The sequence below is a fragment of the Carcharhinus amblyrhynchos genome, chromosome 7 (genome assembly GCF_965287045.1).
Source record: "Carcharhinus amblyrhynchos chromosome 7, sCarAmb.v2.hapA, whole genome shotgun sequence".
In the NCBI taxonomy this organism is placed as follows: domain Eukaryota; kingdom Metazoa; phylum Chordata; class Chondrichthyes; order Carcharhiniformes; family Carcharhinidae; genus Carcharhinus; species Carcharhinus amblyrhynchos.
Genome location: NC_137330.1, coordinates 4,100,149 through 4,222,044, shown reverse-complemented (window position 1 = coordinate 4,222,044; position 121,896 = coordinate 4,100,149). Strand labels below are relative to the sequence as shown.

The 121,896-nt window shown below is 47.4% G+C and overlaps 13 protein-coding genes across 13 annotated transcripts in view; 5 read left to right on the top strand and 8 right to left on the bottom strand.

Annotated features, from left to right (window-relative positions):
* Nucleotides 1-487: 487 nt before the first annotated feature.
* Nucleotides 488-811, bottom strand: LOC145345387 (histone H4). The gene has a single exon (XM_080193202.1). The coding sequence runs from the start codon at nucleotides 797-799 to the stop codon at nucleotides 488-490; it is 312 nt and encodes a 103-aa protein (XP_080049328.1). The 5' UTR covers nucleotides 800-811.
* Nucleotides 812-1,734: 923 nt separating this feature from the next.
* LOC145345383 (histone H1-like) lies at nucleotides 1,735-2,381 on the bottom strand. Its single transcript, XM_080193199.1, has one exon. It carries the CDS (start codon nucleotides 2,379-2,381, stop codon nucleotides 1,758-1,760), a length of 624 nt encoding a protein of 207 aa, XP_080049325.1. The 3' UTR covers nucleotides 1,735-1,757.
* An 18,199-nt stretch (nucleotides 2,382-20,580) lies between these two features.
* LOC145345382 (histone H2B type 1-M-like) lies at nucleotides 20,581-21,590 on the top strand. The gene has a single exon (XM_080193198.1). It carries the CDS (start codon nucleotides 20,581-20,583, stop codon nucleotides 20,956-20,958), a length of 378 nt encoding a protein of 125 aa, XP_080049324.1. The 3' UTR covers nucleotides 20,959-21,590.
* A 1,235-nt stretch (nucleotides 21,591-22,825) lies between these two features.
* Nucleotides 22,826-23,240, bottom strand: LOC145345317 (histone H3). The gene has a single exon (XM_080193133.1). It carries the CDS (start codon nucleotides 23,234-23,236, stop codon nucleotides 22,826-22,828), a length of 411 nt encoding a protein of 136 aa, XP_080049259.1. The 5' UTR covers nucleotides 23,237-23,240.
* Nucleotides 23,241-24,422: 1,182 nt separating this feature from the next.
* On the bottom strand, nucleotides 24,423-24,854 carry LOC145345385 (histone H4). Its single transcript, XM_080193201.1, has one exon. The coding sequence runs from the start codon at nucleotides 24,852-24,854 to the stop codon at nucleotides 24,543-24,545; it is 312 nt and encodes a 103-aa protein (XP_080049327.1). The 3' UTR covers nucleotides 24,423-24,542.
* Nucleotides 24,855-25,731: 877 nt separating this feature from the next.
* LOC145345316 (histone H1-like) lies at nucleotides 25,732-26,368 on the bottom strand. Its single transcript, XM_080193132.1, has one exon. It carries the CDS (start codon nucleotides 26,366-26,368, stop codon nucleotides 25,745-25,747), a length of 624 nt encoding a protein of 207 aa, XP_080049258.1. The 3' UTR covers nucleotides 25,732-25,744.
* A 14,904-nt stretch (nucleotides 26,369-41,272) lies between these two features.
* Nucleotides 41,273-41,780, top strand: LOC145345381 (histone H2B 1.1-like). The gene has a single exon (XM_080193197.1). The coding sequence runs from the start codon at nucleotides 41,273-41,275 to the stop codon at nucleotides 41,648-41,650; it is 378 nt and encodes a 125-aa protein (XP_080049323.1). The 3' UTR covers nucleotides 41,651-41,780.
* A 1,723-nt stretch (nucleotides 41,781-43,503) lies between these two features.
* On the top strand, nucleotides 43,504-43,890 carry LOC145345384 (histone H2A-like). Its single transcript, XM_080193200.1, has one exon. The coding sequence runs from the start codon at nucleotides 43,504-43,506 to the stop codon at nucleotides 43,888-43,890; it is 387 nt and encodes a 128-aa protein (XP_080049326.1).
* Nucleotides 43,891-44,479: 589 nt separating this feature from the next.
* Nucleotides 44,480-44,814, bottom strand: LOC145345380 (histone H4). The gene has a single exon (XM_080193196.1). The coding sequence runs from the start codon at nucleotides 44,812-44,814 to the stop codon at nucleotides 44,503-44,505; it is 312 nt and encodes a 103-aa protein (XP_080049322.1). The 3' UTR covers nucleotides 44,480-44,502.
* An 8,266-nt stretch (nucleotides 44,815-53,080) lies between these two features.
* Nucleotides 53,081-81,963, top strand: ttyh1 (tweety family member 1). Its single transcript, XM_080193131.1, has 12 exons — nucleotides 53,081-53,206; nucleotides 57,165-57,337; nucleotides 61,907-62,018; nucleotides 64,406-64,626; nucleotides 67,022-67,117; nucleotides 67,927-67,999; nucleotides 69,256-69,331; nucleotides 70,172-70,227; nucleotides 72,792-72,884; nucleotides 78,884-78,976; nucleotides 80,715-80,860; nucleotides 81,777-81,963. Exons 1-12 carry the CDS (start codon nucleotides 53,081-53,083, stop codon nucleotides 81,961-81,963), a joined length of 1,452 nt encoding a protein of 483 aa, XP_080049257.1.
* Nucleotides 81,964-90,219: 8,256 nt separating this feature from the next.
* leng8 (leukocyte receptor cluster (LRC) member 8) lies at nucleotides 90,220-111,454 on the top strand. Its single transcript, XM_080191821.1, has 16 exons — nucleotides 90,220-90,323; nucleotides 93,138-93,327; nucleotides 93,805-93,955; nucleotides 94,076-94,192; nucleotides 95,964-96,065; nucleotides 98,298-98,532; nucleotides 98,672-98,807; nucleotides 100,646-100,831; nucleotides 101,006-101,314; nucleotides 101,621-101,767; nucleotides 102,558-102,855; nucleotides 103,479-103,580; nucleotides 105,615-105,683; nucleotides 106,012-106,141; nucleotides 106,225-106,432; nucleotides 109,820-111,454. Exons 2-16 carry the CDS (start codon nucleotides 93,245-93,247, stop codon nucleotides 109,980-109,982), a joined length of 2,436 nt encoding a protein of 811 aa, XP_080047947.1. The 5' UTR covers nucleotides 90,220-90,323; nucleotides 93,138-93,244; the 3' UTR covers nucleotides 109,983-111,454.
* Nucleotides 111,455-112,501: 1,047 nt separating this feature from the next.
* LOC145344718 (transcription factor MafK-like) lies at nucleotides 112,502-119,169 on the bottom strand. The gene is made up of 3 exons (XM_080191824.1): nucleotides 119,083-119,169; nucleotides 114,587-114,747; nucleotides 112,502-113,057 (listed from the first exon to the last, which is right to left on the bottom strand). The coding sequence occupies exons 2-3, from the start codon at nucleotides 114,620-114,622 to the stop codon at nucleotides 112,650-112,652; spliced, it is 444 nt and encodes a 147-aa protein (XP_080047950.1). The 5' UTR covers nucleotides 114,623-114,747; nucleotides 119,083-119,169; the 3' UTR covers nucleotides 112,502-112,649.
* A 1,605-nt stretch (nucleotides 119,170-120,774) lies between these two features.
* Nucleotides 120,775-121,896, bottom strand: part of leng9 (leukocyte receptor cluster (LRC) member 9) — a 2,374-nt gene continuing 1,252 nt past the window's right edge. Inside the window, exon 1 of the mRNA XM_080193130.1 lies at nucleotides 120,775-121,896. This exon is cut by the window's right edge and continues 1,252 nt beyond it. Coding sequence (XP_080049256.1) covers nucleotides 120,798-121,896 — 1,099 coding nt within the window. The 3' untranslated portion in view covers nucleotides 120,775-120,797.

Sequence of the window (121,896 nt, the reverse complement as noted above, 5' to 3'; positions counted from 1 at the left end):
AAGAGCCTTTGGGTTTTGAGAAGTGGGTGGATTTGTTCAGCCGCCGAATCTATTGAGAAAGTTTTAATATTAAATGATCAACAAGAAATTATAGCAATAATATTCTATCCATTATTATTCTACCCCATAGCCAGTATGTGTTTTTCTATCAGACACACGTGCGAGAATCAGACATATTTCACTTCTAACAGGTGCCAATAACGTTCAGAATAAAACGGCTGCGGAGGCCTAAAACAAAAACAAAAAAAATGCTGGAAAATTCCGGGTCTGACGCTTTGTTGGGAGAGAACACAGTGCTGGCCAAGTCACGTGTGCTCTAAGGCTTCAATGGTTCGCGAACGGGACAGAAAATAGTCCGATTCCTTAAGTTAATTTATGATAACAAATCTGCCAAACTACTACTGTACCAAGGTCAGTGCTCTCAATGTGAGAATGTGGGTGGCCCTGAAAAGGGCCTTTGGGTTTTGTGAGAATTGGGTGGATTTGTTTAGCCGCCGAATCCATAGAGAGTGCGGCCCTGGCGTTTCAGAGCGTACACCACATCCATGGCGGTGACCGTCTTGCGTTTGGCGTGCTCGGTGTAGGTGACCGCATCCCTGATCACATTCTCCAGGAAAACCTTCAGCACCCCGCGGGTCTCCTCGTAGATCAAGCCCGAGATCCGCTTGACGCCGCCACGGCGAGCCAGGCGGCGGATGGCTGGCTTGGTGATGCCCTGGATGTTATCACGAAGCACTTTGCGGTGCCGCTTTGCTCCGCCTTTCCCCAGTCCTTTGCCTCCTTTCCCTCTGCCAGACATGATTCTTCTTCAGTCAAATCGCTGCTAAATGAGAGAGGAGCTGCCGCAGCTCCCTTTATTATACAGCTCGCCCCGACCTGACTGAGAAAGAGAGAGAGAGGCGGGACGGGGAGGAGACTGAGAGACAGACAGAGCAGTGAAATGTCTTTCACCATCCAGCTCCTCCTCCTCCTGCCCGAATTGATATTTTAGATTCAAATTCAAACAGAAGGGAAAAGAGCGCGGGAACAAAACGTACAAACTGGAATATCAGATACGAGCGAGTTAGAAACCCGGGTCTACTCAATCCAGAGTTTTCAGTACCATTCCCGCCTCAGTACAATCCTTTCTGTAATGAGTCGAACTGCCTGACCCCATCTCAATCCCAGCTACTATTCTATTCCTGACAACTCCTCTCCTATATAAAAAAACACATTACTGCGGGTGCTGGAATCTGAAACAATATGAGAAAATGCCGGAAAATCTCTGCAGGTCTGGCAGCATCTGTAATGAGAAAAGGACGAACCTTCGCAGTCCTGATGACATTTTGTTAAAACTCCGCTCCCAGACAGTTTGAGAATTTTACTCAGATCTCTCGCAGTTGATAAAATGTGTTTTGTAGTTTGATTTGTGAGGTGGGTTCTCTCCGCCAGGATTCCTTTTACACCCTCACTCTGAATCTGTGAATAAATAAACTAACACAAAGTGTTGAGTGTTCCCCCAGGGCCATTCCCGGGTTAGGGAGAGGCAGTGTGTGTGTGTGAGTGCAGAGTGAGGGGGGAGAGGGGCACCCGGGTCTAGAACATGTCAGCGAGTGAGCGGGAATACTGGATTAACATTTCTCTCTGAAATCTGCTCCCAGCGCCGGGACAGCGATTCATTGACCGCGGGGGGGGGGGGTTCAGCTCTTTCCTGAGAGAGGTGGGTGGCTCTGAGAAGAGCCTTTGGGTTCACAGGTTTGGGATTTGCTCGGCGAATTTCACTTCTTTCCTGCTTTCTTAGACTTTGCTGCAGCCGCTTTGGGTTTGGCCTTTGATGTCTTTACCTTCGTGACCTTCTTCACAGCAATCTTTTTCTTGGGGGATGCTTTCTTCACGCTCTTTTTTGGAGTTGTCGTTTTCTTGACTGCTTTCTTCACTGTGGCTTTCTTGGCTGCTGGTTTCTTTGTTGCCGATTTCTTTGTTGCTGGTTTCTTTGTTACTTTCTTGGCCACCGCTTTCTTCACTGGGGTTTTCTTGGCCGCTCCTGCCTTTACCTTCTTGACAGTTTTCCGCTCCGCTGTTTTCTGAGCGAGTTTGTAGGAGCCGGAGGCGCCAATACCACTCAGCTGAATCAGCTTTCCATTTTCCACATTCCTCTTTAAACTTTGCCTGATCTGGCTCCCCCGTTTGCCCACATCCACCCCTTTGCCCCGCAGCTCCTTCTTGATAGCGGCAGTGGAGATCCCCTTGCGATCCTTGCATTCCGCCACTATCTGGAGGATCAGATCGCCCACACTGGGACCTGTTGCTTTCTTCCGGGGAGCCGCTGCCTTCTTCTTCTTGGCTGCCTTGCCTGTGGCGGCGGCTGCAGGAGCCGTTTCGGCGGCTGCACTGTCGCTCATGTTCGGAACTCTTCACCAAATCTCTCCGTCAATGTGAACTGGATGAGAAATGAAGCGTTTGGTGGCGGCACTGAGCAACTTAAAGGCAGCGAGCGGACGGGGCGGAGACAAGCTGCTGTCAGCTCCAGGCTGCTGCTGCCTTCTCTGTGTTTCTCTCTCGTCCCAAACTCTCAATTTCCACTCAAATCCCGGCTCCACACTGTCCCAGGTTCAATCCTCATTGTGTCTGACACCTTAATGCCTGTTGTAGAAAAGATTTCACCCGGATTGAAGGCTGCATTTGGGATTAGATCCAGTTTTTCTGCTGTACTGTTCACGCTCTCTCACCCCATCGCTGTCATCTCCCTTACTTTTCGACTGAAATCTGAAAATCGACATGGAAATTGCGTTGAAATCTAACTTTGAGAAGTAGGAGGGATACAGGGGGAGAATTTGATTGAAAAATATTTTTGTTTTACGCAAGAATGATGCGGAGACCTCACAATCTGAACGGACACACAAACACAGTGATCTTCTCCTGTTTCCCCCGCCCCTGTCACACACTGTCTCCTGCACAATATTCCCATCTGCTCAATCCCAGGCTAAAATGTTTTTGTAATGTAAACTTCCGAGGGCACATTGTCCCTCCATTCGACACTTTCCCCCCGTTGTGTTGGTTAATTGTAAATTCTCCCTTCACTTTGTCAATCTCTGTATTTCCTGTCCCACATACTGTGTGTTAGCCTCACTCCCCAGCAGCAGCCAATCAGCTGGGTTTTCATAACATTACATTGTTTGTGCGTCTTTCTTCAAGGTGAAAATACAAATAATTTCTTCACTAAACCTCGAGATTTTCCAGTTTGAGGTTATCCTCTTGCACTGCTCAGTAACACAAACTGAGAGTGAGGGATGGAAAGGCATATAGAAACAAACATAGAGAGTCACGTTGAGATTGGAGGCACAGTGAAAGAGAAAGGCAAGTAGACTGAGGGACACATAAAGTGAGAGAGAGACATACAAAGACAAATAAAACGAACGAGAGTCACAGAGAATTAGAGACAGAGCGAGAGAGAAAGAAGGGAAGATTCAATACTGCAGTACCCAGCTTTGTGCTAATATCAGAATGACGAACAATATTACACTAACACATGCATTAGCAAATGATGTAAGATGCTGTATGAATACAGCATTAGAATACATAGATATCACAATCCATAACTGTGCCAAAAGCATATATACATCCTCTAAGGGAGATAGAATAGCTTTGGAAACAGAACAGATTAGAGGAGGTTGTAAAACAGGGGACTGTGTATACCAGGGAAGTGTTTAAAACCAGAGACTGTGTAACATCAAGCAAGTTTGTGAACCAGAGAAGTGTGCACCCCAGTGGTGTGAAGCAGGGTAGTGTAAAGTGGGGGAATATGTATACCTGGGGATATGTGCACTCCAGGCAGTGACTAAAAGGAGAGAGAACATAAACCAGGAGAGTATGTGCAAGAAGAGAAGAGTACAAACTAGGGAAGTGGTAAATCCAGGGTTATGTGTCAAGGCAGGGAGTATGCAAACCAGGGGAGTGTATAAACAGGGGGAGCATGCAAACCAGGGGAGTGTGTAAACTGGGTGAGTGTATTAACCCAGGAGACTGTGCAAACCTAGATAACAAGGATACCTATGTCAGTCTCCTATTAAATGACTACAGCTCAGCCTTCAGCACTATTATTCCCACAAAACTCATCTCCAAACTCTACGGCCTGGGTCTCGGCACCTGGATCCTAAACTTCCTAACTCAAACCACAAACAGTAAGGATGGGCAACAACACCTCCTCCACAGTAAGTCTCAACACCGGTGCCCAACAAGGCTGTGGTCTGAGCCCCTTCCTATATTTCTTATACACCTATGACTGTCTGGCTAAATTCCCCTCCAATTTGATTTTCAAGTTTGCTGACGACATCACCGTAATGGACTGGATCTCAAACAATGACAAGACAGACAAAAAGAATGAGGTAGATAATCTGGTGAATCTAGCTGGATGAGAATATAGGCAGCCATGGTTAGTAAGTTTGCAGATGACACCAAGATTTGGTGGCATGGTGGACAGTGAGGAATTGCAGCGGGTTCTTCATCAATTGGGCCAGTGGACTGACAAATGGCAGATGGAGTTTAATTTAGAAAAATGTGAGGTGATGCATTTTGGTACATTGAACCAGAGTATGACTTACTCATTTAATGGTAAACTGTTGGGGAGAGTTACAGAACAGAAAGATCTGAGGGTACATGTTCATAGCTCCTTGAAAGTGGAGTCACGTGTGGGCAGAGTGATGAAGAGAGCAATTGTCAAGCTTGGTTTCATCGGTCAGAAAAATTAATAGAGGAGTTGGGATGTCTTGTTGAAGTTGTATGAGACATTGGTAAGGCCACACAAGGAATACTGCGTGCAATTTTGGTCACCTGATTATAGAAAGGATATTATTAAACTAGAAAGGATGCAGAAAAGATTTATTACAATGCTACTGGGAATTGTTGGATTTAGTTATAAGGAAAGGCTGAATGGACTGGGACTTTTTTCTCTGGAGTGCAGGAGGCTGAGGGGTGACCTTATAGAGGTCTATAAAATAATGAAGGCATAGACAAGGTAGATAGTCAATATCTTTTCTCAAAGGTAGGGGAGTCTAAAGCTAGGGGGCATAGGGTTAAGGTGAGAGGGGAGAGATATAAAAGTGTCCAGAGGGGCAGTTTTTTCACACAGAGGGTGGTGAATGTCTGGAACAAACTGCCAGAGGTAGTAGTAGAGGTGGATACAGTTTTATCTTTTAAAAAGCATTTAGATAGTTACATGGGCTCAATGGGTATTGAGGGATATGGGCCAAATGCCAGCAATTGGGATTAGCTTAGGGGTTTAAAAAATAAGGGTGGCATGGACAAGTTGGTCAGAAGGGCCAGTTTCCATGCAGTAAACCTCTATGAAGTGATGACAATCTCTACCTCAATGTCAAAAAAATGAAGGAGATCGTCATCAAGTTCAGGAAGTGTAAAGGAGAACATGCCCCTATCTACATGCTTATGGGATATGTGGTCAGGTATCTAGATGGGTAGAGAACTGGCTTGCAAAGAGGAGTCAGAGAGTATTTGTGGAGGGGTCTTTTTCTAGCTGAAGGTCTGTCACTAGTGGTGTGCCGCAGGGCTCAGTACTGGGACCTCTTCTCTTTGTAGTGTATATAAATGATTTGGAAGAGGGAGTAGGTGGTGTGATCAGCAAATTTGCTGATGACACCAAGATGGCTGGATTGGCAAGCAGTGAGGAGCAGTGTCTGGCAATACAGCAGGATATTGATAGGTTGGTTGATTGGGCAGATACGTGGCAAATGGAGTTTAATCCAGATAAATGTGAGGTGATGCATTTTGGCCAGAATAATGTAGGGGGAAGTTATATGATAAAGGGTAACCTATAAGAACATAAGAACATAAGAAATAGGAGGAGTATAGAGTCGCAGCGAGACCTGGGGGTGCAAGTTCACAAGTCTTTGAAGGTGGCAGCGCAAGTGGAGACTGTGGTGAAGAAAGCCTATGGTATGTTAGCCTTTATAGGAAGGGGTATAGAATATAAGAGCTGGAGTCTAATGTTGCAGTTGTACAGAACGTTGGTTAGGCCGCATTTGGAGTACTGCATACAGTTCTGGTCGCCTTACTACCAGAAGGACGTGGAGACTCTGGAGAGAGTGCAGAGGAGGTTTACCAGAATGTTGCCTGGTATGGAAGGACTGGGGTATGAGGAAAGATTGAAGAAATTGGGGGTCTTTTCCCTTGAAAGATGCCGACTGAGGGGGGGATCTAATAGAGGTATATAAGATTATGAAGGGTATAGATAGAGTAAACGGAGGTAAGCTATTTCCTATAATAGAGTCACGTAGGACAAGGGGCCATGGACTTAAGGTGAGGGGGGAGAGGTACAACACAGATATTAGAGAGAGGTTTTTCACACAGAGGGTAGTGGGGGTATGGAAAACACTAGAGTCCTTTAAGAGTAACTTAGACAGGCACATGACTGAGTTGGAGATGGGTGGATATAGGAGAACCTTTTAAATAAGGGTCATTAGCATTGGGGCGTCCCTGGTAATGAAAATGGGTATAGTATGATAATAATGTTTTTTCTCTTTTAATTCACAGGTTTTAATTCGGTCCGCCTCGTGTCCAACGAGGGGCATACACGCGATGGGTCATACTGGGGCTGCTCTTGGTTGTTCGAGATTGGCCTAGTGCTTCATGTCGTTAGTGTGTGCCTAAACTGGACAAGGTACTGGGCAAGACGACAGCTCAGTGACTATCGCTGATTGCTGTGCAGACACATGGATTTGGGCCGGTGTCTGTGGGAGTTTGCACATTCTCCCCATGCTTGCGTGGGTTTTCTCCGGGTGCTCCGGTTTCCTCCCACACACCAAAGATGCGCTGTTAGGCTGATTGGCAGGAATAAATTGTCCCTAAATCAGTTTTCCCTCAATCTGGATGGCCATAAAACATTAAATAGGGGTCATGGGTAGAGAGGTGGTGTTGAGATGGCAGCGTGGGCTCGTTGGGCCGAAGGGCCTGTTTCCCAGGCTGATTTTGTTCTTTGTTCTTTGTACATCAATGGGGACAAAGTAGAAAGGGTCAAGAGGTTCAAGTTTTTAGGCGTCCAGATCAGCAACATCCTGTCCTGGTCCCCCCATGCCAATAACATAATTATAGAAGCTCATGTTGCTGCATCTACTTTCTCAAACGATTAAGGAAATTTGGCAAGTCAGCTATGACTCTCACTAAATTTTATAAATGCACCATAGAAGTGTTCTTTTTGGTTGAATCACAGCTTGATATGGCTCCTGTTCTACCCAAGACCACAAGGAACTACAAAAGGTCATGAATGTAGTCCAGTCCATCATGCAAACCAGCTTCCCATGCATTGACTCCATCTACACTTCCGCTGTTTCAGCAAAACAGCCAGCATAATTAAGGACCCGATGCACCTTGAACATTTTCCCTTCTATCTTCTTCCTTCAGGAAAAAGATACAAAAGTCTGAGCTTACATACCAATCGACTCAAAAACAGCATCTTCCTTGCTGCTGCCAAACTTTTGAATTATCTTGCATTAAGTTGATTTTTCTCTACACCCTAGCCATGACTCTAACACTATGTTCTGCACTCTGTTATTTCCTTCTCTATGAACATTATGTTTTGTCTGTATAGCACACAAGAAACAATACTTTTCACTGTATGTTAATACATACGACAATAATAAATCAAATCAAAACCAGGGGAGTGTACAAACCGGGGGAACGCATATACCAAGGGAGCATGCAAACCAGTGGAGTGCACAAGCCAGGGGAGTGCGTCAGCCAAGGGAGTGCACAAACCGGGGCAGTGCATATACTACGGGAGTGTGTGAACCAAGGTGATTTACCTATTCATTCAATTTTCAGTTTCAGAAGGGTGAAAATTCAGTCAAATAATAAAGTTCTAGTTTGCAGAACCTCTGGATTTGACGGGATGGATGACAGCATGATAACAAACACACTGTGTGGGTGACACTGTAGTTCACACTGCAGCTTCACAGCGCCAGGAGCCTGGGTTCAATTCCTGGCTTGGGTCATTGTCTGTGTGGAGTTTGCACTTTCTCCCCATGTCTTTGTGGATTTCGCCCAGATGCTCCGGTTCCCTCCCGCAGTCCACAGATGTGCAGGTTAGGTGAATTGGCCATGCTGAATTGTCCCTCAGTGAACAAAGAACATAGAAACATAGAATAGTACAGCATAGTACAAGCCCTATGGCCCTCGATGTCGTGCCGAGCTATGTCCAAACCCAAGATCAAGCTATCCTACTCCCTATCATTCTGGTGGGTGCCATGTTCCCATCCAATAACCACTTGAAAGTTCCAACTCCACTACCACAGCAGGCAGTGCATTCTAGACCCCAACCACTCTCTGACTAAAAAACCGACCTTGGACATCCCTCCTGTATCTCCCACCATGAACTTTATCGTTATGCCCCCTAGTAACAGCTACATCTACCCGAGGAAATAGTCTCTGAATGTCCACTCTATCTATCCCCCTCCAACTTACGAACTTCTACTAAGTTGCCTCTCATCCTCCTCCAAACAATGCTAGCCTAACAGGGGCCGGACTGTGGCGACTAGGAGATTTTCACAGTTACTTCATTGCAGTGTGAATGTAAGCCTCCTTGCGACCAATAAATAAACTTTACTTTAACGAGCTACAGGGAATGACTGCAAATTGAATGTCTAATCGGGACAAACACAGAGCTTCACTCGCTATAATTTCACCCAGCACTCCCCCCACACACCAGGACAACAGGGCTTTGGAACTTTCGCTCTGTGTGTCTGATGCGAGGGAAACGGGGAAAATTCCTATTGATTTCCGGGAGCTGAGCACAAAGCGAGATCTGCGCGTGCGCGGCCTGAGCCCCTCCCCTTCCAGTCGTCACATTGAGGTTCAGAGCGCATGTGCAGCCTCTCCTTTCCCCACATTGCCACTCAGTGAGGGGAGCGGGCTTCCGTTCAGCAGCTTTGGAAGAATATCAGCCTCCCCACAGATAAAAGGTGAGGCCAGTGCAACCAATGCAGTCTACGTGGAATTCAGATCAGAAAGATAAAAGACCGGGACACTGGTCAGTTTGGATCCAAGATTGACTTAGGGCAGGAGGCAGAGGCTGATAGTCTGAGCTTGTTGCTATGACTTGAAGCCTGTGTTCAGTGACGCACCACAGGGGTTGGTGTGGGATCCCTAGCTGTTTGTAGTGAACTTTAATAATCTGGACATGAATGGTGTTACCACGCAGAGGTGATGTTTCATTCTGTGCAATTTTGGGACCCCCCTCCACCCTCCACCGCAAAGGGAGATAATTCATTCAGTCTTAATTTTAAGTTAAGTGTGCTTGAGATGGTAGGAACCTACTGATGTTGGTAACTTAAAGCGTGATCTGCCATTCTCTACTATGAACAATTAATAGGCCTCTGTGTTAGAACTGGTGATAGTCTTATAAGAATTAGCAAACCGAATAAACTCCCCAATAGAATCTTGTTCTAATTACACGACTCATTCAGGAATAATACAGAATATAGTCACTCTCAAACAATATGATACCAGGCGTCAGTTGGAAGTATGAACTTTCTTCTGATGCTTCGGACTGAACTTTGAGTTGGTTTCTCCCATTTAGATGGTGATTTGATGAAGCTATATATATTAATGCAACGTTTCATTTGAAAGACTCACCGTTCCCTCCTTCAAACTAAAGAGATGGCAAGGTTGCTCTAACTTCCATCTCCCCTTGTCTGGGTTTAACTACCTGGAATTGCCTCACAGTAGGCAAATGGAATTTAATGTTGGCAAGTGCGAGGTGGTCCACTTTGGTAGGAATAATGGTAGGAAGGACTATTACTTACGTGGTGAAAAACTGCAGCAGGCGACGGTGCAGAGGGACCTCGGGGTCCTTGTGCATGAGTCGCAAAAACCCAGCCTGCAGGTGCAGCAGGTGGTCAGGAAGGCTAACGGGATGCTGGCCTTCATAGCGAGGGGGATTGAATATAAAAATAGGGAGGTCTTGCTGCAGCTGTATAGGGCATTGGTGAGGCCGCAGCTGGAGTACTGTGTGCAGTTTTAGTCGCCGCACTTACGCAAGGATATTTTGGCCTTGGAGGGAGTGCAGAGGAGGTTTACTAGGCTGATACTGGGGTTGAGCTATGAGGAGAGGCTGAATAAACTAGACTTGTACTCGTTAGAGTTTAGAAGAATGAGGGGAGATCTCATTGAGACATATAAGATGATGAATGGGGTGGATAGGATAGAGGTGGAGAGACTCTTCCCGCTCAGAAAGGACAGTAGGACTAGGGGGCACAGCCTCAAGATAAAGGGGGGGCGCAGTTTAGAACGGAGTTGAGGAGGAACTTCTTCACTCAAAGGGTGGTGAATCTCTGGAATTCTCTGCCCGTTGAGGTGGTGGAGGCTGCCTCGCTAAATATTTTTAAGACGCGGGTTGATGGGTTTTTGATAAGCAAGGGGATTAAGGGTTATGAGGAGAGGGCGGGAATGTGGAACTGAGCCATGACAGATCAGCCATGATCTTATTGAATGGCGGGGCATGCTCGAAGGGCTAGATGGCCTACTCCCCGCTCCTATTTCTTATGTTCTTATTCCTGCAATTTGAGTGGCTTGAAGTTATCAAAATTTGAATTCCATTTGTTCTGTGTCTGCTTGTTTGCCTTAAACACGTTGGTTCAATTTAAAAGCTCATTTTGCTTTGCTGGAACTCTGGCTGCTGCTTTGGATACGAATGTTGCTTCTGCACCTTGCTTTCTGTAATTTAAAATCCCAAGCACAAAGACGCATCTTTTTTTTAAAGAGACAATGCTATATCATTTCCTCTGAGCATTTCTTTTCAATATTTACATTTGTAAAACACTACATTCTTAACCTTATATATGCACCTTTATAACAATTGGAGGGGGGGGGGGTGGTGGGGATGGTATGATCAGTAATTTTACATATGGCATGAAAATTAGTGAAGCAGTTTTAGATTACAGGATGACAAAACAATGACAAGTGGAATTTAACCCTGAGTAGTGTGAGGTGGTGTATTTTGAATAAATAGTAGAAGATTTGGATGTACAGATGACCTGAGGGATCTATGGGTTCATGCTAGAAGATCTCAGAAGGCAGCAGGACAGATACATAGGTGGATAAGGAAGCAAATGAAGCATCTATTTTTATTTGTTGAGGCATTGACTCCCTATGGTGCAGAAGGAAGCTATTCAGCCCATCTAGCCTGCACCAGTAACAATCCCAGCCAGACTCTGCCCCTGTAACCCAACACAAAGGGGCAATTTAGCATGGCCAACCTAACCTGCACATCTTTGGACTGTGGGAGAAAGTCCATGCAGACACAGGGGAGCGTACAAATTGCATACACACAGTGACCCGAGACCACAATTGAACCCAGGTGCATGGCATTATCAGTAATAGAATCCCCACAGTGCAGGGAGAGGTCATTCAGCCCATCGAACCTGCACTGACAACAATCCCAACCAGGGATTCCTCCGTAACCCCACGTATTCACTCTGCAAATTTCCCTGAAATTAAGGGTCAATTTTGCATGGTCGGTCGACTTAACCCGCACATCTTTGGAATATGGAAGGAAACCTGAGCACCCAAAGGAAACCCACGCACACATAGGACAAATGTGCAAACTCCACACAGACAGTGACCCAAGGCCAGAATTGAATTCAGGTCCCTGGTGCTGTGATGCTGCAGTGCTAGATACTGTGCCAGCCAATATATACATTGCGAGATTAGGTTGGAAGTGTAAAATGCTGGTTAGGTCACACCTAGAGTACTGTACATTGTTTTGGTCACCGCACTATAGAAAGGATGTAATTACATCACAAAATATTGAGGAGATTCACCAGGAGGTTGCCTATACTTGTGTATTTCTGCTGTGAAATGAGGCTGGATCAGCTGGGGTTGCTTTCCTTAGAGCAGAGAAAGGTGAACAGGGAAAAACTTTAAGTGAACAAAATTATCAGGGATGTATATAGCAGGGAAGGAAGGAATAGTTTCCCTGAGTAGATGGGTCAATAATAAAGACTTAAGTTAAGGAGAAGGTGATTCAGAAGGAATGGTGAAGAAAGTAAATCTCTCAACATTTAAGAAGCATGTACATCTGAAAACACCATAGCAAGCAAGGCAGTGGAGCACAGGATGTAAAATGGGATTAGAATAGATAGGTGCCTGATGGCTGGTGTAGACATGATGGGCCGAAGGGCATCTAGCTGTTCTGTAAAACTCTAACTTTCTGACTATGACCTGTTTCCCACTGCACAGTTAGTTAAAAGAGAGCTGCAAATTTAAATCTGACCCTTGCTGAAATCTCTGCCTGATCTGAATCGCCCAGCTGAAGCAGCAGTATGCAGGAGAGACTGATACTCAATCTTACCCATCAAAGAATATCAGATGAAGCAGGAATGACTGCTATAGCACTGCGATGGGCTCGGAAACTGGTTTTAATATTATGATTAATTCTAATGAATTAATTCTTTGATCACTTTTCATCCTTCTAGCTCACCTGTTCAGAGTTAGGAGCTCCTGGAAGGAAAAAAATGACACACAAATTGCAGAGGCAATGCTACCTTGAAAGCAAGGCAAGCACGAGGAGCTGGTTCCAACACACAGCAGGTAGGGTATGACTGATAAAGCACAGCAATACTACCAGATCATTAGATCCGTAGTAAATTGGGGGGAAAAAATACTTAGAGACTATTTTAACTTCAGCGAAAGTTGAAAGAAAGGACAAAATGAAACACAAAAGCTCTCATTTTACACAGGAAATATTGATACTGTCATTCACACAGTAGAGAAAAACAAAGTAACTATGTAGGATTATTCCTGCTTTCATACATAGTACTGTGTGTGAGAGATCCAGAATGTAAATAATATTTATATACAGTAGCAGAGACATACATAGAGATTGAATCAGGCACGCATACCCCTGGATAATGACTGATGAATGAACTAAACTCACATTCACTTCCAGGCACTGAAAGCTCACAATGTAACATTCACCTGTGATGTTGGAGACTTCAATACTTAATAGATCACAACATTGTATTTGATTCCATGGGCTGACAGATACTTAACTCATCTCAATCTTAGATACTGTATCTTAGAAAAAGATGTACAAAATATACAGACCTTTCACATACAGCACGTGGACTGACAGGATTGGAAGCAAATTACTTTTCAGATTTATTAACAGAGAATGGCAGGAGGAGAAAATAGGCTACACTGGTGTACATGACAAGATAGTGAATATATTCCACACTCACATTCCAAACAGGGTCTAACATTTTCAGAATTAAGGGCATAACAACTGCAATAGATGACAGTCACACCATTAAGTTGAAGTGATAAAAATAGAAAGCCACACTGTCCCAAGGACTGAAGATCACAGTTACAGAAAGGTATAGGATTGATAACATTCACATAAGATAAGAGACTGAAAAAAATGCTCTCACGTAGTGTTTAGACACTGAGTGCTGCAGAGTGAATCCTACATGGGCACACAGTACCAAACTGACAGATAGAGATAAAATCATACAATCACAAAAACATAAATGAGTGTGACAGATACAGAACACATCTCATTCATGTCCATCTCAAGAAACTAGAACATACAGTTTGAATCCATTAGTTGCAGCCATCCCAGCGACAATCTAATATAGAATTCTACTCATGCACATACACCTGATAATGACAGAAAAGAAAGTAGCCGATATTGAAGGAGACAAAAGCTCACATACTAACTCAAAGAATGATGAAAATTCATCCCACAACCACATATATAGAATGACTTATGAACTGAACCAGTGATGAACAGATGCAGATCAAGTGTCTTTCACATACTGATCACTTACCAGAACAATATTTGTTCTTTGAACAGGGAAAGGTGAGCAATTTGTTCTGCACTAGTCATCTTAGAACCACCTCCTTGCACCATGTTGTCTGCGAAAGGTACAGCCATGTCCTAGATAGGTAGGAAGTGTAAATATTTTACTTCAATGAAGATATGGTGATAGGATTTCAAGTCATAATTTCTTTGACTTGGAGGTGAACTTGTATGTGATGTGACTTCCATGTAACAACTGTCCATGATCTTCTATAATGCAGACCAGGTTAAGGTCCAACAGTTTTATTTGGAATCACAAGCTTTCAGAGCAGTGATGAAGGAGCAGTGCTCCAAAGACTCGTGATTCCAATAAACCCATTGGACTATAACCGGGTATTGTTACCATGATTTTTTAGGTGTAAAAGGCTGTAAGCCTTAAGGGTAAGATGAAAAAAATCTTCTTGAGTTGCTGAATTGGAATTCGTAGATGGTATACATTGTGGGAGAAGAGGGGAGGGAGTAAATGCTCACGGTTGTGAAATTGTGCAAAAAAATAAATTTCACAGGACCTAACAGAATTCTTGACTAAAATCTACAATTACATTTCAGAAAGTGACTTGCACAATAAAGTCCTGATTCTCCAAGCAGTGAAGTCTGCACATTCTACTTGTGGCTGTGTCGATTTTTCCATCGGATGCTCCTGTTTCCTCCCACAATCTTTAAGATGTACTTATTAGGCACATTGACCATGCTAAATTCTCCCTCAATGTACCCACCTGGCGCTGGAGTGTGGTGAGCCAGAGATTTACACAATAATGTCATTAACTATTAATGGGAGCCTACTTGTGACAGTAATAAATCAACCTTAAATACAAGGATAGAATAAGCATTAACCTGACGTTAAAGATCTGGAATACTGAGCTAAAGGTCAAAACTAACACTCACTTTTCTTAAATTCACTTGAAATAACAAAAACTGCAATGACATATCAGAAACCAACCGATTCAAAGCCTGTTCATACACTATTGACTGAAATATTCCATACTTCATTTTCCCCTCTCAAAATTGGAGAGTAATAGAATGGACAAACTTTCATCTAACTTGGAACTGACAAGGATGAGAGAGTTTGTTTATTGATCAGAAACCAAAGATGTGTAGAGAGAACAGTGAGATGATTGATATAAAAACATTGAGGTGCATGGAGTACAGGATGCAGCCACGTTGAAAAGTCTGCTTGATGCTCAATATGATTGTGTTTCAAAACACTGATATGTACAGAGGGAAAATAACTAAACACTTGGCAACACTTAACATATTCAGTGTAAAGCACCTCGCAAAAGCCAATTATTTAAAGCTATGTGAATTTATATAGTATAAGTGTATCAATATATACCCAAACCTAAGAAGGGAGATATTTGTCACAGATTCAATGCAGAGAATGTTCACTAGGCTGTGATTGGAGCTCTCCTGTGAGGAGAGATTGTTTTGGGGGGGACCTGTATTCACAAGGGTTTATCATCAGTCAGTGAAACTAAGTGTGCAGATACAGCAGGCAGTAAAAAAGGCAAATGGTATGTTGGCCTTAATCACCTTGCCAACACAGTGGGTAAGGTGATTAAGAAAGCATGCGGCATGCTTGCCTTCATCAGCCAGGGCATTGAGTACAAGAGTTGGTAAATTATATTGCAGCTACATAAAACCTTGGTTAGGCCACATTCGGAGTACTGCATGCAGTTCTGTTTGCCACACTATCAGAAGGATGTGGAAGCTTTGCAGAGACCACAAAATTCATCAGGATGTCTCAAGGGTATCGGCTTTATATAGATGATCTGGAGGAGGGAACCGAGTGCAGGGTGTCGAAATTTGCTGATGACACCAAGATTGGGGGAAAGGCAAATTGTGCGGAGGGTGTGGAGAGTCTGCAGAAGGATCTAGATAGGCTGGGCGAATGGGCCAGGAAATGGCAAATGGAATTTAATGTTGGCAAGTGTGAGGTGGTCCACTTTGGTAGGAAGAATGGTAGGAAGGACTATTACTTACGTGGCGAAAAACTGCAGCAGGCGACGGTGCAGAGGGACCTCGGGGTCCTTGTGCATGAGTCGCAAAAACCCAGCTTGCAGGTGCAGCAGGTGGTCAGGAAGGCGAATGGGATGCTGGCCTTCATAGCGAGGGGGATTGAATATAAAAGTAGGGAGGTCTTGCTGCAGCTGTATAGGGCATTGGTGAGGCCGCAGCTGGAGTACTGTGTGCAGTTTTGGGCGCCGCACCTGCGCAAGGATATTTTGGCCTTGGAGGGAGTGCAGAGGAGGTTTACTAGGCTGATACCGGAGTTGAGGGGATTGAGCTATGAGGAGAGGCTGAATAAACTAGGCTTGTACTCGTTAGAGTTTAGAAGAATGAGGGGAGATCTCATTGAGACGTATAAGATGATGAATGGGATGGATAGGATAGAGGTGGAGAGACTCTTCCCGCTCAAAAAAGACAGTAGGACTAGGGGGCACAGCCTCAAGATAAAGGGGAGGCGGTTTAGAACGGAGTTGAGGAGGAACTTCTTCACTCAAAGGGTGGTGAATCTCTGGAATTCTCTGCCCGTTGAAGTGGTGGAGGCTGCCTCGCTAAATATTTTTAAGAAGCGGGTTGATGGGTTCTTGATAAGAGAGGGGATTAAGGGTTATGGGGAGAGGGCGGGAAAGTGGAACTGAGCCACAACAGATCAGCCATGATCTTATTGAATGGCGGGGCAGGCTCGAAGGGCTAGATGGCCTACTCCTGCTCCTATTTCTTATGTTCTTATGTTCTTATAAGGAGGGGTTGAATAAACTAGGAGTGGTTTCACTGGAATGGCGGAGACTGAGGGATGACCTGATAGAGGTCTACAAAATTGAGAGACACTGACCAGGTGAATAATCAGAGGCTTTTTTTTTCCAGGATGGAAATGTCAATTACAAGAGGTGATAGGGAAAGTTTAAGGGAGATGTGTGGAGATGTTTTTCACACAGATTGGTGGGTGCTGGGAATGCGCTGCCAGAGGAGGTGGTGGAAGCAGGCACATTGGCAACACTTAAGAGGCATCTGGATGGGTTCATGATTAGGGAGAGAATAGAAGAATATGGACTGAGTAAGGGCAGAAAGGTTCTTTTTAAGCTTAGTTAGGGGATCATGATTGGCACAAACTTGGAGATGTCTGAGGGCCTGTCCCTGTTCTGTACTTTTCTTTTATAGCAAGAGGATTTGAGTGTAGGAATAGGGATGTTTTGCTGCAATTGTATAGGTTGGTGAGGTCACATTTGGAGTATTGTGTGCAGTTTCGGTGTTCTTATCTGAGGGAGGAAGTTCTTTGCTATAGTGGGACTGCAGCGGAAGGTTTGCCAGACTGATTCCTGTATAGCAGGTCAGTCATATGAGGAGTGATTAAGTTGGTTAGGATTATATCACTGGAGTTCAGGAGAGTGAGAGAGGATTTCATAGAAACCTTTTCACAGGATTAGATGGGATAGGTTCAGAAAGAATGTACCCAATAGTGCAGAATTAATGATCATAATGTCTGGTTATAGGGGAAGCCTTTTAGAACTGAGTTGAAGGGAAATTTATTCAGCGTTTGTTAATAAGGGCATGTGGTACAAGAACGTACAGAGGATGCATGTGGTACAAGGGAGTGCAGAGGAGGTTTACTAGGCTGATACCGGAGTTGAGGGGGTTGAGCTATGAGGAGAGGCTGAATAAACTAGGCTTGTACTCATTAGAGTTTAGAAGAATGAGGGGAGATCTCATTGAGACGTATAAGATGATGAATGGGATGGATAGGATAGAGGTGGAGAGACTCTTCCCGCTCAAAAAAGACAGTAGGACTAGGGGGCACAGCCTCAAGATAAAGAAGGGGGGCGGTTTAGAACGGAGTTGAGGAGGAACTTCTTCACTCAAAGGGTGGTGAATCTCTGGAATTCTCTGCCCGTTGCAGTGGTGGAGGCTGCCTCGCTAAATATTTTTAAGAAACAGGTTGATGGGTTTTTGATAAGAGAGGGGATTAAGGGTTATGGGGAGAGGGCGGGAAAGTGGAACTGAGCCACGACAGATCAGCCATGATCTTATTGAATGGCGGGGCAGGCTCGAAGGGCCAGATGGCCTACTCCTGCTCCTATTTCTTATGTTCTTATGTAACAATGGAGCTTTGGTCAATTTGCACAAGACACAGCAGGAATGTAGAGTCCAGTTCAGTGCACCCTATATTAGAAAGGATGTAAAGACATTGGAGAGATTTGTGAATCCTAAGCACAGGCTGGTTCCAGGGGTGAGGAACAACAGTTATGTCAAGCAATTGGAGAAGTTGGAATTGTTTTTCCATGAGAAATGATGGCTGAGAGAGCATTCATGCTGCCACAATATCTTCACCAAAATATAATTTTCCTCCGTGTTCAGGGAGACATTAGTAACGTTTCCTGGGCTTTATTAATGGAGATGTTGTGTACAGCAAGAGTTTATGGTCAATTTGTAGGATTACCTGCTCAGCCTCAGCTGTGTCCATTTCTGGATCCACATTGTAGGAAGAAGGTGAAGGCATCAGAGACAGAGCGCAGAAAAGATCCTGTAGAAAGGCTTTGGGAGTGAGGAACTTCATTATGAAGATAGATTGGAGAAGTTGTTCTCTTCACAGAACAGAAGGTTGAGAAGAGATTTGACAGATGTCTTGAAGGTATTGAGGAATCTTAATAACATGTACAGGGATAAACAACTGTCACTCCTGAAAGGACCGAGAATGAAAGGGGACAGGATGAATGTAAATAGTAAAATAAGTAAAGGTTGTATGAGGAGAAGCTTTCTTAGGCAGTGAGTTGTTAGGGCTTGCAATGCATGGTCTGTGTGGTGGAGACAGGTTCAATCAACTCATTTGAAAGGGACTTAGACTGATATCCAAAATGGAAGAACATACATGGTCAGGGAAGAAAGTTGGGGTGGGAGGAATCCAGATGAGTTGTTCATGGAAAGCCAGTGCAATCATGATGGGCCAAATAGCCTCCTGTTGTACCATAACAGATCTGTCCTTTTGCCTGAGATCAAGTGTCTGACCAAACCAAAAATTGGGTGCGATGACTTATCTTGTCAGCTTGGATCTTGTTTGTCTCTCGGAAACGTGGATTGGATCCAATTCAATTTGAATTTGGTTTTGGAGCAAATGTTAGCCAATCAGAGACAAATCCCAGGTATATTGTAAAGCCAGATGAGACCGAAACAATTATTCTATTCTGGCATCAGTTTGACAAAAGTATGCTTTTACTCCAGGAATAATTCCACTGACAAAACGAGCGTTATCCATGATGCCGTTCAAGTATAACTCAAACAAAATGAAACAGTTTGACTCTTAATCATTGACAACTCTTTGAACGAAACAATTCTTAACCTGTACCTCAGTGCCAATTAAACAATAAAAGCAAATTACTGTGGATGTTGCAATCTGAAATCCAAAACTTTAACAAAGGGTCAACTGGACCCGTAATGTCAACTCTTCTTTCTTTACAGATATTGTCAGACCTGCTGGGATTTTCCAACACTTTCTTTTTGTTTTGAATTAGCAGTATTTCTTCTGTAGATTTGAAACCCACTTAATAGTTTGTACATCCAGGCAAACTTGCTTAACCTTTGTTCACAGCTTTGGAGACTGTGAACTTTATCAGGCCTTTCCAGCAACTGAACTCAACTCAGGCAGCTGTTTTTCCCAGGTGCAAATCTAGCTCCTCACTTTTCTCGTATCACATGACTATATGACCCTCTAATACAATCTCTCCAATGTCTTCACGTCCTTTCCAATGTAGGGTGCACTGAACTGAACCCCACATTCCTTTTTGGAGGCATACAGGTGACTTGTGCAAATTGAGCAAAGCTCCATTGCTCTTGTATGCTATGCACCTATTAACAAAGCACAAAAGCCATCCTATTCGTTGGTGAATAAGCTCATTTAGTTTCCTGCTAAATAAATACTTAAATGACGAAAAGGAGTACTTATCCTGCTTTCCAGCATCTGTCGTAATTTTTTCAGACAAGCTGAATATTCATAGCAAAACATTGAATGATAAAGCAGCCCCTCTTAAACATAAAATATATCGGTGGGATAGTGTGATCGCCCGAGGAATGGATATGATTCTTAAGAATGGTGTAAAAAAAAATTTGTGATGCATAAAATGGACAAGTCCAAACTTCCTTGAGGAAGTGATGGTGGCGAGGGGATTATAAAGAGGCTTTCAAAATCCTGAGGGGCATAGGCTGAGTTAATTTGGAGAAATTACACCCACGTGGCATAATCAAGCAGGTGGGGACACAGAACTAAAATGATTGTTTGTCAACGTAAAAGAAAAAAATCTTTTGATGCAGGGGATGGCTACAGAGTGCAATGCCCCATTTGAGAGTATTATGGAGGCTAGTTCAAAGAAAGTTTACATTTAGAATAAGCTGTTCGATGAAGAGAAAGATTGTGCAATGTTCCTAAGGGAAGACAGGAGAACAGGGACTGGGTGAATTGCAGATCTGGAGACAGTATAGACAGGATGAGTCGAATGGCCCACTGCACTGCCAAACCTCTGTCATTTCTGAAATTGTGGTTGTATCAATTAGTGAATCTGATTGGTTACTTTCGATATCCAATCAGTGACAGATAGCACATGACGATTTGACATCATCGTGAATCAGCCAATGAGAAAATTGTCATCCTCGATCCTTTATTTGCATTGGGCCTTGTCTGAGTCTATAAATAGTGAGGTCCGGGGCCAGGCTCAGTTATTGCTTTTCTCAAATTGAAGGCGAGAATGGCTGAGGATAAGAAGCAGCAAATTTCCAAGAAGGGCGGCAAGAAAGCCTTGAAGAAACCGGTAACCAAGACCGGCAAGAAGAAGAGGCGAAGCAGGAAGGAGAGTTACAGCATCTACATCTACAAAGTGATGAAGCAGGTTCACCCCGACACCGGCATCTCATCCAAGGCCATGAGCATCATGAACTCCTTCGTCAGTGACATCTTCGAGCGCATCGCGGGCGAGGCTTCCCGCCTGGCCCATTACAACAAGCGCAGCACCATCAGCTCCCGGGAGATCCAGACCGCCGTGCGCCTGCTGCTGCCCGGGGAACTGGCCAAGCACGCCGTGTCGGAGGGAACAAAGGCCGTGACCAAATACACCAGCTCCAAGTAAAACTGACCAATGCAGTGAAAAAAAAACAACGGCTCTTTTAAGAGCCACCCACAACTTCTGTGAAGAAGCTAAACCCACTTTTAATAATCATGTTTTATCGTAAAAATGCATTTCGAACTTGAGTTTCTGGTGTGTTTTGAGTATTGAGTGATGCGGAATGAGAGTCTGGTGGATCTTTTCGTAAAGTCGCTACATTTGGTGGCTGTTCCATGACCCTTGCGGCACTCCTATATCCGCCCTTGCCGCTGGGTTTGCAGAGAGAGCGAATAATTTAGAAATGCGTCCGCTTCTTTGAGTTAAAGAATGCTCTCAATTGTCGATCAGTTTACTAAACATCAACCTTACTGGTGTCGAAGCTTCAGTCTCCGTACTTGTACGCTGGCACCAAAACTTCGCGTTTGACACTGAAATTGTGTCCTATTTAAAAATGGATACGATATTGGACTACTTGCAGGGGGCGGTGAATGAGACATTCTGTCCCCTGGTCAGACTGTATTAAAGAACTGCCAGATTTATTTTGATTGTAAAAATGAGTTTGGAATCGGTGATAAAATTTAGACCATTAAAAAGAGGTAGGACTACATTATAAGAACTTGTTGATTCAATATTTTAACTTCGGGCTAATTTCCACTTGTAACTTGTTCTTTAACTTACAAATACATCGACGGTTTACTTTAAAAGTGTAGATTCCACAAGGTTGTCGCCTTTAGTTTGGAATAAATACTGCAGTCCCCGGTAGGCCGTGTTAACAGCCTCCTGAGAAAGGGCAACTATGTGGAGCGTGTGGGTGCCGGAGCCCCGGTCTACCTGGCTGCTGTGCTCGAGTATCTGACGGCTGAAAGCCTGGAGTTAGCCGCCAACGCGGCCCGGGACAAGAAGAAAACCCGCATCATCCCCAGACACCTCCAGCTGGCCGTGCGCAACGAGCTCAACAAACTGCTGGGTGGGGTGACCATTGCTCAGGGCGGGGTGCTGCCTAATATCCAGGGTGTGTAGAGGAATAGCGGGGTAAATAGGTGGAATTATGGAGATAGAGCGCCTGCCTCAGACGCTCTATCAGGGATTCTTAGACTTCTTGCAGTGCAGGAGGCCTTTCCTGCTGTCGAGCCCCGATCCTTATGTATGAACCCTGCTAATTCCTCGGACAAGGGACAATTTCGAATGACGTATCTTCCTAATTCGCGCATCTTTTGTCGTTGTAGACCCGATGGGCCGAATGGCCTTAACCTGTACTGTAAGATTCTATGCGCAACCTCCAAACGAATGACAGTCAAACAACGCATCAAGGCTAATTGCTGGAAAATAGGTTTAGAATGTTAGGCGATGGGTGGTGCAGACACAATCTTCGAAGGCAAACTATTAATATTACATTAAACTCCGTAACTGGAGTGGAAGAGGGAGACACCAGTGGAGTGCAATAGAGATCTGGAGAACGCAAAGGTTCGAATCCAGCTTGCAAATGATAGAATGGGTTATTAGGGCAACAAAATACAACACCCTTTACAAGCTGCCATCCTTACCCATATGAATGTCAAAACGCACATCTGGGACAACGGAAGCACAGAGTAACGCAGTCATGAATACAAACAATATTATAGCTGAAAGAGGCCCTTCCCCTGCATGCTGATTAGGAATCGGGAATCATTTCTTCCAGATCTCTGCGCGAGCAACTGCACAAGCTCTATATACTCAAATCTGTTGCACTCAATATAAAAATGATACTCTGGTTCAACAGCTGCAAAAATCACTGGAACCCAAGACGCACCACACACCGATTATTGCTCGTTTTTAAAGGTTTGGTGGCTCTGAAAAGAGCCTTTTGTGTTTCTTTTTGGATTTGAAAGGCCAGAAGTGGGTCCGGGTCAATTTAGGCACGTTCCCCGCGGATGCGGCGGGCCAGCTGGATGTCTTTGGGCATGATGGTGACTCGCTTAGCATGGATAGCACACAGGTTGGTGTCTTCAAAGAGCCCCACCAGGTAAGCCTCGCTGGCCTCCTGCAAGGCCATGACGGCCGAGCTCTGGAAGCGCAGGTCGGTCTTGAAGTCCTGAGCGATCTCCCGCACCAGGCGCTGGAAGGGCAGCTTGCGGATCAGCAGCTCGGTGGACTTCTGGTAGCGGCGGATCTCCCGCAGAGCCACAGTGCCGGGCCGGTAGCGGTGAGGCTTCTTCACTCCGCCCGTGGCTGGAGCGCTCTTGCGGGCAGCTTTGGTAGCCAGCTGCTTGCGGGGAGCTTTCCCGCCGGTTGACTTGCGCGCTGTCTGCTTGGTTCGGGCCATCTCTTCAAACGCAGTAACTCGGAATGTCAGAGCGGCTTCCAGCCTCCCTTTTTCAACCGGCTGAAGCACCGCCCACCGCCACTGATTGGCTCCCGCCACAGCCCCTATCCAATCACCCTCATAGCAACCACAGGCTGCCAGCTCTGATTGGCTGAGCTCGGATGGCGGCTAATTTTCAAAATTCACCGCCAAAAAAGACCGCCAATTTCACTGCAAACTTTTCCTCACTGCCTCAGCACCAAAAACACATTCAGATTCATTCCGTGATAGACCCAGAACAGGCTGGGAGCCTGAATAGTAAGAAGTTTCACAACACCAAGTTGAAGTCCAGCAGGTTTATTCATGTGAGTGGGGATAGCATAACCCCCATGACTTGCCTGGGCTGGCAACATCTACATCCTATCTAGAGACAATACACATCTCTTTAACCTATGCTTTATGCTATCCCCACTTATATTGTCTGCACCTTTTAACACTGCATTAGCTGTAAAGACTCGCATTCTAATCAGTGTTCTGTAAACTGAGTGTGTGCCATTGGATACTCTGTTCGTGATCAGAACTCCCCACTCACCTGACGTAGGGGAAAAGCCCCGAAAGCGAGTGGCGTTTGCTACCAAACAAACCTGTTGGACTTTAACCTGGTGTTGTGAGACTTCTTACTGTGTTTACCCCAGTCCAACGCCGGCATCTCCACATCATCTCTTTCTGCACTGCAGGGGTTCCGTGTATTCAAAAATGATTAAAAAACAAGCTTTAGACGGTCGAACGGAGGCAAATTGCTGCAGAGCGATTGAAGGAATGGAATAAGAAGATAAACACCAGCTTAATATCCATAAATGTTAATGGTAATAAATTAACAGGAAATTGCAACAAATGTTTGCAAGCTGACACATTCTGATCACTATTTTTCTATCTCAAAGTCACTGTCTTTCCATCCTCGCAAATTTTGAAACCGACGCAATAATTGACATTATTTAATGGGGCACACACAGTGAACGCGTAATAAGTTTAAATATAACCGAAAAAAGGCGATGCTGCCAAACACTTAGATATCCGCTCCCGCTCTAAGGTCAGAGTCCTAAACGTGAGCAGCTCTGGAACAGGCGACAATAACGCTGATTGCTGTGAAACGGGATTGTTACAGGAACAATTCAGATTGGTCCCATTCTTAAAGAGATAATCAAACTACATGAAATTCCATATTTAGAAAGAACCCGATGCTGTACCGAGGTCAGTGCTCTCAACCTGAGAAGATGGGAGGCTCTGAAAAGAGCCTTTGGGTTTTGTCAGAAGTGAATGGATTTGTTTAGCCGCCGAATCCATAGAGAGTGCGGCCCTGGCGTTTCAGAGCGTACACCACATCCATGGCGGTGACCGTCTTGCGCTTGGCGTGCTCGGTGTAGGTGACCGCATCCCTGATCACATTCTCCAGGAAAACCTTCAGCACCCCGCGGGTCTCCTCGTAGATCAAGCCCGAGATCCGCTTGACGCCGCCACGGCGAGCCAGGCGGCGGATGGCTGGCTTGGTGATGCCCTGGATGTTATCACGAAGCACTTTGCGGTGCCTCTTTGCTCCGCCTTTCCCCAGTCCTTTACCTCCTTTCCCTCTGCCAGACATGATTCTTCTTCAGTCAAATCGCTGCTAAATGAGAGAGGAGCTGCTGCAGCTCCCTTTATTATACAGCTCGCCCCGACCTGACTGAGAAAGAGAGAGAGAGGCGGGACGGGGAGGAGACTGAGAGACAGACAGAGCAGTGAAATGTCTTTCACCATCCAGCTCCTCCTCCTCCTGCCCGAACTGATATTTAAGATTCAAATTCAAACAGAAACGAAAAGAGCGCGGGAACAAAACGTACAAACTGGAATATCAGATACGAGCGAGTTAAAAACCCGGGTCTACTCAATCCAGACTTGTGGCGACTAGGGGAACTTCACAGTTTTTTCATTGTAGTGTTAATGTAAGTCTTACTTGTGACCAATAAAATTTACTTTAATATTCCCACCTCAGTACAATCCTTTCTATAACGAGTGGAACTGTCTGATCCCATTTCAATCCCAGCTCCTATTCCATTCCCGACAACTCCTCTCCAAGAGGGGTCGAGAATTTTATTGAAATCTCTCCCAGTTGATAAAATGTGTTTGGTGTTTCGACTTGTGGGGTGGGTTTTCTCCACCAGGATTCCTCTTTTGCATCCACACCCCGAAACTAGCACAAAGTGTGAGTGTCTCCCCACCACCCCCACCCCCCGACCACCACCACCACCACCGAGCCATTCCCGGGTTAGCGAGAGGCAGCAATGTCCCTGTGTGAGTGCAGAGAGTCAGGGGGGTCCGGAACATGTCAGCGAGTGAGCGGGAATACTGGATTAACATTTCTCTCTGAAATCTGCTCCCAGCGCCGGGACAGCGATTCATTGACCGCGGGGGGGTTCAGCTCTTTCCTGAGAGAGGTGGGTGGCTCTGAGAAGAGCCTTTGGGTTCACAGGTTTGGGATTTGCTCGGCGAATTTCACTTCTTTCCTGCTTTCTTAGACTTTGCTGCAGCCGCTTTGGGTTTGGCCTTCGATGTCTTTACCTTCGTGACCTTCTTCACAGCAATCTTTTTCTTGGGGGATGCTTTCTTCACGCTCTTTTTTGGAGCTGTCGTTTTCTTGACTGTTTTCTTCACTGTGGTTTTCTTGGCTGCTGGTTTCTTTGTTGCCGATTTCTTTGTTGCTGGTTTCTTTGTTACTTTCTTGGTCACCGCTTTCTTCACTGGGGTTTTCTTGGCCGCTCCTGCCTTTACCTTCTTGACAGTTTTCCGCTCCGCTGTTTTCTGAGCGAGTTTGTAGGAGCCGGAGGCGCCAATACCACTCAGCTGAATCAGCTTTCCATTTTCCACATTCCTCTTTAAACTTTGCCTGATCTGGCTCCCCCGTTTGTCCACGTCCACCCCTTTGCCCCGCAGCGCCTTCTTGATGGCGGCAGTGGACATCCCCTTGCGATCCTTGCATTCCGCCACTATCTGGAGGATCAGATCGCCCACACTGGGACCTGTTGCTTTCTTCCGGGAAGCCGCTGCCTTCTTCTTCTTGGATGCCTTGCCTGTGGCGGCGGCTGCAGGAGCCGTTTCGGCGGCTGCACTGTCGCTCATGTCCGGAACTCTTCACCAAATCTCTCCGTCAATGTGAACTGGATGAGAAATGAAGCGTTTGGTGGCGGCACTGAGCAACTTAAAGGCAGCGAGCGGACGGGGCGGAGACAAGCTGCTGTCAGCTCCAGGCTGCTGCTGCCTTCTCTGTGTTTCTCTCTCGTCCCAAACTCTCAATTTCCACTCAAATCCCGGCTCCACACTGGCCCAGGTTCAATCCTCACTGTGTCTAACACCTTAATGTCTGTTGTAGAAAAAATTTCACCCGGATTGAAGGCTGCATTTGGGAGTAAATTTCATTTCTCTGCTGTACTTTTCGCGTTCTCTCACCCCATCGCTGTCATCTCCCTTACTTTTCGACTGAAATTTGGAAACCGACATGGAAATTGCGTTGAAATCTAACTTTGAGAAGTAGGAGGGACACAGGGGGAGAAGTTGATTGAAAAATATTTTTGATTTACACAAGAATGATACGGAGATCTCACAATCTGAACGGACACACAAACACAGTGATCTTCTCCTGTTTCCCCCGCCCCTATCACACACTCTCTCCTGCACAATATTCCCATCTACACAATCCCAGGCTAAAATGCTTTTGTAATTTAAACTTCCCAGGGCATATTGTCGCTCTCTTCCACACTTTTCCCCGTTATGTTGGTTAATTATAAATATTACATTCACTTTGTTAATCCCTCTGTATTTCCTGCCCCACATATTGTGCGTTAACCTCATTCCCCAGCGAGCGGCCAATCAGATGTGTTTTCATGAAATTGCATTGTTTGTGTATCTTTCTTCAAACTGAAAATACAAATGATATTTTCACTAAACCTCGAGATTTTCCAGTTTGAGGTTACCTTCCTCAACTTCCCAGTAATACAGAGGCAGAGAATGAGAGATGGGAGGACATATAGAAATAGGCACAGAGAGTCACATTGAGATTGGAGGCACAGTGACACAGAAAGTGAAATAGATTGAGAGAGATAAAAAGTGGAAGAGACATACAAAGACAGAGAAAATGAATGGGAGGCTCAAAGAATTAGAGACAGAGGGAGCGAGAGAGAAAGAAGGAAATATTCAATACTGCAGTACCCAGCTTTGTGTCAATATCAGGATGAAGAGCAATATTACAGTAACACATGCATTAGCAAATGGTGTAAGATGCTGTATGAATACTGCATTAGAATACATAAATATCGCAATCCATAACTGTGCCCAAAGCATATGTACATCCTCAAAAGGAAATAGAATTGCTTTGGAAACAGGACAGATTAGAGGAGGTTCTAAAACAGGGGACTGTGTATACCAGAGGATGTTTAAAACTAGAGACTGTGTAACATCAAGCAAGTTTGTGAAACCAAGGAAGTACTATGCCAGGGGTGTGAAGCAGGAAATTGTAAGGTGGGGGAACATATATACCCGGGGTTATGTGCACACTAGGGCAGTGAGTTAGAGGAGGGAATGCATAAACCAAAGGACTATGTACAAGGAGGGAAGAGTACAAATCTGGGAAATGTTAAATCCAGGGGTATGTGTCAATGCAGGGAGTGTGCAAACCGGAGGAGTGTGCATATCAGGGGAGCGTGTAAAAAAAGGGAAGCATGTGTGAACCAGGGGAATTTATAAACAGAGGGAGTGTGCAAACCAGGGGAGTGTATAAACCAGGGGAATGTGCCAACCAGGGAAGTATTCAAACCAGTGGAGTGTGTAAACTGAGGGAGTGTATCAACCCAGGAAACTGTGCAAACCTAAATAACAACGACACCGATGACAGACTCCTATTTATTAACTACAGCTCAGCCTTCAACACTATTATTCCCACAAAACTCATCTCCAACCTTCATGGCCTGGGTCTCGGCACTTCCCTCTGTGACTGGATCCTGAACTTCCCAACTCACAGACCACAATCAGGAAGAATAAGCAACAACACCTCCTCCACCATCATCTTCAACACCAGTGCCCCACAAGGCTGTGTTTTCAGCCCCTTATTATACTCCTTATACACCAAATTCCCCTCCAATCTGATTTTCAAATTTGCTGATGGTTCCACCACAGTGGGTCAGATCTCAAAACAATGATGGGACAGAGTACAGGAATGGGATAGAGACTCTAGTGAACTGGTGCAGCAACAATAATCTCCCCCTCAATGTCAACAAAATGAAAGAGATTGCCATCGACTTCAGCAAGTCTACAGGAGAGCATGTCCCTTTATATATCAATGGGGATGAAGTAGAAAGACTCAAGAGCTTCAAGTTTTTAGGTGTCCAGATCACCAACAGCCTGTTTTGGTCCCCCCATTGTTGCCACTATAGTTAAGAAAGCACAGCAATGCCTCTACTTTCTCAGAAGACTAAGGAAATTTGGTATGTCAGCTATTGCTCTCACCAACATTTCCAGATGCACCATAGAAAACATTCTTTCTCGTGGTATCACAACTTGGTATGACTCCTGGTCTGGCCAAAGATCACTAGGAACTACAAAAGGTTATGAATGTAGCCCCATCCATCACAACAACCAACCTCCCATCCATTGACTGCCTCGGCAAAGCAGCCAGCATAACTCAGGACCCCATGCAACCCAAATATTTGCTATTCCACCATCTTCCTTCAGGAAAAATATACAACTGTGTCATGTACCAACTGACTCAAGAACAGCTTCTTCCCTGCTGTTGTCAGACTTTTGAATGGACTTACATTGCATTAAGTTGATCTTTCTCTACACCCTAGCTATGATTGTAACGTTACATTCTGCACTTTCTCATTACCTTCTCTATGGAAGCTACGTTTTGTCTGTATAGTGCACAAGAAACAATATTTTTCACTGTATGTTAATACATGTGACAATAGTAAATCAAATCAAATCAAAACCAGGGAAGTGTGCAAACCAGGGGAGTGGTCAAACCTGGGGAGTGCATGAACCAGGGGAGTACACAAACCAAGCAGTGCGCAAACCTAGAGAGTGCGTGAACCAGGGAAGTGCATAAACCAGGGGAGCATGCAAACCAGGGGAGTGTGTAAATCAGGGGAGTGCACAAACCAGAGGTGTGCTTAAACCAGGGGAGTGCATAAACCAAGGGAGTGTGCAAACTTGGAGAATACACAAACCTGGAGAGTGTGCAAATCTGGGGTGTGCACAGCCAGGGGACTGTGCAAACCAGGACAGTACACACACGAGAGGAGTGTGCAAACCAGGAGACTATGTAAACTAAGGGAATGCACCAGCCAGTGGGCTGTGTAAAACAGGGGAATGTGCATACACAGGTGTGCACGAACCGGGGGATTTGCAAAACCAGGGAGGTGTGTATATCAGGGGAGTGCGAACCAAGGAATGTGTGAACCAAGATGATTTACCTTTTCATCAATTTACAATTGGAAAAGGGTGAAAATTCAGTCAAATAATAAAGTTCTAGTTTGCACAATCTCTGGATTTGACGGGATGGGTGACAGCGTAATAACAAACACACCGTGGGTGGCACAGTGGTTAGCACAGCAACCTCACAGCGCCAGGGGCCTGGGTTTGATTCCTGGCTTGGGTCATTGTCTGTGTGCAGTTTGCACTTTCTCCCCATGTCTGCATGGGTTTCCCCCAGGGGCTCAGGTTCCCTCCCACAGTCCACAGATGAGCAGGTTAGGTGAATCCGCCATGCTGAATTGTCCCTCAGTGTTAGCCTAACAGGTGCCGGACTGTGGCGACTAGGGAATTTTCAGTTACTTCATTGCAGTGTGAATGTAAGCCTCCTTGTGATTAATAAATAAACTTTACTTTAACAAGCTACAGGGTATGACTGCAAATTGAATATTTAATTGGGACAAACAGAGATCTTCAATCGCTATAGCTTCACTCAGCCTCTCCACCGAGCACTCCCCCCACACACCAGGACTACAGCAGTTTGCAGCTTTTGCTCTGTGTGTCTGATGCGAGGGAAATGGGGAAAATTCCCATTGATTTCCGGGAGCTGAGCACAAGGCGAGATGTGCGCGTGCGCGGTCTATTCCACGCCCCCCCCCCTTCCTGCAGACACATTGAGTTCAGCGCGCATGTGCAGCCTCTCCCTTACCCCACACTGCCACTCAGTGAGGGGAGTGGGCTTCCCTTCAGGAGACATTAGCTTTCCCACGGGTAAAAGGTGACTCTGGGTTAAGATGAGGCCAGTGCACTTAATGTCGTCTCCATGGAATTCAGATCAAAAAGGTAAGAGACCGGGACACTGGTCAGATTGGATCCAAGATTGACTTAGGGCAGGAGGCAGAGGCTGATAGTCTGAGCTTGTTGCTGTGATTGAAGCCTGTGTTCAGTGATGCACCACAGGGGTTGGTGTGGGATCCCTAGCTGTTTGTAGTGAACTTTAATGATCTGGACATGAATGGTGTTACCATGCAGAGGTGATGTTGCCCTCTGCGCAATTTTGGAACTCCCCAACCCCCCTCGCTCCAAGGAATATACTTCGTATTCTTAAGTAAGTGTGCGAGAGATAGTATGAATTAACTGATTTTGATAATCTGAAGCAGCATCTGCCACATCCTATCATGAACAATTAACTAGTATTTATTTTAGAACCTGGGGACAACCTTATTAAAGCAATTAGCAAACTGAATAAACTCCCCAATGGAATGTTGTTCTAATTACAAGATTCATTCAGGAATAATACAGAATATAGTCACTCTCAAATCATATCCCAGGCGTCAGTTGGAAGTATGAACTTTCTTCTGATGCTTTGGTCTGGAATATTTTCTGAATTGGTTTCTCACATTTAGATGGTGATTTGATGAAGCCATATATATATAACTGCAGCATTTCATTTGAGAGACTCGCCGTTCCGTCCTTCAATCTAAAGAGGTAGCAAGGTTGCACTAACTTCTATCTCCCCTTGTCTGGGTTTACCTACCTGGAATTACCTCACGGTATTCCTGTGATTTGAGTGGCTTAATGCTGTCAACAAACCTTACATTTGAATTCCATTGGTTCTGTGTGTTTGCCTTAAACCCATTTGTTCAATTCAAAAGTTTGTTTTGCGTTGCTGGAACTCTGGCTGCTGCATTGGATACAAATGTTGCTTCTGAGGCCTGCTTTCTGCAGTTTAAAATCCCAAGCAGAAAGACATATGTCTTTTAAAGAGACAATGTAGATGATTTTTGATTTTCTCAACATTTCTTTTTAATATTTACATTTGTAAAACACCACCTTTTAACCTTATAGGTGAAACTTCAAAACAATAGGGGAGGGAGTGGGGATGGTATGATCAGTAATTGTACATATGGCATGAAAATTAGTGGAGCAGTTATAGATTACAGGATGATATAGATGGGCTGGTCAGATGGGCAAAACAGTGGCAAGTAGAATTTAACCCTGAATAGTTTGAGGTGATGTACTTTGAATAAATAGTACATAATGAATAGTAGAATGTTCGGACATTCAGAAGACCAGAGGGATCTATGGGTTCATGCTAGAAGATCCCAGAAGGCAGCAGGACAGATACATAGGTGGATAAGTATTCAAATGGGATTGAGGGTTATAGATAGGCCTGGTAGGTAGGGATATGATCAGCGCAACTTGTGGGCCGAAGGGCCTGTTTGTGCTGTAGTGTTCTATGTTCTAAATTTGTTGAGGCATTGAATCCCTATGGTGCAGAAGGAAGCCATTCCGCCTGTCTAGCCTGCACTGGCAACTATCCTAGCCAGGCTCTGCCCCTGTAACCCAACACAAAGGGGCAATTTAGCATGGCTAATCAATCTAACTTCTACATCTTTGGACTGTGGGAGAAAGGCCATGCAGACACGGGGGGAACGTACAAATTGCACACAGACAGTGACCCGAGACCAGAATTGAACCCGGGTCCATGGCATTATCAGTGATAGAATCCCCACAGTGCAGGGAGAGGTCATTCAGCCCATTGAACCTGCACCGACAACAATCCCAACCAGGCCCTTTCCCCTTAACCCCATGTATTCACTCTGCTAATCTCCCTGACACTAAGAGTCAAGTTAGCATGGTCAATCGACCTAACCCCACATCTTTGGAATCCAGGAGGAAACCAGAGCACCCGAAGGAAACCCATGCAGACACGGGAAGAATGTGCAAACTCTACACAGATAGTGACCCATAAAGGGAATTGAACTCAGGTCCCTGGTGCTGAGATGCTGCAGTGCTATATACTGTGCCACCCAATATACACACTGGGAAGATAGGTTGAACGTGTAAAATGCTGGTTAGGTTACACCTAGAGTACTGTACATAGATTTTGTCACCACACCGTAGGAAGGATGTAATTACACCAGAAAATATTGAGAGGAGATTCACCAGGAGATTACCTATACTTATGTATTTCTGCTGTAAAATGAGGCTGGACCAGCTGGGGTTGCTTTCCATAGAGCAGAGAAGGCTGAACAGGGAAAAACTTCAAGGTGTACAAAATTATGAGGACCATACATAGGAGAGATAGAAGGAATATTTTTCCCTGAGTAGATGAACCAATAATAAGTGCTAAAGGTAGAAGTTAAGGAGAAGGTGATTCAGAGGGGATGCTGGAGAAAGTAAACCTCACAACATTTAAGAAGCATTTAGATAAATACCCGAAACACCATAGCAAGCAAGGCAATGGAGCAGGGGATGTAAAATGGGATTAGAATAGATAGGTGCCTGATGGTTGCTGCAGACACGATGGGCCGAAGGGCATCTAGCTTCTCTGTAAAACTCTACCTTTCTGACTATGACTTGGTTCCCACAGCACAGTTAGTTTAAAAAAAAGCTGCAAATTTAAATCTGACCGTTGCTGAAATCTCTGCCCAATCCGGACAGCCCGTCTGAAGCAGCAGTACGCAGGAGAGACTGATTCTCTATCCCACCCATCAAAGAATATCAAATGAAGCAGGAACTGATTGCTGTAGTACTGTGATGGGCTCAGATACTGATTTGTAACTGGTTTTACTATTATGATTAATTCTTTGAATACTTTTCTACCTCCTAGCTCACCTATTCTTCAGAGTTAGGAGCTCTGGAAGGAAAAAAAAAGGTAAATTGCTGAGGCAGATGCTACCTTGAAGGAAGGACAAGTGCATGGAGCTGGTTCCAACACAGCAGGTAGGGTATGACTCACAAAGCACAGCAATACTACCAGATCATTAGATCCATAGTAAATGACAAAATATAATTAGACACTATTTTACACCTCAGGGAAAGCTGAAAGAAAGAACAAATGAAGCGCAAAGGCTCTCATTTACACAGGAAATATTGAAGCCAAAATAATCTGTCACTCACACAGTAAAGAATGACAAAGTAACTACTTAGGATTTTTCCTACTTTCAAAAACAGTATCATATCTGGGAGATCTAGAATGTAAATAATATTTATATACAGTAGCAGAGACATACATGAATCAGGTACACATATCCCTGGGTAATGACTGATGAATGTGGAACTAATGTGGAACTAAACTCACACTCACTTCCAGGCATTGAAAGCTTCACAATGTAACATTCACCTGTAATGTTGGAGACTGCAATGCGTAATAGATCACAACATTGTACTTGATTCCATGGGCTGATAGTTACTTAACTCACCTCAATCTTAGACATTGTATCATAGAGAAACATATACAAAATGTACAGACCTTTCACATACAGCACACAGACTGACAGGTACAGAAGTAAACTATCTTTCAGATTTATTAACAGAAAATGGCAGGAAGAGAAAACAGGCCACAAGATAGTGAATATATTCCACATGCCCATTCCAAACAGGGCCTGACATTTGCAGAATTAAGGGCATAACAACGACAATAGATGACACTCGCACCATTAAGTTGAAGTGATAAAAATAGAAAGCCACACTGACAGTGTCCCAAGGACAAAAGATCACAATTACAGAAAGGTACAGATTGATAACAACATTCATATAAGATAAGAGACTGAAAAAAACATGATCACACTCACACTGTGTTCAGAGACTGAGTGCTGCAGAGTGAATCGTACATGTGCATCAGTACCAAACTGACAGAGATAAAATCATACAATCACAAAAACATAAGAGTGACATACAGAACACATCTCATTCATGTGCATCTTAAGGAGCTACAACATACTTAGTAAGATAGAGGGTTATAGGTAAGCCTAGTAGATAAGGATATGTTCGGCACAACTTGTGAGCCAAAGGGCTTGTTTGTGCCGTAGTTTTTCTATGTTCTATACAACATGAATCCTTTAGTTGTATTCATCCCAGCAACAATTTAATATTGAATAGTACTCATGTGCATATACCAGAAAATGACAGAAAAGAAAGTAGCCAATATTGAAGGAGACAAAAACTCACAAACTAATGAAAATTCATCTCACAACTACATATATAGAATGACTTATGAACTGAACCAGTGATGAACAGATGCAGAGCAAATGTATTTCACATACTGATCACTTACCAGACTGATTATATTTGTTCTTTGAACAGAGAAAGGTGAGCAATTTGTTCTGCACTAGTTGACTTGGAACCACCTCCTTGCACCATGATGTCTGCGAAAGGTACAGCCATGTTTGAGATAGGTAGGAAGAATGAATATTTTACTCCAATGACAACGAAGGATTGGAGATAGAATTTCAAGTCATAATGGTCTTTGAATTGGAGGTGAACTTTGGTGTGATTTCCATGTGCCAAATGTCCATGATCTTCTGTGGTGTGGAGATGTTGGACTAGGCTGGGCACACTAAGAAGTCTCACAGCACCAGGTTAAAGTCCAACAGGTTTATCTGCAATCATAGCTTTCAGAGCAGTGATAAAGGAGCAGTGCTGCAAAGGCTCGTGATTCCAAATAAACCTGTTGGACTTTAACCTGGTATCATGAGATGTCTTACCATGATTTTCTGGGTCTAAAAGGCTGTAGGCCTCAAGGATAAGATGGAGAAAGTCTTCTTGAGATGCTGCAATGGAATTCATGGATGGTACACATTGTGAAAGAGTAGGGAAGGCAGTTAATGCTTCTGATAATGAATTGTGTGCAAAAAAAAATTCACAAGATCTAACTGAATTCTTGATTAAAATCTAAATTTCAGAATGTGATTTGCAGAATAAAGCCCTGATTCTCCTAGCAGAGCTCAGCAAGTGACACAGTGGTTAGCACTGCTGCCTCACAGCAGAAGGAACCCGGTTCGATTCAGTCACTGTCTGTGCAGAGTCTGCATGTTCTACTTCTGTCTGCATCGGTTTCCGCTGGTTATTCCTGTTTCTTAAGGCGTACTCATTAGGCACATTGGCCATGTTAAATTCTCCTTCAGTGTACCCAACTAGTGCTGGAGTTTGGTGAGCCAGAGATTTACACAGTAACTTCATTCACGTTAATGGGTGCCTACTTGTGACAACAATAAATAAAATTTAAATATAAGGATAGAATAAGCATTAACCTAACATCAAACATCTAGAGTAGTGAGCTAAAGGTCAAGACTAACAGTCTTTTCTGAAACTCACTTAGAATAATAAAAAAGCTGCAATGACATGTCTGATACTAACCAATTCAAAACACGTGTTCATACACCACTGACCGGAAAGTACAGAAATATTCCATTTTCCCAACTCAAAATTGGAGAGTAACAAAATGGACAAATTTTCAACCAACCTGGAACTGACAAGGATGAGGCAGTTTATATTTACTGATCAGAAACTGAAATGTGTAGATAAAACAATGTGAGACGCTTGATATAAAACACTCAGGTTCATGGAATAAAGGATACGGCCACATTGAAATACCTGTTTGATACACAATATAACCCAGTGTTCCAAGTGAATAAATAAACACTCACATGACAACATATACAGTGCAAAGCTACACTCACATACCAATTATTGAAAGCTATGCAGATGTAGAGTAGTATAAGTATGTCAATATATACCCAAACCTAAGAAGGGACATACTCATCACAGCTCTAGTACAGAGAATGTTCACTACACTGTGACTGGAGTTGTCCTGTGAGGAGAGATTGTTTTGGGGGGATCTGTATTCACAAGGGTTTATCGTCAGTCAGTGAAAGTAAGTGAGCAGCTACAGCAGGAAGTAAAGAAGGCAAATGGTATGTTGGCCTTAATCATCTTGTCAATGCTGGTGGCCAAGATGATTAAGAAAGCATACGGAATGCTTGCTCTCATCAGCTGGGGCATTGAGTAAAAGAATTGGGAAATCATATTACAGCTATATAGAAACTTAGTTAGGCCGCATTCGGAGTATTGCATGCAGTTCTGTTCACCACACTATCAGAAGGACATGGAAGTTTTGGAGGGAGTGCAAAGAAGGTTCATCAGGATGTCTTGAGGGTATCAGCTATAAGGAGAGCTTGAATAAACTAGTGTTTTAATTGAAAATGGAGGCTGAGGGGCGACCTGACTGAGGTCTACAACATTGAGAGACATGGACAAGGTGAATAATCAGAGACTTTTTTTCCCAGGGTGGAAATGTCTTTTTCAAGAAACATTGGGTTCAAGGTGATGGGGATAGTTTAAGGGAGATGTGCAGGAGACGTTTTTCATGCAGAAAAAGGTGGATGCCTTGGAATGCGCTGCCAGAGGAGGTGGTGTAAGCAGGCACATTGGCAATATTTAAGAGGCATCTGGATGGGTTCATGAATAAGGAGAGAATAGAGGAATCTGAACCGAGTAAGGACAGAAAGGTTTATTTTAAGTTTAGTTTGGGCATCATGATTGGCACAGACTGGGAGTGTCGGAGGGCCTGTTTCTGTTCTGTACTTTTCTTTTTATAGTTAGAGGATTTGAGTATAGCAATGTTTTACTGCAGTTGTATAGGTTGATGAGGCCAAATCTGAAATATTGTGTGCAGTTGTGGTGTCTTTATCTGAGGGAGGAAGTTCTTTGCTATAGTGGGACTGCAGTGAAGGTTTACCAAGTTGATTCCTGTGATAGCAGGTCAGTCATATATGGAGTGATTAAGTTGGTTAGGATTATATCACTGGAGTTCAGAAGAGTGAGAGGGAATCTCATAGAAACGCAACATTTTCACATGATTAGACAGGGTAGGTTTAGAAAGAATTAACCCAATGATGCGGGTGCCCAGAATTAGTGATCACTGTGCGGTTAAGGGGGTGAACCGAGGTGAGGAGAAATGGCTTCACCCAGAGAGTGGGAAAGGTGCAGAATTCACTACCACAGGCAGTATTTGAGGCCAAACATTGTATGGTTTCAAGAAGATTTTGATGTAACTCTTAGGGCTAAATTGATCAAGGGCTATGAGGGAGAAGGTATGTTCAGAATATTGAATTTGATGATCAGACATGATCATAATGAATGGCAGATAGGCTTGAAGGGCCAACAGGCCTGCTCCTGTTCCTGTTTTCTATGGGACCCTTGTTATTGTTTGTATGAAATATTTATAGTATGTATATAGTAATGACCTACACTGGGTGTACAGGGCACAACTTCGAGATGTAGCGAAGCAATGGCATAGTGGTTAGCACTGCTGCCTCACAGCGCCATGAACCTGGGCTCGATTCCTGGCATGGGTCACAGTCTGTGTGGAGTCTGCACATTCTTCCTGTGTCTGCGTGGTTTTCCTCTGGGTGCTCTGGTTTCCTCCCACAGTCCAAAAGACCTGCTGGTTAGGTGCATTAGCCATGCTAAGTTCTCTGTGTACCCGAACAGGCATGGAAACTGGGGGATTTTCACAGTATCTTCACTGCAGTATTAATGTAAGCCTACTTGTGACACTAAACTTAAGATGTGAAAATTGTAACTAAATGAACTGTGAGGGGATGAGTGAAGTTACGGCGAGGATGTAGGTACGTTAGAAGAGTGGGAGCACAATTGGCAGATAAAGTTCAAAGCAGAAGCACGTGAAGTCTTTCAGTTTGGTAGGAAGGACTTGGAGGAAAAGTACAAAATAAAGGATATAATGTAAATGTGGGTGCAGATGCAAAGGGACCTCCATGGATGTATCTGTAAGTTATCAAAGGTGGCAGGGCAGATTGAAAGAGAGATTAATAAAGCATACTGCATCTTAGGCTTTGTTAATAAGGGCATAGAGTACCAGAGCAATGGAGCTTTGTTCAATTTGCACAAGTCACTTATTATGCCTCAGCAGGTATGTAGAGTCCAGTTCGGTGCACCATACATTAGAAAGGATGTGGTGACATTGGAGGAATTGCAGGAAGGATTCACAGCTTGGTTCCAGGGGCGAGGAACAACAGTTATATCAAGATATTGGTGAAGTTGGAACTATTTTCCCATGAGAAATGATGGCTGAGAGGAGCATTCATTGAGGAAAATGAGATCTTGGTGAAGATATTATGGAACAGTGTTCATGGAGAGTTAATAATGTTTCTAGACTTTATTAATGGACATATTGTGTACAGCAGCGCAGAGTTTATGGTCAATTTGTAGGATCACCAGTTCAGCCTCAGCTGTGTACATTTCTGGGATCCACATTATAGGAAGGATGTGAAGGCATCAGAGACAGAGTGCAGAAAAGATCCTGTAGAAAGCTCCAGGGGTGAGGAACTTCATTATGAAGATAGTTTGGAGAAGTTGTTCACTTTACAGAAAAGGTTGAGAAGAGAGTTGATGGATGTTTTGAAACTATTGAGGAATCTGAGCAACATGTAATGGGATAAACAGCTCCCACTCCTGAAAGGATCGAGAATGAAAGGGGACAGGTTGAATGTACATATTAAAACAAGCCAAAGTTGTTTGAGGAAGAGCTTTCTTAGGTAGTGAGTTGTTAGGGCTTGCAATGCATGGTCTGAGTGTGGTGGAGACGGGTTCAATCAAATCATTTGAAAGTGCTTTAGACTGATATCCAAAATGGAAGAATGTACATGGTCAGGGGAGAAAGTTGAGATGGGAGGAATCCAGATGAGTTGCTCATATGGAAAGCCAGTGCAATCATGATGGGCCAAATGGCCTTCTGTTGCACCATAACATGTCCTTTTGCCTGATATCAAGGATCCGATCAAAAATTGGGTGCAATGACTTATCTTGTCAGCTTGGATCTTGTTTGCCTCACCTCTGGGAAACATGGATTGGATCCGATTCAAAATGGATTTGGTTTTGAAGCAAGTGTTAGCCAATCTGAGCAGAAATCCCAGGTATATTATAAAGCCAGATGAGACCAAAACAATTATTCTATTCTGGCATCAGTTTGAGAAAGGGATGCTTTTTCTCCAGGAATAATTCCACTGACAAAACAAGCGTTATCCATGATGCCGTTTGAGTATAACTCTAACAAAATGAAGCAGTTTGACTCTTAATCATTGACAAATCTTTGATTGAAACAATGCTTAACCTGTAAATCAGTGTCAATTAAACAATAAAAGCAAATTACTGTGGATGCTGCAATCTGAAATCCAAAACTTTAACAAAGGGTCATCTGGACCCGTAATGTCAACTCTTTTCTCTCCTTACAAATGTTGCCAGACCTGCTGGGATTTTTCAGCATTTTCTCTTTTGGTTTTCAATTAAGCAATATTTCTCCTATAGACATAAACCCCTCTACCACAGCTACATTCGCAGCCAGGTGACCTTGGAGAGGGAGCATGTGGTGTCCGCGGGCACAGTCAACGCCTTCTGTGCCCGTTGGGCACTGCAGGGGCTGAGGTGCATTATAGACCCCAACAATCACATTTTGATTTGACGTGTCTTAAGTTTCCTTTGTATTTCTGTTTCTATTCAGGCCGTTCCCCCTTCCTTTTGGGGAACTGCCCCTTTTTCTTTGTCCTAACGTAATTTGAATTTGTTTACTTGGTTTGACCCAAAAGAACACCACCACCCCCCGCCCATGTAAAACTGGCTTAATATAGTTTGCATATGCAGGCAAACTTGCTTAACCTTTGTTCACAGCTTTGGAGGTTCCAGAGAGATTATGTAAAGAGAGAGTTGCTTGAAGGCTGTTAACTTTATCAGGCCTTTCCAGCAACTGAACTCAGACAACTGTTTTTCTCACGTACAAACCTAGCTCCTCCCTTTTATTGTATCACATGACTATATGGCCCTGTATACCAAGCCCACCACTCCATGGCATTAATCAAAAAAACACCACAAGGTCCTCTTTGGTAAACAAGCTCATTCAGTCTCCTGCTAAATAAGGACTTACGTGACAAAAAGGAGTGCTTATCCTGCTTTCCAGCATCTGCTGTATTCCTTTCATAGCAAAATATTGAATGATAAAGCAGTCCCTCTTAAACATAAAATATATTGGTAGTGAAGTATCATCACACAAGGAATGGATATGATTCCATCCTGTCCACTGTGTATTGGCTTTGTAACTATTTTATTTAGAAGCAATTCTGTGAACTCAAATCAAGCGTAAAATTGAACAAGTCAAATCTTCCTGACAAGAAGTGACAGCAGGGAGGAGATTAGATAGAGGCCTTCAAAACCCTGGGGGGCATGGGTTGAGTTCAATTGGAGAAATTACACCCACGTAGCATAATCAAGCGGGTGGGGACACGGAACTGAAATGATTGTCAACGCGAAAGAAAAAATCTTTTGATGCAGGGGATGGTTACAGTCTTCAATGCCCCGCTTGAGAGTATTATGGAGCTAGTTCAAAGAAAGAGTTCACTTTTAGAATAAGCTGTTTGATGAAGAGAAGGATTGTGCAATGTTCCTAAGGGAAGACAGGAGAACAGGGACTGGGTGAGTTGCAGATCTGGAGACAGTATAGACAGGATGAGTGGAATGGCCCACTGCACTGCCAAACCTCTGTCATTTCTGAAATTGTGGCTGTGACAAATAGTGAATCTGATTGGTTACTTTCGATAGCCAATCAATGATAGACAGAACATTACGATTTGACATCATCGTGAATCAGCCAATGAGAAAATTGTCATCCCCGATCCTTCATTTGCATTGGGCCTTGTCTGAGTCTATAAATAGTGAGGTCCGGGGCCAGGCTCAGTTATTGCTTTTCTCAAATTGAAGGTGAGAATGGCTGAGGATAAGAAGCAGCAAATTTCCAAGAAAGGCGGCAAGAAAGCCTTGAAGAAACCGACAACCAAGACCGGCAAGAAGAAGAGGCGAAGCAGGAAGGAGAGTTACGCCATCTACATCTACAAAGTGATGAAGCAGGTTCACCCCGACACCGGAATTTCTTCCAAGGCCATGAGCATCATGAACTCTTTCGTCAGTGACATCTTCGAGCGCATCGCGGGTGAGGCTTCACGCCTGGCCCATTACAACAAGCGCAGCACCATCAGTTCCCGGGAGATCCAGACCGCCGTGCGCCTGCTGTTGCCCGGGGAACTGGCCAAACACGCCGTGTCGGAGGGAACAAAGGCCGTGACCAAATACACCAGCTCCAAGTAAAACTGACCAATGCAGTGAAAAAAAACACAAAGGCTCTTTTAAGAGCCACCCACAACTTCTGTGAAGTAGCTAAACCCACTTTTAATAATTACGATGTTTTATCGTAAATAATAATGCAATTTGAACTTGAGTTTCTGGTGTGTTTTGATTATTGAGGGATGCAGAATGAAAGTCCGCTGGCACTTGGTGTCTTAATTGTTAAGCGCCTTCATATAGTGACTGCTCGGTGACTAGCTGCGCTCTTATATCCGCCCTTGTCGCTGGGTTTGGTGAGAGCGCAAATAGATCGCAATTACGTCCGTTTCTGTCTTCGAGTGCTCTCAATAGTCATTTTGTTAAATGTCAATCCTACTAGTGTCGAAGCAGTGTCGGATTTAGACTTGGTGAGACCCCAAGCTATATAAAACTTGGCCTCGTTTAAAAAGTTACACCAAAAAGCCCCTCAAAGCTGCCTCCCAAAACAGGACCTTGGGTCGCCACAAAAAAATTGAAACATAATGATGCCTTTTAATAACAAGGTATTTAAAGTGAAAGATACAAATTCATTTCAAATTAATGCATTTACTGATTACATATTTATCATTTGGCTGGCTTAATCTCTTATAGTTTATAAATAATATTGGAAACAATATTTAAAATGTAATTTCTTAAATAATTTTAAGATACATTAGTATATACACAAAATGCTGACAAAAAAGTAATCAGTATCACTTTTATTAATAAAAGTTGCTGTTCAAGCTGGTGCTTTTTTTTCTGGTATCCGCTCTTAAATGTTCTATTCATTGTAAACCTCCTGAAATGTTGTGAGGCCGTAAGCTGTAGCTTGTTTAGCTTAGTGCCGGATTCAGGCATATGTCGAAACCTCAACCCCGCACACTGACACCAAAAGTGAAAACTCCGCTTTTAACACTGAGTTTTTAGCCTGTGACAAAATGAATACAATATTAGACTATTTGCAGAAGGCTATGAATAAAACATTCTGACGCCTGTTCACTGTTTTAACTAAATTAATGCTGATTAGATTCCGGATTGTAAATGATTAAATTGGAATTTGATTAAAATTTAGGCCAATAGGAAGAGGTAGAATACATTTATAAAAGTTGTTGATTCAATATTTTAACTTCGAGCTAATTACATTTGTAATTTGTTCCTTAATTTACAAATATATCGGCAGTTTACTTTAAAAGTTTAGATTCTGCCAGTTTGGCGCCTTTATTTTGGGCGTGAATAAAAACTGCTGAATAAACTCAGCAAGTCTGGCAGCAGCTGGGGAGAAACAGAATTAAGGGTCCGGATTGGAATAACCCCTGTAAAGATCCCAAACATTAACCTGTTTCTTCATCGATACTGCCGGAGCTGTTGAATTTTTCTAGCATTTTGTTTTATTTTAATTCAGATTCTCCGCAGAATATTACTTGGAATAATTTTCGCCTTCTGGACCGTTAGAGAAATCCCACACGTAAAATAAACTTCCTAATAAAAGGAAACTTTAGATTATGGAGAGAAATGAAGTGAATCTAATCTTGAACTGAAATTTAGATTATCTATCAACATATTTTTTACAATTCCTGCTGGAGGTTTCCTGTGTATTTTGGCGCTCATCTGAATTTGAAATAAAGAATCGGTTGGAATCTGAGAATTTGGCGCCCTTACTTCCCGCCCTCAGCACCGGAACCTTTCCCGATTGGTGCTTTAAACAGATATCTGATTGGACATTGTGGAGAAGATCTCATTAGGGTTTTCCCCATAGCCAATCAGCAATGTGTGCACCGCCATCCCTCCCCAAGCTATAAGAGAAGTGAATCTGGGCGGCTTTTCTCATTCTCTGTTGAAGTCTTTGTGAGATTGTGATAATGTCTGGAAGAGGAAAGACCGGCGGGAAAGCTCGCACCAAGCCCAAGTCTCGCTCCTCCCGGGCCGGACTGCAGTTCCCGGTGGGCCGTGTTCACAGGCTCCTGAGAAAGGGCAACTATGCGGAGCGTGTGGGTGCCGGAGCCCCGGTCTACCTGGCTGCTGTGCTCGAGTATCTGACGGCTGAAATCCTGGAGTTGGCCGGCAACGCGGCCCGGGACAATAAGAAAACCCGCATCATCCCCAGACACCTCCAGCTGGCCGTGCGCAACGACGAGGAGCTCAACAAGCTGCTGGGAGGAGTGACCATCGCTCAGGGAGGAGTGCTGCCTAATATCCAGGCTGTGTTGCTGCCCAAGAAAACCGCCGCGGCATCGAAGACCAAGTAAAGTGTCAACTCTGAAATCTAACAACCCAAAGGCTCTTTTTAGAGCCACTCACTTTTTCTGTGAAAGAGTGCCTATCCACACAATTACATTTTTGAAATATTCTTTGTGGCTTCCTACATTTTCAGGAACACTAGGGAATAGTTTCGAATTTAAACTTCAAACAGCGATCATCCAGCAGCCTGAGGTGAGTGATTCGCAATGATTCAGAACTGATCCGTCCTTTCATAGATGCAGTCACAACCTTGGCAATGAAATGAGCTGAAGTGGGAAACTAGTCTGTGTGTCTGAGGTTCCATGTAGAGGGGGAAGGAGAAATAGAGGGATACGGTCCCCGGATGGGTAAGGGGGTTTTAGTTCCGTTACGCAGCATAGTCGATGCATGCTGAAGGGCCTGTACTGTCACTTCGTTCTATAGTACGAGCTGTTAGGCGCACCCAGTTTCATTTCCGCACTCGAAAAAATTTAGACTATTAAATATGTCAAAGTAAAACATCTGGAAACTGTGCCCATTACAGTGGATATTCCACGGTACCGAGGTCAGTGCTCTCAATGTGAGGATGAGGGTGGCTCTGAAAAGAGCCTTTGGGTTTTGTGAGAATTGGGTGGATTTGTTTAGCCGCCGAATCCATAGAGAGTGCGGCCCTGGCGTTTCAGAGCGTACACCACATCCATGGCGGTGACCGTCTTGCGCTTGGCGTGCTCGGTGTAGGTGACCGCATCCCTGATCACATTCTCCAGGAAAACCTTCAGCACCCCGCGGGTCTCCTCGTAGATCAAGCCCGAGATCCGCTTGACGCCGCCACGGCGAGCCAGGCGGCGAATGGCTGGCTTGGTGATGCCCTGGATGTTATCACGAAGCACTTTGCGGTGCCGCTTTGCTCCGCCTTTCCCCAGTCCTTTGCCTCCTTTCCCTCTGCCAGACATGATTCTTCTTCAGTCAAATCGTTGCTAAATGAAAGAGGAGGTGCTGCAGCTCCCTTTATTATACAGCTCGCCCCGACCTGACTGAGAAAGAGAGAGAGAGGCGGGACGGGGAGGAGACTGAGAGACAGACAGAGCAGTGAAATGTCTTTCACCATCCAGCTCCTCCTCCTCCTGCCCGAACCGATATTTTAGATTCAAATTCAAACAGAAATGAAAAGAGCGCGAGGAACAAAACGTACAAACTGGAATATCAGATTCGAGCGAGTTAGAAACCCGGGTCTACTCAATCCAGACCACAATAAGTCCAAATACAGTTTGAGAGTGAACGCCATAGGCCTACAACCAGTGTCTTCAACATGGGGCAATTATAATGGTAGGAGGGAGGAGTTGGCTAAGGCGATCTGGGTAAACAAGCTAAGATACAGATTAGTAGATGAGCTGTGTCAGACATTCAAACAGTTGTTCCAAAATGCTCAGTCGGAGTTTATCCCAATCAATAAGAACGATGCAAAATCCATGGTTTAACACAGGAGGTCAAAGACAAAGAAAATACGATACACAAAGTAGCAAGAATAGTGGTAGACCAGAGGACTGTGACGCTTCTAGGATCCAGCAGCAAAACACAAAATCGCTCATAAAAAGGAAGAGAATGAACTTTGGGGGAAATAACTTGCATGCAACATTAAAACAAACAGTAAGAGTTTCTATCGATATATAAATCAGAAGTGGGCAGCTCAAGTAAGTGTAGGACAGCAACTGAATGAGGCTGGTGAATTGATAACCAAAAACAAAAAATTGTGGATTATGCTAATTTTTTTTACATCAGTCTTCACTGTGGAAGACATCGCAAATATCCTGAAGTTATCAAATTATATGGTAGAACTTGGAAAAATCCCAATCACAAGGGATAGAACATTGGAGAAAATTAAAGGGTTAGTCAATACAGGTAGGGCTCAAGGGAGATGAGGGAAGGTGGGATCAGGAAATTGAATTTGATGATCAGCCATGATCAAAATGAATAGCAGAGCAGGCTCAAAGGACTGTATGGCCTACTCCTGCTTCTAGTTTCTATGTTTCTGAGTCACCAGGACCTGATGAACTGTATGCTAGAGTTTGAATGGAAATGACTGTAGAGATAGTGGACCCATTGGTTGAAATTTTACGTAACTCACTAAATTCTGGGAGAGTACCAGAATGTGGCAAACAAACAGATACAAAAAAACATTGAGGCAGAGACTGTGGCGATGTTGGCATCTTTATTCAGAAAACAATAAAATACATATTGACATGTTCATATAAATCTTAATAATGATCATTTAGAAATGGTGTTAAAACAACAATGCAGTCAATATTAAGAGTCATAATAAAGTAGAATTTCATCCTGAAATAGGGCATTGCCTGTGACTCCCAATATAACAGAGAGTCCCAAATGCATGCCACACCTGATGTGGCAAAGGGGGCACAAGGCCAAACTAAAGAAATGAACATTAATGTGTGCTTGCTATTGGTGGAACATGCACTGCACTTGTTCCCCTTGAGGGGAGATTTGCTAGAGGTGTACAAGATTAGGACAGGTTGACATTGAAAAAAGTTGTTCCCACTAAATTTAAATTGTTAGTGTCGGAAGTGCCTGCACTGTCTGAATTGTTAGTGTCAGAAGTGCACTGCAATGAAGTTACTGTGAAAATCCCCTAGTTGCTACACTCCAATGCCTGTTTAGTGTCACCGAGGGAGAATTTAGCACGGTTAATGCACCTAACCAGCACATCATTTGCACTGTGGGAGGAAACTGGAACACCCAGAGGAAACACACACAGACATGGGCAGAATGTGCAGTCTCTGCACAGACAATAGCCCAAGCTGGGAATCAAACTGACTAAATAGGGTGTTAGAAACAGCGTAAATCTACTGTTTCATCAAATATTCCCAGTTCAATCACAAAATGAGAGCTAGGTACAGATTACAGTTCTCTTCTTGGATATGTTCATACACATCAGGAGCAGGAGGAGGCCACTCAGCCTCTGGACCATACTCTGCCATTTAGTAACATCATGGTTTAACCTATGTAATTTCAACCCCACATTCCTGCCAACCCCTGAATAACTTCTGACCCCTTTGATAATCAATAATGTATAATGACACACACACATAGAATCCCTACAGTGCAGAAGGAGGCCATTTGACCCATCGAGTCTGCACCGACCACAATCCCACCCAGGCCCTATTCCATTAACGCCATGCATTTACCCTAGCTAGTCCCCTGACACTAGAGTCAATTTAGTCTGGCCAATCAACCTAGCCTGCACATCTTTGGAGTGTGGGAGGAAACCGGAGCAAACGCACGCAGACATGGGAAGAATATGCAAACTCCACACAGACAGTGACCCAAGGCCGGAAGTGAACCTGGGACCCTGGCAGTGTGAAGCAGCAGTGCTAACCACTGTGCTACCATGCTGCCCAGACACATGACATACAAAAGACACACACACACACTCAGATGACATACTCACACATGCACAATTGATTTCTACCCTGAACATGCTGAATGACTGAGCTTCCATATCCCTCTGGATTGGAGAATTCCAAAGATTCACCCCCTCTGAGCAAAAAAAAATTCAATCTCATCTCAGTCTTCGATGCTCTTTCCCTGATTCTGAGGCTGTGTCCCCTATTTGACCATTACACCACAGGATATAGAAGCAGAATTAAGCCATTTGGCCCATCGAGTCTGCCATTCATTAATGCCTGATAAGTTTCTCAACCCCATTCTCCCTCCTCTTCCCCATGATGTTTGATCCCCTTACCAATCAAAAGCCTTTCTATCTCTGCCTTAAGTACACTCAATGACCAAACCTCCACAGCCTTCAATGGCAATGAATTCCACAGATTCACCATCCTCTGGCTGAAGAAATTCCTCTTCATCTCAGTTCGAAAGGGTCATCACTTTATTCAGAGGCCGTGCCCTCAGATCCTAGTCTCTCCTATGAGTAGAAGCATCTTCCCCTTGTCCACTCTATCTGGGCCTTTCAGTATTCTGTAAGTTTCAATGAGGTCCCCCCTCATCCTTCTAAACTACATCAATGGTTCTAGTTTCACCAGCCAGGGGAAACGTTGAAATTACATCTACCCTTTTATATCCTAGAAGAATTTTGTATCTTTCAATGAAATGACTGTTTTTTCTGCATAAAGTCATAGACCCATATAACATAGGTTCCTTTGATCCAACAAGTCTGCAATGACAATATCTGCCACTAACATGGTGCTAATCCCTTTTTCCTGCACTTGCCCATATGCTTGAATGTTGTGATGTTTCAAGTGCTCATCCAAATATTTTTATATTTTAAGGTTTCTGGCCTCCACTACTTTCCCAGGCAGTGCATTCCAGATTCCAACCACCCTCAGGGTGCAAGTTTTTTCCCCAAATCCCCACAGAATCTCCTGCCCCTTACCCTTAATCTATGGCCGCTCAACCTAGGGGAACAGTTGCTTCCTACTCACCCTATCCGTTCCCCACATAATCTTATACATCTCAATCATGTCCACCTCAGTCTTCTCTGCTCTAAAGAAAATAATCCAAACCCATTGAGTCTGTCCTTATACCTCAAATGCTCCATCCCAGGCAACATCCTGGTCAATTTCCTCTGTGCCCTTTGAGTGCTGTCACATTCTTATCGTCCTTTAGTGTGGCGACCAGAATTGCACTCAGTACTCCGGCTGTGGCATCACCAACATCTGTAAAACTCCAAATTTTATCTCCTTGCTCTTAAACTCTGTCACGACTGATAAAAGAAATTGTCCATATGCCTTCTTAACTATCCTATCCACATGACTTCAGGGATTGATGAATACTTACACCAAGATCCATCTTTTCTCTGAGATTCCCAGTGTCCTGCCATTCATTAAATACTTCCTCATCTTGTTATTTTTTCTAAAGTAGATCACCTCGCACTTGTGACGGTTAAATACCATCTGTCACTACTCTGCCTATCTGACCAACTCATCTATATCTTCCTATAACCTATGACCTTCTTATTCACTATTAAGCAACCTACCAATCTTCATGTCATCTGCAAACTTGCTTATCTCTCTCCCAACATTTTCATCTATATCATTTATGTATACAACAAGTAATAAGCATCCCAGCACTAATCCTTATGGTACATTGGCCTCCAGTTGCTCAAATAGCCTTCCACCATCACTCTTTGCACCCTATTACTAAGCCAGTTCCAGATCCATCTCGCCAAGTTTCCCCTAATTCTGTGCTCTTTAACCTTCTTAACCAGTCTCCCATGTGGGACATTGTCAAAGCTTTGATAAAATCTATATCAACTACACCAACTGAACTTCTCTCACCCACACACTCTATCACATTTTGGAATAATTCTAATAAATTTGTTAGGCATAACCTCCCTCTGACACAGCCATGCTGACCACCCCTAATTAATCTATGCCTTTCCAAATGGATCTTAACTCTCTCCTTCAAAATTTTCTCCAATAGTTTCTCTACCACTACTGTGAGTGAGACTCACCAGTCTGTAATTTCCTGCTTCATCTCCACCACCCTTCTTGAAAAGTGAAACCACATTTGCCACCCTTCAGTCCTCTGGCACTTCCCCTATGGCCAGAAAGGAATTAAAAATTTGTGTCAAAGCCCCTGCAATTTCCTACCTTACTTCCCACAAGCAGCCTGGGATGCAATTAATCCAGGCCTGGAGATTTGTCCATTTTTCAACCCATCAGAGCCTCCAATACATCACCATTTCCTATGTCAAGTTGTTCAAGTTCCTCAGCCCCTTTTCCTGAATTCTGTGCTTACATCCTCATTTTCCAGAGTTAAGACCAAAATAAAGTATTCACTTAACATCCTTCCAATGTCCTGTGGCTTTACACACACATTTTCCTCTTAGTCTCTAACAGGCCCTATTCTTTCCCTGGTTAACCTCTTCCCCTTAATGTATTTATAGAATATATTAGGATTTTCCCCAATCCTGTGTGCCCCTTTGTTGCCCGTCTAATTACTTTCTTAAGTAATCTCATGCATTTCCAATACTTCTCTATGGCTGCACCTGAATTGATTGCTTTAGACTTGCTAAAAGCCTTCCTCTTCCTTCCTCATCCAGTTCTCAACTGTCCTAGACATTCATGGTTCTTTGAACCTATTACTTCTACATTTCCCCCTAATGTGTACATGTTGGTGCTCTACTATCCCCTGTTCCCTTTTGAATGCGCCCCCCTCCCCCAACTACTCTGCTATAGACTTTCCTGCAAGGAGCAGTTCCCAGTCAACTTTGGCCAGATCCTGCCTTATTTTAATGAAATCTGCCTTCCCCAAATCCAAAGCCATTTTTTGTAGGCCATCTTTCCCCTTGTCCATAACAAATTTAAACCATAGTGTGTTGCGGTTACTATTGCTGTAATGCTCCCCCACTGACACATTGAACACTTGTCTGGCTTCATTCCCCAGAACCAGATCCAGCACTGCTCCATTCCTTGTTGGGCCTTCCACATATTGAAGTAAAAAAACTCCCCTGAACACATTTCAAGAAATCTGTCCCTTTTAATCCTTAACACTATGTGGGATTTTATGGCCTTGCTCATCCCAAAACTGTAAAATCCTGTCTAAGGTCAATGGACATTTCCATGGTCCACCCCCCTGCCTGTTCCAATTCCCATGATGGGTAACATTCTAGTCTATGACTATCCCATTGGAAAAGTTGAAATCTCTACTATAATTACCAATCATTACCCTTACACACCTCAGTGAACTGTCTACATATCTGCTCCTCTATTTCCCACTCTTTGGTGGTCTATAATACACAGCCAGTAATGTGGCTGCTACCTTAACATTCCTCAATTCTACTCAAAAAGCCTTGTTTGAAGACCCTCCCAAGATATCATGTCTCTTTATTGCAGTAATTACTCCTTAATTAATGGTACTACATGGCCTTCCTTTGTGCCCCCTCCTCTGTCTCACCTAAAGATCCTATACCCCGGATGTTGAGTTGCCAGTCCTGCCCTTCCACCAACCATGTTTCTGTGATGACAACAATATCACACATCCATGTGTCAATTGACACCCTTAACTCATCAGTCTTATCTATTACTTAGCAAGGGTGGCACAGTGGCTAGCACTGACAGTGCCAGGGATGCAGGTTCAATTCCAGCCTCAGATCACTATCTGTGTGGAGTTTGCATTTTCCCCCTGTATCTGCATGGGTTTGCTCTAGGTGCTCCAGTTTGCTCCCACACTCCAAAGATGTGCAAGACAGGCTGATTGGCCATTGACCCTTATGTCAGGGAATTAGCAGGGTAAATTAGAGGTGCAGGAATAGGGCCTGGGTGGGATTGTGATCAGTACATACTTGATGGGCTGAATGGCCTCTTTCTGTACTGTAAGGATTCTATGATTACATTCCTAGAGATGGAGAGAGTGTAACAGAGAGAGTGGAGGATTGCAATACAGGGTGAGGGAATGGAAACAATCGAGGTGGAGAGTTTCAGACTGTGTTCCTGCAAAGCTGAAATGTTCTTCCCTTGATTCTGAGAATGTGTCCCCTGCTTCTAGTCTCACCAGCAAGGGGAGATATCCAATCTACATCTACCTTCCTACACCTTGTAAGAATTTTGTATGTTTCAATGAGATCACCATTCATTCTTCTCAAATCTACAGAATATCGCCAGGTTTCCTTAATCTTTGCTAATCAATCTGTCTATCTCAGGACTTTCCTCATTCTCCATTCCGGGATATAGGATCTTTAGGCGGGACAGAGGAGGGGATACAAAAGAAGGTCATGTAACACTCCTTTGACAGCTTTGGAGATGATTCAGAGGTTCAACAGACTGATTCCGGAGAAGAGGGATTGAGGAGTTTAGGGTATACTCCCTTGTGTTTAGGAGAACGAGAGGAGATCTTATTGAGGTACACAAGGTGATAAAGGGGATTGAGAAAGTAGACATGGAGGATAATCTACAACAAGAGGTCAACGTTTTGGATAGCAGATTTAAAACACAGATGAGGAGGAATTACTTCTCTCAAAAGGCCATGGAATTCTCTACCCAAGAATGCAGTGGATGCTGGAAAATTGAGTAAATATATAGAAGAGATGAACAGAAACCATGAACGGGCAGGTAAGTGGAGCTGAGACCAAGATGAGATCAGGAATGATGGTATTAAATTGTGGAGGGGCTGAATGGCCTCCCCTTGTACCAAATCTATATGTCCATATATCAGCTTTCTGTACAGAGGTTGGTGATCCACACTTGCTCTAAACCCTGCCTCAGGCCTTTCCGAATTCACCGCTTATCCTTTCCATTGGGGTTCAGTGGAGATGAGAAGGGAATGGGAATTGTTGTGAGAGAGGATTGGGGGGGGTTTCGGTAAGCTCCTGTTCAAGGCCTGTAGAGGGGGTGTTTAAATCATGGGACCTCTACATGATGTTTGAAGGGATCTCGGCATTAGATGCACAGAGTTAGAGGTGATGGGAGACATTGTAGAATATTGGCTTGGTATGCTAATATTTGTTCTCTCTCTCTCCCTCTGTCACTCTCAATCTCTGTCACTTCCACTCTCTCTTTCTCTGGTATTCTCACTCTGTCACTCTGTGTCTCCCTCTCTCTGCCTCCTTCTCACTGTATGTCTTTCTCTCTCTGTGTCTCTCACAGGATCACTGTCAGTATCTCTTGCTCTCTCTCTCTCTTTCTTTCTCACTCTCTCTCTCTGTCACTCTCACTCTTTCTGTCTCTCTCTTTGTCTCTGTATCTATCCCTCTCTGTCTCTCTGTCACTCTCTCTCTCTGTTTGTCAATGTCTGTCTGTCTGTCTGTCTCTATCTCTCTCTGTCTGTCTCTATCTCTCTCTGTCTCTGTCACTCTATCTCTCTGTCTCTCTCTGTCCCTGGCTCTCTCTCTCTCTCTCTGTGACTCTGTTGGCATGGTGCCAGTTCCTTTGCTGTTGTATTGAATTATCTGAATCTTTATTCTCACAGCAATATAAAAACCCTTTTGTGTGTGTGTGAGTGAGGGCATTACCCAACCGTACAATGGTATCATCTGTGTGGGTGACACCCGGGCCTTACATTCAGGCCTGTAGCACGTTCACTGGGAGCTGGCTAGCTGGAAGTAGGAGGGAGAGGCTGTAGGATCCAGGTTACTCAGAGCTTGGAGGAGGGAGGCCGCATCTGCATTAAATCCAGGCGCACGTTCCGCCCTGTGCCCGTTCGTCCTGGGATCTGAACACTGCCAGCCCAGCTTTGAGTCCGGTGCCCACCATGGATAAGGCCTTGGGCTATGCTCCCTCCCGCTGGGCGCAGGCGCTTCACGGACTGCCCCACCTCAACCTGCGCCTCGAACCTGTCGACAGCATCTTCTCACCTCGCGAGTGGGAGTACCAGCAGGTGAGGTGGAGGGAGAAGATAGACGGCTGGGTGTCCCAGTGCGAGTAGGTGAGGTACAACACAGTTGAAGAGCAAGAAAACATTCAGAGGGTCAGCGCTGAGGGAGTGCCGCACTGTCAGGGGTTCAGTGCTGAGGGAGTGCCGCACTGTCAGAGGGTCAGTGCTGAGGGAGTGCCGCACTGTCAGAGGGTCAGTGCTGAGGGAGTGCCTCACTGTCAGAGGGTCAGTGCTGAGGGAGTGCCGCACTGTCAGAGGGTCAGTACTGAGGGAGTGCCACACTGTCAGAGGGTCAGTACTGAGGGAGTGCTGCACTGTCAGAGGGTCAGTACTGAGGGAGTGCCGCACTGTCAGAGGGTCGGTGCTGAGGGAGTGCCGCAGTGTCAGAGGGTCAGCGCTGAGGGAGTGCCGCACTGTCAGAGGGTCAGTGCTGAGGGAGTGCCTCACTGTCAGAGGGTCAGTACTGAGGGAGTGCCGCACTGTCAGAGGGTCAGTACTGAGGGAGTGCCGCACTGTCAGAGGGTCAGTGCTGAGGGAGTGCCGCACTGTCAGAGGGTCAGTACTGAGGGAGTGCCTCACTGTCAGAGGGTCAGTACTGAGGGAGTGCCGCACTGTCAGAGGGTCAGTACTGAGGGAGTGACACACTATCAGAGGGTCAGTACTGAGGGAGTGACACACTATCAGAGGGTCAGTACTGAGGGAGTGCCGCACTGTCAGAGGGTCGGTGCTGAGGGAGTGCCGCAGTGTCAGAGGGTCAGCGCTGAGGGAGTGCCGCACTGTCAGAGGGTCAGTGCTGAGGGAGTGCCTCACTGTCAGAGGGTCAGTACTGAGGGAGTGCCGCACTGTCAGAGGGTCAGTACTGAGGGAGTGACACACTATCAGAGGGTCAGTACTGAGGGAGTGACACACTATCAGAGGGTCAGTACTGAGGGAGTGCCGCACTGTCAGAGGGTCAGTGCTGAGGGAGTGCCGCACTGTCAGAGGGTCAGTACTGAGGGAGTGCCTCACTGTCAGAGGGTCAGTACTGAGGGAGTGCCGCACTGTCAGAGGGTCAGTACTGAGGGAGTGACACACTATCAGAGGGTCAGTACTGAGGGAGTGACACACTATCAGAGGGTCAGTACTGAGGGAGTGCCGCACTGTCAGAGGGTCAGTGCTGAGGGAGTGCCGCACTGTCAGAGGGTCAGTACTGAGGGAGTGCTGCACTGTCAGAGGGTCAGTACTGAGGGAGTGCCGCACTGTCAGGGGGTCAGGGCTGAGGGAGCGCCGCACTGTCAGAGGGTCAGTACTGAGGGAGTGCCGCACTGTCAGAGGGTCAGTGCTGAGGGAGTGCCGCACTGTCAGGGGGTCAGTGCTGAGGGAGCGCCGCACTGTCAGGGGGTCAGTGCTGAGGGAGTGCCGCACTGTCAGAGGGTCAGTGTTGAGGGAGTGCCGCACTGTCAGGGGGTCAGGGCTGAGGGAGTGCTGCACTGTCAGAGGGTCAGTGCTGAGGGAGTGCCGCACTGTCAGAGGGTCAGTACTGAGGGAGTGCTGCACTGTCAGAGGGTCAGTGCTGAGGGAGTGCCGCACTGTCAGAGGGTCAGTGCTGAGGGAGTGCCGCACTGTCAGAGGGTCAGTACTGAGGGAGCGCCGCACTGTCAGAGGGTCAGTGCTGAGGGAGTGCCACACTGTCAGAGGGTCAGTGCTGAGGGAGTGCCGCACTGTCAGAGGGTCAGTGCTGAGGGAGTGCCACACTGTCAGAGGGTCAGTACTGAGGGAGTGCCGCACTGTCAGAGGGTCAGTGCTGAGGGAGTGCCGCACTGTCAGAGGGTCAGCGCTGAGGGAGTGCCGCACTGTCAGAGGGTCAGTGCTGAGGGAGTGCCGCACTGTCAGAGGGTCAGTGCTGAGGGAGTGCCGCACTGTCAGAGGGTCAGCGCTGAGGGAGTGCCACACTGTCAGAGGGTCAGTGCTGAGGGAGTGCCGCACTGTCAGAGGGTCAGTGCTGAGGGTCAGTGCTGAGGGAGCGCCGCACTGTCAGAGGGTCAGCGCTGAGGGAGTGCCGCAGTGTCAGAGGGTCAGTGCTGAGGGAGTGCCGCACTGTCAGAGGGTCAGCGCTGAGGGAGTGCCGCACTGTCAAAATTTGAGTGTCACATTTAGATACACGGAATCTTTGGGTGTTCTAGTTAGAATCTGATTGGGTTTGATTTTCACTCCTATACACACACACACAGAAAGACACACCTGCATTCATACACACACTCTCACATTAAGTCACACTGCAACATTCACCCAATAAATCATAGACAGTGTAAAAGAGGCCCTTCGGCCCGTCAAGTCTGCACTGGTATGTGAGAAGCTCCTGATCTCCCACTTCATCCCATCTGCCAGCATTTGCCTATAGCCCTGAATGTTATGACGTGTCAAGTGCTCATCCAGGTAACTTTAAAAGGATGTGAGGCAACCCACCCCTGCCCTCCCCTCCCAGGCAGCACATTCCAGACCGTCACCACCCTCTGAGTAAAAAAGCTTTTACTCACATACCCCCTAAACCTCCTGCCCCTTATCTTGAACCTGTGTCCCCGTGTGATTGACCCTTCAACAAAGGGGAACACTTCCCTATCCAGAATCTCCATGTCTCTCATAATCTTGCCCACCTCGATCATGTCGCTTGTCAGTGTCCTCTGCTCCAGTGAAAATAAATCAAATCTCTCCAACCTCTCCTCATAACTTAAATATTCCATCCCAGGCAGCATCCTGGTGAATCTCCTCTGCACCCCCTCCAGAGCAATCACATCCTTCCTGTAAAGTAGTGACCAGAACTGCACCAAAACTCTATACATCTCCAACATGACTTCCCTGCTTTATAATCTATGCCTCGATTGATAAAGGTGAGTGTGTCATATGCCCTTTTTCACCACCCTACTAACATGCCCTTCTGCCATCAGAGATCTGTGGACAAACACTCCAAAGTCCCTTTGATCCACAGAACTTTCTACTATCATGTCATTCATTGAAAATTTCCTTGTCAAATTACTCCTTCTAAAGTGTATCACTTTACACTTATCAAGATTAAATTCCATCTTCTTGTAATCCAAGATACTCCGCCTCACTGTCCAATCTTTGTGTCACCTGCAAATTTACTAATCCTACCCCCCACATAGTCATCCATCCAATCGCAGACACACACAATCACAGATATACACTCTAGCTCACTCAATAAATACTACATACTGACTTACACACACTGATTCTTTCACACATACTGACACACACACACGCACTCATCTGCACACACATACACACACACTCATCTCTACACACACACACATACTCATCTGCCCACTCACAACACACACCCTCACCTGTACACACACACGCATATACATATCTGTATATAGACACACACCCACACAAGCACACATACACAAAACAAAGCACTTTTGCAGTGAAATGCTTTACTAACATATCTCTCCCCATTGCTCTTCCCTTATCTCTCCCTCTCTCTTTCTGCTTTTCTCTCTCAATTCATTTCTATTCCTCTGCCTCTTTGCCTTGCTCTCGTTATCTGTCCATCTCTCACTCCTGCTCGACCTCTCTCTCCCTCCCATTCGGAGTCTCCTTCCCTCTCACTCTCTCTGTTCCAACCTTCTCTGTCTTTCAATCATCTCTCTTACCGTCTCGTTCTCTATTTCCATATCTCTCCCTTCTTCGTACTCTCTCTGCCTGTCTCTATCTCTCTCTTTTTCTCTGTGCCTTTCAATTGCACTCTATCTTCTTCCCACTCTCTCCATTGCCCCACTCTTTCTTTCAACTTCTTTCTCCCCTGCATCTTTCTCCCCACTTCCATTCTCACCTCATTTCCCTCAAACTCTCACACCCTGCCTCACTCTCTCTCTCTCTCTCGGTCTTTAATTCATAATCCCTAACCCGTTTGTCGTCTGCCTCTCTCTCTATCTCTCTCCACCCACCCCTGCCCCCACAGGCGCTGCTTTTCATAGCTGGATTTGCCATTCTGTGCCTGGCCCTTAATCTGTTGCTGATTCTCATTTACATCCTCCGACTGTGCTGCTGTTCCCCGGGGGAGCGAGAGGAGAGAAAGGAGCAGCAATCATGCTGCACACACTGGAGCAGTGTGGTAGCAGTCATCATCTGCTGGTGAGTGACAGGATCAGGGTGCTTTATATATAAAATACCAGATACCTGGAGTGAGTTACAGATTGGAATCTAATCGAGGGTTTCCGGGTGGTTTATATATAGAATAACGGATACCCAGGAGTGAATCACAGACTGGAATCTATTGAGGGGTTCGGGATGGTTTATATACAGATAACAGATACCTGGAAGTTAATTACAGGCTGGAATCTATTCGAGGGAATCAGGATGGTTTATATATAGAATAACAGATACCCGGGAGTGAGTCACAGATTGGAATCTAATTGAGGGTTTCAGGGTGATTTATATACAGAATAACAGATAATTAATTAATTACAGGCTGGAATCTAATCGAGTGGTTCGGGATGGTTTATATATAGAATACCAGATATCCAGGAGTGAGTTACAGACTGGAATCAAATTGAGAGGCTCAGGGAGTTTGTAGATACAATAGCAGATACCCGGGAGTGAGTTACAGATTGGAATCTAATTGAGGAGTTCGGGATGGCTTATATATAGAATAACAGATACCCAGGAGTGAGTTACAGACTGGAATCTAATCGAGGAGTTCGGGATGGTTTATATATAGAATAACAGATACCCGGGAATAAGTTACAGATTGGAATCTAATCGAGGAGTTCGGGATGGTTTATATATAGAATAACAGATACCCGGGAATAAGTTATAGATTGGAATCTAATCGAGGGGTTCGGGATGGTTTATATATAGAATAACAAATACCCGGGAAGAAGTTACAGATTGGAATCTAATCGAGGAGTTCAGGATGGTCTATATATAGAATAACAGATACCCGGGAGTGAGTTACAGACTGGAATCTAATCGAGGGGTTCGGGGTGGTTTATATATAGAATAACAGATACCCGGGAGTGAGTTACAGACTGGAATCTAATCGAGGGGTTCGGGGTGGTTTATATATAGAATAACAGATACCCGGGAGTGAGTTACAGACTGGAATCTAATCGAGGGGTTCAGGATGGTTTATATATAGAATAACAGATACCCGGGAGTGAGCTACAGACTGGAATCCAATCGAGGAGTTCGGGATGGTTTATATATAGAATAACAGATACCCGGGAGTGAGTTACAGACTGGAATCTAATCGAGGGGTTCGGGGTGGTTTATATATAGAATAACAGATACCCGGGAGTGAGTTACAGACTGGAATCTAATCGAGGGGTTCAGGATGGTTTATATATAGAATAACAGATACCCGGGAGTGAGCTACAGACGGGAATCCAATCGAGGAGTTCGGGATGGTTTATATATAGAATAACAGATACCCGGGAGTGAGTTACAGACTGGAATCTAATCGAGGGGTTCGGGGTGGTTTATATATAGAATAACAGATACCCGGGAGTGAGTTACAGACTGGAATCTAATTGAGGAGTTCGGGATGGCTTATATATAGAATAACAGATACCCAGGAGTGAGTTACAGACTGGAATCTAATCGAGGAGTTCGGGATGGTTTATATATAGAATAACAGATACCCGGGAAGAAGTTACAGATTGGAATCTAATCGAGGAGTTCAGGATGGTCTATATATAGAATAACAGATACCCGGGAGTGAGTTACAGACTGGAATCTAATCGAGGAGTTCAGGATGGTCTATATATAGAATAACAGATACCCGGGAGTGAGCTACAGACTGGAATCCAATCGAGGAGTTCGGGATGGTTTATATATAGAATAACAGATACCCGGGAGTGAGTTACAGACTGGAATCTAATCGAGGGGTTCGGGGTGGTTTATATATAGAATAACAGATACCCGGGAGTGAGTTACAGACTGGAATCTAATTGAGGAGTTCGGGATGGCTTATATATAGAGTAACAGATACCCGGGAGTGAGTTACAGACTGGAATCTAATCGAGGAGTTCGGGATGGTTTATATATAGAATAACAGATACCCGGGAGTGAGTTACAGACTGGAATCTAATCGAGGAGTTCAGGATGGTCTATGTATAGAATAACAGATACCCGGGAGTGAGTTACAGGCTGGAATCTAATCGAGGAGTTCAGCATGGTCTATATATAGAATAACAGATACCCGGGAATAAGTTATAGATTGGAATCTAATCGAGGAGTTCGGGATGGTTTATATATAGAATAACAGATACCCGGGAATAAGTTACAGATTGGAATCTAATCAAGGGATTTGGGGTAGTTAATATATAGAATAACAGTTTTGTTCAAACGTGTGTGCTTTAACCTCTGTGGCGAATATAGTCACAAAGTCGACTTCAAATATTTCAACACAATTTCCTTTATTCTGTAGCTACTTAATCAACACTGAATGCTTGCAATGCATAAACCAAATACTCGCTGTCTGTTACTTTACTTACCTGAAGGTTGATTTCCACTTGCAATTAAAAGCTGGCCAGGATTCTGTTGTCACGTGGAATCAGCACTTTGTTCTCTTCTTCTTCCAAATGTTGTGTCGGCTTCTGATCTTTGTGCCCGCATTCGTCAGATTGCCTTTCTGAAGAAACGCTTTGTGTTAGCAAAGTTACAACTCCAAAAGTTCCTTGGTAACCAGCCAATGAATTGATCAGATACCCCAATTGCATCGTTTAATTAGGCCAATTAATAACACTGGTGTATTGGTATTGGACAGTCCAGGCTCCATCATATTTAGACCTCTTATTGTTTACATTCCAATGTCCAGATAGAGAACACTGGCTCCAAAAGTCTGTAAAGAACTTTTCCCTGCCAAAGGCAAGCTATTAAATTGGACGCCTTGCGTCCCTCTGACAAGTTCTAAGCCACTAGCCACGAGAAATCCCAGCATGGCGAAAAAACAACTTGAACCAAAAATCAGGTTTGCTTGATTGAAGATCTTTAGTTCACTAAAAATTAAACATCTGCAGATCATTCAGCCACAATGTATACCCAGGATTGAGTTACAGACTAGAATCTAATCGAGGGATTCAGGGTGATTTATATATAGAATAACAGATACCCAGGCGTGAGTTACAGACTGGAATCTAATCGAGGGGTTCGGGGTGGTTTATATGTAGAATAACAGATACCCGGGAGTGAGTTACAGACTGGAATCTAATGGAGGGGTTCGGGATGGTTTATATAAAGAATAATAGATACCTGGGAGTGAGTTACAGACTGGAATCTAATGGAGGGGTTTGGGGTTTATATATAGAATAACAGATATCCCGAAGTGAGTTACAGACTAGAATCTAATCGAAAGGCTCAGGGTGGTTTATCTATAAAATAACAGATACCTGGGAGTGAGTTACAGACTGGAATGTAATCGAGGGGTTCAGGGTTGTTCATATATGAAATAATAGATACCTGGAAGTGAGATACAGACTGGAATCTAATCGAGGTGTTAGGGGTGGTTTATATATAAAATAATCGATACCTGGGAGTGAGTTACTGACTGGAATCTAATCGAGGTGTTTGGGGTGGTTTATATATAGATTAACAGATACCCAGGAGTGAGTTATAGACTGGAATCTAATCGAGGGATTCAGGTGATTTATGTATAAAATAACAGATACCTGGGAGTGAGTTATAGACTGGAATCTAATCGAGGGATTCAGGTGATTTATATATGAAATAATAGATACCTGGAAGTGAGATACAGACTGGAATCTAATCGAGGTGTTAGGGGTGGTTTATATACAAAATAACCGATACCTGGGAGTGAGTTACTGACTGGAATCTAATCGAGGTGTTTGGGGTGGTTTATATATAGATTAACAGATACCCAGGAGTGAGTTATAGACTGGAATCTAATCGAGGGATTCAGGTGATTTATATATAAAATAACAGATACCTGGGAGTGAGTTACAGACTGGAATCTAATCGAGGTGTTAGGGGTGGTTTATATATAAAATAACCGATACCTGGGAGTGAGTTACTGACTGGAATCTAATCGAGGTGTTTGGGGTGGTTTATATATAGATTAACAGATACCCAGGAGTGAGTTATAGAGTGGAATCTAATCGAGGGATTCAGGTGATTTATATATAAAATAACAGATACCTGGGAGTGAGTTACAGGCTGGAATCTAATCGAGGGATTCAGGTGATTTATATATAGAATAATAGATACCTGGGAGTGAGTTACAGACTGGAATCTAATCGAGGTGTTTGGGGTGGTTTATATATAGATTAACAGATACCCAGGAGTGAGTTATAGAGTGGAATCTAATCGAGGGATTCAGGTGATTTATATATAAAATAACCGATACCTGGGAGTGAGTTACTGACTGGAATCTAATCGAGGTGTTTGGGGTGGTTTATATATAGATTAACAGATACCCAGGAGTGAGTTATAGAGTGGAATCTAATCGAGGGATTCAGGTGATTTATATATAGAATAATAGATACCTGGGAGTGAGTTACAGACTGGAATCTAATCGAGGGGTTCGGGATGGTTTATATATAGAATAACCGATACCTGGGAGTGAGTTACAGACTGGAATCTAATCGAGGGATTCAGGTGATTTATATATAGAATAATAGATACCTGGGAGTGACTTTGTTTCTACCTTTAACCAATCCCCAATCCTTTCTTTCTGTTTTGCAGCACGGGAATTGGAATTGGTTTCTATGGGAATAGTGAGATTAATGATGGGACATACCAGGCAGTCTACTCACTCGCTAATGTGAACCATACATTGCTCACCATGGAGGCACTGGTAAGATTTCAGAGAACATTCAAGTATATTCTCTCCTCTGTAGGACCCACCCATTAAATCCACTCCCACAGGCCACAGTACACAAAGTGACACAAGAAGGAGGCAGATAGTGGGCAAGTGAGGGATATAGAGAGGAGGTGGGGATTGAATGAAACTGGGAGAAGGTAGATAGTCAGTGATTCAGGGAGATGGAGAGAGGGTGGGTGGGTGGAGATTGAGGGAAATGACAAAAAGATGGGGACTGATGGATATGGGAGAAGGTGGAGGCTGAGGGATAAGGGGAGAAGGTGGGTAGGTTGGGATTGAGAGTTATGCGGAGTAAGTGGGGACTGAGGGATACAGGGAGAAGGCGGGGACTGAGGGATACAGGGAGAAGGCGGGGACTGAGGGATACAGGGAGAAGGCGGGGACTGAGGGATACAGGGAGAAGGCGGGGACTGAGGGATACAGGGAGAAGGCGGGGACTGAGGGATACAGGGAGAAGGCGGGGACTGAGGGATACAGGGAGAAGGCGGGGACTGAGGGATACAGGGAGAAGGCGGGGACTGAGGGATACAGGGAGAAGGCGGGGACTGAGGGATACAGGGAGAAGGCGGGGACTGAGGGACACAGGGAGAAGGCGGGGACTGAGGGATACAGGGAGAAGGTGGGTAGGTGGGGATTGAGGGTTATGCAGAGTAATGGGGATTGACAGATATCATGAGAAGGTGGGGATTGAGGAATATGTGGAGAAGGTGGTTAAGTGCAAATTTAGGGATATGGGGAGAAGATGGGTAGGTAGAAGATTGAGGAATGCAGGGAAGATGTTGGAAATGAGAAACGGGAAGGATGTTGGGAATGAGGGATAGAGGGAAAGTGTTGGGAATGAGGGATAGAGGGAAAGTGTTGGGAATGAGGGACACAGGGAGAATGATGCTGTGCCTGATCCACGATCCAGCAATCTTCAAACCATGCGTTGTTGCCTCAGTCTATCACTCTCTCTCTCTGTCTCTGCCTTTATCTGTCTGTCTCTCCCTCTCTCTCTATCCATCTCTCTCTCTCTCTCTCTTTATATAGGAACATAAGAACTTTGAAAATATGAGCAGGAGGAGGCCATTGGGTCCATGGCTGATCGTCCAACTCAATAGTCTAATCCTGCTTTCTCCCCATAACCTTTGATCCCGTTGCCCCAAATGCTATATCCAGCCGCCTCTTGAATACATTCAATGTTTTGGCATCAACTACTTCCTGTGGTAATGAATTCCACAGGCTCATCACTTTTTTGGTGAAGAAATGTCTCCTCACCTCCATCCTAAATGGTCTATCCTGAATCCTCAGACTGTGACCCCCGGCTCTGGATTCCCCCACCATCGGGCATTCTACCCTGGCTCATCCAGTAAGGGTTTTATAAGTCTCTATGAGATCTTCGCTCATTTGTCTGAACTCCAGTGAAAACAATCCAAGCTAGCCAACCTCTCCTCATACATCAGTCCCACCATCCCCGGAATCAGCCTGGTAAACCTCTGCTGTACTCCTTTGAGAGCAAGAACATCCTTCCTCAGAAAAGGAGACCAAAACTGCACACTACTCTAGGTGTGGCCTCACCAAGACCCTGTATAATTGTAACAACACATCCCTGCTCCTGTTCTCAAAACCTCTCACAATGAAGGCCAACATGCCATTTGCTTTCTTTACCTGTAAGATTACCTTCAGTGACTGGTGCATAACGAAACCCAGGTCCTGCTGCACCCTCCCCTCCCCCAATTTACAGCCAACAGGTAATAATCTACCACCTTGTTTTTGCTTCCAAATCTCACATTTATCCACATTATACTGCATCTGCTATGGATTAGCCCACTTACCCAACCTGTCCAGATCATGTTGAAGGATCTCTACAACCTCGTCAGAGTTCACTCTCCCACCCAACTTGTTATCATCTGCAAAGTTTGAGCTGTTACATTTTGTTCCCTCATTCAAATTATTAATATTGTGAATAGCTGGGGTCCCAGCACTGATCCCTGTGACACCCCACTAATTACTGCCTGTCTCTCTTTTTTTCTCTCTCTCTCTATCTGTTTCTTTCTCTGTTTCTTTCTCTGTCTCTCTATCCGTTTTTCTCTATCCCTCTATCTGTTTCTCTTTATCTCTCTATCTATGTGTCTCTCTCTCTACTTATTTCTCTCTCTCTACCCTTCTTTCTCTCTCTACCTGTCTTTCCCTGTCTATCTGGCTCTTTCGGCCTCTCTGTCTGTCTGTCTGTCTGTCTCTCTCTTTGATTCTCTCTCCCTGGATCCACCTCTCTATCTGTCTGCCTCTCTCTCTCTCTCTATCTATCTATCTCTGTCTCTATCTCTATCTCTCTCTGTCTCTTTCTCGCACTGTCTCACTCTCTCTCTCTCTGTCTCCAGGTATCCAATGCCACGGCAATGCTGAGTAGGACAGTGAGGGAGGAGCTGACCCACCTGGAGGAGATCTTTGGGGAACGTCCCGAGTTCCTGGTGATCACGCGGAACGCCCGTCGTCAGGCCGAGTCCCTGCTCTCGCTTCTGGGCCGCTTGGCCTTCTGGAGGGGCCTGAGGCTCGATCTGCTGGAGGTGGCCCAGAGGGGAAGACATGCCGAGGACCACAGGTGAGGTGAGCTGCCCAAAGATCAGTGGCAATGTGGCAGACCAATGGCTGGTGAGGCTGGCGGCAAATAAACACAGGGGAAATAACCCCTGGTCGTCACATTATACAAAACGTATCAGGGAATGAGCGAGGATGTGGAGAGGATTGACAAGGATCAGCATAGAATCCTGACAGTGCAGGAGCAGACCATTCGGCCCACTGAATCTCTGCTAACTCTCTGCCAGAGCATCCTATCCTGGCCCTATCCCCATAACCCCACATATCAATGCAGCTAATGCCCCTCACATACATGCCCCTTGTACACTGAGGGGCAATTTGGCATGGCCAATCCACCTAACCTGCACACCCTTGCTTGGACTGTAGAGGAAACTGGAGCACCCGGAGGAAACCCACGCAGACACGGGGAGAACATGCAAACTCCACACAGACAGTGATTCGAGCTGGGAATCGAACCCGGTCCCTGGAGCTGTGAGACAGCAGTGCTAACCACTGAGCCACCATGCTGCACTGATGATATCAGAAGTATAGGTATCAGGAATGGATTGACAAACTGGGGCTCTCCTCTCTTGATAACAGAGATTGTGAGCTATTCCAGTTTATCAAATTTGGCAAGCTTTGGTAGAAGGGATACGGAGACTGACAGTGGAATCTTATTGAGGGGATAACAGATCTGAAAGTCCTCAATATGAGGTGGCCTCAGTCACAGGTACCTTTAGAAATGTGTCCCACAGTCCCCAGTGAATTATGTATCCGGGTGTGGGAGAAACTCTAATTAAAATAATCCAGCAGTGAAGTCCTTTAACTAAAACAAGAAAAAGGATCATTTGCAAGCCATCTTCGCACTCATTCATACACAACTGCACATCCATACATATGCACATACACTATACACACACAGATGTATATTCATGCATGCACTAGCATGCACGCATACACTCACACACAGACAAAAGTGTAAACACACACATGCACACACACATGCACACACATAATCAAGGACACAGAGTTAGGTACAGAACAAAGCTCAAACATTCCCTCTACACTGTCCCCATCAAACACTATCAGGACTGGTACAGCACATGGTTAGATACAGAGTAAAGCTCCCTCTACACTGTCCCCATCAAACACTCCCAGCACAGGTACAGCACGGGGTTAGATACAAAGTAAAGCTCCCTCTATAATGTCCCCATCAATCACTCCCAGCACAGGTACAGCACGGGTTTAGAGAAATTTACAGAGTAAAGCTCCCTCTACACTGTTCCACATCAAACACTCCCAGCACAGGTACAGCACAGGGTTAGATACAGAGTAAATCTCCCTCTACACCGTCCTCCCATCAAACATTCCCAGCACAGGTACAGCACTGGGTTAGATACAGAGTAAATCTCCCTCTACACTGTCCCCATCAAACACGCCTAGGACAGGTACAGCACAGGGTTAAATAAAATGTACAGTATCTCATCCTCTGTTGTCTGTCTTGATCTTTGTGTCACTCTCTTCATTTTTTTTGTTTCTTCCTTTAACTTGTGTTCTCTCATTCTCTGTCTCTCTTTCTACGCAACTCTGTCTCACTCCCTATCTGACATTCCCTCTCTGGCTCTCTCTCTCAGGTGAATGTAGGAATTAGGAGCAACAGTGGGACACTCAGTCCCTTGAACCTGCTCTGCTATTCAATGTGATTGTGGCTGATCTGATTGTAATCCCAACCCCATATTCCTGCTGACCCTCGATAAATTTTCACCCCCTTGCTAATCTATCCTGCTCTGTTTTAAGAATATTCAAAATCTCTGCTCCCACTGCCTTTTGAGGAAGACGGTTCCAGAGACTCTGGAACTTCTGCGTGAAAAGAATTCTCACCTCCACCTGCAACGGGCCACCCCTTTAGTTTTAAACAGTGACTCCTAGTTCTAGATTTTCCAATTGTAATTGGACAAAGGGGGTGTGAATGGTGATGATGATGAAGGCTGAGGAAGGTGCTAAAAGTGTCCACGATGTGATCAGAATGTGTGAATGGCAGAATGGCAAGGCCAATGCACCTAACCTGCATATCTTTGGAGTGTGGGAGGAAACCGGAGCACCCGGAGAGAATGTGCAAACTCCACACAGAGAAGGTTGGAATTGAACCGGGGTCCCTGGCTCTGTGAGGCAGCAGTACTAGCCATTGTGCCACTGTGCCGCATCTCTCCCTCTCTCCCATGCTATCACATTCCCTCTCTCACTCTTGCCCACACTGACGCACACTCTCTTTCACTCTCTCCCAACCTGACACAATCTCTATCTCCCTTTCTCCCACACTAACACTCTCTCTCACACTACCTCTCTCTCTCTCTCTCTACAGGTGGCTCACCTATATGCTGCTCATTCCCCTGGATGTATTAATCTCTCTCTCTCTGCAGGTGGCTTGCCTATATGCTGCTCATTCTCCTGGATGTGTTAATCTGCCTTCTGGTTTTCCTGGGACTGCTGAGACAGGGGAACTGGCTGCTGATTGGGTAAGTATCCCGATGTTAGACCAATCACTCTGTCACAGTCTCTCACTCTCTCCCATTCTCTTTCTCTCTCTACCTCCCTCAACCTCTCCTTCTCATTTTCTGTAACTCTGCCTCTCTCCCTTTCTCCCTTTGTTCCTCTCTCTAACTTGCTCTCTCTTTCTCTCCCTCTGTTTCTCTCCCTCTATTGCTCACTGTCTATCGCTCTGTTTTTTTCTCTGTTTCCCTCTCTCTGTCTTTTTGTCTCCATCTCTCTCACTTTTTATCTCCCTGTCTCTAACTCTCTCTGTCTCTGTCCCTGTCTCTATCTTTCTGTCACACTTCCTGTCACTCTTTCCAACTCTTTCTGTTTGTCTCTCTCTGCCTCTCTGTCTCTCTTTCTCATTGTCTCTCTATTGCTCTGTCTCTTTGTCTCATCTCGCTCTGTGGCTTTCCCTTTGTCTTCATTCTCTCACACCCGTATTTGTCCATCCTTGTCTCTTCCTCTTTCTCTCTCCCTGTCTTTCTTTTTCTCTGTATCGCTCTCTCATTTTGTCTTTGAATCTCTCACTCTGTCCCTCTTCTCTCTCTCTCTCTCTCTTACACACCTTCAGTCTCTGTCCCTTTATCTCTGTTTCACTCACTCTGTCTCCATCATTCTCTCTCTGTCCCTCTTGCTCCCTCTCTTTGTCACTCTTGTCTATATCTCTGTCTGTCTGATTCTCTCTCTCTCTTTCTGCTTCTCTGTCTCTGTCTCTCTCTCTCTCTCTGTTCTCCATGCCAGTGCCATTCTGTGTTTGACATGAACCTTGTATTTCCTGCTTCCTGTACAGACTCACAGCGTTATCCATGCTGGGGCTGATAGTGAGCTGGCTGTCTCTGGGTGTGGAGAGTGTGGCAGTGCTGGTAAGTGGCTGCGGGGGGGAGGGAGGGGGCGTGGGTAGCAGGAGGGACATGGGGTGGTAGAGCAGGTGGTAGGGGTATTGACCCTCTGACAGTGCGGCACTCCCTCAGCACTGACCCTCTGACAGTGCGGCACTCCCTCAGTACTGACCCTCTGACAGTGCGGCACTCCCTCAGCACTGACCCTCTGACAGTGCGGCACTCCCTCAGTACTGACCCTCTGACAGTGCGGCACTCCCTCAGCACTGACCCTCTGACAGTGCGGCACTCCCTCAGCACTGACCCTCTGACAGTGCGGCACTCCCTCAGCACTGACCCTCTGACAGTGCGGCGCTCCCTCAGCACCGACCCTCTGACAGTGCGGCACTCCCTCAGCACTGACCCTCTGACAGTGCGGCACTCCCTCAGCACTGACCCTCTGACAGTGCGGCGCTCCCTCAGCACCGACCCTCTGACAGTGTGGCACTCCCTCAGTACTGACCCTCTGACAGTGCGGCACTCCCTCAGTACTGACCCTCTGACAGTGCGGCACTCCCTCAGCACTGATCCTCTGACAGTGTCGCACTCCCTCAGCGCTGATCCTCTGACAGTGCGGCACTCCCTCAGCACTGATCCTCTGACAGTGTCGCACTCCCTCAGCGCTGATCCTCTGACAGTGCGGCACTCCCTCAGCACTGACCCTCTGACAGTGCGGCGCTCCCTCAGCACCGACCCTCTGACAGTGTGGCACTCCCTCAGTACTGACCCTCTGACAGTGCGGCACTCCCTCAGCACTGACCCTCTGACAGTGCGGCGCTCCCTCAGCACTGACCCTCTGACAGTGCGGCGCTCCCTCAGCACTGACCCTCTGACAGTGTCGCACTCCCTCAGCACTGATCCTCTGACAGTGTCGCACTCCCTCAGCACTGATCCTCTGACAGTGTCGCACTCCCTCAGCGCTGACCCTCTGACAGTGTCGCACTCCCTCAGCACTGATCCTCTGACAGTGTCGCACTCCCTCAGCACTGATCCTCTGACAGTGTCGCACTCTCTCAGCGCTGACACTGTACGCTGTGGAGAATGGACAGTGGCGATTTGGGAGAAGGTGGGGGTTTTTTATGGTGGTTGGGGATTGGTGAAGGGGGTGGAGAATGGTTGGGGGGGGTGGGGATTATTTAAGGGGGGGTGGGCTGCGTGTCGGTTGTTGAGGGCGGTGGGTTCTATGATTAGATTTGGAGTGAATATCCCTGATTGACTGGTGTGTTCTGTCTTAATGAAAGGCACTTGGTGACTTCTGTATCGACCCAGATTCCTCCATTATCAACATAACCCAGCCTGCGCTGGGACTCAGTGCAGGTAAGAACGTGGGAGTCTGGAGAAGGGGAGGGAACGTGGCATAGAGACAGAGAGAGAGAGAGATAGTGAGGGACAGTGATACAGAGAGAGAGAATGAGAGAGAGAGACTGATGCAGAGCGAGGGAGACTGAGAAGAAAAGAGAGCGGGCCGAGTGAGAGAAAGTGTGAGAGAGAGACAGAAATGAGGAAAATGCCTGGAACCATCCAAAGAAAGAAAGCAAAGGCTCACCGAAAACCAACAATCCCCACTTTCACACTGTGTCTCAGCCTGTGCTGTACCTGTCCTGGGAGTGTGTGATGGGGGGACAGTGTAGAGGGAGCTTTACTCTGCATCTAACCCTGTGTTGTAACTGTCCTGGGAGTGTTTGATGGAGGACAGTGTAGAGGGAGCTTTACTCTGTATCTAACCCCGTGTTGTACCTGTCCTGGGAGTGTTTGATGGGGACAGTGTAGAGGGAGCTTCACTCTGTATCTAACCCCATGCTGTACCTGTCCTGGGAGTGTTTGATGGGGACAGTGTAGAGGGAGCTTCACTCTGTATCTAACCCCGTGCTGTACCTGTCCTGGGAGTGTTTGATGGGGACAGTGTAGAGGGAACTTTACTCTGTACCTAACCCCGTGCTGTACCTGTCCTGGGAGTGTTTGATGGGGACAGTGTAGAGGGGGCTTTACTCTGTATCTAACCCCGTGCTGTACCTGTCCTGGGAGTGTTTGATGGGGACAGTGTAGAGGGAGCTTTACTCTGTACCTAACCCCGTGCTGTACCTGTCCTGGGAGTGTTTGATGGGGACAGTGTAGAGGGAGCTTTACTCTTGGTGATTAAGTTTTGTTCTCTCCCAGATTTACTCAGTTACTATTTAACCTGTGATGATGGGGACCTCAACCCATTCCACCAGGTGAGTCTCACAGCTCTTTCTTTAACTATTATAGTCTCATATTATTTCTCACATTTCACTCCTCCCCCATTCATTCTATCTCTCACTCATTCTCTCTCACATAATCGCTATTCATCTCTCCCTCCTACAGGCTTTCTTCCTGATCCCTCTCACTCACCCCTTAATCCTCATTCTCTGCTTCTGTTGTACTTTCCATCTGTGACCCTCTATCTCTCTCTCTCTGTCCCTCATGCTCTTTCAGCACCACCCCGCCCCCCCACCCCGCCACCCCACCCCGCCCTCCCGCCATCCCACCCCACCCCCATCACCGGTGGTATGCTCTCTCGCCCACACCAACATGGGTTGCAAACACTTGGGCATCAGGGCTCTCTTGATGAGTACCCTGATGGACCCTCTAAGTTCCCATCTCCCCACGGCAGGCACACTCTCCTTGCGTACCCCCCTTACAGTGCCACCACTTGCATAACCCCATCCTCCCCACCCCCAACACTGCCCAGTTATGCTGCCCAATCGAGCACTGCCAGGGTGCCAGGGTCTTCAATGGCCTCCGATCCCCCGGTGTGGTCGTGGTGCCTGGTCTCCACTGGTGAAGATCGTCTGTGATTCTCACCAGCGGGAGGGGAGAAGCAAGCGTGAGGGGCCGTCCTGGAGGTGCTAATAGGATGGAAATGTGGTCAAATGTATGCAAATCCGCATATCTCACCTTTCAATCTCTCCAGACCACTGCCTCTCTCTCTCCCTTCTCTCACTCCCTCACACTTCCTCTCTGACTCTTGCTCTCTCTCTCTCTAACTCTCTCTCTCTCTTTCTCTTCTTCCTCATTCCCCCCCCCCACCCTCTTCTCTCTGTTGCTCTCCCTCACTCTCCCTCCCCCAGCAAGGCTTTCTCTGCCTGCCTGACTTTCCCTCTCCTTCTGTCCCACTTTCACTTTCTCTCCTTTTCACTCTACTCATCTCCTCTTCACTTCCCTCCCTCTATCCTCCTCTTTCTCCCTCTTTATCTGTCCCTCACTCTACTCCACATCCCCCTTTTCTCTCTCGTTCCTGCACTCTGCCCCTATGCCCCCCATTTCTCTCTCTCTCTCTCTATCTCTCTCCCTCTCTCATCCAATTCTCCCTCTCCCTTTTCTTCTTCTCTCTCACTTTTCCTTACTCTCCTCCTTTGCATGTTATCGCTCCCTCTCTCCTCCCCCATTCTCTTCCACTGTGTCTTTCTCTCAACATTAGGGAACTCTGTGCACAGCTAACTTTTGAAAAGAGATGTGTGCTCCCAGTTACTCTCTAAAATAATGCCACACTAACATTTCATGCTTTTAGACACTTATGGCAACAAATGACAAAAGCATCAATGACTAAATGTCACTTTTATTCTATAAATTGCACTGCAGAGAGGAATATGCCCTTGTTTATCAATTACACATCACACATTCCACAGAATCAAAGTCCATATTTGTCTCCAACTTCCACTCGATTCCCGTATGCCCTCATCACCAAGTAGTAACCTCGAGCATCGTCCAAATGTTTCCCTTCGTTTCTGGACAGTTCCTTCAATGCACTGCAGGTAGTAACTCCTGGTCTATTGATTCCTCCCCTCTAGCTATGCCAGGATAAATTTCCTGGAATCCCTTGAAGGTTGCAGGGTGCATCACTTCAACGCAAGACCATCTCCCTCCTGCATCCAGCTGTGGCAGGCCACAGGGCCGGGGCAGCCTCTTGTTCTCAGCCAACCACCCGACCCTGCTGCGTGTCTGGGATTGGCATTGTTTTATAGGGAAGCCTGTAACCCGATCTCAAAGATGGCCTCCCTTGCTCATTACCCCACGGTAATGTGAAACACACTAACCCAGCATCCAGGGGAAATGCTAATTAGCTATTCTTGACCTTTCATCTTTGAAATCAACGGATTGTTTTCAAACTGTTCACAGCTTAATGCCAATGACACCTTTCTGGAACTCTGGGAGACTCAAAATCTACTCTTTGTAAGGCCAGAGACATCTGCTGATGTCTCAGAGCATAAATATCTTCACTGTCCTCTCAATAAATCTTCCTATGATCTGGAACAATCAAATCATGCTGTGGAGATACCAGTGTTGGACTGGGGTGGGCACAGTGCTCCAAAAGCTTGTGCTGCCAAATAAGCCTGTTGGACTTTACCCTGGTGTTGTGAGACTTCTTACAATCAAACAGCCTCGGCTTACAGTCAGGCAGACACCCCTACTATGGTGCCAGTACCGAGGGAGCACTGCACTGTCAGAGGTAAATGTATATACTCTCGGACTTGAGCTCCATAATATAGGCCAATGCTCCCTCTAGTGCCAGTACTGAGGGAGCGCTGCACTTTGAAGGTAAATGTATATACTCTCGGACTTGAGCTCCATAATACAGGCTAATGCTCCCTCTAGTGCCAGTACTGAGGGAGTGCTGCACTGTCAGATGCAGATGTATATACTCTAGGATTTGAGCTACATAATCCAGGCCAACATTCCCCCTGATGCTAGTCCTGAGGGAGCGCTTCACTTTCGGAGGTAGATATCTCTAACTCTCCCTCTCGGTCTCTCTTCACAGAGTTTGACCCTCTCTCATAGGGCGATGAGCACCATCCATTCTCAGATCCATAGTCTGGAGAGAGGAGCCATTGCAGAGTTCCCATCAGCACAGGTAACGTACCGAGATGGGGGTTGATGGTGCTGAGAGGGTGGTGACTTAGGTTGTGGAGGGTGACGGAACTTGGCACCGTGGGTGTGCACAGATCACAAGAACATTAGGAGGAGGAGTAGGCCACTCAGCCCCTCGATCCTGCTCCCTCATTCCATAAGATGATGGCCAATCTGACTGGAACCTCAAACCAACATTCCTGCTTAGCCTTGCCTCTGTAACCCTCGACCCCATTGTCAATCAGAAACCTGTCTAACTCAATATTCAACCAGCCACAGCTCCTAATGCTATCTAGGGGAGGGGAGGGGAGGGGAGGGTGGGGCGATGGTGAGGCGAGAGAATTTCACAGAGAATGACCCCCATTCCCCGTCTGAGAGAAGAAATTCCTCCTCATCTCTTTTTAATAAGCCGCTCTCTTACTTTGAGATTACGTCCCTCTGGTCCTAGACTCTCCCAGAAGGTAGGGGAACAACCCTGGAGCATCTACAGTCAATCCACCCCCCCCCCCCCCCCCACCCCTTCACTGAGAATCTGATATGTCTCAATAAGGTAGCCTCTTATTCTTCTAAACTCCAGTGAGTACAGGTCCTACCTCCTCAGCCTGTCCTCATAAGAAATTCCTGCCCTATCTGGGATTGACCAAGTGAACCTTCTCTGGACTACCTCCAATGCCAGTATATCTTTCCTTAGATAAGGAGACTAAAACTGTTCATGCTACTCCAGGCGCGGTCTAATTAGTGCCTTTTATAGTTTCAGCAAAACTCCCCTATTTTTATAAGGGCAAGATACAGCGGATGCTGGAATCTGAAACACAAACAGAAAATGCTGGAAAATCTCAGCAGTTCTGTGGACGGAGAATAGAGCCAACATTTTGATGACACGTAAACGCGAAACGTTGGCTCTATTCTCTCTCTATAGATGCTGTCAGACCTGCTGAAATTTTCCAGCATCTCTGTTTTTGTTCCCTCTATTGTTTTATAGAATCATAGAATCCTACAGTGCAGAAGAAGGTCGTTCGGCCCATCAAGTCTGTACCGACCACAGTCCCACCCAGGCCTATTCCCGTAACCCCACATATTTACCCTGCTAATCCCCTGACACTAAGGGTCAATTTAGCATGGCCGATCCACCTAACCCCCACATCCCCCTCCCCCCTCCAGAGGGTGACCACCAGACAGAGCAAGAGAGATAGGCAGGCAGTGCAGGAATCTCCTGTGACCATTCCCCTGCAAAACAGATATACCACTTTGGATACTGTTGAGGGGAATGACCTCTCTAGGGAAAGCAGCAGCAGCCAAACTCAGTGTACCACAGTTGGTTCTGCTGCAGAGGGGAGGGGTAAAAAGTGTGCCAGTGCAATAGTTATAGGGGATTCAACTGTAAGGGGAATAGACAGAGATTTCTGTGACCGTGAACGAGATGGTATGTTGCCTCCCTGGTGCTAGGGCAAGGATGTCTGAAGGGGAAGGGGGAACAGCCAGTGGTCACAGTACGTGTTGGTACAAGGGATGTAGGTTTAAAAAAAAATGATGAGGTCCTAAAAGCACAATACAGGGAGCTAGGAAGAAAGTTAAGAAATCAGACCTCAAAAGGTACTGAGCTTAGGATTACTACCAGTGCCAGGTGCTAGTCAGAGTAGAAATGAGAGAGTATATCGGATAAATATATAGCTGAAGAGATGGTTTCAGATCCCCGGGGCATTGGGACCAGTTCTGGGGGAAGTGAGACCTGTACAAATTGGATGGGTTACACCTGGGCAGGACTGGGACAGATGTCCCGGGGGACTGTTTGCTTGAGCTGTTGGGGAAGTTTAAACTGATATGCCAGGGGGATGGGAACCTATGTAAGGAGTCCAAAAAGGAGGGAGCGAGGAAAAAATGTGGGGAGAAGGTTCCAACTACATCAAAAAAACAGGATAAAAGTTAAAAGGAAGAACTCAGGAGATGTTATTAATGGAAGTGTTAGAATTCAAAAAGAAGGTACAAAAACTCACATAAGGGCACTTTATCTGAATACTTGTAGCATTCAAAAGAAGGTAAATGAGTTGACGGCAGAAATCATTGTGAACGAGTATGATTTGGTGGCCATTACAGAGGATTGGTTGCAGCATCTGCGCAACTGAGAGTGGAATATCCAGGGGTATCAAACTGTTCGGGGGGACTGACAGGAAGCTAAGGGAGGTGGTGTCACTCTGATATTTAAGATATTTAAGGATGATATCAGGGTGGCAGTGAGAGATGATATAGGTTCTACGGAAAAAAAGGTTGAATCCATTTGGGTAGAAATTAGAAATAGTAAGGAGAAAAAGCCTCTGATAGGCATAGTCTATAGGCCACCAAATAATAACATCATGGTGGGGCAAGAAACAAACAGAGGAATAACTGTTGCATGTAAAAATGGTACAGCAATTATCATGGGGGATTTTAACCTACATGTCAAAAGGTCAAACCAGATCGGTCAAGGCAGTCTCGAGGAAGAGTTCATTGAATGTATCCGCAATAGCTTCCTTGAACAGTATGTAACGGAACGGACAAGGGAGCAAACTATCCTAGATCTGATTCTGTGTAATGAGACGGGAATAATTAATAATCTTGCAGTTAGGGATTCTCTTGGAAGAAGCGATCACAGTATGGTTGAATTTAAAATACAGGCGGAGCGTAAGAAGGTAAAATCCAATCCCAGTTTCTTGTACTTAAACAAAGGAGACTATAAAGGGATGAGGGAGGACTTGGCTAAGGTCGATTGGGAGGAAAAACTTTATGGTGGGACAACTGAGGAACAGCGGAGGATTTTCAAAGCGATCTTTTACAGTGCTCAGCAAAAGTGATAAGGAAGGACTGTCGAAAAAGAGATAATCAGCCATGGATATCTAATAAAGGAGGGTATCAAATTGAAAAAGAATGCATACAAAGTGGCAAAGATTAGTGGGAACTTAGAGGATTGGAGAATCTTTAAAGGTCAGCAGGAAGCCACGAGAAAAGCTATAAAGAAAAGTAAGATGGATTATGAGAGTAAACTAGCTCAGAATATAAAAACAGCAAAAGTATCTACAAATATATAAAACGAAATACCGTGGCAAAAGTAAACATTGGTCCTTTAGAGGACAAGAAGGGGGATGTAATAACTGGAAATGCAAAAATGGCTGAGGCATTGAACAGGTATTTTGTGTCGGTCTTCACAGTGGAAGACACAAACAACATGCCAAATATTGATGACAGGAGGGCTATGGCAGGAGAGGACCTAGAAATTATCGTTATCACAAAAGATAGTGTTGGGCAAGTTAATGGGGCTAAAGGTAGACAAGTCTCCTGGCCCTGATGCATCCCAGGATACTAAAAGAGGTCACAGGAATAATAGCAAATGCACTCATGGTAATTTACCAAAATTCACAGGACTCTATGGTGGTTTCCGCAGATTGGAAAACAGCAGATGTGACGACACTGTTTAAAAAAGTAGACAAAAGGCAGGTAACTATAGGCCGGTTAGCTTAACTTCAAGTAGGGAAAATGCTTGAATCTATCATCAAGAAAGAAATAATGAGACATCTGGATATAAATTGTCCCATTGGTAAGAGGCGGATGGGTTCATGATGGGCAGGTCATGTTTGACTAATTTGGTGGAATTTTTTGAGAACATTACATGTGCAGTGGACAATGGGGAACCTGTGGATGTGGTGTAGCTGCATTTCCAGAAGGCATTTCACAAGGTGCCGCACCAAACACTGTCACATAATATAAAGGTGCACAGTGTTACGGATAATGTATTAGCGTGGAAAGAAGATTGGTTAACTAACAGAAAGCAAAGAGTGGGGGTAAATGTGTGTTTTTCTGGTTGGCGATCAGTGACTAGTGGTGTGCCTCAGGGATCAGTGTTGGGACCGCAATTGTTTACAACTTACATAGATGATTTGGAGTTGGGGACCAAGTGTGGTGTGTCAAAATTCGCAGATGACACTAAGATGTGTGGAAGAGCAAAGTATGCAGAGGATGCTGAAAGTCTGCAAAGGGATATAGATAGTCTAAATGAGTAGGCAAGGGTCTGGCAGATGGAGTACAATGTTGGCAAATGTGAGGTCATCCGTTTTGGTAGGCACAACAACAAAATGGAATATTATGTAAATGGTAAAAAATTGCAGCATGCGGCTGTGCAGAGGGACCTGGGTGTCCTTGTGCAGGAATCTCAAGGAATTGGTTTGCAAATGCAGCAGGTAATTAAGGAGGTAATTTTGTCCTTCATTGCTAGAGGGATGGAGTTTAAAAACAGCGAGGTTATGTTGCAGCACACCTGGAGTACTGTGTACAGTTTTGGTCTCCTTATTTGAGAAAGGATATACTGGCACTAGAGGGGGTGCAGAGGAGATTCATTAGGTTGATTCCGGAGTTGGCCTATGAGGAGAGACTGAATAGATTGGGGCTATATTCATTGGAATTCAGGAGAATTAGGGGAGATCTTCTAGAAACATATAAGATTATGAAGGGAATAGATAAGATAGAAGCAGGGAAGTTGTTTCCACTGGCAGGTGAAACTAGAACTAGGGGGCATAGCCTCAAAATAAGGGGGAGCAGATTTAGGACTGAGTTGAGGAAGAACTTCTTCACACAAAGGGTTGTGAATCTGTAGAATTCCCTGCCCAGTGAAGCAGTTGAGGCTACCACATTGAATGTTTTTAAGGAAGGGATAGATAAATGTTTAAACATTAAAGGAATTAAGCATTATTGTGAGCGGGCAGGTAAGTGGAGCTGAGTCCACAAGAAGATCAGCCATGATGTTACTGAATGGCGGAGCAGGCTTGAGAGGCTAGATGGCCTACTCCAGCTCCTAGTTCTTATGTTCTTTGGAGTGTGGGAGGAAACCGGAGCACCCGGACGTAACCCACACAGACAGGGGAGGAACGTGTAAACTCCACACAGTCAGTGACCTGAGCTGGAATTGAACCTGGGCCCCTGGTGCTGTGCCCGCTGTATTTCCTTTGGAATAAAGGCCAATGTTGCATTGACTTCCCTGATGCTGAAAAGCTAGAGTGCATAGCTTTTTGGGATTGATGCACAAGGATCCCCAAATCCCTCAGTGCCTTAACTTCCTGCAGTCTTTTTCCATAGAAATAATATTCAGCTTCTTTATTCTTCCTACCAAAGTGCATGAATTCTCAATTTCTTGCTCCATCTGCCAAGGTTTTGCCCATTAACTTAACCTATCTTTATCCCTCTGGAGACTCCTTGTGTCATCCAGAAACTTGCCACTTCCAAAGACATGAAAATATATTGTAAACAATTGTGGTGCCAGCACTGATCCCTGTGGCACTAGTTACAGATTGTCATTCTGAAAATGGCCTTCTTATTCCAACTCTCTATCTTCTATCATAGAGTCGTAGAGGTTTACAGCATGGAAAAGGCCCTTCGGCCCAACTTGTCCATGCCATCCATTTTTTTAACCACTAAGCTAATCCCAATTGCCCGCATTTGGCCCATATCCCTCTATACCCATCTTGCCCATGTCATTGTCTAAATGCTTTCTGAAAATCAGATCGTATCTGCTACTACCTCTGGCAGCTTGTTCCAGACACTCACCACCCTCTGTGTGAAAAAACTGTCCCTCTGGACCCTTTTGTATCTCTTAGTCAATCTCCTATCATGCTAATATACTTATTAAGCACCATACTTATTAAGGAGCCTTTTGTGCTGTACCTTAGACTCTTGAGGGGGTGAAATGTTAATGGGGGGAATGGGGAGGCAGTAATATGGGGTCGGAGTTACAATCAGATTAGTCATAACCTTATGAATGGTGCAGAAGGCTTGAGGGACCCTATGACCGACCTCTGCTCTGAATTCGTACATACGTATGTTGCATGTGTGATCAGCATTCACATTGGGGTAAGCAGCAAGGAAATGAGATGAGAATAGAGTGAGAGAAGATTCTGATCCCACTGAATGCCTTGAGCTCAGCTCCCCCTGAGTCCCAGTCCATTGTGCTCTGACCCAGTGTGTCTCTCCATTCCGTCACAGACCAGTCTGCTCGCAGCCCAGCAGACCCTGAACACAACCGAGCAAATCTTCCATCACCTCACAGCCCTGATCCACTGTCGAGGTTTCAATAAGGTGGGTAGGTGGTGGAGTGAGGGAGAGGGTTGGGGATTGAGGGAACGGGGAGAGGGTGGGGCATTAAGGGAGACGGTGGGGCATTGAGGGAGACGGGGAGAGGGTGGGGGATTGAGGGAGACGGGGAGAGGGTGGGGGATTGAGGGAGACGGGGAGAGGGTGGGGGATCGAGGGAGACGGGGAGAGGGTGGGGGATCGAGGGAGACGGGGAGAGGGTGGGGGATCGAGGGAGACGGGGAGAGGGTGGGGGATGGAGGGAGACGGGGAGAGGGTGGGGGATGGAGGGAGACGGGGAGAGGGTGGAGGATCGAGGGAGACGGGGAGAGGGTGGGGGATTGAGGGAGACGGGGAGAGGGTGGAGGATTGAGGGAGACGGGGAGAGGGTGGGGGATTGAGGGAGACGGGGAGAGGGTGGAGGATTGAGGGAGACGGGGAGAGGGTGGAGGATTGAGGGAGACGGGGAGAGGGTGGGGGATTGAGGGAACCGGGGAGAGGGTGGGGGATTGAGGGAGACGGTGAGAGGGTGGGGGATTGAGGGAGACGGGGAGAGGGTGGGGGATTGAGGGAGACGGGGAGAGGGTGGAGGATTGAGGGAGACGGGGAGAGGGTGGAGGATTGAGGGAGAGGGGGAGAGGGTGGGGGATTGGGGGAGACGGGGAGAGGGTGGAGGATTGAGGGAGAGGGGGAGAGGGTGGAGGATTGAGGGAGACGGGGAGAGGGTGGGGGATTGAGGGAGACGGGGAGAGGGTGGGGGATTGAGGGAGACGGGGAGAGGGTGGGGGATTGAGGGAGACGGGGAGAGGGTGGGGGATTGAGGGAGACGGGGAGAGGGTGGAGGATTGAGGGAGACGGGGAGAGGGTGGGGGATTGAGGGAGACGGGGAGAGGGTGGGGGATTGAGGGAGACGGGGAGAGGGTGGAGGATTGAGGGAGACGGGGAGAGGGTGGGGGATTGAGGGAGACGGGGAGAGGGTGGGGGATTGAGGGAGACGGGGAGAGGGTGGGGGATTGAGGGAGACGGGGAGAGGGTGGGGGATTGAGGGAGACGGGGAGAGGGTGGGGGATTGAGGGAGACGGGGAGAGGGTGGGGCATTGAGGGAGACGGGGAGAGGGTGAGGGACTGAGGGAGACGGGGAGAGGGTGAGGGACTGAGGGAGACGGGGAGAGGGTGGGGGATTGAGGGAGACGGGGAGAGGGTGGGGGATTGAGGGAGACGGGGAGAGGGTGGGGGATTGAGGGAGAGGGGGAGAGGGTGGGGGATTGAGGGAGATGGGGAGAGGGTGGGGCATTGAGGGAGAGGGGGAGAGGGTGGGGGATTGAGGGAGATGGGGAGAGGGTGGGGCATTGAGGGAGAGGGGGAGAGGGTGGAGGATTGAGGGAGACGGGGAGAGGGTGGGGGATTGAGGGAGATGGGGAGAGGGTGGGGCATTGAGGGAGAGGGGGAGAGGGTGGGGGATTGAGGGAGACGGGGAGAGGGTGGGGGATTGAGGGAGACGGGGAGAGGGTGGGGGATTGAGGGAGACGGGGAGAGGGTGGGGGATTGAGGGAGACGGGGAGAGGGTGGGGGATTGAGGGAGACGGGGAGAGGGTGGGGGATTGAGGGAGACGGGGAGAGGGTGGGGGATTGAGGGAGATGGAGAGAGGGTGGAGGATTGAGGGAGACGGGGAGAGGATGAGTGGAGAGTGGAACACCTTGACTCTAATCGCTTTCCGCTCTGTTTCTCCCTGTTCCTGCGCAGCATTACGTGGAGGTTTTAAGAGGAATTTGTTACAATGCAATGGAGGGAACTCTCTATCTGTGTGTCTTCTCCTTCCTGACTCTCCTCTCGTACTGCTCCACCGTATACACCCTGCCCCGAATCTGGCAGAAACTCAAGCATGACAGGTAGGATCGACACTGAGTGTTCCAGAATCGGGAGGAGAGGGGGGTGTGAGTGAGAGGAATTGATGAGTGCAGAGAGAGGGTGGGGGACAGAGAGTGAGAATCGAGAAGGTTAGGCAGAGTGAGGGAGGCAGAGTGTGTGAAGGAGGGAATGAGAGGTGAGGGAACGAGGGGCTGGTTTCAGGGAAGCTGTAAGAGGGAGAGTGGGAGCGATCGAGAGAGCGGGGTTGGAGTTAAGAGAACAGGGAGTGAGAGATGAATGGGTGAGATGGGGGGGAGTCAGTGGGAGGAGTGAGGAGGCGTGAAGAAGGCGAGTGAGGGGGAGGGAGTGAGGCAAGACAGAACGACGGTGGAGGGAGTGAAAGAGGATGGAGTGAGAGGAGGTGGAGAGGGAGTGAAAGTGAGAGAGGGGTGCCTGAGAGGGGTGGAGGAAAGAGCGAAATGATGATGAGGGGCAGGGGGTTGTGCGTACGGACACTGCGGGTGGAATTTTACCGGCACGTCCACCTGAGGTCTGTACGATCCCACCCGAGGCCAATAGAGAATGCCGTTCTCCGAGCCTCACCCTCCCCCGGGATGGGGGCCAGCGTGCCAGTAAACTTCCGGCCTGTGAGTGTGGACACGGTGAGGGAGGCGATAGTGAGGGCAGGTTTGGTGAGGGCGGGTTACTGAGCATCGCAGTGTTGAGCGGGGGTTTGGTGAGTGAGGGTTGGGTGAGGGACTGGGTGTTGAGGATTTTGTATTTTCTGTCCACTGACATCTTCCTCCGCTTCTAACCTTCTCTCCATCTCCTCCTTTCTCCATCACCCCTCTCACTTCACCTGCTCCATCCATCCCTCCTGTCCCCCCTCTCCCTCCCGTCCCCCCCTCCCCATCCCGCCACGCCCCCCCTTCTCCCCCTCCCTCCCCAATTGTGTAGGCCGCCCAATCTGAGGGACATCGAGGAGGAGGAGGACCCCTTCAGCCCTGCGTGTCGGAGACCCCGCCACCTTGCCAGACCAGCTATGCCCGCATTCTACGCCTATGCCAGCAGCTTTGCCGGGCAGGGTAGTGCCCAGGCCAGTGCTCCACCCATCTCCAGTACCCACATTGCCCATTATATGTGACTCCCTCCAAGGGACAGTAGTGGAGGAGAGAGTTTGGGGGGGGGGTTGGAAGATCAGGGGGTCTTGGGTGTAGGTGGATGAGGTAAGAGGGGTGATTATCATTGCCTGGCTTCAGGGGTGGCTGTGGAGGTCAGAGGTCAGCTCTGACACGCCCATGGTGACAGCACTGAGAAGGAGATGGAGAGATTCAGATTGTACAGCAGTTCACACTGTGCAGAATCCAGGTGTCTGGACTCATCCTTTACTCAAAACCCACAGCCAGAGTCTCCCCAATCTCCCCAGACTGACACACTAAATAACAGCCAGAATAAACTCATTTCCACATTGCAAGCCTCCTTGTAATAACTCCTGGAATACTGGGAAGAGTTTCAGTAGTCTGCCGTTGGACAGTTTACTTTTAAATAAGGAGTACTGACCCTCTGACAGTGCAGCACTCCCTCAGCACTGACCCTCAGCACTGCCTCAACACTGACCCTCAGCACTGTCCCTCTGACAGTGCGGCACTCCCTCGGTACTGACCCTCAGTGCTGACCCTCTGACAGTGCGGCACTCCCTCAGCACTGACCCTCTGACAGTGCGGCACTCCCTCAGCACTGACCCTCTGACAGTGCGGCACTCCCTCAGCACTGACCCTCTGACAGTGAGGCACTCCCTCAGCACTGACCCTCTGACAGTGCGGCACTCCCTCAGCACTGACCCTCTGACAGTGCGGCACTCCCTCAGCACTGACCCTCTGACAGTGCGGCACTCCCTCAGCACTGACCCTCAGCACTGACCCTCTGACAGTGCGGCACTCCCTCAGTACTGACCCTCTGACAGTGCAGCACTCCCTCAGCACTGACCCTCTGACAGTGAGGCACTCCCTCAGCACTGACCCTCTGACAGTGCGGCACTCCCTCAGCACTGACCCTCTGACAGTGCGGCACTCCCTCAGCACTGACCCTCTGACAGTGCGGCACTCCCTCAGCACTGACCCTCTGACAGTGCGGCACTCCCTCAGCACTGACCCTCAGCACTGACCCTCTGACAGTGCGGCACTCCCTCAGTACTGACCCTCTGACAGTGCAGCACTCCCTCAGCACTGACCCTCTGACAGTGAGGCACTCCCTCAGCACTGACCCTCTGACAGTGCGGCACTCCCTCAGCACTGACCCTCTGACAGTGCGGCACTCCCTCAGCACTGACCCTCTGACAGTGCGGCACTCCCTCAGCACTGACCCTCTGACAGTGCGGCACTCCCTCAGCGCTGACCCTCTGACAGTGCGGCACTCCCTTTGATGGGTGCGTGGAGGAAATCTGGGAGAATCTTTTGTGTGGGTTGGTAACTGGGTAATCCTCTCAATAGCTGCTGCAGTGAGCCTCACTTTCACCAAGTGGCAAATGAAATTGAAATTCGGGGAATTGTTCAACTCGAACAGGTGGAGACCATGTAGAATTGTGGGGTTTAGACCCAATCTGTTCCCCACACAGAGGGTCCTGGCTTTAGAATCATAGAAACTATGATGGGATAGTGGACAGCTGACAGTTTTCATTTGTGGCATCCATGTCTGCTTTACGGTCAGTGTGTTGCCCTCCTCCACCCACCTTGATGGTTTGTGGATCCTGGTCCCTGGCCCACTCCTCCCCTGGCCCCCTCAGCCTCCTGCTCTTGGTGTTAAGACAGAATTCCCACCATGTTACTGTCCCCCGTGAAAAAAAACCCTTCCACTCCATCTCTCGGTATCCTGTAGGAGATTCCTGACAAATTATTAATGACCAACTGTCTTTAACACAGACAACTTTCACGGTCTAACATTTTACTTTTGTATTATAGGTTTGAGCTCTCTTTTATAATCCTTTTGTTTGTTAATTCATGGGATGTGTTTATCACTGGTTCTATCGACCAGCATTCATTGCCCATCCTCAATTACCCCCTGAGATGGTGGTGGGGAGCTGCCTTCTTGAACCCGCTGCAGTCCATGGTTTGAGCACACCCATAGTGCTGTTAGGGACGCAGTTCCAAGAGTACGACCCAGGCACAGTGAAGTAACGGCCGATGTATTTCCGAATCAGGATGGTGAGTGACTCGGAGGGGAACATCCAGATGGTGGTGTTTCCAGGTATCTGCTGCTCTCATCCCTCTGGATGGTAGTAGCTGTGGGTTTGGAAGTTGCTGCCAAAGGAACCTTGGTGAGTTCCTGCAGTGCATTTTGTAAATGTTACACACGGTTCATTGGTGGTGGAGGGATTGAATATTTATGGAAGGGGTAGCAATTAAGTGGGGTTGCTTTGTCCTGGATGGTGTTGAGCTTCTCGAGTGTTATTGGAACTGCACTCAACCGGGCAAGCGGAGAGTGTTCCGTCACGCTCATTCATGCCTTGTGGACAGGCTTTGGGGTGTCAGGAGGTGAGTTACTCAGTGCAGTATTCTTTGTCTTTGACCTGCTCTCATAGCCACAACATTTGTGTCTAGACCGGTTCAGATTTGGGTCAATGTTAAACACCAGGATTTTGATGGTTGTGGAGGGGATTGAGTGATGGTATACCATTGAATGTCAAGGGGCGATTCTCTCTGGTTGGAGATGGTCATTGCCTGGCACTTGTGTGGCACAAATGTTACTCTTCCATAGCTGGTACTTGTCTAAGTTCCTGTGTTCGATCCTGACCACAGTCCTCCTTCAATGGTGCGTGAAAACATGAGGAATGGTGTGAGTTAAACTCAACTCCTTTGCTCTGCCGTGCTCTCTTCCTGCTTCACTGATGGCCAAGACTTGGTGGCCTAGTCTGCCTCTCTGTAGCTCTGCTTCTTAACCAGAAAGGCCAAAATAAAGTTTAATTAAGTTTGATGGACATGTTTTAACAGCCATTGTTATTAATGTCATTTTTTTCTAAATTACCAATTTATTGCCAAGGCATTGATTTTTGTTTCCTTGCTCAGAAAGATGGGTTTCTTTTCAAATTTGGTTCAATATTGCGCCGATCAAACCTCAGGTGGCTGCTATCGGGTTTCTTCATGCTGGGGAGGGAGAGGCGGGTATTAGAAGTCTGATTGTTTTGTCACAGGGAGTGGGAACGGGTTGGCAAAAAGGGTCAACTCGGCTCCAATCGAAACAGGAGGTCATGGAAATGCTCCGTACTTTGAGCGGCATCCATGCAGAGGGAAACCAAGGTCACCCATCCTTCGTCACAACTGGTGCAGATCACGAAGCAACATTGACTCCCTGTCTGTCTCCACAGAGGTTAGCTGGCCAGCAAGGTGTTTCCAGCACCTTTGGTTTTTATTTTAGTTTTCCACCACCTGTAGTACTTCACTCTCCCAACATGTGCTCCACACTGGGCATTAGTCAGGCGGTTAGTTTCAAGCTAAAATGTAAAGTGTTATGACCCAAGGTAGTTTTATGGAGATAGCCTAGAACCTGTGTTTTTATATTTGAATTCAGCGTGGGTGAACATAAGGTGTTTCTCTCCACTAGAACAAAGTTTGCTTAAGAACACTGTTAAAATTTAACAAAAAGATTATTATAACATTTTTAGCAATTACAAGATTCAAACATGATACAGTGTAAACCTTAACTGCTAGCTATCTATGTTGTTCCAAGTTGAACTCTATCCCATTCATATCAACCCTTTTCTAGACTTGGCACAAAAAGCAAGTAAGCTCGTGTGATGCTGGATTTTGCAGCTTTTTAACATCTGTTGTGATTTTGTCCTTTGAATGCTGGAACAAATCCCTGAGGCTTCCCAGTCCTAGAACTTCCCAAAAAAGCCTCTGGGGAGACAGAGACAGACTGCCTCCCTCCACCAGTTTCTAACAGCAGCTAAACCAAAACTCAAATCTTATGGGGGGAAAAAAATGTCCCCAAGCATCACCATGTGTCAATCATCCCCAAACCAAACGCCAATCTCCAAAGGATCACAAAACTGCAGGACACTGCATTAGGCCAGAATAAACATTATATTCCTTCAATAACAATTATGGACACTGACTACAGACTGCACAGTGCTGACAACTTCCAGAGTCTGCTAAGAATATCCTGCAAAGGGACATGATTAAAATAAATTTCTTAATGGTGTAGTATCATCACAAATGTGTGACATTTGTAACAATGTGGATGGGAATTGAAGGTGAATCGTTCAGTGCTCATTCTTTGGAAGGTCTTTTTTCCACTTTTAAATTGGAAGGGAACTAGGATTATGAGGCAAAGTGAATATGCCACTACTCCTTCCAGATACTCTCACTTGCATGGGGATTGTTGTTTATGGTACTTTTGAGCTTGAAGTCCTTTGTGTGGCTGCCTGGAGGTTGCATGGGGCCAGGCTCAAAGCTGCAGAGAGGGTAGCACAATATGAATGAGCAATGTGTGTGCAGTTATCAACCCCACATATTCACCCTGCTCATCCCCCTAATCTACCCACCTTGGGACACTAAGTGCCAATTTAGCATGGCCAATCCACCTAACCTACACATCTTTGAACTGTGGAAGTAAACCAGAGCAGCTGGAGGAAACCCACGCAGACATAGAATCCTTACAGTGCAGAAGGAGGCTATTCGACCCATCGAGTCTGTACTGACTGCAATCCCACCCAGGCTCCATTCCCGTAACCCCACACATTTACCCTGCTCATCCGCCTGCCACTGGGGTCAATTTAGCGTGACCTATTAACCACATCTTTTGAGTGTGGGACGAAACTGGAGCACCAGGAGGAAACCCACTCAGCCACAGGGAGAATGTGCAAACTACACACAGAGTGACCAAAGGCCGGAATCGAACCCGGGTCCCCGGTGCTGTGAGGCAGCAGTGCTAACCACTGTGTCACTGTGCTGCCCTTTTTTAAAAGAAGGCCATTTGGCCCGTCGATTCTGCACTGACTACAATCCCACCCAAGCCCGATCCCCATATTTACCCTACTAATCCCCCAGACACGAAGGGGAAACTTATCATAGTTAATCCATCTAACCTGCATATTTTTGGAGACGTGGGGAGCATCCCATTTGTCTCGTCAACCAGCTTAGCTACCCGTCCTATTGTCTTCAAGGATCTATGGACATGCACGCCAAGGCCCCTCTGGTTCTCAGTTCTTCCTTGCTTCGCACTGTCATTGTGAATCCTCTTGCCTTGTTAGTCTCCTCAAAGTGGTTAAGTTTCATTTGCCCATCCAACCAGCCCAATATTTTATATCACACTGAACTTGGACAAGACATGCATTCAGCCTCAACTGAAATATTGTGCCCAGTTCTGGGCATGACACTTTCAGAAGGATGTGAAGGCATTGGAGAGGGGGGAGGAGGGTGGGAGGATCCACTAGAATGGCTCGGGAATGCGTTGCCTGTGGGTATGGTAGAGGCAGGTTCCATCCACGCACTCATGAAAGACTACAATCCACGGAGGTGGTATGCGCAGGGGTACAGGGATTAGGGAGAGCATTGGGAACCAGAAATGAGTTGCTCTTGACAGAGGGCTAACACCGCCTGGATGGGCCGAACAGCCATTCGTTGTTGGTCAAGGGCACCAAGCCCAACTCTCTTTCGCAAAACCAAGAGCGGCCCCACTTCTGATTGGCCCCAAGGTTGAACACGTCACAATGGGATAGGAAAGGGGAAGATCCCATTGGTCTATGTCCAGACAGTAGCCCAACGTTCTCGAGGTTTCCATTGGCCAGCAGCAGACAAAGTGGGTGGGGTCTACAGCCTCCCATTGGCCAAAGAGTATGCTAATAGCCCCTCAGTTTCTGACCAGCACGGGTTTGATTGGTCCAAACATAGAACATAGAACATTACAGCGCGGAACAGGCCCTTCGGCCCACAATGTTGCGCCGACCAGTCTTATTTTTAAAAAAAAACATTGACCCACTAATCTAAACCACTCCTTTATCGTCCATAAACCTATCCACCAATCTCTTAAACGCCCCCAAACTAGGCGCATTTACAACTGCAGCAGGCAGGGCATTCCAGTCCCTCACCACCCTCTGGGTAAAGAACCTGCCCCTGACATCCGTCCTATAACTACCCCCCCTTAATTTAAAGCCATGCCCCCTCGTGCTAGATTTCTCCATCCGAGGAAACAGGCTATCACCATCCACCCTATCTAAACCTCTAATCATCTTATATGTTTCTATAAGATCCCCTCTTAGCCGCCTTCTTTCCAGTGAAAACAACCCCAAATCCCTCAGTCTCTCCTCATAGGACCTCCCCCGCATACCAGGCAACATCCTGGTAAACCTCCTCTGCACCCTCTCCAAAGCCTCCACATCCTTCCTGTAATGTGGGGACCAGAACTGCACACAGTACTCCAAGTGCGGCCGCACCAGAGTTGTGTACAGTTGCAACATGACGCTGCGACTCCTAAATTCAATCCCCCTACCAATAAACGCCAAGACACCGTATGCCTTCTTAACAACCTTATCTACTTGATTCCCAACTTTCAGGGATCTATGTACACATACACCTAGATCCCTCTGCTCCTCCACTCTATTCAAAGTCCTCCCGTTAGCCCTATACTCAACACATCTGTTATTCCTACCGAAATGGATTACCTCACACTTCTCCGCATTAAACTCCATCCGCCACCTCGCGGCCCAGCTCTGCAACCTGTCCAAGTCACCCTGCAAACTTCGACACCCTTCCTCACAATCTACCACACCTCCGACTTTGGTGTCATCAGCAAACTTACTAATCCACCCAACTATACCCTCATCCAGATCATTAATAAAGATTACGAACAGCAGTGGCCCCAAAACAGATCCCTGAGGCACACCACTCGTAACCGAACTCCATGATGAATAATTACCATCAACCACCACCCTCTGTCTCCTATCTGCTAACCAATTCCTGATCCAAGTACCTAAATTACCACCAATCCCATACATCTGCATTTTCTGCAGAAGCATACCATGGTGAACCTTATCAAACGCTTTACTAAAATCCATATATACCACATCTACTGCCTTACCCCTATCCACCTCTTTGGTCACCTTCTCAAAGAACTCAATAAGGTTAGTAAGGCACGACCTTCCCGCTACAAAACCATGCTGACTATCTCTAATCAATTCATTCCTCTCCAAATAACTATAAATCCTATCCCTAATAATTCTTTCTAAAACCTTGCCCACTACAGAAGTAAGACTCACTGGTCTATAATTCCCAGGGAAGTCTCTGCTCCCCTTCTTAAACAATGGGACAACATTCGCTGTCCTCCAATCATCCGGTACTATACCAGAGACCAACGACGACCTGAAGATCAGAGCCAGTGGCTCTGCAATCACCTCTCTTGCCTCCCATAGAATCCTAGGGTAAATCCCGTCAGGACCAGGGGACTTATCTATTTTCAACCCTTCTAGAATATCCAACACATCCTCTGTATCAACTACAATACTTTCTATTTTACACCCCTTCACCCCAGTGACCTCCTCAGCTACATTCATATCGTCCTGTGTGAACACCGAAGAGAAATAATGGTTCAATGCCTCTCCAATCTCTTCCGGTTCCACACACAACTTCCCCCTACTGTCTGTAACTGGCCCTAATCTTGCCCTGACCAACCTTCTATTCTTGACATACCTATAGAACGGAATATGCTCAATGATGGTGAAGGGAACACGGGCGTTGATTGGTTAATGTCGAACATCCAACCAATGGCAGACAGGGGCAGGTTCTGAAACTGCAATGGGGCGGATGAATGTCATTGGCAGCCCAGCACGTGATCCGATTGGAGACGGCAGGAACGTCAGTGAGTGACAGGACAATCTGAATGGCCAAGTGAGATGGTAGCGTCATGTAATTGGTCAGACTATGAAGGGGCAGAGCCCCGAAAGCTAGTAGCTTGTGCTACCAAATAAACCTGTTGGACTTTAACCTGGTGTTGTGAAACTTCTTACTGTGTTTACCCCAGTCCAACGCCGGCATCTCCACATCATTACAGCGTGAGGGATAGATAGCACGGATTGTGAATGGCCGCGGGCCAGCGGGATCTGATTGGTCGTCGAAGGAGGAACTAGGATTTCAGTCAGAAAGGAAGGGATGTGGACTCTGATTGGTCGGAAAGAGGGGTAGTGGATTTTAATTGGCCGCCAGGGACGGGCGTGGCCAATCAGTGGTCTGGGAAGGCAGTAGTGGATTCGTATTGGTTAGACTAGGAAGGAGCGGCAATTGATTGGTGGAAATGCTGAGGCGCTGATTGGTTACGGTGGAGAGGCGAGGACGCTGATTGGTCACGGCAGAAGGGCAAAGGCCCTGATTGGTCATGGCGGAGGGACGGGGCGCTGATTGGTTGGAGGGGGATGGGAAGTGGTATCTGACTGGTCAGAATGTGGTGGGCGGAGCCACGCGGCAGTTAGTGGAGCCGCCATTTTGTGAAGAGGAAGAAAAAACCAGAAACCGAGAGGTGAGTAACAAATATCATTAAATATAAAATCTAACCCAGGTAGAAGAGTAAATCTGTGATAGATATATATCATTGAGGCCGAACTAAATATTATAGATATATAAAATAATAGATATAATGTAGATACATCATAGAGAATAAAAATCAAAACCCAGCGAGTGACAGTGATAAATATAATCCTAGTATAACAGAGTGAGCAACAAATAGCGTTAAATATCATTATCTTAATCTAACAGTGAAGCTGTGATAAATATCATTGAAAATATAATGTAAATATTAGAGAAAAAAATCATCAAAACCCAGCGAGTAACAAATGTTATAAATATATATAATAGAGCCTGCAGTAAATATATATATTCAGATACGTCATAGATATAATGTAAGTATCATCTAGATATACCAAATAATGTAAAATAATATTTAATATATAACAGGGTAATAAATGTCATGTATACAGTCTGTGATAAATATAGCATATAAAATGTAAATATATCGTAGAGAAAATAAAACAAGAAAAACCCAGAGAGAAATTGAGTGAAATAATGAACATAATATCAATATATCATAGTCTGTGATAACTATCATCTAAATATAGATATATTATAGATATAATGTAAATATAATCCAAATATAACAGTTCATAAAGCAAATATCATTTAAATTATTTCTAATTATCTTAGAAATAATTTAAAAATATCTAGATATAACGTAACTTTAATCCAAATATACCAGATGGAGTACAATAATATATTAAAAATATAATATAACTGTGATAGAATCTGTAATATCATAGATATAATATTTATCAGAATAAAATAAATATCAGAATCTTGGATATATCATCGAGAGCGTAATAAGAATAATATATTCTGGATATCGTGTAAATGCAACATAGTAAATTTAATATTATAAATTTGTTAGATATCTGAACATATAATAGAGATATAAATGTACATTATGAAGTAAGTAATATAGTAATTTAATGTATATATATATCATTAGTGAGAAAAGAATGATTAATGTATGTTTTAATATAGATATGTAATAAAATAGAGAGGAAATATGTCTAAATATATATATGTATAGTATACGTATATGCGGCATGGTGGCACCATGATTAGCACTGCTGCCTCAGAGCACCAGGGACCCAGGTTCAAATCTGGCCTTGGGTTACTGTCTGTGTGGAGCTTGCACGTTCTCTCCATGTCTGTGGGTTTCCTCCGGGTGCCCCAGTTCCTTCCCATAGTCCAAAGATGTGCGAGTTAGGTGAATTTGCCATGCTGAGTTAACCCTATTGTCAGGGAGAATTAGCAGGGTAAATACATGGGGTTACAGGGACAGGGCCTGAGTGGGATTATGGTCTTGATGGACTGAATGGCCTCCTTCTGCATTGTAAGAATTTTATGATGTCCTGTGAACATGGAGGGGAGAGAGAGCGAGAATAACGTGGGGGAAAGGGGAGGAACATGTCCCACATCTGGGTTTGCTCCTCAAAGTGAATCTTTGTGTAAAAGAGCTGGTGTCACAGAATATTTGCAGCACAAAAGGAGGCTATTTGGCCCAGTGGTGTCAGTGCTAGCACTGTGGCCGCCCAATGCTGTTCCTCCTCTCACTTTCTCTCTCTCTCTCTCTCTCTCCGCCCCCCCAACCACACACACACACACACCCCCCCAACTTAAAACTGCAGCTTCTTTCTTTTCAGATAACAACCCATTGCTTTGATTAAAGCTCTGTTTTCCACTCTCTGGGGCCATGTGTTACAGTTGGTAGGCACTCCTCATCTCAATTCACCTCCCTTCTCTTTCCAACCCCCTTCGACCTGTGCTGTCTCATTCTTGTTCCTTCCATCTGTGGGAACAGTTCCATTCTCAGGAGACAAAGGAAATTTGGCGTGTCCGCTACGACTCTCCCCAACTTTTACAGATGCACCATAGAAAATATTCTTTCTGGTTGTATCGCAGCTTGCTATGGTTCCTGCCCTGCCCAAGACCGCAAGAAACTCCAAAGGGTTGTGGGTATAGCGCAGTCCATCGTGCAAACCAGCCTCCTGTCCTTTGAGTCTGTCGACACTTCTTGCTGCCTCGGCAAAGCAACCAGCATAATCAAGGACCCCACACATCCTGGACATTCTCTCTTCCACCTTCTTCCTTCAGGAAAAAGATACAGAAGTCTGAGGTCCCATATCAGCCAACTCGAGAACAGCTTCTTCCCTGCGGCTGTCAGACTTTTGGATGGGCCTACCTTGCATTAAGTTGATGTTTCTCTGCAGCCTAGCCATGACTGTAACGCTACATTCTGCAATCGCTCCTTTCCTTCTCTGTGTACGGTATGCTTTGTACAATGTGCAAGAAGCAATACTTTTCACTGTATAAGAACAAATCAAATCAAATTTCTCCTTATCTCCTTGTCCTCTCCACCTAGACCCCTCATGATTTACAACACCTCTGTCGCACCTTCCCCTCTGCCGAGGTGGAGAGTGCCAACTTCTCCAAACATTCCTTGTCCCAGAAACCATTTTTATCAATCTATTCTGCACCGTCTCCACGGCTCTGGTTCCCTTTCCCATTTGGTTTGCGTTTATTGAGGCACCTATGCCTATGTACTGAGTTGACCATTTGTTTAACCTCTATACTGTCGGTATGAGGGCAAAAGAGTTATAATGTTAGGACAGAGAAATACAGAATACGACTTAAGTCACTGTTCAACCATAATATCTTCCAGTATACAAGCGTCAAATAGTTAGGTCAGCGGTTCTATTAGATGCATGACCCAGCATACTGAAGCATTATCAGTTTTCTGTCCTTCCTTCTGCAGCCGGCCAAGTGCAGGGAGTGTGTCTCTGGTGGAGTGTGGAGGGTCCGTATTCTACGGTGGAGGGTGTCGGGGGGCTCCGGCAGCTGGAAGTGACTGCTGCGGAAGATATGGCTGCCTTGCAGCAGCAGCAACAGCAGAGTAACCAGAACCAGACCTGGATTGGAAACCAGGCCACGCAGGCAGCACAATGGTAAGAATGGGGAGAGTGGAGGGTGCGGGGACGGGGTACGTACAGGAGAGAGCTGTCCCTATCCACACACACTTTATCTGTCTCCTCACATGGGGGGAGCTGTCCCTATCCACACACATTTTCTCTGTCTTCACAAGTAGGAGAGAGTTGTCCCTATTCCCCCCCACACACGTGCACACACACGGTTCCCACGTACAGGAAAGAGTTGTCCCTATTCCCCCACACCCGCACACACACTCTGTCCCCACTTACACACACTCTTTCAGTCTCCAGGCACAGGATGGTGCTAGCTATATCAGTGCAGTTTTACCCTGTCTCGCGTGTTGTATACAGGAGGGATCTGCCTGTCTGTTAAATGTAAATTCAGGAAAACGGGATGGTTTTGACATTTATCTTTCTTTGACATTGTGCACAGAGCAATGAGCTGTTATGTTTGTTTTCTGTTGTTCTCTTGCTCCCCCTTTCCTTGTTCCCTAGGGCTCAGCAGTACAGTTGTTCCAGCGGCGGAGCGGCGGAAAATTCCGGAAAGCAGGAAAACCCAGAATGGGAGAAGGCCCGGCAGGCTCTGGCCAGCATCCACAAAGCAAGTGCACAGTCTGGGACAGGAAGCGGACAGGGGGCCGCACAGGTAATGGCCAATGGGATGCGGGGTGGGGGTGATTGTGAGGATGGTGGTTATACGAGTGTCTGCCTTCATCGCTCCATCTTCAGTCTGACAATGATTTCCTCTGTTGCTGTTTGGTCACAGAGTCCTCAGTACCTGGCTCAGCACTCAGATCCAGCAGCCATGCAGCAGTATTATCAACAGTGGTACCAGCAGTACAACTACAATTACTCCTACCCCTATTACAGCCCCTACCAAATGGTGAGTACCCGTGTGTTCAGCTTTCCCCATTACAATCGCTGCCCACATGTTTTCGTTCAAACTTTCCGCCTCACGCCTCAGCGTGGGATGCTACCATTATAGCTAATGGGAGGTGGTGGCAAGCTGAAAGACCGCTTTGAGCAAGATTTCAAGTTGATATCATTGCTCAATTATGCACTCTGGAAGCGACCCAGGGCCCATCCGCTTCAAACAAAAGGAACATGATCAAGCTTTGCGCCTTTTTTGAATGATCCCAGAACCAATAGTTCCCCTTGCTTTCTCCATGGCAATGTCTTAGCCACTCAGAGTCAACATCCCATCCAATCCTCACTCTTTTCTCCTTTAGTGTAAGCTGGGTTATCTCTCCAATTTGGAATTCTTGTGTTTGTCCTGATGAGTGCAAGACAAAAAGCTTCAACAGCATGTCTCCCTTTTTGCAAACGTTCAAGATCTCTTAACATCGATTGGGTGCCCATTCTAAACTTCTCCTGCTCTTCGTGTGATTTGCTTATTTCTAATCCCCTGAATGGAAAATGAGATCAGGCTGGTGCACACATGATGGTCTGAAAGACCTTGTTCCAATATCCTTGCTCTCTGCCCCTAAGGAGGCACAGAGAGAGAAAAAGTATCAGTTCCCCTTATGACTTTGTGTGCTTTGATTGTTGAATGGATGGTAATCTATTTACTAAATTATCTGGCAGAAGATCTCTGATAATTCACAGCAGTTTGATTGCGATACAGTCATTTATTCCAGCCCTGAAACATGAGCTATAGTGGGTATCAACTGCTCTCAGTTCATTCTGCAGCTAGTACTGGTTTACTCTGAAAGAGACCTGTGTCTCTGACATAGACACTGGTCACACATCTGAAATGAGAATATGGGCAAGGTGGAACGGTGGTTAGCACTGCTTCCTCACAGCACCAGGGACCCAGGTTCAGTTCCCATCTCGGGTCACTGTCTGTGTGGAGTTTGTAAGTCCTCCCTGTGTCTGCGTGGGTTTCTTCTGAGTGGTCCACTTGCCTCCTATGGCCCAAAGATGTGCTGGTTAGATGGATTGGCAATACTCAATTGCCCCTTAGTGTTCAAAGATGTGCAGGTTAGGGAAATTGGCCATGCTAAATTGCCCCTTAATGACCAAAGATTTGTGGATTAGGTGGATTAGTTATTGTAAATGCGCAGGGAAAGAAAAAAATGGGCCTGGGTGGATGTTCTGTCGATGCAGACTCAGTGGGCTGAATGGCCTTTCTCTGCACTGTAGGAATGTCACGGAATGCTGAGTTGATCCAGTGGTTTAATTTCTGTCTTTATTCCTCCATTGAACGTGGGTGACGCTGGCAAGGCCAGTATTTTATCCCATCCCGAGCTGCCTTTGAATTGAGTGTCTCGCTCAGCCACTTCAGAGAGGCAGCTAAGAGTTAACTACGTGGCTCTGGAGTCACATGTAGGCCAGACCGGGTAAGGACGGCAGATTTCCTTCCCTAAAGGAGATACTAATGAACCACATAGGTTTGCAGAAGAAGCGATGGTAGTTTACGGTCACCATTAATGAGGCTAGGTTTTCAATTCCCAGTTTATTAATGGAATTCAAATACCACCAGTTGCCACGGTGGGATTTGAACCATTTGCCTCTGGATTGCGAGTTCAGCCACATTGCCACCAGGCTATTATCTGCTCGATCCTTTGTGTTTTTGTTTCAGTGATTTTGAGTAGCACTTGGTCTTACCTGTGATCCCTGTTTGATCTCTGCTCCCCGCCCCTGTGTCATTGCAGAACATGTATTCAGGATACCAGGGTCAGTATAACGTACAGGGTTCCTACCCAGGAGCACAGCAGGGCCAGCAAGTGTCGCCGCATGGCAGTAACCATACGCAGGTATGTCTCAGTCACAGCACCACCCTAACCAGTCCTCCATCCCCACTCCCTCCCAGCAACTGCAGGATACATCACACATACTTCCTTTCCCACACCTCGCTTCAACAGGAACCTGTAGATCAATCAGCGTCACACCATCACTGGGGAAATGCCAACATCCATTTCTCAGAAAGTAATTAACAGGGTATTCGGAAAATCAGAATGCAGTCAGGCAGGCTCAGAGCGTGGGTTTGCGCAAGGGAATTCCTGTTTGCCCAATGTATTCGATTTCTTCCAAGTAGGCTGGATAAAGGGAACCTGTGGAAGTGGTGTATTTGGATTTCCAGAGAAGGCAGCCACACAAGGCACGAGTCATGGTCTTGGAGTGATATATAGAAAACAGGAGTGGGCCATTCGGCCCTTCAAGCCTGCTGCACCATTCATTATGATCGTGGCTGATCATCCAACTCAATAGCCTGATTCCGCCTTCCCTCCATATTCTTTCATCCCCTTCGCCCCAAGCACCATTTGAAAACACACAATGTTTTGCCTAACTACAGTTTGTGGTAAGAAATTTTACAGGCTGCTCCATCTCTGTCCTAAATGATCTGTCCTGTATCCTCAGACTGACTGTGATCACTCGTTTTGGGCACCGCACCATTGAGACCATCCTTTGTACATCTATCCTGACAAGTCCTGTTAGAATTTTGTAGATTTCTATGAAATCTTTCCCCACCCCCCTCATTCTGCCAAACTCCAACGAATACAATCCTAACCAACTCGATTCCTCCTTGTACTTCAGTCCCATCATCCCAGGAATCAATCTGATGAACCTCTCTGCACTGCCTCGAGTGCAAGAACATTCTTCCTCAGACAAGGTGTGGCCTTACCAAGGTCCTGTATAATTACAGCCAGACATTCCTGCTCCTGTAGTCAAAGCCTCTCACTATGCAGATCAGCATACCATTACCTGTTTTACTGCTTGCTCACCTTCAGTAACTGGTGTACAGGGATACCCAGGTCTTATTACACATTCCCCTTTGCTAATTTATGATTATTCAGATCGTAATCTACCTTCCTGCTTTTGCCACCAAAGTGGATAACCTCACATTTATCCAAATTATACTCGATGTGCAAATCATTTGTCCACTCATTCAGTTGTTCATATGGGCACGGATAGAGAATTGGCTAACTACCAGGAAAAGGGGAGTTGGAATAAATGGGTCATTTTCCCGAACGGCCTCAGGTCTCATGCTGGGGTCTCCAGCATTTGCAGTCAATATTGATGACTTGGATGAGGAAAGCTGGAATATGCTCCATTCAGATTTGGTGAGAAAGAAAATGTTGTGAGGAGGGGACACAGTCTGCAAACTAGGTTAAGTGAGTGGGCAAAAAAGAACATTGGCAGGTGACGTGTAATGTGGGGAAATGTCAACTTGTCTGCTTTTGACAGCAAGAAAAGAAAAACAGATCATTGTTTAAACAGAGAGAGATTGTGGAATGCTGCAGTGGAGAGGGATCTGGGTATTCTTGTATGTGACTCACCGAAGGTTAGCGTGCACCTGCAGCAAGTGATGAGGCAGGCAAATGTTGGTTTATTGCAAGGTATGGGGTGGATATGGAGTATGAAAGGAGGGATGTCTTGCTATAACCATACACGGTACTGGTGATACTGTACCCAGAGTACTGTGTACTGTGTTTTTGCACTTAAAGAGAATGGCACAATGGTTAGCGCTGCTGCCTCATGGCGCCAGCGACTCGGGTTCCATTCCAGCCTTGGGTCACTGTTTGGAATTTGCACGTTCTCCCTGTGTCTGTGTGGGTTTCCTCCAAGTGCTCTGGTTTCATCCCATTGTCTAAGAATAAGGAGGTAGATGGATTGGCCATACTAAATTGCCCTTTAGTGCTCAAGATGTGCAGGTTCGGTTTATTAGCCAAGCTAAATGGCACGAGGTTAAGGCAGAGGGAAGGGCCTGGGTGGGATGCAGTTTCAGAGACAGACTCAGTAGATTGAGACTCTGCATAGAGATTCTATCTTATGCTTGCACTGGAGGCAATTCCGAGCTCCTCACTGCCAGGTCGTGGTTTGTCTGATCAGGAGGTGCTGAACAGGTTGGAGCTCATGCCTCACTTTTTGCTCACGCCCATGCCTTCACGCGCATGTGGGCACACTCTCTCGTGCACACACCATTGTTTAAGAGGTGCCCCCAGACTGAAATTTTCTCCTGCCTCTTTCTCCCCTCTTTACCTCAGCCTCCAGTACCCGGCCTGGAAGACGGGCTGCCCTATGCCAATTCGCAGGGGACAGGCGGGCAGCAGAGTCAGCAGGTGCAGAAGCACACAGCGGGAGGGCCAAGCTCCAGCCAACAGCAGCAGCAGCCGCAGCAACAACAACAGGCCGCCACACAGCAGCAGCACCACTCGCAGCAGGGCACCTATTCAGAGGGCAAAGGAAAGAAAGGGCAGCAGCTGTGGCAGCGGATGAAACGTAAGCAGTGGTGTGGGGGAGCAGGGCAGGCGTTGCCCTCAGATTGATGTCATGGTATCTTTGGGGTGGAGGGGCGTGACCAGCAGACTGTCTTCATCAGTTATGCCCCGAGGTGATGCTCTCTCTATTGTGGTTACAGAGGCGCCGGGCAGTGGAGGAGTCAAGTTCAACATCCAGAAACGACCGTATGTGGTCAGCAACCAGGGCTTCAGTGGCACAGCGGCCGAACAGGGTAGTCAACAGTTCCCCGAATCTGAGAGGTACCAAGCTGCCAGGTAAGGGAGAGGGGCACTGTCCGAAGACAGGCCCACGCACATGTGTGGTTCAGCTCCGTGTCACATCCACTGCATCTCTTACAAGGGGAGTTGAGTGTGAAAGCAGGGCACTGCTACTGCAGCACGTAGGGCCTTAGGGAGATCAGGGAACTGTATTCAAATGGAGAAATACTGCAGAACTCTGCAGTACAGAGGGATCTGGGTGTCCGGCACAGGTTGGAAGCACCAAGTACCCAAATCCCAAATGGAAACATGAATCGGCCACCATAACAATTTTGCAATTTGTGTACAATGAAATTTCTGAAGTCAAGGTAAGTAACTAAGACCAATTGTGATCATTTTATATATTAAGCGTTTATTAAGGGAGAAAGGAAATTCACATTTAAAACACAAGAAACCTTTACACAGTTAGCAGTACTTTACAAACATTTCCTAAAAGCTTTTAGCTTAAATAAACTCGGAGCTAAACCCCATCTTGATGGCAACAGTCCCCATAGATTATTTTAATCAATGGCAAATTCCACTAATATACTAGACGATGCCCTGTTGGTTCTCGGGAAATCTTACACGGAATCCTGTCTGAGAGAAGCAGCAAACTGGTGTTCGTAGGTCTGGTTTCAACATTTCACCATCTTGACCAAGATCTCTCAATCCCACACCACAATCTTCAGTCTCACTTTAAATCATTTGTTGTCCTTTGATTTTCCACTCTCTTGTTTCCACAATCCTTCAGAAGTTCCTCTTCCCATAATTGATCAATTTTTTTTGTACTTCACAGCTGTTATATTTATAAACTTACTATTTTGCCTCATCCATTTATGATCTCCCAATTGTATATATTTGACAATACAATAGTTAACTTCAAGTCACCTCCCATTCATGCTGCTTTCTTTGCTCTCCATCTTGCCTCTGTTCATTGCAATTTCAAATCATGAGCCTTCACACCTCTATTGGTGTTTTGACTGGTCTTCAATTCGATTAAACTCATTGCACCCATACTCAACCATTCAGGCTTGTTTCCTTATACATGACAATACATCAATGCTATTGTATTAAAAAAACACGCGGAGGTTGAGGGGCGACTGGATAGAAGTCTACAAGATTATGAGGGACATGGACAGAGTGGATAGTAAGAAGCTTTTTCCCAGGGTGGAAGAGTCAATTAGTATGGAGCACAGGTTTAAGGTGTGAAGAGCAAGGTTTAAAGGAGATGTACGAGGCAAGTTTTTTTATACAGAGGGTGACAGGTGTCTGCAACTTGCTGCCGGGGAGGTAATGGAAGCAGATACGATAGTGACGTTTAAAGGGCATCTGGACAAGTGCATGAATAGGATGGGAATGGAGGGATATGGTCCCTGGAAGGGTAAGGGGTTTTAATGCAGACGGGCAGCATGGTCGGTGCCAGTTTGAAGGGCTGAAGGGCCTATTCCTCTGCTGTAATCTTTTTGTTCACTCTAATTTTCTTCATAGAACGTAAAATTAGGTTGCAGGGATTAAGAAGAGGAGAGGATCTAGAACGCAGGGGTGGGGGCACACCATTTCAGAATGAGGAGGGGGTCTCCCATTGAAGATAGAGATGAGGAGGAATTTCTTCCCTCAAAGGGTGGTCAGTTTGGAATTCTCTCCCTCAAAGAGCAGTGGAAGCTGCGGCTCATTAAATATATTCAAGGCTGAATTAGAGGGTAATGCAGTGGGGAACACGCAGGAAAGTGGAGTTGATGAGATAAGTCATGGTCTCACTGGCTGATGGAACAGCCGAGAGTGGCTGAAAGGCCTGCTCTAGCTCCTTCCCATTGCTGTCTATGATTGCTGACAACCTCTTGCGATTGGTTTGACAGCGGCTCTCCCACCAAGCCCGATGATTGGCCCCAGGCAATGAAGGAGTACGTACAGCGATGTTTCACAGCCTGTGAGACGGAGATGGACAAGGACCGGACCGAGAAGCTGCTCAAGGATGTCCTACAGGCTCGGCTACAGGACGGTTCAGCTTACACGATAGATTGGAGCAACGAGCCTCTACCTGAGTATGTATCTGTCACTGTATCTGTAACAGGCTCAACTACATGGGGTGTTCCCCCTGTTCCTGTGTAATAGGCTCGAGGGGCTGAATGGTCTGCTGTGTTATCTGATTCGAAGATAACTGATGATGGAGATTTTTTGACTGCTCCCCTTCATTAATTCTCCCTGTTTCTCTGCAGCCTCAACAAGGACGACACAAAGACCACGCCTCAGAAAAAGAATCGGTGGGAGCTGCCAACCGTCCAGTCCCATCGAGGGGGCCTGACATCCAGTCCTTCACAAAGAGGCACCATGCCCACCAGCTCGAACCACCGCAGTGGTGCCTCATCCCAGCGGGCACGGGGGAGTGGGCAGCCCTCCAGGTTTGGGTACCGCAATGTCTTCACGCGGGAGGAGTCCAGCTCCTCGTCCAGTGCAGGCTCCCGATCCCGGTCAGCCAGCCGATCCCGCTCCTCTTCCAGGTCTCCGCACAGACGTCATCACCGCAGGTAAGGCTCAGAGAGACTCTGCCATCATTCCCCTGCCAGTTCTCAACTCTCTGTGCCATCTGACTCACCTCTTTGCCCTCTGAATCTCCCCTCCACTCTCCAACTCTCTTCATCTTTTTGTCCTCCGACCCGTCCCTTGTCTCCCCCTTCCCAGACTTCCCCCTCGCTCCCTCCCTGGTTCTCCCCTTGCACCATCCCGCAGCTCTCCCCTTGTTCCCCAATGCTCCCCTTATCCCCACATCTGCAGTTGCTGTGTCTTTCTGCTCCATGTTTCTGTCGGTATTGACTGTTTAATCTCTGTGACAGTGACAGTGGCTCAAGCTCTGGGAGCGAGAGTAGCTCATATTCAGGCAGTGAGACTCGTTCCGGATACAGGAAGCCTTTGCAGAAGGGGCGAGGTCGTGGACGAATGGACCGGGGGCGAGGCCGGGGGCGGATGCAGAGGAACAGACGGTAAGGAGCAGCACCAGAGAGTGGAGAGCAGTCAGCCACTGCCCTATCCCAGACTAATCGAGCGGGTGGGAAACTGGGATAGTGCGTAGATGCTTTGGGTTACTCTGCCTGAAGAGTTGATGCTGTACGTTCACTGTTTTTCACTGGCATGTATGAGCATTGCTTCGAGTCTGGCTGTGTCCTTGGGAGCTGTATCACCGTGTTGAGTGCTGATGCAGTCAGGAGAATGAACCTCTAAACGCAGGAGTTGCTTCAGGTTTCAACCTTATCCTGTTTTCGGCACTCTCTCTTCTGTTTCTATTACGTGTATGAGCTGTGTTCCAGAGACTGAAATCTCATCATCCAGACTCTCTGTCTCTCTCCCCTCTCCACACCTCCCTGCACGGTCGGAGGGAGAGGGGTATGTATTATAATCCAGACTGACACTCGCCCCCAGTGCCAGTACTGAGGGAGTGCTGCACCGCTAAGTGTGTTGTCTTAAGATGTTAACCTGGGGATATAAGATGATCTTGTGGTTGTTCCCTGAAGAAGAGTGAAGTAGGGGGAAAGAGAACTGCCTGGTGCCCTGGGCTCCATAACTATCCTGTCAACCCTCGACAATTAAATGGAAAGGTGATGATCTTGTGATTATTGCATTGCATGTGGGATCCTGCTGTGCACAGATTGGCTGTTACATTTTTTATTACAGTGTTGGCTGTTCCAAAATTGGCAAAGTAGTTTGTATTTTGCAGTTCCCTGCCCAAGTGTATGTGTCTCTAACCACTCCCCACCCCTGTTGTTTCTCCCACAGGGACTTTGACATGCAGGCCGTCAGCAAGAAGGGGCGTCGGATGAAGCGGCACAGCCAGCTGGTGTTCGAGGACCCTGACAAGGAGTTCAAGAAGCAGCGGCGGGCAGCCCGCTTCCAGCACGGGCAGCCCAAGAGGCTACGGTGTGAGCCCCTGGTCCTGCAGATCAACAGCTTTGACAGTGGCACCGAGCCCCTTGACTGGGACCACATCAAGATCGTGGGCACCAGCCAGGAGATCACCAAACACTACCTGCGGCTCACCTGCGCCCCGGATCCTTCCACCGTCCGGCCGGTTTCAGTGAGTGCTACACACCTGTGTGCTCGTGGTGGTGTGGGAGGACCCTGTGCTTTTTCTCCCCTCCCCTCCCCCTGAGCACCCCCCCCTCCCTCGGGCACAGGTCTCTGGCTCTCATTTCTTTCCTCATTCAGTGTCCAAGTACAGATTGCGCACATTGTCACATAAAGGAACCTTTGGGGAAGAGTGATCATAATATAAGAGACTTTGCTAGTGAGTTTGAGAGTGGTTTACTTGAGGCTTAAATGTGGCTCGTAAATGTCCCCCTCCTCCCCTCCGCCTGCTCTTCTCCTCTGACTCCCCTCTGTCCCCCTTTCCTCCCCTCCGTCCCCCTCTCTCCCCACCCCCTCTACCCTCCTCTCTTCCCCCCCACCCCTTCTCCCTTCCGCCTCCCCCTCCACCCCCCAGCCTGTCTGTTTAATCTCATTCCCTGACTGGTTCCACTGTCTATCCTTGCTATCCTGTGCTGACACCTTGTCTCCTCTGCCCATTGCCTGCAGCTAATGCCTTTGCAAAGCTCCGTCCCCTGCCCTAACTCCCTCCTTTCTGGTGTCTTTCCCTGCCTCCCTGATTGCCTGATGAGGGGGATATTTGTTAACTTGCCCTCTCCTGCTTTTCTGCCCTAGGTTCTCAGGAAGTCTCTGGCCATGGTGAAAACTCACTGGACCACGAACCAAGATTATGCCTTTGCCTGTGAACAGCTGAAGTCGATACGGCAGGACTTGACGGTGAGTCACTGAGTGCATCCGAGCGGGATTCCTGTCTAAGAGGAGCAGGTCGTTCAGCCCCTCGAGCCTGCTGCACCATTCAGTGTGACCATTGCTGATAACCCCTTCAATGCCTCCCCATTTCCTTGATGTCATTGGGATTTAGAAATCTTATCAATCTCTGCTTTAAACCCACTCAGTGACTGAGCTTCCACCGCCCTCTAGGATAGAGAGTTCCAAAGATACACTACCCTCTGAGTAAAGACATTTCTCCTCCTATCCGAATGTGTCCCCTGGTTGCAGACTATCCAACCAAGGGGAACATCTTACTCGTATCTTCCCTTGCTATTCCTTGAATGAATTTTGAAGTTTCAATGAGATCACCTCTCATTCTTCAAAAGTCTGGAAAGCAAAAGGTCCAGTTTGCCCCAGTCTCTCTCCGTAAAATAGTCCCGCCATCCCCTGGGATAAGCTGCAGTATCATTAATAATGTGCTTAAGATTGTAAATAGCCAAGATCTCAGCACTGAACCTCGTCCCACACCACTAGTCCCAGTCGGGAACCCTGAGGAGGTCCTGTTTGTGCTCTCCCTCTCTGCATTCTGCCCACTGGTGAATCCTCCAGGCCAACATATCCCACTCCAAACTCCATGAGCCCTTACCAACTCCATGTTCCTTACTTTGCTGATTGTGTGCCACTTTATCCCAAATCTTTTGCAAATCCAAGATTATTATCAACTGCCTGGTTTGCCCTTATCTACCCTGCTAGTCACAGTTTCAAAACAAAACTTTAATAAATACATCAAATTGGACCTTGCTTTTACTAAATCCACACTGATCCTGTCTGGCCATACTGCAACATTATAAGATCTTAAGACATGGGAGCAGAATTAGGCCACTCGGCCCATCAAGCCTGCTCCGCCATTCAATCATGGCTGATATTATTCTCATCCCCATTCTCCTATCTTTTCCCCATAACCCCTGATCCCCTTATGAATCAAGAACCTATCTGTCTCTGTCTTAAAGACACCCAATGACCTGGCCTCCACAACTTTCTACGGTAAAGATTCCCAAAGATTCACCACTCTCTGGCTGAAGAAATTCCCCCTCATCTCTGTGTTAAAGGACGTCCTTTTAGCCTGAGGTTGTGCCTTCTGGTTCTAGTTTTTCCTAGTGGCGGAAACATCCTCTGCTCCCTCTTCCTCTAAACAAGCCTCGCAGTGTCTTATCAGTTTCAATAAGATCCCCCTTCATCCTTCTAAACTCCACTGAGTACAGACCCAGAGTCCTCAACCATTCCTCATATGATAAGCTCTTTGTTCCAGGGATCATTCTTGTAACTTGTGACATTCCCAGTGAGTTGGTAAGATTTCCGTAATAATATATTCCAGTGTTTTCCCAGTGAGTGATTTCAGGCTGAACCCAGTCATTACCCTAAAGAGCATGAAGAATGGGAGGCCTATAGATTCTATAAAGGTCTACAGCACAGGAAAAGATCTTTCAGTCCATCACTCCTCTTTCGATCAAAGACAAATCATCTTACTTTTCTAATCCCATTTTCCAGCACTTGGCCCATAGCCTTGTACGCCTTGGCATCGCAAGCATACAGCTAAAAACTTCTTAAATGTTAGGAAGTTCTCTGCTCCCACCGCCTTTTCAGGCAGTGAGTTCCAGCCTCCTACCACTTCTGGTTTTCCCTCACTGCCCCTTCCCTTATATCTATCCACGCTCCCCCCCCCGCCCCCAGTCATTAATTCCTTCACCGTGGAGTAAAGTTACTTCCTGTCTGCTTACTATCACAGCCTTTGTGACCTTATCCGATCTCTTGCAGAGAGCAGAACCATGCGCTAAGCTCTACAATTCCCTCCCTAAATCTCTCCACCTCTCTCCCTCACTTCCCTCCTTTGGAGTACCTCAATATCTCATTCTGTTGCCTGATATCCGGTTATTTTTATAATGTCTTCCCCCCACCCCATGCCCCAAGTCTGTGAAGCGGGATATATTAATATAACTTCTGTAACACCTTCATTTCATGATCTTTCTCCGTTCCACCTAGGTTCAAGGGGTGCGGACTGAGTTCACAGTTGAAGTGTACGAGACTCACGCACGGATAGCACTGGAGAAGGTAGGAACTGGACCCGGGGGATGGGGGGTGAGGCACAGAGTGAGGAAAGGGGTTAGAGAGCAGCCTGTGAGGAGGTTAAAAGTGACTGGAGGGGGCAAAAAGCAGTCCAAGAAGGTTAAGGGTGATGGCCATTTCAGATAGTAATCTGTGAAGAGGTTAAAGGTGATGGGGTCACAGAGCAGTCAGTGAGGAGGTTAAAGGTGACTGGACGGGCCAAAAAGCAATCCAAGCAAGTTAAAGTTGACTGGGGGATTGGGGTGGTCAGAGGGCAATTCTATCTCTATACTGAATACCCGAACCTCGTGATGAGCGTTTCTCTTCGATGCAGGGCGATCATGAGGAATTTAACCAGTGTCAGACACAGCTGAAGTCGCTGTATGCAGAGAGCCTGCCGGGGAATGTAGGAGAATTCACTGCGTACAGAATCCTTTACTACATCTTCACGCAGAATTCTGGAGGTATGCTGACCCTCTTGAATCCTCAATCTGTTACCCGTTTTCCCCGGATCTCTCTCACTCTGTGTCTCTATTCCACCCGACAGACATCACCACCGAGCTGGCCTTCCTGACCCGGGAGTTGAAGTCGGAGCCGTGTGTGGCTCATGCCCTGGCACTGCGGGCGGCCTGGGCCCTCTGTAACTATCACCGCTTCTTCCAGCTCTACAAGGCTGCCCCCCGCATGTCAGCCCACCTCATGGACAAGTTTGTGGACCGCGAGAGGAAGCAGGCTCTCAAAGCCATGCTAAAAACGTACGTCACTCTGGGGAGACGGACAGAGGGAGGAGAGCGAGCCAGAGAGAGAGAGAGCCTGTGGGGGTGGGAGCGAGCTTGAAAGAAGGAACCCTGGGCCCTGGGGGAAGGGGGGAGCAAGCCAGAGAAAGAGAGAGAGAACCGGGGTGGGGTGCGGAGGGTGGTGGACTAAGTCAGAGAGACCCAGGTGGGGACAGGAGGGGGTGGCGGGGAGAGAGAGCCCTGGAGGAGTGGGGGCTGAGGAGAAGAGAACCCACGGAGAAAAGGGAATGGTGGCAGAGGAGAAACCTCATGACGGTGTCTGAGGGTAGGAGGGCTGGGAGGGAGCAGTGAAGCCAGGGGGGTGGGAGGAGGGAAGAACCCTGGTTGCGTAGGGCTGGCGGAAAGCTGATGAGGGAGGGATGACTGGTGTTGGAGCACGGCTCAGGTGAAGGAACCCGGGGGAGATAGGAGCCTGTGTTGGAGGGCAGATGGAGGTTGCTGGAGGGAGCCCAAGGAGAACCTGCTGAGATTAGGGAGAAGGAAAGGAGGATACAGCCGTGGAGGAGAAAGGGAGGAAGATACAGTCCTGAGGGGGAGAGAGGAAATGGCACTGGGGGAAGAGACAGGAGGATATGGCCCCTGGAGAGAGAGAGAGAGAGAAAGATATGGCCCAGGGGAGAGACAGAGGAGGATACAGACCTGGGACGGAGAGAGGAGAATATGGACCCAGGGGAAGACAGAGAATGATACGGCCCTAGGTGGGAGAGAGAGAGGGGGAGATACAGGCCCAGGGAAGAGAGGAGAGGATACAGTACTGTCAGGGAGAGAGAGGATGATACGGCCCCGGGGGGAAAGAGAGGAGGATATGGTCCTAGGACAGAAATGGGGGGATACAGGCCCAGGGAAGAGAGGGGAGGATATAGTCCTGGCAGGGAGAGACAGAGGAGGAGTTTCGGCACCTGGGGAGAGAAGGAAACGTCCCCAGGGGAAAGAGAGGAGGGTACAGCCCCAGGGAAGAGAGGGGAGTGTACAGCCCCGGGAGAGAGAAAGAGGAGGATACGGCCCTTGGGGAGAGTGGCGGATATGGGCCTGGGGGGAGAGAGGAGAATATGGTCCTGGGGGAGAGAGAGGGGGATATGGCCCCAGGAGGGAGAGGGGAGGATACAGTCCCGGCAGGGAGCAAGAGAGGAGTTTCCGGTCCTGGGGGGAGAGAGGGGGGGATACAGTCCTGGCAGGGAGAGAGAGAAGGATATGGACCTGGCAGGGAGAGAGGAGGATACGGACATGGGGTGGGGGGGGGAGATGGAGGAAGATATGACCCGGGGAGGAGAGAGAGAAGGATACGGCCCCAGGGAGAGAGAGAGAGGAGGATACAGCCCAGAGCGGGGGAGGTATGGGGGGGTGGTTGGATACAAACCCCAGGGGAGACAGAGAGAGAGAGGAGGATACAGTCCTGGCAAAGAGAGAGAGGACTTTCCGGCACCAGGGGAGAGGTAGAAGGAATCGGCCCGGGGTGAGAGAGAGAAGGGGGGGGGGGAGATACAGCCCTGTGGAGAGAGAGAGAGGCTCCACTCGTTTGAGAAGGGGGGCAGCGTGAGATGATGGCAGGTGAGGTGCGAGACACTGTGTCAAGTGAGGAAGCCTTTGCAACGGTTTGCTTTGGGTTAGGGCTGAGTGTACTCTAAACCATAGCTGGGCTTTTGGGCTGGTAAGACAGGCCACAGTCTTCTCACCAGTACTCCTGGTGCTATCTGTCCCAGGTAAGTATCCTGAGTTTCCATCCAGTTGTTTGAGGGGACGCAGCCTGTGTGCTGGAGAAACCAAAAGTCAAGCTGTCGAAGCTTTTCATCTGACGCTCATCAGGACAAATTACACAGAAGCGATCAGTTTACAGTGCATGCGGAACGAGTGCTGATTGGGTTGCTAAATTGCCTGAGGCCTGTCCCCCATTTCCTCTCCACAAATAAAGCAGTATAATTAAAGCTACAATGCCCGGGTTGATTCCTTTTGTTTGCAGAAGCTGGTCCCTGTGTCCAAATGTATGTTGCTTCTAGCAAACAAAAGTGAACCCCAAACTGATCATCTTCAATTAGTTCTCTATGTGATGCTACTTTATTAGGCACACTCGGTATTGTGCAGTGAGTGCTGTCTAATAACAGAATCACACCTAATACCAGGCACTGTGCTCCCAGTCGAGTATGGCCATTACCCGGCCTGTAGCCAGCGAGTTCCCCAATGAGTACCTAACTGTGAAAGCTTCGACAGCTTAACACTTCTTCATTGTATCCCCCACCCTGGCGGCATCCCGAGTTTGTGGGTGAACCGAGCTTGGAGGTGGGAGTCAGGTTTGCAGAACACCAAACGAGGTGCTGCTACAGTAAGGGGAGTGCTCGGGGCATTCCACGTGCCTGATCACCCTGTCACGCGTTCAAACGCAAGGGCATAAAGGGACCCGTTCCTCTCTTCATGCCGCACCAGAGAAAGTGGTGGCCAGTGTCTGTCTTCAACAGAGCGGAGGATTTCAAGAGTTGGTTGGTGTGTCTACAATGTTAGGTGTGGGGCAATAAGTACCAACCGTGTATGTAGTTACCCAGTCCCCGCTCCCCTCCTGACCCTAGTTAAACTGCTGACATTCTCGTTAAGAGTGTCAGCAGAGTCCTGCAATGAGTGGGGGGGGTGGACTGTCTGTGTGTGCGCTTATGTCCACATATGTGATTGTGTAGCTGAGCAAGGGTTTGGGTATACATGTATGTGTGCAAGTGTGTTTTTGCACGCATATGTGAATGTGCATGAATGTGTGTGCGCGCACGTGAACATAAATGTGAGTGCATGCTTGAATGTGTGTGCGCGTGAATGTGTGCACGTCAATATGTGCGTGCGCGAACGTGAATGTGTGCGTGCGCGAACGTGAATGTGTGCGCGCATGAATGTGTGCGCGCATGAATGTGTGCGCGCGCGAACGTGAATGTGTGTGCGTGCGCCAGCGTGAACGTGTGCGTGCGCATGAACATAAATGTGTATGTGGGTATGAACATAAATGTGTGCACACGTGTCTGTGTGTCAATTTGTATGCTTGTGCACATAAACATAAATGCATGCACGTGTGCATTTGAATGTGTGAGCCTGCGCGCGTTTGAATGCGTGTGCATGCACACACTTGCATGTGTGCACCTGTGGATGTGGGTGTGCGCATCAGTGTGTGCATGTGCAGATATGTACATGAGCATGTGTTTGTGTGTATGTGAGGGATGGGGTCAATGCGTTGAAACCTCGCCTCTGCCACATACCCTCCTGTAGTTTTTAAACGTCGGTTATGTAGAAGTGTCCTTGCTGTATTACTGTTGTCTCTCGCTAACCTTTTTTTTTTGCCCGCCTCTTTCTCTCGATCTCTCTCCTGCCCTCTAGTTACCGGCCAGCGTTACCTGTCTCCTATGTGCAGTCCGAACTGGCCTTCGATAGCGAGGAGGAGTGTCAAGTGTTCCTGGGCTCACTAGCCCTCACCTTCCTCAAATCTGATAGCACCAAGATTGACTGCAAGCAGAGTGCCTTGCAGCTGCCGAATTTCTGACCCTCCCCCAGCCTATGTCCGATTGAGGGGGGAGGGCAGGTGAGAGTGTGGGCTTGGCAATGTAACTGTCCCTCTCACGCAGAAGATAACGCCGTTCTGATGTCTCTCCCCGAGATTTAGTTTTATTTTTGTTTTAAGCAGTTCAGTTATAAGGGACGTGTTTGTGTTTTATAATTAATTTTTTCTTGAAAAAAAGCCTCTTCAACCCCATGAGGTGCGCAAGGATGACACCTTTCTCTGAATCGTGCCTCCCCTTTTGGTTTGTAGAACGTTTTGAGGGTTTGCATCTCCCATGGAGAGACATGGCAGCCCCTGCAGTCCCGTCCTAAAGCCCTATCCTGCCCTCCCTCCTTCCAAAAATATTTCAACAATTCCCTTAACTTCCTGGACCTTCTGGAAAAATTGCTCTGGGATTTCTGCGTCTGGGCATTCATCACGTCTCGATATATTGCTGCCAAACTCGTGAATGTAAATGGTTAACGAAGTTGATTTCTTTTGTGTCTGTGTATATAATATGTGTATATTTATATAGAGATAAAAGATGTGTATTTAAGGATTTTTGCTTTAACTTTAAGAAACTGTACAGACCTAGACATCCAGACTTACTGGAATGACAAACTGTGTTTTTTCTCCCCTTCCTAACTCCTTCCCTTTCACTCTCTCTCCCACCACCCCAACCTGCCACCCAACCCCCACAACCCAATCCTTACCCTTCCCCTTTTTTTAATGCAATCAAGTCTAAATTTGTAAAGTTTTCATGTGTGTATATTTTTGTATCTTGTCTAAATGAGACGCTAACGATGTTTCAGTTTTTTTCTCTCTCTCTCCCCCCCAATCCCTCTCTCGTTCCCACTCTCCGGCCAGCTTGAGGGAGCGATGGAACGGCATGCAAATAAAAACCAAAACCAATTGAGAGCGTTGAACCAAAAAAAAGCACGCACAAAGGCAGACCGACTGACCGTCACTCAGCAGCAAGCAAAGAGGCCAGGAGTCTGGCGAAGTTAGCTGCAGCCAGAGTCTGGAGTGACAGGACTGTATCTCATCGTTGAATCCGAGAGAATCCGATCAATCTTCTGGGTTTTTCTCCTTAACACAGTGTCAGTGGTTTGCAGTGAACAAGGATGAGGAAGAGAGGGACTGGAGTTAGTTGTCTTTGTTGAAATTGAGAGGGAGCTGAGCCGTGCATGGAAGATAAGAAATGGGTCGAAGGGAGCAACAGGAGGTGTGCACTGCTTCCCCCTCCGCTGCCCCCATGTCACGTTGCTCTGCTATTCAGCCTTTCCTGGCGGCTGGGAGGGGTGAGGGGAGTGTACCCATGTTCGAGCAGCCGTCTTTTCTTTTCAGGTAGTACCACCCGCCGCAGGATTCGGTCTCAGACGCCGGGAGTCTGCTGACAGTCTTCGTTATTACACCCCTTTGAGACCCAACCCCTGTCTGCCCTTTCCCTCCTACTGTCCTACCCCCCCACCCCACCCCACCCCACCCCAGTGAAATCTGTTTCCCCTGTCCCTCCCTCCCCTCCCGTCAGACCACTGCAGCTGCTTTTTGTTTGTTTATTTTCGATACCCTGACACAATTTCCCTTCCCCCCCCTTCACTCCCACCCATCTCCTTGTCTGCCCCACCCCCAGTCTTTTTTCAGAATGCATAATGTTTTTGAACTCTTGTTGCCAATGTCTGAAATAAAGTTTTTGAATAGATTTAGCTGTGGGTGTTTCATCACTGCACATCTCTGTGTCTAACCCCCTGCTGTACTTATTCTGGGAGTGTTTGATGGGGACAGTGTAGAAGGAGCTTTACGCTGTATCTAACCCGGTGCTGTACCTGTCCTGTTTTTAATGGGAACTGTACAGAGTGAATTTTACTCTGTAACTAACCCTATGCTATACCTGTCCTGGGAGTGTTTGATGGGGAACAGTATTAAAAAATTATTGAAACCCTACAGTATAGAAAGAGGCCATTTGGCCCATCAACCCTCCACCGACCACAATCCCACCCAGGCCCGCAGCCCAGTATCCCTACGTGTTTTACCCACTAATCCCTCAAACCTACACAGCTTAGGATGCCATAGCCAATCAACCTAACCCAAACATTTTTGGACTGAGGAAACCTGGGCAGACACGAAGAGAATGTGCAAACTCCACATAGACAGTGACCCCAAGCCAGGAATTCAATCCAGGACCCTGGAGCTGTGAAGCAGCAGTGCTAACCATAGTGCTACTGTGCCACCCAAAGGGAGATTTACTTTGCATCTAATCCTGTGTACCTGTCCTGGGAGTGTTTGATGGAAACAGTGTGGAGGGAGCTTTGCTTTGTATCTAACTCCATGTACCTGTCCTGGGAGTGTTTGATGGGGGACAGTGTAGAGGGAGCTTTACTCTGTATCTAACCCCGTGCTGTACCTGCTCTGGGAGTGTTTGATGGGGTCAGTATAGAGGGAGCTTTACTCTATCTAACCCTGTGGTGTAACTATTCTGGAAGTGTTTGATGGGGATGGTGAATGAAAGATTGAACTGAGCATCAGTTTTGTAAGCTTGCAGTATATTTAGTGAGCAAACTCATGACTGGTGAACAAATTCCCCTGACGACTCGATCTCCACAGGATGTGTGGAAGCAGCAACTGGTCAGACTGCAAGCTGGGACGAGAAAGATTTCTTTCCGCCGCAGGTCACGCGTCGGCCCTTTTGCTCTCTGACTTGACAATGGTGATGACGCCAGTGGTGGCCACCCGGGTGGGCACCAGGGTGCCCCTGCCCATGGAGCGGGCAAAGGTTTGCAGGGCGAGGTAGCGGGCCCGCAGTGAGTCCAGCTCGCCCTTCATGCTGGAGTTCTCACGGGCCAGGCCGTCCACCTCGGCAGCCAGCGCAGTCCGCTGGAGCTCCAGCTCCTCCCGCTGTGACACCCGTTTCTCCCGGCAGCTGGCCGCGTAGCCACGGTTCTTCAGCGTCCTCCTGCGCTGCTTCAGACGAGCCACCTCCTCCTTGGACAGGCCCCGCAGCTGCTGGTTCAAGTCCCGCACTGTCAGCTGAATCAGTTCATGGTCACTGAGTGATCCGATTCCCGAATCTTTCTTAGCCTGTGTGAGCAAAGGAGCAGAATTTCACGTGCCAAAAATTGGAAACTTGTCACTGCAGGAAGGAGGGAATGGCTTGCTCATATCAGTGTATCCCAAAGTCAATCCCCCATCCTCATCTAGGTCTTTATAATCCCAAAATAATTCCCTCCCAAAATAATCCCCACTCTCTCCCTGCACACTGTATCGCTCAAAATAATCCCCACTTTCTCCCCATTGCTCTGTATCAATCATAAACAAATCCCATTGCCCTGCTTTCTTCTCATAGTCCTGTATCAAATCCAAACTAATCCCACTGTCTCTCTCCCCATAGCTCTATTACCAATCCTCAAACTAATCCCACTGCCCTGCTTTCTTCCCATAGCCCTGCATCAATCCCAAACTAATCCCACTGCCTCACTCTCTCCCCATCGCCCTCTAGCACACCCCAAATTACTCCCAACATCCTGATTTTTCTCCATAACCCGTATCAAATGACAAACTAATTCCCATTCCCCACTCTCTCCACTTAGCGCTGTATCAATCCCAAACTAATCCCACTGCCCCACTCCTTCCCCATAGCACTGCATCAATCCCAAACTAATAATGGCTTCACTCTCTCGCCATTAGGTTGGATACGGACTGAAGATCCCTCTAAACAATCCCTATCTCAATTACCTAGGATAGCGACAGCATGGGATAAAATACGGAGTAAAGCTCTAGCTACCCTGCCCCCATCGAGCACTCACAGGACAGGTACAGCACAGGGTTAGTTACAGAGTAAAGCTTCTCTACACTGTCCACATCAAACACTCCCAGGACAGGTATAGTACGGGGCTAGGTACAGAGTAAATCTCCCTCTATATTGTCCCCATCAACCACTCCCAGGACGGATACAGCACTGGGTCAGATACAGAGTAAAGCTCCCATTACACTCCCCCATCAAACACTCCCAGGAGAGGTATAACACAGGGTTAAATACAGAGTAAAGCTCTCTCTACACTGTCCCCATCAAACATTCTCAGGACAGGTACCACAAAGGGTTAGATACAGAGTAAAGCTCCCTCTACACTGTCCCCCATGAAACACTCCCAGGACAGGTACAGCATAGGGTTAGATACAGAGTAAAGCTCCCTCTACACTGTCCCCCCATCAAACACTCCCAGGACAGGTACAGCACGGGGTTAGATACAGAGTAAAGCTCCCTCTACACTGTCCCCCATGAAACACTCCCAGGACAGGTACAGCACGGGGTTAGATACAGAGTAAAGCTCCCTCTACACTGTCCCCATCAAACAATCCCAGGACAGGTACAGCACGGGGTTAGATACAGAGTAAAGCTCCCTCTACACTGTCCCCATCAAACAATCCCAGGACTGGTACAGCATAGGGTTAGATACAGAGTAAAGCTCCCTCGACGCTGCCCCCATCAACCACTCCAGGGCAGATACGGTATGGCGTTAGATACAGAGTAAAGCTCCCTTGACTCTCTGGGGTAAATGTCTCCTGTTTGCCTCACTCTCTTCTGTCATTCCTGGAGTGCGAGTCATTACCTTGTGTGTGTGACTGGATTTCTGCATGTTGCTCATTCCAGACTCTCGGCACCTCCAGATGTTGTCAGGAGCCACCGTTACCGTGGAAACCTGATCAGTAATTGCCGTCCAATGTGTTGCTCTCCCTCTGCTCGCAGCCACCAACCTGCTCACTGCTGTGCCTGTGGAATCCAAATAAAACCACCATCATGTTAGCATGTAGGCCAGCGAAGAGGGGTGGGAAGGCTGAAGATAGGCCCAGGGCTGTTGGCCAAGGTAGGCATGATGTAGAGATGCCAGCATTGGACTGGGGTAAACACAGTAAGAAGTCTCACAACACCAGGTTAGAGTAAACTGGAATAAACTGGTTGGACTCTAACCTGGTGTTGTGAGACTTCTTACTGGGCCAAGGTGGGCCCAGGCTGTTGGTCAAAGTAGGCATGATGTTGGAGATGCTGGCGTTGGACTGGGGTAAACACAGTAAGAAGTCTGTCAACACCAGGTTAAAGTCCAACCAATTTATTTCACAGTAAACTCACAAGCTTTTAGGTATTTGCCCCTTCGTCAGGTGAATAGAGTGTTCTGGCCTCAGACAGAGCATATAACAGCACACAGTGTTTACAGAATACTGATTAGAATGTGAGTCTTTACAACTAACCTGCTATTCAAGTCTTAAAGATGCAGACAACGTGAGTGGAAAGAGCATTAGGCACAGGTTAAAGAGATGTGTATTGTCTCCAGACAGTACAGTAAGTGAGGTTTTGCAAACCCAGGCAAGTCATGGGGGTTACAGATAGTGTGACATGAACTCAAGGTCCCAGGGCTGTTGGCCAAAATAGGTAAGAAGTTTCATAACACCAGGTTAAAGTCCAACCAGTTTATTTGATAAACTGGACTTTAACTGGTTGGACTTTAACCTGGTGTTGTGAGACTTCTTACTGCGTTTTCCCCAGTCCAACGCCAGCATCTCCACATCATGGCCAAAGTAGGCCCAGGGGCTGTTGGCCAAGGTAAATCCCAGCCTATTAGCCAAGTTGGTGCAGGCTGATATCCTAAATTGACCCAACTGTCAGACTAGCTCAGTCTAGTATGTCAGCCAAGGTTGCCCAGCCTATCAGGTTATCTGAGCCCAGCCTGTTAACCAAGGTAGACATGATGTAGAGATGCCAGCGTTGGATTGGGGTAAACACAGTAAGAAGTCTCACAACACCAGGTTAGAGTCCAACCAGTTTATTTGATAGTAATCCTACAAAACCAAGGTAGACCCAGGCTGTCAGCTAGGTCTCCAGACATTTGACCAAGGCAGGTCCAGGCTGTGAGGCTAACTTGGGCCCAGGGTTTTAGCTGAGATAAACCAAGGCTCTGGGTCCAGATTCTTCATCCAGGGATGTCCACACATCGATTGATGAGGCTGAAAACTTGTGATTTGTAGAGGAGCTGCTCTTTCCCTGGCGCTCTCTCTCTGTCATTCTCTACCTGTTACTCTCTCTCTCACTCTCTCCCTCTTTTTTCCCCTCTGTCTCTGTCTGTATCTTTGTCTGGTTCTCTCTCCCTCTCTTTTTTTTAATGTCTGTTTCACGCTCTCACTGTCTCTTTTTGTGTCTCTCTCCTTTTCAATCTGTCTCTCTTCCTCTGACACTTTCTTTGCTCTCTGTCTCTATCTCTGTCATTTTCTTCTCTCTCAGTCTGTCTCCCTCTGTGTCTGTTTCTATCTCTGTCACTTTCCTCTCTCTTTCACACTGTCTCTTTCCATGCACAATGATTAACATTACTGCTTCACAGTGCCGGAGACCCTAGTTCAGTTCTGGCCTTCGGTCACTGTCTGCAGAGCTTGCTCGGTCTTCCTGTGTCTGCGTGGGTTTCCTTCGGAGGCTCTGAGTTCCTCCCACACTCTAAAGATGTGCATGTTAGTTTGATTGACCTTGGCAAAATTGCCCCTTAACATTAGGGGGGGTTAGCAGAGTAAATAGCAGGGTTATGGGGATAGGACCTGGGTGAGATTGTTGTTGGAGTTTGATGGACCGAATGGATTCATTCTGCACTGTAGATTCTAATTCTATCTCTCTCTGTCTCTCACAGTCTGGCTTGCTCGCTTTCTGTCTCTCCGTCCTCCTTCTTTCAGTCTCTTTTGTCTCTCTCCCTCACGACATCTCCCCTGTTCTGTCTCTCTCCCTTTTGTTTCCCTCTGACTCTCTTGCTTTTGTTTTTCTGTTTCTCTCCCTCTCCCTCAGTAGTCTCTCTCCCCCCCCACACACTCTCACTCCCTCCCCTCCCTCTCTCAGTCCCTCCCTCCCTCCCCTCCCTCTCTCAGTCCCTCCCTCCTCCCCTCCCTCTCTCAGTCCCTCCCTCCCTCTCCCCCCCCACTCCCCCTCTCCCTCTACCCCCCCACTCCCCCTCTCCCTCTCCCCCCCCCACTCCCCCTCTCCCTCTCCCCCCCCCACTCTCTCTCCCCCTCTTCCCCCCCCCCACTCCCTCTCTCCCCCCCCCCCACTCCCTCTCTCCCCCCCCCCCACTCCCTCTCTCCCTCCCCCCCACTCCCTCTCCCCCCCCCCCACTCCCTCTCTCCCCCCCCCACTCCCTCTCCCCCCCCCCACTCCCTCTCTCCCTCTCCCCCCCGCCACTCCCCCTCTCCCTCTCCCCCCCGCCACTCCCCCTCTCCCTCTCCCCCCCCCACTCCCTCTCTCCCTCTCCCCCCTCCCACTCCCTCTCTCCCTCTCCCCCCCCCCACTCCCCTCTCTCCCTCTCCCCCCCCCCCACTCCCCTCTCTCCCTCTCCCCCCCCCCACTCCCTCTCTCCCTCTCCCCCCCCACTCCCTCTCTCCCTCTCCCCCCCCCACTCCCTCTCTCCCTCTCCCCCCCCCCACTCCCTCTCTCCCTCTCCCCCCCCCCCCACTCCCTCTCTCCCTCTCCCCCCCCCCACTTCCCTCTCTCCCTCTCCCCCCCCCCACTCCCTCTCTCCCTCTCCCCCCCCCCACTCCCTCTCTCCCTCTCCCCCCCCCCCACTCCCTCTCTCCCTCTCCCCCCCCCCACTCCCTCTCTCCCTCTCCCCCCCCCCCACTCCCTCTCTCCCTCTCCTCTCCCCCCCCACTCCCTCTCTCCCTCTCCCCCCCCCCACTCCCTCTCTCCTCTCCCCCCCCCCCACTCCCTCTCTCCCTCTCCCCCCCCCCCACTCCCTCTCTCCCTCTCCCCCCCCCCCACTCCCTCTCTCCCTCTCCCCCCCCCCACTCCCTCTCTCCCTCTCCCCCCCCCCCACTCCCTCTCTCCCTCTCCCCCCCCCCCACTCCCTCTCTCCCTCTCCCCCCCCCCCCCACTCCCTCTCTCCCTCTCCCCCCCCCACTCTCTCTCCCCCTCTCCCCCCCCCCCTCTCTCTCTCTCCCTCTCCCCCCCTCTCTCTCCCTCTCTCCCTCTCCCCCCCTCTCTCTCCCTCTCCCCCCCCCACTCTCTCTCTCCCTCCCTCCCTCTCCCCCCCCCCTCTCCCCCCCCCCTCTCTCTCTCTCCCTCTCCCCCCTCTCTCTCCCTCTCCCCCCCCACTCTCTCTCTCCCTCCCTCCCTCTCCCCCCCCCCTCTCTCCCTCTCCCCCCCCCCCATCTCTCCCTCTCCCCCCCCCCCCATCTCTCCCTGTCCCTCCCCCCCCATCTCTCCCTCTCCCTCCCTCTCCCCCCCCCCATCTCTCCCTCTCCCCCCCCATCTCTCCCTCTCCCCCCCCCCCCATCTCTCCCTCTCCCCCCCCCCCCATCTCTCCCTCTCCCCCCCCCCCCATCTCTCCCTCTCCCCCCCCCCCATCTCTCCCTCTCCCCCCCCCCCATCTCTCCCTCTCCCCCCCCCCCCATCTCTCCCTCTCCCCCCCCCCCATCTCTCCCTCTCCCCCCCCCCCCATCTCTCCCTCTCCCCCCCCCCCCATCTCTCCCTCTCCCCCCCCCCCCATCTCTCCCTCTCCCCCCCCCCCCATCTCTCCCTCTCCCCCCCCCCCCATCTCTCCCTCTCCCCCCCCCCCCATCTCTCCCTCTCCCCCCCCCCCATCTCTCCCTCTCCCCCCCCCCCCCATCTCTCCCTCTCCCCCCCCCCCATCTCTCCCTCTCCCCCCCCCCCATCTCTCCCTGTCCCTCCCCCCCCATCTCTCCCTCTCCCTCCCTCTCCCCCCCCCCCATCTCTCCCTCTCCCCCCCCCCCCATCTCTCCCTCTCCCCCCCCCCCCATCTCTCCCTCTCCCCCCCCCCCCCATCTCTCCCTCTCCCCCCCCCCCCATCTCTCCCTCTCCCCCCCCCCCATCTCTCCCTCTCCCCCCCCCCCCCCCCCATCTCTCCCTCTCCCCCCCCCCCCATCTCTCCCTCTCCCCCCCCCCCCCCATCTCTCCCTCTCCCCCCCCCCCCCCATCTCTCCCTCTCCCCCCCCCCCCCCCATCTCTCCCTCTCCCCCCGTCTCTCTCTCTGCCTCAATCCCACCCTCAGGATGACTCAACACTAACAGATGAGCTGGTTTCCGCGCTGATCTTTGAGGCTGTTGTCGGATTCTCACTCACCCGGCTGGGCTGGGCTGGGCGGGGGGAGGAGGCCCCCCTGACACGGGCAGAGCTGGAGGGGGTCCCGGGGCTCCGGGGTTAAAATCCCCCCTTCGGAAAGTTTGGGTCAGTCAGACAGCTTCCGGGACAGGCCCACGTGACCGGAGCGCAGCCAATGGGAGGAGGGCGGGGGTGCGTGACGTCAACCCGTTAACCCCTTCCTCACCAACAAATACCAACCAGTGGGTCCAGAGCCCGCTCCCCCTGGACAGCCCACAGAAGGTCCTCCCGGGGCTGAATGGACCTCCTCCTGTTCCTGCGTGACAGGCTCGAGGGGCTGAATGGCCTCCTGTTTATGTACAACAGGCTCGAGGGGCCGAATGGCCTGAAGCAGGTGTCTGCTGGTGATTGAATATCGGACAAGAAGAAAATCTCACAGGAGATCAGAGGTAAACATCATTTATTAAATTGTCTGAAGCCAGTTGCAAAGTTAACAATGAAGAGACTGGTGTAAAAGGGGGTGAGTCTGGGGCAGAGGCTGGAGAATGATGGATGGAGGGGCGGAGGTGGAAGAAATGGGTATGTGGGAGTGAGTGGGTGGAGAGATGGGGTGATGAGGGAGTCAGGATGGGGATGGAGTGACCCTCAAGGATTCTCAGCACTGGGTGATTCTCAGTCAGGGATTCTCAGTACATGTTGATTCTCAGTCAGGGATTCTCAGTACATGTTGATTCTCAGTCAGGGATTCTCAGTACATGTTGATTCTCAGTCAGGGATTCTCAGTACATGTTGATTCTCAGTCAGGGATTCTCAGTACATGTTGATTCTCAGTCAGGGATTCTCAGTACATGTTGATTCTCAGTCAGGGATTCTCAGTACATGTTGATTCTCGGTCAGGGATTCTCAGTACAGTTTGATTCTCAGTCAGGAATTCTCAGTACATGTTGATTCTCTGTCAGGGATTCTTAGTACAGTTTGATTCTCGGTCAGGGATTCTCAGTATAGTTTGATTCTCGGTCAGGGATTCTCAGTATAGTTTGATTCTCGGTCAGGAATTCTCAGTACAGCTTGATTCTCAGTCAGGGATTCTCAGTATATGTTGATTCTCAGTCAGGGATTCTCAGTACATGTTGATTCTCAGTCAGGGATTCTCAGTACATGTTGATTCTCAGTCAGGGATTCTCAGTACATGTTGATTCTCAGTCAGGGATTCTCAGTACATGTTGATTCTCAGTCAGGGATTCTCAGTACATGTTGATTCTCAGTCAGGGATTCTCAGTACATGTTGATTCTCTGTCAGGGATTCTCAGTACAGTTTGATTCTCAGTCAGGGATTCTCAGTATAGTTTGATTCTCAGTCAGGAATTCTCTACAGTTTGATTCTCAGTCAGGAATTCTCAGTACAGGTTGATTCTCAGTCAGGGATTCTCAGTACATGTTGATTCTGTCAGGGATTCTCAGTACAGTTTGATTCTCGGTCAGGGATTCTCAGTATAGTTTGATTCTCGGTCAGGAATTCTCAGTACAGCTTGATTCTCAGTCAGGGATTCTCAGTATATGTTGATTCTCAGTCAGCAATTCTCAGTATATGTTGATTCTCAGTCAGGGATTCTCAGTATATGTTGATTCTCAGTCAGCGATTCTCAGTATATGTTGATTCTCAGTCAGCGATTCTCAGTACATGTTGATTCTCAGTCAGGGCTTCTCAGTACATGTTGATTCTCAGTCAGCGATTCTCAGTACAGGTTGACCACTAGCTGGGTGCTGTAGAAGCCCCCGCTGCCCCCCAGCCCACGTGTGGCACACAAACACAGCTCCTCCAGGGGCTGGCAGCCAAACTGGGGCTGGGGCCACTGGTGGTAGATCTCGGGGAGCAGCCTCACCCCTGGGTGCTTCAGGCAGTAACTCCTGTCCAGCTTGGCCAGGGTGACGTGGAGGGGAGGCTGCCCTGTGGGGGTCCCAGAGCCCCCCAGCACGCACAGTCCCAGCTCGCTGAAGCGCTTCCTCAATTTTGCGGCCAAGCGGCCCAGCTCCAACAGGCTGGGGCCCAGGGGGGACGTGTACAGTACCCTCCCCCCAAAGTCCCTCAGCTCCCCGAACTCCAGGAGGAGGGCGGGAGGCAGCAGGCGGCGGCCCTCCCAGGCCAACTGCCTCAGGGCTGAGCGTGCCGCCTCCAGCTGGGCCGGGTTCTCCAGGTGCAGGGGGCACAAGGTGAGGTGGAGGCGGGAGATGGGCACCAGGCAAGGCCCAAAATCAGGCAGTGCCCGCCTCAGCCGTTCCTGCAGCTCCTGGGTGGCCGCCCCAAAGGCCTCGCTGGACACCCGCACCGCCACAAAGTGGTTGGCCCGGTGGCCGGGGCCCAAGGTGAGGCCCTGATTTCGGGCGGGGCTGTAGGCCTCGTTGTCATGGGATCTGCCAAGGCTGGCATGGCTGCAGGCATCACTGTTGCCATAGGAGCCGTCGTCGTAGGCGTCACCGCTGATGTCGCTCACACTATCACCAATCACAAGATCAGCAAATTGGCCATCTTTGACTGTGCTAAGTTGGCAGCCATCTTGAATGCTCTCTTGCTTCTCACCGTCCAGGCTGCCCCCCAGCCCTCTGCCATCTTGGTGACCTCCCAGCCCTCCAACATCTTGGTCGCCCTCTAGCCCTTCACCATCTTGGTGGCGTCCCAGCCCTTCCCCGTCTTGGCTTCCCCCATCTTGGCCGCCCACCTGCCCTTCCCCTTCTTGGCCGCCCCCCAATCCTCCGCCTTCTTGGCCGCCCCCCAATCCTCCGCCATCTTGGCCGCCCCCCAATCCTCCACCATCTTGACCGCCCCCCAATCCTCTG

Coding starts and splice junctions, on each gene's coding strand:
- LOC145345387 (XM_080193202.1), bottom strand. CDS start 799: ATGTCTGGCAGAGGGAAAGGAGGCAAAGGACTGGGGAAAGGCGGAGCA.
- LOC145345383 (XM_080193199.1), bottom strand. CDS start 2,381: ATGAGCGACAGTGCAGCCGCCGAAACGGCTCCTGCAGCCGCCGCCACA.
- LOC145345382 (XM_080193198.1), top strand. CDS start 20,581: ATGGCTGAGGATAAGAAGCAGCAAATTTCCAAGAAGGGCGGCAAGAAA.
- LOC145345317 (XM_080193133.1), bottom strand. CDS start 23,236: ATGGCCCGAACCAAGCAGACAGCGCGCAAGTCAACCGGCGGGAAAGCT.
- LOC145345385 (XM_080193201.1), bottom strand. CDS start 24,854: ATGTCTGGCAGAGGGAAAGGAGGTAAAGGACTGGGGAAAGGCGGAGCA.
- LOC145345316 (XM_080193132.1), bottom strand. CDS start 26,368: ATGAGCGACAGTGCAGCCGCCGAAACGGCTCCTGCAGCCGCCGCCACA.
- LOC145345381 (XM_080193197.1), top strand. CDS start 41,273: ATGGCTGAGGATAAGAAGCAGCAAATTTCCAAGAAAGGCGGCAAGAAA.
- LOC145345384 (XM_080193200.1), top strand. CDS start 43,504: ATGTCTGGAAGAGGAAAGACCGGCGGGAAAGCTCGCACCAAGCCCAAG.
- LOC145345380 (XM_080193196.1), bottom strand. CDS start 44,814: ATGTCTGGCAGAGGGAAAGGAGGCAAAGGACTGGGGAAAGGCGGAGCA.
- ttyh1 (XM_080193131.1), top strand. CDS start 53,081: ATGGATAAGGCCTTGGGCTATGCTCCCTCCCGCTGGGCGCAGGCGCTT. Junction 62,019..64,405: donor TGCTCACCATGGAGGCACTG/GTAAGATTTCAG, acceptor CTCTGTCTCCAG/GTATCCAATGCCACGGCAAT. Junction 68,000..69,255: donor TGGAGAGTGTGGCAGTGCTG/GTAAGTGGCTGC, acceptor TCTTAATGAAAG/GCACTTGGTGACTTCTGTAT.
- leng8 (XM_080191821.1), top strand. CDS start 93,245: ATGGCTGCCTTGCAGCAGCAGCAACAGCAGAGTAACCAGAACCAGACC. Junction 98,533..98,671: donor GCTGTGGCAGCGGATGAAAC/GTAAGCAGTGGT, acceptor TTGTGGTTACAG/AGGCGCCGGGCAGTGGAGGA. Junction 100,832..101,005: donor AGCAACGAGCCTCTACCTGA/GTATGTATCTGT, acceptor GTTTCTCTGCAG/CCTCAACAAGGACGACACAA.
- LOC145344718 (XM_080191824.1), bottom strand. CDS start 114,622: ATGAGCAACATGCAGAAATCCAGTCACACACACAAG. Junction 113,058..114,586: donor AATCCAGTCACACACACAAG/GTAATGACTCGC, acceptor TTGCTCACACAG/GCTAAGAAAGATTCGGGAAT.